Source organism: Mus caroli, unplaced genomic scaffold (assembly GCF_978045245.1).
Source record: "Mus caroli unplaced genomic scaffold, Mus_caroli_1 scaffold_4, whole genome shotgun sequence".
Taxonomy (NCBI): domain Eukaryota; kingdom Metazoa; phylum Chordata; class Mammalia; order Rodentia; family Muridae; genus Mus; species Mus caroli.
In genome coordinates this window covers 67,225,772-67,369,950 of record NW_028227259.1, presented here as the reverse complement: position 1 = coordinate 67,369,950, position 144,179 = coordinate 67,225,772, and the positions used below count along the sequence as shown (strand labels likewise).

At 44.7% G+C, this 144,179-nt stretch overlaps 3 protein-coding genes and 1 non-coding gene across 4 annotated transcripts; 1 reads left to right on the top strand and 3 right to left on the bottom strand.

Moving 5' to 3' along the window:
* Positions 1-28,342: 28,342 nt before the first annotated feature.
* LOC115031170 (U7 small nuclear RNA) lies at positions 28,343-28,405 on the bottom strand. Its single transcript, XR_003836791.1, has one exon. It is a non-coding gene; the product is annotated as a U7 small nuclear RNA (small nuclear RNA).
* A 27,900-nt stretch (positions 28,406-56,305) lies between these two features.
* On the bottom strand, positions 56,306-82,781 carry Klf3 (KLF transcription factor 3). The gene is made up of 6 exons (XM_021162552.3): positions 82,527-82,781; positions 69,489-69,584; positions 63,337-63,820; positions 62,669-62,819; positions 58,575-58,735; positions 56,306-56,925 (listed from the first exon to the last, which is right to left on the bottom strand). The coding sequence occupies exons 2-6, from the start codon at positions 69,543-69,545 to the stop codon at positions 56,744-56,746; spliced, it is 1,035 nt and encodes a 344-aa protein (XP_021018211.1). The 5' UTR covers positions 69,546-69,584; positions 82,527-82,781; the 3' UTR covers positions 56,306-56,743.
* LOC110294857 (uncharacterized) lies at positions 82,029-84,281 on the top strand. Its single transcript, XM_021163343.3, has 3 exons — positions 82,029-82,267; positions 82,358-82,819; positions 83,596-84,281. Exons 1-3 carry the CDS (start codon positions 82,029-82,031, stop codon positions 83,876-83,878), a joined length of 984 nt encoding a protein of 327 aa, XP_021019002.1. The 3' UTR covers positions 83,879-84,281.
* A 9,216-nt stretch (positions 84,282-93,497) lies between these two features.
* Positions 93,498-94,166, bottom strand: LOC110295305 (type III endosome membrane protein TEMP). The gene has a single exon (XM_021163822.3). It carries the CDS (start codon positions 94,034-94,036, stop codon positions 93,704-93,706), a length of 333 nt encoding a protein of 110 aa, XP_021019481.1. The 5' UTR covers positions 94,037-94,166; the 3' UTR covers positions 93,498-93,703.
* Between the last annotated feature and the right edge of the window lie 50,013 nt (positions 94,167-144,179).

Genomic DNA, 144,179 nt, shown 5'->3' with positions numbered 1-144,179 from the left:
TGCTGGATCAGTGCTGGGAGGTGGGGGGCACTGAGGCATAGTGTGTGCTGCAACCAGTCTTGGGGATTGGACCACTTAGAGAGAGCTGCCCAGGTTCCCTCATCTCTCCCTCCTCCTCCTTCTCCTCCTCCTCCTCCTCCTCCTCGTCCTCCCCCCCCCCATTGCCTCTTAAAGACAGAGAGCATAGTCCTTTTTCCATCAATTTAGTTTTCCCTCCTTTCCAATCAGGTGTAACAATAGAGAAATTAAAACTAAACTCTGGCCTAGAACCAGGGATGGAGTTAATAAAAGATGCTAATTCGAGAGCCTGTTAGAAACACAGCATTTCAGGCTCCACCCAGACCTACAGGACCAGAACCTTCCTTTCAGCAAGATTGCTCTAGTTACCAGTACACAACAGTTCCAGGAACCCTGGGGGGGCGGAGGGGGGGGGGGGGCTTTGAAAGAACCTCGAGTTTTTTTTCACTGGGGTGCTCTGTGAAGTTTTGGATTACAGTGCCATCTTGTGGTCACATGAGTAGTTACACTTGTTCGCTGAAGAGGATGAGCAACCAGAACAACTCAGGAAAGGTCAAAGGGAAAAAAATGAGCAGTAGTCAGAGGTCTGCCGTTGCGGTCTCTTTCCACACAGTGTCCATTGAAAATACACAGTTCCTCTCCCAACGGTGCCCTCTCCCCTAATTCAGAAGAGCTGCCGGTGGATCTAGGGGTTTTCTTCATCAGAAGTGGTAGCACACATTCAGGAATTTCGTCCCACTCACACCTTCATGCTTCTAAAACTAAATTATCCTAGAGGGTTAAAAGATCACTGGGTCTACTGAATGAGTTCCAGGACAGCCAGGGCTACTAAGAGAAACCCTGTTTTGAAAAAAACAAGAAAACAAAACAAAACAAAACAAACAGATTATCTAGATAGTGATCCCTCTTTAAGGGTGAGGACTGCTTTAATTTTTTAAATATTTATTTATTTATTTTGTGTGTGTGAGAATGCTGTAGAAACACCAGAAAAGGGCATTAGTTTTCATTATTGATGGTTGAGAGCCACCATGTGGTTGCTGGGAATTGAACTCAGGACCTGTGGGAGAGCAGTCAGTGCTCTTAACCGCTGAGCCGTCTCTCCAGCCGAGGACTGCTTCATTATTAGAGCTGGCTTTTACTGGGCACGGGCTATGTATCATGTGTTGTCTAAACTGCTGGTGGATTCACCTATTTGGCCTTCACAGTTCAGCGAGTCAGCCCAGCACGGTGGTACTCACCTGTAGTCCCATCACTTGGGAAGCTGGGGCAGAAGGATGGCCATAATCTACATAGAAAGACCCTTTCTTCCAAACCAAAACCAAGACAGCAAGAAACAGGCTGGAGGATCTCTGTGACTTTGAGGCCAGCCAGGACTACACAGTGAGACTCCGTCCCAACAAATAGACAAGTAGATGAGGCAGGTGGTCTTTTAACTCTAATCTGCAGGAGCTCACCTGTCAAGAGCCTTTTGTTTATCACCTATTGTCTGGGAAGAGCTATAACAGGCTGACCATCTATTGTTTGAAAACCTGAAGTCTGAAATGCTCCAGAATTATTTTTTTTTTCCTAAAATGAACTCTTACTCTGTAGTCCAGGCTATCCTGTCTTGCCTCAACCTCCTGTGTAGCGGGGTTACAGATGCGAGACACCACATCTGGCAAAATCTGACACCCTGAACATCAATGTGATGTCCAAAATGGAGAAGTCTGCTCCTGACAGCATGCCAAAAATATAAATAGGGGTAGAGTGCTTGGCCACCATTTGGATGGCTGTAAGTCTAACCCCCCGCCCCAATACCACAAATAATAACAAAAGCAATAATAACAAATAAAATACTGGATAAAGTTCCCTTAAGGCCATGAGTATAGGATGCATTTGAAACTCAGTTCCACTTCCTGTTGCTCTGACACAAACAATGTAGGAGAGAAAGGGTTTATCTTACCCTACCGTCGAAAGAAGGCCATCATGATGGGCAGTCGAGACAGCAGGACCTTTAGCAGCTGGTCACATTGCATCAACAGCCAAAAGGCAAAGAACAGGCCAGTGGGGCAGCTTACTGGGTACTGACACTGGCAGGCAAGTGGGACAGCTTACTGGGTTCTGACACTGGCAGGCAAGTGGGACAGCTTACTGGGTACTGACACTAGCAGGCAAGCCTGGAGACCTGAATCCAATGCCCCAAGTCACACTAAAGTGTGGAAGGAGAGAACCAACTCCACAGTGTTGTCCTCTCAGCTACACATGCGCATCACAGCACACCACGTGCCACACACACACACTGCACACACACATAATGCACACACACAAATAATGCATATACACACACTGCACACACATACACATAATGCATACACACACATTTCTGCCATCTGAATTACATAATGTACTGAAGAGAGAAAGGGTTTATTCTACCCTACAGTCAAGATATGGTCCATCATGGTGGGGGAATCAAGGCAGCAGGAGTTTGAAGCAGCTGATGACATTACACCAATAGTCAAAAAACAAAGGATGGGCTAGTGAGATAGCTCTTAATACATCATGCATGCACACACGCCATGCTTACACACATATCATGAACACATCTGTCCTACACACATCATACAGGCACACACACACATCTTGCACCGTGCACACATACATACCATGGACACGCTTGTCATACACACACATCATATGCACACATACACAAACACACACACTTCAGGCATACATCCTATGTGCACACACATGTACACACACATATCTTGTACACACACATCATATGAAGAAGAAACAAAGGAACAGTGAGTGCCGGTGCCCGCCCACTGTGAACGTGGGTCTTCCCACGTTACTTACTCTAATTGCAATGATCCTCCGGGGGATTGGCCTGAGGTCCCTTTCCTAGATCCTGTCATCACTGGAAGCATAAACACGGACAGTCTGTGTTTAAATTTCCAAACTCTGAAAGAAAATCTGAAAGATAAAAAGCACTTCTGGTTCTGAGCACTCTGGACTAGGGATACTCAATGCGTGTTATAGTTGTGCTAATTCTTAAAATGCATGATTTATGCTTCTACCTTGAAAAGGCTGTTATAGGTGGAATCCACAGCCCGTCTGTCTGTCTGTCTGTCTGTCTGTCTGTCTCTCTCTCTCTTTCTCTCTCTCTTTCTCTCTCTCTCCCATTAACCTATGCACTTCAAGAAGGCTAATTTTCCCCAAACATAGCTCTGTTGCACATCTGCCTAGAGCTGAAAGAGACTGTGTTAATTGGAAAGTATCGACTAGCTTTCTTGTCACTATGCCCTTTGTGCTCCTTAAACTGGGGCTAGCCTTTTTCTTTTGTTCCCTTGGCTGACTATAAAGAACGATAGTCTATAAGATGGCCACCTAGTGGCTAAGCTGACCCTTCTGGGGAACCTGGAGAGCAGAGTTAGAGCCCACCTAGACCCAGGAAGACAGCTCCATTAAGTAACAAGAGTTGGGCAGCCTCTCACTCATCACTGCCTGAGTTTGTGACAGTTCAGTGCCTGGCACTCTCCTCTGCAGGGTCTCCCTTCCCCATCCAGCCCCAGGTTCACCTGAGAAAGAGCAGGGTCAGAAGGAACTGGTGTTCATCTTGGCGGTTGTTGTTTCTGCTTAGAATTAAGTCTGTCTTAGAGGGACCTGGGCAGTAGCACAGTGGAACTTGGTTAGTGGGTATGAAGTACTGGGTTTGATATCCAGTCCTGAAAGAAAAAGAACTCAAGCCAACCAACCAACCAACCAACCAATCAGCCAACCAACCAAATCCCAGCCATTCTCTATGAGGCATTGTTTCTTCCTGAGGGCATGAGTCTGTGCTCTCTATGTTACTGGATAGAGGTGCTCCCAACTTTCTATCCTTCTTCTCTTTCTCCTTCCTTCCTTCCTTCCTTCCTTCCTTCCTTCCTTCCTTCCTTCCTTCCTTCCTTCCTCCCTCCCTCCCTCCCTCCCTCCCTCCCTCCCTCCCTCCCTTCCTCCCTCCCTCCCTTCCTCCCTTCCTCCCTTCCTCCCTTCCTCCCTTCCTCCCTTCCTCCCTTCCTCCCTCCCTCCCTCCCTCCCTCCCTCCCTCCCTCCCTCCCTTCCTCCCTTCCTTCCTTCTTTCCTTCCTTCCTTCCTGGGCCCTACTTCTGCAGTGAATAGAATTATTTTCTAGGGTGGAGATGTAGCTCAGTGGTCACTTGACTAGCTTGGTTTGATCCTCACCAAAGAAAAAGGAACTATTTGGTTTTAGATTCGGTGGCCCGCATCTGTTTCCTGCCTGTTTCTCGACCTTTGCCCTTTTATTCATTCTGTAAATAATCAATGTCTTTCTTCCTTTCCCTTGGTGTTGGGTAGTTTTATGTCAACTTGATACAAGCTACAGTCGTCTGAGAGGAGAAAACCTCAATTGAGAAAGTGCCGTCAGAACACTGGACTGTAAACAGGCAAGCCTGTAGGACATTTTTTTTTAAATTAGTGGTTGGTGGGGGGTGGTCAGCCCACTGTGGGTGGGGACATCCCTGGGCTGGTGGTCCTGGGTTCTATAAGAAAACAGGCGGAGAAAGCCATGATGAGCAAGTCAGTAAGCAGCACCCTGCATCTGCCCCAGACTCCAGGTCCCCACCCTGCTTAAGTGCCTGTCCTGACTTCCTTTGATGATGAACTATGATATGGAGGCACAAGCTGAATAAACCCTTTCCTCCCCAGCCGTAGTAACCCTAGGACACACCTAATTTCAACCTCTAGCTTCTCCAGACGCGCCCATGAGGACATAATCACACATACCCCCGAGCCTCACACACACAACTTTTTTTAAATTATAATTTTCTTTTCTTTTTTTTTTTTTAAAGATTTATTTACTTTATTATATGTAAGTACACTGTAGCTGTCTTCAGACACTCCAGAAGAGGGCGCCAGATCTCGTTACAGATGGTTGTGAGCCACCATGTGGTTGCTGGGATTTGAACTCTGGACCTTCGGAAGAGCTGTCGGGTGCTCTTACCCACTGAGCCATCTCACCAGCCCCATAATTTTCTTCTTAAACGTTATGTCCATCTCTTTTTAGGCTTATCCCTAGACATCTTGCTTTCCGTTATGACGACAGACATAAATGTAGTCTTTTAAATTTTTTTTTTGGATTTGAAGTTTTCATGACTGTCTGTGGGAGGAATAACATCACTGTTTGAATGTCAGTCTTAAAATCTTTCAGGGTATTATCCTGTAGTAGCACAGCAGCTGGCCTTGACATAAGCTTCAGCCGCAGACCCGACAGCCAGTATTTTGTACAGTCGCTCTGTGGGGATGTTATTACTGTGACCATCTATGGCTAAGGCATCTGGAGACTCCAGAAGTGCACAGAGGTTAAGTCAATTATTCAAGGTCATAAATGGTAGAGCCAGGATTAGAACTCACTGTAAATTGGTAAGGACCCTAGACAATGACGTCACACTTCCCCCTGATGCTTGCCCAGCTCCTCCACACTTCCAAAATGCCTCCAGTGAGTTGTCTATCTATTGTTTGTCTTTCTTTTCTCTTCTTTTCAAACAACAATAACAAATACTTTCCAAATCAGCAAGCCATCAGTTAGCAATCACGCCGTTAACTCAGAGCTTTGCGGGTGTGAGTCTGCGAGCCTTGCCTTGGGAGGGGAAAGGCAGAAGAGGAGGATTCTGCAAGCGAATGGAATCCACCAAGCCCTTGGGGTTGCTGGTGTACTGTGGCGGGCGGGAGCCAGGAATTTCATGCATTTCAGCCCTTGCCAAGTCGGGGCATCCTCAGCAGGGCCTGCAAACTCCAGGGAGGCCTGGAGAGGGACTGAGCCCTGCCAAGCCCAACAGAGTGTCAAATAACAGGCCTGTTCTTTCCCCACCCTCCACCCCCAGACTGGGGCCTAATCAAAGAGCCATTCAAGCTCCCCTCCCCTTTCACTAACAGAGGCCACAGAGGCTAATGCCCCAGGGGCTGAGGCGAAGCAGTCCCACGGGCTCCTGCTTCAAACACACTTGGGTTTGAAACCACAATATACTTGGCTCTCATTTTACACACATCACTTTTTTTTTTTTTTTTTTTTTTTGCAAAAGAAGGAATTGGAAGAATGAAAGGGAGAGGTTTTGAGAAATGGCGGAATTCTTTTTTCAGACTAGAGAATGAGGCTAATAAGTGGAAAAACACAACTACTCCTCTGTACTAGGCCTTGGGGAAGGTTAGTGAGCCAGGGTAATTAAAAACAAATTAAAAGCTTATATCATTTATTCAGTCCCCTTGCATCTCTCAGTCTGGAAGAAACGAATGGATTTCAGGGAATAGAGTCTGGGAGAACAGAGCCTCTTTAACAATGGGGGCGACTTAAGAAAAGAAGAGACACCTGCCTGTTTTCTCTCATCATCCCAGTTTGCTTCCATGTGTCAAAGGGAAGCAAGCATTCTGGTGCCCGGCATGGTGTGCCACGCAGGTTTGAGTGGTCCCGTATGATTCACTTGAATTTCCCAGGCCGTGTCTCCTTTCTGCAAAGAGTTGGTGAAACTAGACCAGCGGTATCCACCAGTGCTTTCTGAGTCAACAGAACTCCTGTGAAGCCGGAATGGGTGAGCTCTTCTCCCAGGCAAGCCCAGCTGAGCAGTGAATTCTAACAAGTCGGTCCTGAGACGTGACACCTCTCTTTGCAACTCCTAGTGGCTACCCTGTGTAGGATTGTCCATGCAAAACTGATGCAAACGTGGCTTAAGAATTCATTCTTGAACCAAACGTGAGTTACCATGATGCAGAGATATGGATTTTGTTGCTCCAAACAGCATCCTGCCGTGAAAGGAGTCGCGTGAGATTTTCCTAGTTACTGAACAAAGACCATCCTGAATCAAGGCACCAACCAAGTACCCTGGCACTTCTCTGCAATAGGTTTCCGCTGCTGTCGGATGGCTTTCTTAGCGTTTGCTTCGATGAGGCTAGTGGTCTGCTAGTAATAGGGCCCAAAGGTCATACTTGAGAGGCCAAGGGAACTGTAAGTATATCAAATACAGGGTGAGGAGCAACCTCTAAGGTGACTAACAGTAATCCAAGCTCATGTGGTCAGGATCTGCACCAAGTCTAACTCCACAGCTATGAAGTTCTCATCAGCATTTGACCTTGTAGAATATTAAACGATGACATGCGCCCCCTTCCTTTATTTTACCCTGGGAACTTTCCCTAACACCCCCCCGTCCCCGTCCCCGCCGCCCCATCTCTTCTTAATTGGCTCAACCCCATGGCCACCCCAGAGGGGTGTGTGAATGTTTCCCAGCAGCACTGGTCTCTCTTAAAAAACACCACTGAAAACCGGAAGAGCGTATGTGGCTGGTCAGTACCCCAGGGTCTGCAGCAGTGGCTGCGGACAGGAGGCCAGTGTGGAAGCAACAGCTCACACTTCTCCACGGGGATCTTCACAGACATAAGTGATCTGCTCCTCCAAGCTTGGCATCAATTCCCCGAAGACCGTCCCGTGCTCTAGATCCTGGCTTGCTCCTTTCCCACATCGCCGGAAGCACCTTAGCTCTTAGTGCATCTCCGGAATGGAGTTGTTGTTAGCTTTTGTGCTCATGGAAAGCCCATCCTTTCTCTCATCTTGTGGTCAGGAGGCATGGCTTTTCTCTACGAACCCCAGGAGCTGCCAAAGTCCCTGCTCCTCAGAGGTGATGGAGTTTTCCAAAAATGGGAATCGGCGATCTTTCCAGTTTCACAGTCTCTCCTCACTTTCCACTCCCCACGGTGAGGCAGTTTTGCTTTTTTTTTTTTTTTTTTTTTTTTTTTTCCTGTGCTGAGAACCAAAGCGGGGGAGGGCAGAATCCACGAGGGCCTCAAGAGTGAGATCATTGCCAAATGTTTGACTCCTGCAGCTAACTTATAAAAAAAAAAATCCTGGCTTCTCCGGCTGCTCTCCCTGAAGTCTGTCACCAGGCTGCAAGGAAGCATAAACTGGCCTGCTACACTTCAGTGTGGCATGTGTGTGAGTGTGTGGTGTGCTTGTGTGTGTGCATTTGTGTTAAGTGTTGCATGTGTGTGAGAGTAAATGGGAGAGTGTGTTTTGGCATGCTTGGGTGAATGTGTGTGTGTGTGTGTTTGTGTACATGTGTGTGAATGTGTATAAACATGTTCATTTGTGACTTTATGAATGTGTGTTTGTATGTGTGTATACACACGAGTGAGTGTATGAGTATGCGTGTGGCATTTTGTTTGTGTAAGAATATGTTGGGTGAGTGTTGGTGTGTAAGTGTATTTATGTTAGTGAATTGTGGAGGGTGTGCTTTTGTGAGAGTATTTGTGTGTGGGGGTGAGTGAGTAAGTATTTCTCTAAGAGTGTGCCTTTATGTATGTAAATAGTTTATTCATGTGTGCCATATGTATAGTTTGTGTATCTCTATTTGTGTGTGTTGAATGGAACTTAATAACAGATGGACTGTTCTTGAGGGTGGTCTTGCTCAGATATTTCTTTCAGATACTCTACTTTGCTAGACTGTTTGGGTCTTTGACTCTAGAGCACTGGTTCTCAACCTTCCTAATGCTACAACCCTTTAATACAGTTTCTCATGTTGTAGTGACCCCCAACTGTGCGGTGGTGGACCATGGGAGGAAGCCTGGTAAGGTCGAGCTAAGACTTGAAGCCCCAGGGACCCTGAAGGGATGGTAGGAGCCTCGCCTTCTCCCAGCACCAGGCCCCTGTCACATAGCCACAGCCCCCTCATATGAGAAGTGTGGCCATCAGTCCCATAGGGGCAATGCTCACAAGTCCCTCACAAGTCTTTGAAACACAGGGTTTCAAAGACCAGGCTCTATAACCTGCTATCCACTCAGAAGGCTGGGAACAGATGTATTTAATAGCCTGGTGACTTATTTCACTATCTATGTGGCCAAGACGACACTGGATCTTCCCCCCAAATCCTTATTGTGAACATGTCAATCTAAGAACCTATCTTTATGGAAGGTCTCAAATGCTCTCAATCTATAGAACTCATCTTTATGAAAGATGTCAAGTGTACGCTACAAAGAATTTCAATGTAGTCCTAAGTACACAAGACTGAGCTAATTATCATGTTTCCCTCACTTTTACTGTGCTAAAATATGCCTGAAATAAACCACTCAAGGTCATACTCCTGAAGTTTGAACATACACTGTCTATTTAGTCATGTTCAACTGTTTTTCTCGGCCATGCAGAGAGATTCCACAGCCCCTTTCTTGTATCTTGACTCTACACCTAGAACCATATGGCTAAAGATGCCAAGTTCTGTGGCTTGATGGGTCTTGAACTTTGCCCCTTAGTTCAAGTACATGTACATCAGCTTTCTGTGGGCAATGGTTCCCATTGCTGCTTAGGTTTTCCTTTCATTCCCTTTCAGAGGTTGGAAGCTGAGCTGGGTGGAGTCTCACCCTGAGGTCACCACTCCCTTCATTCCATTTAACATCAGGTTTTACTTTAAACGTTTTATCTCCTTGAGCACTGGAGTTAGCTCCTTTTCTCCTTAAACTGGATATTTTGTATTTCTCTTTGTCCAGTTTTCTCCTTTTCATTATAGCTCTGCATAAGAGTGGTTATTAATAACCACAGGACTCAGTCAATAATAGGCTGTCTTGGAATCTCCTCAGCCAATGCCATTGATCCAAAACTTATCAATTTAGCCTCAGGCAGATTTTTAGAACAAGGGCAAAAAGCAGTCACATTCTTTGCCAAAATACCACCGCAATAGAGTCTCTACACCAGCTGTTAATATTCCACCTCTCAGAAGACTCTAGGCTGGACCCACACTGATCTTAGCACTACTGTTTCCCAAGCTGCTCCCAGCATGACTGTGATGGCTGCTCTTGGGTGTCAACTTGACCACATCTGGAAGGAATTACAACACAGAAATGGAGGGCACACCTGTGAGACACTATTTTTGCTTGGTTTGAAGTGGGCAAATCTACGTATAGTCCAGAACTCTGAGGTAGGAAGACACATGCCTTTTGATCCAGATCTTGAGACAGGAAGACGCGCATCTTTGATTTGGATCTTGAGGTGGGAAAACACACTTTTAATCTGGGCCACACCTTCTGCTGGAAGTCTATATAAGGACATGAAGAAGGATGCTTTTGCTCTATGCCTGATGCTCCTCACCTTGCTACATCCATCCCTTCACTGGCATTGGAGCCTACTTTTTGGGATTCCACGGTAGACGAAAGACCAGCTCCTATTGTGTAAGCAAGTCCAGTCTGTCTTCCATCATCTATAAACATACATTCCATTAGTCCTGTTTTCCTAAAGAGCACTTCTGTTGAGAAACAGGTCATATACAAAGGATTATATTTGATAGGCTTGCACAATAAGAGGGTTAACGGTCCCATAATGTCTGGAGAGTCACACAGTTTAGAAACTGCTCGTCCCAAGAAACTGGAGCCTCCAAACTAGAGGAAGCAGTTATGTAGCCTCATTCCAAAATAATGTAACTTTGACACAGTTATCCACCCACTCCTACACTGAGTGTATGGACATATTTAATAGAAAACGGGAGGCGATGGAGCGACCATTTCTGCCACAGTCTAACGGACGATCTAGATAAGCAGTTACTCAATTCTTCTGTACACAGTCTCCCCATTCATTTAAACACATGGACTACTGCGTTAATAAAACAAAAAGAAAATGTACCAAAGGCTATCTACAATTGTGCCTGACATGCTGAAACACTTAGTGACAGGAATATCCCCCATCAACTATGTAGTATAGTGCTTCCAACCCGTCTCTCAAAGAGTTCTTGTTGTCTGTAAGAATTCAGCCAAAATGCATAGGCGAAACTGTGGTCTACCCAGGCATGTTGTATGCCACCACACACTAGGGACTGGGTTGCCTAGAGACGAAGGCAGGCCCTGGCTTATAAGTTGAAGAAAATACTGATTTTCTTCAGTATTTCAAGAGGTAACTTATGAAAACTAAGCCCATGAGAAACTAATATATCAAATAAGACTATCATTTTTCTCTTCTATAGTAAGAAACAGAGTTAAGTGCAGAACCACAGGACTCAGTCAATAATAGGCTGTCGTTGCATGCTGGGAAAGGATTAGTATCTTTAGGTCGGTGGGTCTTATGAAATGAATATATTCCTGGGGATTGCCTATGGGATTCAAAGTCACTCTTCCTATATTAATAAATTTAAAGTATGAATAAACGTTTCAGAGCTCATAAATCTACACTTACTGGCACAGAACTGTCTTTTAATGGCACTTTTCATTTCTTTGGTATGATTGCTCATGTTGTGCATAAATTGATCTGCTAAGCTATAAGCATGTCACATTCTGATGGCTGTTAGATCTTCAGAACCTTCTCATGACATCTAATGTCTGAGATAAATGCATTGCGTCCGGTGATTTTCTGCACTACTTGTTATAAATGCTCACATGGCACAGTTTTATAATATAAGAAGGTATTTTCAATTCTAACAGCAGCACAGTTGTCTGCAGGTTCTGAGCTAAGTGAACTGCTGCACAGCTCATGAAATGGATTTTTGTCCTAGAGCTGAAGTGATACAGTTTACAAATCATTTGTCTGGGAAGCTTTGAAACTAAGCAATTCTGGGGGTTTTATAACTTAGACAATTGCAGTTTCAAGTGAGACTTTGTAAGCATTCTGCATTGTGCAATTTCAAGTACAGTCGCTGTCTTAGTCAGGGTTTCTATTCCTGCACAAACATTATGACCAAGAAGCAGGTTGGGGAGGAAAGGGTTTATTCATCTTACTATGTCTGAGACAAATGCATTGCTTCTGGTGATTTTCTGCACTACTTGGTATAAATGCTCACATGGCACAGTTTTATAATATAAGAAGGTATTTTCAATTCTAATAGCCACACAGTTGCTGGAAGTTCTATTCCTGCACAAACATCATGACCAAGAAGTAAGTTGGGGAGAAAAGAGTATATTCAGCTTACACTTCCAAACTGCTGTTCATCACCAAAGGAGGTCAGGACTGGAACTCAAGCAGGTCAGGAAGCAGGAGCTGATGCAGAAGCCACGGAGGGATGTTCATTACTGGCTTGCTTCCCCTGGCTTGCTCAGCCTGCTCTCTTATAGAACCCAACACTACCAGCCCAGAGATGGTCCCACCCACAAGGGGCCTTTTCCCCCTTGATCACTAATTAAGAAAATGCCTTACAGCTGGATCTCATGGAGGCATTTCCTCAACTGAAGCTCCTTTCTCTGTGATAACTCCAGCTTTGTCAAGTTGACACACAAAACCAGCCAGTAGAGTCCCACACCAAGTAACAATGGGATGCATCCCGAGAATGTGTTCTTAGGGAAGTCCACCATTGTGTGAACATGCTTACACAAAATTTGAACCACTGAGTGATTCAACCACATGGAATACACTATCATATATGTGGCGTGTCATTGGCTGGAATATTATGCATTGCACATATGATGTAGATTCACCTATGACCTCACTGGATTTTACTGGCAGATTATTGTCCTTGGGTCTTTTCCTTTTCTGTTTGTTTTTGTTTTGATTAATCAGTAAAGATGCCAATGGCCAATGGCTGGGTGTGGGGTGGTGTAGCAGAATTTTCCCTGTCCAATTAATTTAATTATTTATAAGCCAGTGATTGGACAGGGAAAAGGGAGGTGGAGCAAAGAGTTGCAGAGGCAGAGATGGAGGGACAGGAGAAGAAGGAAGCAAGATAGAGGACGAACAGGATGGTTCAGATTCCTGGTCTACAAAGTGAGTTCCAGGACAACCAGGGTTATACAGAGAAACCCTGTCTTGACCCCCCAAAACAAACAAACAAACAAAACAAAACAAAACAAAACAAACAAACAAACAAACCCGCATGACTTTAAATAGTCACAGGTAGATATACTATCATACAGGGATAGAATAATTGGGGTAACTTATCTAATCTAGGTGGACAGCTCGTATCATTATCAATTGACTCTGAAATTATTGTGTGGGCATCTTGTAAATTGAGAATTTATTGATATATAAATCTGATTGATTAATTATAAGCTTCTGGAGTTTTTGATTTGCTGGGTTGAGGGGAATTGTGACCGCTGACCATAGTGGATGGATGGCTGAGAAGGAAGTAGGATTCCAGAGACAAGCAAATAGGAACCGGGAAGACCTTGATCAGTTGCTGCTGGGGCTAGCCTAGAGCCAGGGCAGAGAATAAATAGCTGGCACAAGCATAGAATGTGCCATATCTTTTTATTATTTCCCACAATAGGGTGGGACCCTTAGAGTTGTACAGGCAAGGATGCAGAGAGAAACTAGGGTCAGAATCACCATGATTTGGGGAAGAAGAATGGGGCACAGGAGCAGCCACAGGAGATAAAGCCAATCAGCCAAGTGAGACTTGGGGAAGTGGCCTGGGCTTGGGATAGCAGGGGAAGGTTAAGGAATGCCCAGGCTTTGAGGTAGCCAAAAATAAGTGTGTGTGTGTGTGTGTGTGTGTGTGTGTGTGTGTGTGTGTGTGTGTGTGTTATTGATCCAAAGATAGCCCCAAAGATAGCTCCTGGGCGGGCTCATGTGGGGCATCTGCAGGCAGCCAAAGCAGAGTAGCAACAAACTTGCTGCTATATTTTTGTCTTTTTTCTTTGCAGCTATGTAGCCTTTGCTATCCTGGAACTCACTCTGTAGATCAGGCTAGCCTCTAACTGGGAGATCCACCTGCCTCTGCCTCTGCCTCTGCCTCTGCCTCTGCCTCTGCCTCTGCCTCTGCCTCTGCCTCTGCCTCTGCCTCTGCCTCTGCCTCTGCCTCTGCCTCTGCCTCTGCCTCTGCCTCTGCCTCTGCCTCTGCCTCTGCCTCTGCCTCTGCCTCTGCCTCTGCCTCTGCCTCTGCCTCTGCCTCTGCCTCTGCCTCTGCCTCTGCCTCTGCCTCTGCCTCTGCCTCTGCCTCTCGAATGCTGAGATTAAAGGTATGAGCCACTACTGCCAAGCTGGGTCTTTTCCTTTTCAAAGAAGGTCCTTACCTTTGGAGGTCTGTATCCAATTCAGTGGTTTACTTTCTCATCTTGTCTTGTTACCTTCTATTTAAGTGTAACTTATTGTGTGGCTGTTACCAAGTTGCCAGTTACCAGAGTGATTCTGAAGATGATGGTATCAACCACTAAACTGAGTTAGAACAAAAAGAAACTCATCCTGAAAGGTCGCCCAGTTCATGCCCATATTATTGTATTCAGTTCACAGAAATCCTATGAAACAGAAATTACTACTCCATGGTGAAACTAGGACTTGTGAAAGTTTAAGCAATATAGCCAAGGCCAGATGGCTGATAAGCTTCAGAATTGAGATCCAAGCAGCATGGTGGTACATGACCATGATTCCAACACATGGGAAGCAGAGGCAGGAACATCTGAAGTTCCAAAAGAGCCATGGAACATAGCAAGATTCTGCTTCAAGGGGTTGGAGGTGGGTGGGGGACTCAGATGTGAGATGACATCAAATCAAGACCATTCCTAGAAATAAATGAGATAAGAGGTTAGATCTTTAAAATGTTGTAGAACAGTATGACATAATAGGCAATAAATAGAGATTATTGCGCCTGCTGTCATGTTCCTATGTCTAAAATGGATACATATACACCTGTTCTTCAAAGTGGGCAAATAACCAATTCCCACTAGATACAGCTGGACAAGGAACGTCAGGATTTGGCTTCCAGCAGCTTGCTGAACTACCAGTAAAAATCTACCCTGTGCTTGAGCTCTGTTCTCGAATCTAGAGACTTCCTGATCCGTTGCTGGATATGGGTTTTGACAGCAACTGTTCCTATGCACACAACTAATTGCTCTCTTTTCCTGGGCACAGGGCTTCATTCTGTTTTGCAGCCTCCCTTGCAGCTGTGCTCTCTGGAAAGTACTGACTAAGTTGCTGCGTTCCAGGCAAAGGGTGATGGTGAGCTATGTGCCATGCCTGTGTCTGATTTGCAGAGATCTCTTCTTGTTGCCAGCTTGAAGAAGATAAGGGATTTCTACCATAGGTGTTATGAGAGAAACAGATTCTGATTGTTGGAGCAATGTTTGCCATAGCTTTGTCCTTGCTGCTCTTCCAAGTAACAACAGTGAAGCACTGAGGCCAGCAGTTTAAATCCTGGCTCTACCACTCACTGTAGATCCCTTGGCATCTCTGAAAGCAGTCTTCTGATCTGTAGACTAATCATGCTGACTTCACAAGGGGACATAAAGTTGGAACAGTAGAGGGGGATGCCTCCCCAAAGTGCCAGTCAGCTTTGTGTTACTATAGCAACCGCCTATGATGGCTACTTGTGAAAAGGTGCATTTGGCTCCTTGCTTCTGAGGTTCTGCTCTACAGTCAGCTGAGTTTGGGCCTATAGTGAGGCAGTACACTGTGGTGGGAACCCACAACAGAGTAAAAGTTCTTACCTGATGGTAAGGTAGACAAGGGAAAAGATGGGCAAACTCCCAGTGACCTGAAAACTCCCACTAGGTCCTACTTCTTAAAGTCTGTATCACTTCCCAATAATTCCACAAGTTGAAGATAAAGCCTTAAGCCGGGTGTGGTGGCGCACGCCTTTAATCCCAGCACTCGGGAGGCAGAGGCAGGCGGATTTCTGAGTTCGAGGCCAGCCTGGACTACAAAGTGAGTTCCAGGACAGCCAGGGCTATACAGAGAAACCCTGTCTCGAACCCCCCCCCCCCAAAAAAGAAGAAGATAAAGCCTTTAACTCACTGATTCCTGGGGGCAGCCATAGTCAATCTACAGCAATGAAGTTAGACTTTTAAAAACCAACTCTGGGTGGCTTCCACAGTGATTTTCTACCTGACTGACCTCTGAAATTATTGTCAGCCATGAGACCCCTTCAGCAGTACCACCAAAGCCTCCTTCTTCTTGACTCAGAACACTAACCCATGTTCTTGGGCCACTCCAGGATGCTAATTGCTCTCTCTCTCTCTCCCTCTGACAGAAGGCAGATAGATAGCAGCAGATATCATGCCAAGTGCCCCTGCTTTATCTCTCTGGAAGTCTTCAATTAGGGAGAGCGTCCCAGTCCCTGGCTGTGATGGTGAGTGTTCATTGTCCTGCTGACAGCATCTGGAATCACCTCGGACAGGAGCCCCTGGGCGTGCCTAGGAAGGCTTATCTTGATTAATGTAATAATCAATTGATTGATTGATTAAGAAGGCCCATCTTCTAACTGCAGACAGGACAATTCCCAGGTAAGGGATTTTGAACTGCATACAGGGACTGGAGCAGCAGCCTGTTTGGTCCCTCTGCTTTCCTGATCTATGGATGTGATGTGAGCTTCTTTCTTGACTTCAATGGAACCCTTGAACAGTGAGCAGAGATAAGCCCCTCTTCTCTTAATTTCTCTTGTCTCACAGTAGCAGCAAAGCAACTAAGAGGCAGACTCACAGATCTTCCCTTCTTTCCTTCATCCGCCCATCTGTTCATCTATCCCTTCATTCATGCCCGTCTGTCTGTCTGTCCATCCATCCCCCTATACAGTCAATACTTATCACATGCCCATTGTGTCAGGCACTGAGCTAAGGTCTGGGCAGACAGAAACAGGAGGAAAAGGCTTCTCCCCACTCTCTCACCCAGCGAGTGTAAGTGGAGAGGCTAGCTACTGCTCTGGTGGGCATGTGGGGTAGAGTTCCTGCTTAAGGAATGTCAGAGATGGCTCATTGCAGGCTTAGAAAAGGCCTGGCACAAGTTGTATGTCGGCGTGAAGTTTTTCCACGCAAAATGCGCAAAAGCTGTTCCTGCCACACCATCACCATGGCAAAATCTACCTTCTAGGCTTACCTGCCTGCTGCACTGTTTGGATACAGTGTCACCAGCCTGTCTAAAGCCTGCTCTGCTATCTGGGGAAGACCCGAACCCTGATCTGTGTTTCTTTGCTAGCAAGAGCGTGAGTGACTTCCTTCATCCCTTTCAAACGATAGTGAGGCTCCGTGATCCGCACCAAAGCAGGAGTGCTTCACAGCTGACTCACTGGATGTTGGTTGATGGACGATATTACTTGTGTGCTCTGTTATCTCTGCTGGAGCCCTCTCAGCGGCGCCTCCCTTTTGATGACTCCTAAATCGTTAGAATTCCTCGTGGCCATGAGAGTGACCCTTGGGGGTTCAGACAGGGGAAGAAAGATTTCTTTTAGATGTCGTTAGTCAAAAAAAAAAAAATGTGATGATGTCATTCATAATAGCAACCACCAGAGCATGCATGGGTAGCACCCTCCTCTCTCTGGGTGGAGTACTCCACTTAGTATTGATACAGCCCTTCCTCTAGTGTCCGTGACAGTCTTTCATTTACATCTTGCAGGTGTTCTGAGAGTTAGGCTCTAACTTCCATCCCAGTCTTTCAAATAAGGATGGTAAAAGACAGATTCAATAACCCAAAGTCACAAGGAGCCAGGATTTGATGTCCCAGCCTGGCTCGCAATGTCCCAGCTTTTTCCTCACTAAGCTTCACTACCATAACCAAAGACAGGAAGAGGAGCCATGGAGAAGGGGAGGGAGGACCTTCAAGCCCAGCTCTTGCTAGAGGCCTTGTTTTTTTCCTGGGTCTCCAGCAGAGGGCGCCCATGACTTAAATTATGTGGGTTCCCACTTGGAAAAAAAAAAACCCGGATCCTAAACCTTCCTTTGTCCATTAGTCTTGAAATATTTCTAGCGTACGAACTGAAGGAAAGATCCATGGGAAAAAGTAAGTTGATGTTTCAGAATATTTCTTGGAGGACTTGAAAAGGGGGCATTTAACCAAGAGCCTAACAAATGAGGCTTATTTCCAGACACTACATTAGGAAAGCCTGCTCGTCATTGGCTTGCATTGACGGTATGGAGCAAAGCCCTGTGTTTAGTGAGGTTTGGGGCATTCAGCCTGTCCACACTGGAGGTCAGATGCAGAACTCCCCCTTGCATAGAGTCTCTGTGAGGGGAATCATTGCATTTCTTTACTCTTTCGGTACACACAGTTAACAATGAGTGTGATCTGTTTTTATTTTATGTTCACTGGTGTTTTGCCTGCATGTACATCTGTGTAAGAGTGCCGGATCTCCTAAAGCTGGAGTTGCAGTTATGAGCTACCACATGGGTGTCAGGAATTGAACCAGAGCCCTCTGGAAGAACAGCCAGTGCTCTTAACCAGTGAGTCATCTCTCTAGCTCCCTCTTTTTGGGTGTTCAAGACAGGGTTAGTCTTTGTGGTCCTGGACCTCTGTACTAAGCTGACCTGAACTCAGAAATCAGACTGCCTCTGCCTCCCAAGGACTAGGATTAGAAAAGGCATGTGCCACTTGGAAGCTTTTAGGGCAAATGGGCCAAGTTTTTTTTCTGGTTGTAAGAAAGTCCCTCCAACCTTCTGCACATGGCCCTGCTACTCTGAGGAGACCTGATAATTTGGGGGGACCCTCAGCAGTCTGTCTGCTATAGTGTACTTGTATCCTATGAAGCCCATGTATGAAAGTCACAAGGTGATATAAGGTGCTGAAGTCCTGAAAACGGGTGGGGCCGGTGTCCCGCCTCTTCTTGCTGGAACACCCACAGCATGAACCGTCCCTATGACCACCGGTGGACATCTCACCAGATACCAGATCTGTTAGTGTCTCGGTCTTGAACTTCCAAATTCCCAAACTCTCAACAACATCTTTCTGTTGTTTGTGAAGGGTCTAAGTTTGTGACATTTTATTGCAGCAGTCAAAATAGACAAAGACACCCCCAAAGTGACTCCTCTTCTGTGCATCCTGTGACATAAGATAGTGGACTCAGTGTTAACTCAGAGGCTGCCCTGGTGGCAGCCTCCAGCCAGGGGCTAGGTTCAGAACTTAGTTCTTCCTCTTGTGGGCTCATCAGCAGCCCCTCTGCAGCCCGCTTACTGGCTCTGGACCACAGCTTCCTCACTAGCGAAATGAAAACAGTGAGCTTCGCCCTCAGCATGATCCACAAATATGGTAAGGATCTGAGGCTTAGTGGGGGACGCAGGGCAAGCACTCTGTATGCCTCAGCAGCTGCATCTGTGCAAATCAGGGCTCCATGGAAAGGAACTTTGTCATCTCTCATTGCCGAGGTCTTCACTGATGTCTACTCTGGGTGACACGACCAAACTTCAGTCCTCCCCAGGGAGCATGACACCCCTCCCTCTATCTTTCCCAAATGCAAACTCCCCCCACTTCTGGGTGGTGTAGGAATTCTGCTCACTGGAAGTCAGGTGCCTCAGAACCGACCAGCTTGGAGGTCAGCTGAAGTTCAGGAGGGCCTCTGTTCTAGTCACTGTTTATAGATCTGCCAGAGTTTGTAAGTCAAAGGCCCATTTGGGGCCTCCGGAGCCAAGGCCAAGAGGGCAAGCACACAATGCAGCCCTTCTTTGGAGGCCTTGTTTACCTTCCGGGAGCAGGCAGGGTGTGGCAAGAACTTCTGGGTGGCGAGAATTACAGGGTGTGGTGAGAATGCTGGGTGTGGCTGCCCAGGCCAGGCCTTGAAGAAAGCTGCCAAGCAACAAGGCAGGGGACCCAGTAGCCCAGGTCTGACTGACTGTGGGGAAGTGGCTGGTGATGTCTGTTGAGGCCTGGCTCTGCGGTAGAGTAACTAATGCCCTGACTCCCTCACTTGCCAAACACAATAATAGGGCAACAGACCAAGAAGGTACTTCCCGCAGCATGGCCCTCCATAGCTTTCCTGTCATGTTAAAAAGTAAGCCCCAGGGGGCTTCGTGGGAGTCTTGGTGCCCACATTAACTTTTTTTTTTTTTTTAAGATTTATTTATTTTATTTATACGGGTACACTGTTGCTGTCTTCAGACAGCACCAGAAGAGGGCATCAGATCCCATTACAGACGGTTGTGAGCCACCATGTGGTTGCTGGGAATTGAACTCAGGACCTCTGGAAGAGCAGTCAGTGCTCTTTATCACTGAGCCAGCCCCCCCCCCCCCACACACACACACATTCATTTTGGGACCTTGGTGAAATGGCTGGAGATTCTAATGTAACATGTAGCATTTCTTCCATCCAAGCTTTGGACTGAGCCTGGATCCATCTAGGATCAAGTGACCAGAGACCTTCAACCATCCATGAGAATGTTATTTTGGAGACTGTAGAAGCTCTGGTAGGGTTTCGGGGAGAGATGAGTCTGACCTGGGAGCCAGGAAGCCACTCTCTATCCTCTAACTAACTTACTGGATGAGACATCCACCCAGAATATGATCCAAGGGAGAGACAGAAATCCACTCCATAGTTTTATTGTAAAGTCCACCTTCCATATATCCAGAAGATGTTCCAACTGGTAATAGGAACACATGCTCCACTATGTTTATAGCAGCCTTATTTATAATAGCCAGAAGCTGGAAAGAACCTAGATGTCTCTCAACAGAGGAATGGATACAGAAAATGTGGTACATTTATACAATGGAGTACTACTCAGCTATTAAAAAGAATGAATTTATGAAATTCCTAGGCAAATGGATGGATCTGGAGGGTATCAACCTGATTGAGGTAACCCAATCACAAAAGAACTCACATGATATGTACTCACTGATAAGTGGATATTAGCCCAGAAACTTAGAATACCCAAGAAGATAGAATTTGCAAAACTCATGAAACTCAAGAAGAACGAAGACCAAAGTGTGGACATTTCGCCCCTTTTTAGAATTGGAAACAAAACACCCATGGAAGGAGTTACAGAGACAAAGTTTGGAGTTGAGATGAAAGGATGGACCATCCAGAGACTGCCCCACCCAGGGGTCCACGCCATAATCAGCCACCAAATGCAAACATTATTACATTCGCCAGCAAGATTTTGCTGAAAGGACCCTGATATAGCTGTCTCTTGTGAGGCTATGCCGGGGCCTAGCAAACACAGAAGTGGATGCTCACAGTCAGCTATTGGATGGAACACAGGGCCCCCAATGGAGGAGCTAGAAAAAGTACCCAAGGAGCTGAAAGGGTCTGCAACCCTATAGGTGGAACAGCAATATGAACTAACCAGGACCCCTAGAGCTCATGTCTCTAGCTGCATATGTATCAGAAGATGGCCTAGTCGGCTATCATTGGGAAGAGAGGCCCCTTGGTTTTGCAAACTTTATATGCCCCAGTACAGGGGAAACACCAGGGTCAAGAAGTGGGAGTCAGTGGGTAGGGGAGCAGGTGGGGGGAGGGGGGACTTTCGGGATAGCATTTGAAATGTAAATGAAGTAAATACCTAATAAAAAATTGGAAAAAATTAAATAAAAGGGCCACCGGCTTAGAACAGGTATGGTACAGAGAAGCTTCTGTAGAGACCAAGCCATTCAGCCTCCCCAGGTATGGCTCAGACGTGTCCAGGCTTCAAGCCCATGACCCACATGTACCCAGGATATGCAGGTCATATGTATGAATTTGGCCCAGCCCAAAATCTTAAAGTTACTTCAAGCATTCTAAGATCATTTACAGTTAAAAAACAAAAAACAAAAAACAAGTCAACTCTATTGCGTGGTTCTGGAGGCAGCGCAATACTTCTTCTACTTGGCACCCCAGACTTTCTGGGGTTAGAGAAACACTGCGAGACTGTGTGAAGTTCCCATGTCAACTTTTTAGGGCTCCATGTTCACCCACACCCACAGCCATTGTCACCCAAAGGTTTTAAGCCCTATGTAAATGTTGATCATACAAATCTGTCTTCCCGGGCCTGACTGTCTGAGCGTTGTCTGGGGGTGCTCCAAGTTGCTACTTTGGATTCAAGCCAAAAAAGACCGAGTCGGTCGCATGAGAAAACAGATGGTCTAAGACTGTAACAACAACAAGGCTGGGAGTGAATCCCAGCTTTGGGGTCTTTCGTTTTGGGGATTTCTCTATCTGGAAAAGATATAAAATACAGAAAAGCACAGTGCTTGGTGCATCCTGCAAGTGAGGACTTACAGGGACCTCCGGTGTGGGATGGATGTTCCCGGAACAGCAAGAGTGTGGAGCGTGACCCAGAGGCCTGGTGATGGGATTGAAGGTGGGCTAGCCTGGCTTTAGGGTCTTGTTGTAGGTGTAGGAGAAGCAGGTGGACTTGAGGGACCTTCCAGACCTTGTCAAGATTGCGCAATGGGTTGAAGGAAGCAAACTGGATGGCCCTCCAGTTCCCAGAACAGTCTGAGAAGCTCTGTGAGTACCTAGGACTCTTGTGGTTAGAGAGAGACTCCTGGGGCGATGGCTTGGGCCTGGGAGTAGAAGTATGAACTAGAGCTTGCTCCACCCACCCCCACCCCCACCCCACCCACCCCCACCCCCACCCCACCCGGCTTCCAGGTATTACAGAGGGAACCAGAGGGCAAAGTCCAAACAGAGCTGAACCTCTAGCATGAAGAAATGCTTTAGGAATCCACAGCCAGAAAGCATCCACTGTTTCAATTAGCTTCAGTTTGATTCGATCGGACAGCTATTCCTAAATGGGTACTGTGTGCCAAGTGCAGGGCTGGACTATAGCAAGGAGGAGGCAGACAGACCCTGCCACATGTTAGATTTCTAACCTACAGGGAGAGACAGACGAAAACACAAGTATGTTGCTCTTTAGTTTTTAACAGTCCTGTGCGCCACGGGACAGCTGTGACATTGCCTCTAGGGACAGAGCTGCTTTGTGGCTCCCACCCCATTCGTGGATCTGCTGGCCCCAGAAGCAAAGTGGTAGCCACTGGCTCCTCAGCCCCTCCCTATACTTACTGCTTCCTCCAGCTCAGCGGTGATTTTGAAAGCTGTTTTTTTTTTTTTTTTTTTCCCTCAATTGAACCTGGTTTTTCCAGTTTCTCTTGGCAGAAACTCCGGTCTGCTGAAAGCTCCTGCATCCTACACAGAAGTAGAAATCTCCTCTTTTGCTTTCATGTATTTCTTTCTTGTTTGGTTGTGTGTGTGTTATTGTTGTGTGTGTGTGTGTGGTGTATGTGTGTGTGTTGCTGCTGTGTGTGTGGTGTATGTGTGTGTGTGTGTTGTTGTTGCTGCTAGTGTTAAGACACAATTGCACACGAATGTAATATCTTTTCACAAGATTGTAAAAGTACTTGGGACCACAAGAATCCTCCTTGCCCTTGCTTTCTTGAGTTCTCACTACGGCGACTCTCTCCCAGGTCGTGTCATCTGTGGCTACCCTGTTCCTCCCTTTATTTGATAGCTAGGGAGAAAGGAGGCGGCTTAACCTGGTGGGTGAACTTGGCAGCAAGCTGAGGGGAGGGCAAGCTCAACTTAAACTTTCACATTCTTGCTATCTGCAAGCAACACCAAAGCTCCTCTGTGCATGCATCCCTCCCGAACGTGGCTAGCAGTTAGTGAAGAACTTCTTCAGCTTTCTCCACTGGTAACCCCTTTTAGCCGGAGAAAATTTTTATACAGCCCTGGATATACAAATATATAAAATAAGGATACAATCTAAACATGGACAGAAAATTAATCATAAAGAAATGTATTTTAAAGCAATTATTTGGTCTGTGTGTCATTTTGCCACTTGTTAAAGATGAGTGTAATCCTTCCCATCAGCAAGATGCACGCACTTACTTATTTTTACATAAATAATTAAATCTTGGCTGAATATTTGATGCTGCAGAACATAAACTATCTTTGACATTTTTTAAATCGGTTGATATTTTGATTTATAGCCATTAATGCTAAGAATTTCCCCCTCCCCGCCTTTGCATGCATATATACTATAAAAATGGAACACGCATGTTTAGGATCATCTTAGAAACTGTTGGAAACATCTTTCCTAACCCCGAGTCAAAATTCACTTAGTGATTTTTAAATAGAACCCAAGCCAGAGACTCAAATGACAATTTTAAAAATCAAACGCTTTGGGCCAGTGAAATGGCTCAGTGTCTGACTGCCTGAGTAAGATTCTCTGGATTCACAAGGTAGAAGGAGAAAACTGGTGCCTGCAAGTTGTTCTCTGACTCAGAATATGTTAGCGGAACACACATACTCACCTACAACCACACATCCCATTCCTCCCCCATCCCAATGTGAGGTTCTGTTAGTCTATTCTAGACAGGAACTCCCTGTATAGCCCCCTGATGACCTGAAACTCACTATGTAGGTATCTTAGTGTTTCTATTGCTGTAAAGCGATGCCATGACCTTGGTAACTATTACAAAGGAAAACATGTCATTGGGGTTGGCCTACAGTTCAGAGATCTAGTCTATTATTGTCATGGTGGAGGGCATGGCAGCCCAAGGGGAATAGTTGAAAGAGAGAGAGAGAAAGAGAGAGAGAGAGAGAGAGAGAGAGAGAGAGAGAGAGAGAGAGAGAGACTGGGCCTGGCTTGAGCACTTGAAACCTTAAAGCCAACCACCAGTGAAGTATTTCCTCCAACAAGGCCACATCTCCTAATAGTGCTATCCCTATGAGCTCATGGTGGGCTATTTTCATTCAAACCACCCAGGCTGGCCTTAAACTCACAGGAATCCTCCTGCTTCTGCCTCTCAAGTCCTGGGATCTATGGCGAGTGCCACCATGGCAGACCCAATAATATCTATATTTTAAAATTAAAGTCAAATATTCTAATATAATCTAAAAATACACTAACTTGATACTTACTGAGGAACGATAGTGCAAATATATTTTAAAAGTGTTTGCTTTCTGTAATTAAGCTTTCATGTTTCCATAAGAACAGAAATCTTCATACACACAATTAAAATAGTGCAGTTCCTAATATGGATAACATACAGTAGTCTCCACTCTGAGCCAAGCTGTTTCAGTGACTGCTCACTGCCATGTGTGGCTACACTGTATCAGCAGTACACAGCATACACAGTGTATGTTCAGAGCCAAGGCTTCAGTGGGGTCAGATGGCAACAAAAGCAAGGGGAGTCAGAAACAGGTCAGGTTCTCTGTGTGTTTGATTTTTCTGTTACGTTTTTGGTCCTTGAACATCCAAAAGCCTTTTATTCCCATCCCTACATTCAGTCACACCTCCCCAAGTGGGATCACACTACAGTGTAAGAAGCTATGAATTAGAAGGATGCTGGACTTTCCACTAAACACATTCACTACAATATCCTTTTCCAGCAAAAAATAGGGATCTTTTGGCAATATCAAGAATATGGAAAGGCAAAGGATAGGAGAATGTGTTACCTCAAATGTGCAACTTTGGTGTAAGTAAGGACGACCCTGTTGTGGATTTAGTCTAAAGCTACATGTATTGTGTTAATTGGTCCCCCAAATTACACAAGAATCCTCATGTCTGCATGTAAGACACTGAGGGTCCCTGCCCCCAGTTGGTTTTGATTGGTAAATAAAGTTGCCGGTGGCTGTTGACTGGGCAAGGAGACAGTGACAGGACTTTAGGATTCCTGGGCAAAGGACTGAGGAAGGAGCAGGAGGGAGAGCCGCCATGCTGGGAAAGGAGTAGAGACCAGGTCTGAGAGGCACCATACATAGACCACAGCAAGCACAGCCTATGTAGGTGTTGGGGAATTCAGCCCGAGAGGGTTGAAGGTCTGGGTCCAGGACAGCCAAGATGAAATATGTGTTTTAGTAATAATTCAAGAATATTGGAGGGGAGTATGTGACTGGAACATGGAAGTTTGGAAGTGGCCCAGCCATTGACCTGTTTAAGGCATATTAAAATATAAGGCTGCATGTGTGTGTCTTTCATTTGAGAACCCAGAACGTTGGGGAGGGTATCGAGGAGTGCTGCCACCTGGGATCGATTTGAATAGCATTATTTGAGTACTGCTAACCTACCCAAGTGAAAGCTTAATTGAAAAAGGCAGATGCAAGGCAAGCCACCCTTGCTCCTTGTTTGGATAATAGCATGACATACATCTGTGTTGTGATCACCAATAGTCACAGAAACTTAGCAGAAGTGGCGCAAGAAGACTCAGTGCGATGAGTTTTCCTGGATTGTTTGTCCCATCCATTAATCTTCTTCTTAGCTGCTTTCCCACAGTCTTAGTCTTGTCCTTTCCCTTCGCTGGAATTTATTGCTTTTTTCTCCCAGCTTGTAGTGCTGAGGCTGGTTGGTCAGCATCCTACCAACTGAGCTATGTCATGGCTCTATTTTCTCTTAAACAATAGAACTAGAAAGATGGCTCATTGGGTAAAGTGTTGGCTGGAGAGGCTGATGACTCCAGGTTTGTTACAGGAATATCTTACTCCTTGTTACCAACTTCTGTCTTAGTCAATATTCTATTGCTGTGATCAAGTAAACTTATAAAGGAAACTGTTCACTTTGGGGCATACAGGTTCAGGGTATTAGAATCCATGACAATCATGTCAGCAGGCAGGCTGGAAGGCAAGGTGCTGGAGCAACAGCTGAGAACTCAAATCTTAATCCACAAGCTCAAGGCAGAGGGTGAGAGAGAGGGAGAGAGAGAGAGAGAACTTGGAATGGCATGGGAGTTTGAAACCTCAAAGCCAGCCGCCCAGTGACACAACTCCTCCGAGAACATACCTCTCAAACAGTTCCACCAACTGAGGCTCAACTAACAAACAAATAAGTCTATGGGGGACATTCTCATTCAAACAACCATAGTTGCCAACCAAGAACGTAAGGGGGCAGAAGAAAAGAGATTTTTGACTGTTATATAAAGATGTATAAGGAAGAAGTTAGAAAGGCCAGGTTGGGTGATGAATGTATTTAATCCAGTCACTCGCAGAGGCAGAGGCAGAGGCAGAGGCAGAGGCAGAGGCAGAGGCAGAGGCAGAGGCAGAGGCAGAGGCAGAGGCAGAGGCAGAGGCAGAGGCAGAGGCAGAGGCAGAGGCAGAGGCAGAGGCAGAGGCAGAGGCAGAGGCAGAGGCAGAGGCAGAGGCAGAGGCAGAGGCAGAGGCAGAGGCAGAGGCAGAGGCAGAGGCAGAGGCAGAGGCAGAGGCAGAGGCAGAGGCAGGTGGATCTCTTTGAGTTCAGGCCAACTTGGTCTACATAGCAAGTTCCAGGCCCGTCAAAACTACATAGTAAAACCTTGTCTATTAAAAAAAAAAAAAAAAAAAAAAAGCCGGGCGTGGTGGCGCACGCCTTTAGTCCCAGCACTCGGGAGGCAGAGGCAGGCGGATTTCTGAGTTCGAGGCCAGCCTGGCCTACAAAGTGAGTTCCAGGACAGTCAGGGCTATACAGAGAAACCTGTCTTGAAAAAAACAAAAACAAAAACAAAAAAACAAAAAAGGAAGGAAAGAAGGAAAGGTGAACTAAAGCAGCTAAATCAACACATCACCATATCTACCACACCCTTAGCAATGTGTTCAAAAGCCTGTCTTGTATCTATACTCTAGAAAGAATGGATTGGCTTAAACTATGAAGTCTGGGTCTCCTACTTTTCCTCATTGGAGTAGACTGGATTTCATCAGGAGAACCTGATGGGCCTTAGTCAGTTGGTTTGGCTCAGTTTGCATCAGATCCATCAAACTAAGAAATGTATACATTAAATTCTTATAGATACTGTCAAGACTCTCTGAAAGGCCTATTACAAGTGTTTGGGGAATGCAAAAAAGGGGGTTAGTGGTTAAGAGCATTGGCTGTTCTTCCAGAGCTCCTCAGTTTAATTCCCAGCACCTACATAGTGGCTCTTAACCATCTATAATGGTACCTGATTGTCCCTTACCATCTAAGATGGTATGGATATGATTGCCCCTTCTGGTGTGCATGAAAATAGAGCACTCAGATACATAAAATATATAAATAAATCTGAAAGACAAAAAACAAAAACAAAATAAAACCAAAAGTGTTTGAGAATGCCTTTCTTATAGCCACTCTCTTAGGTCACTTTCTTAAAAAGATTTTTGCAGAGACATTCTTTTACTTTTAGTTATGTATATATGTGTGTCCCTGTAGGGGTATGTGTATGTGAGTGCAGATGCCTGTAGAGGCCAGGAGCCTCAGATCATTGGGAGTTGCAGATAGTTGTGAGCTGTCTAACATGGGTGCTAGGAATCAAACTCAGGTCCTGTGGAAGAGCAGGAAGCAGTCTTAACAGCGAAATATTTTCTCCAGCCACCTGCCAAGGATCAGCCCTGACTTGGAGAGGGGTTCTGGGAGAATGTGTGTCTGGGAGCAGTGAAAAGACAGACTTAAAGGTAAATTGTGGGGCACAAGCTGACAACCTGTGTTCTGCTCAAGATGGCTCCCTAAACAGCTCTCTGTAGATAGTTCTTGGCTCTGTAGTCTGCCAGAGACAGTTCTCTGTTTGAGACAGCTCTCTCTTACTGGAAATAAATGCTCTCTGGATAGCTCATGGATTTTCTGATTAAAGTCAGAAAAACTGCTAGGGAAAAAAAAATCTTGTATTTTCCGACCAAGTCAAAAATCCTGTTAGAAAAAGTCTAAAAGTAATTCTTGAGTTTTCCTATCAAAATCAGATAAAATTTTAGAAAAAAATTTGAGAGCTATGTTAGCTCTCAAAGCAGTGTTCCCTGGACAGCTGTTAGAAAACATTCTAAAAGATCTGTGTTAGCTCTCTAAGTAATTCTTGGGATTTCTAAGTAAGGTCAGAAACCCTGTAAGAAAAATTCTAAAAGAGCTATGAAAAATTCTAAAAGAGTTGTGTTCACTCTCCATGGATTTTATGACCAAAATCAGAAATCCTGTAATTTTTTTTTTTTTTTTCTAAAAGAGCTGAGTTTGTTCTCTATAGATCTTCAGTTAGCTCAACTCTTGCTAGGGAAAAACAAAACAAAACAAAACAAAACAAACAAAACAAAACAAAAACCTCTAAAAGAATTTATTGTGCCATTGTTCTCTGCTAGCCCATCTCAAGCAGACCAAAAGCCCAGACTTTTATTTTGCATATCAATTCATTTACTCTAGGTTTCTTCTTGACCATCCCACAAATCAGCATTCCATGACCCCACTCCCTTGATTTTTAGAAAAAGACAGCAAGCATTTTTTTTAACATTGCAAAAGAATTCAGAGATCTTCCTGCCTTTGTTAAGCACAGACAATAAGCTAGCTGAGTGGGACCCTGCCCTAAAATTACATTCCTACTATACCTGGGCCTGGACCTAAACTCCCTCTCTCCTAGGCTGATCTTGAACTCAGGAATCTGCCTGCTTTTGTAAGTACAAACAAAAACTTAGCTGGATGGGATTTTGCCCTTTGATTACTGCTCCCTAAATCTTTCTATCTCCTTCTTTAGGATCTTTCTATCAAGCTGGGTCATAGTGTAACTGGTTCCTTTAGATCTATGAAGCTCCCTATGCAATTCATATTGCATCCTTATATTTTGCATAGTTGAGAAATTATATATCTTTGAACTCATGTTTTCAGAGTTCTTTCCCACAGCCTTAAGGGCTGTCTTGCAGGTCTCACCATTTACCATTTTTGCTAAGGACATTAAACACATCTTTCCTTCCCGGACTTATGCTGTCTATGATTATCATGGAGTCATTGACCTTGGAGAGGACATTCCCCTAAAGGAGGAACAGAGTAAAATTATTTATTTATTTATCTATCTATCTATCTATCTATCTATCTATCTATCTATCTATAAATTTATGCAAACAAGCTTCATAGCCACAACAACCATCACGGAGGCCCACACCCTGCTGGCTCTATTTCAGGGATGGGAAGCATATCATGCCATCCCTGTGATGGTCAATTTGGACTCAGCAGCCAACCCTACCCCACCTCTTTCATTTTTATCTTTTGCATGTCTTTGTCCATTCTGAAACCATAAGAGGTAAAATAGTGAAAATAACTATAATATATTGAGCAATGTACTGTGTAGCATTTTACAAACACCACTTCACTTAACCTCGATAATTCTATCAGCTAACTATGAGCCAGTCCAGGCAGAGAGGGTGGATCACTCAACTGAGAAAGACAAAATGAATGTGTGAACTAAGATCACTTATTCTGTCCTTAAGAACTAAGGCCGCAGATACAGACTTCATGAAAAGGGTTGTTTTTGAGTTTTGTGTGTGATTTTTAAAAATTGTTTTTATGTGTATATGTGTGCATTTGTGCACATATGTGCAAATCACCTTGAAGCACAGAGAAGGAATTTGGATCCCCTGGAGCTAGAGTTATAGGAGGTGGTACACAGCCTCCTGTGGGTGCTAGAAACTGAAATCAGGTCCTCTGCAAGAGCAGCAATTGCTCTTAACTGCTCAGCCATTTCTTTATTCTCTGGCTCCATATTGTTTTAAGAATGCCATATGGAGGAGGGCATGATGGTAGAGAGTTTTAATCCTTGTAATTAGAAAGCCAAGGAAAGTAAATCCCCATCTCTCTCTCTCTCTCTCTCTCTCTCTCTCTCTCTCTCTCTCTCTCTCTCTCTCTCTCTCTTTCTGTGTGTGTGTGTGTCTGTGTGTCTGTGTGTGTGTGTGTCTGTGTGTGTGTGTGTCTGTGTGTCTGTGTCTGGGCGAACCAAGCAAGTGTTCAAAGACAGTCAGATCTCCATGGTCTATGTGGTTAGACCCTATCTAAAGTGACAAATAAAATTTAAAAAATAAAATAAAGTATATGAGGGTCAAATAAAGTATATGAGGGTCATCAGGTAAAAGTTGTCATTACACAAGTCTGTGACCTGTGTTTGATCCCAGGAATGCATGGTAGAAGGAGAGAACTGATTCCTACAACCTTGGGAAAGGTTGTCCTCTGACTTCAACAAGCACACATTCTGGAACACAGGAAGAAAACCAGTCATCTTCCAGTTTTCTCATAGCTAGTCTAGGGTTCTGGTAGGCAGATGCCCGAGTTAATGTTTGCCCTCGTGATTCACAAGAAGATGTGTGTGTGTGTGTGTGTGTACCAAACATTGTGCATCTTAATTAAAACTAGTCAAAAATGAGCTTGCAGAGGGAGAAGCAGTCTGTGTGTTTTGGCTGGGGAAGGCAGTCAGCAAATCGGGGAAGGTGGTCTAGGCTGCTGTCGTTTCTCAAAATGCCAAAAAAGCTTAACATATGACAGCTCACAGGTCACCAGGGCAGCTCTAGAGACAATGAATTCAGAGACCTGGGATGTCCCCTCTGTTTCCTCCCTTCCTCTTCTATGGCCATGCTCCCATCTGCCTCCACCTCTTCCCTTTCCACTGTGGCTGGGAGACTTCGGCAGCAGCTGGATTCTTTTGTGGGCCGGAGATCCATTTGGTTATCAGCCAGGTGTGCAGCCACATGGGGTCAGAGGTGGATTTCCTAGGAAGATGCTGAACTTGCAACTTCATGGGTCTTTCCAAACCCTGGGAGGGTCTTCGCATTGCGCATGAACATTTAATGCTATTTTAACTACCCGCTCTTTCCTCTCTGACTTCCCTTTGTGTTAATAGGCCTGGAGCAGCCCTAGGTACTTTTGCAGGGTTCACCTAGAGGAGTATTAACTAGAAAAATGTCATTTAGCTTGGGCTAAGTAGGCTTTAGTCACATGTTTTGTGTCATTTCCAAGGTGTGTTTTGTCAGTTCATCCCAGAATGGGAACATAGCCAAGAATCTTTTTATTACCCCCCAAACTCCCTCTGCTGCTTCCATCTGACTAGAGAGGAAGCTGAAGGACCTAGAGTTGTATCACAATAAGAGTCAGTCCTGAGAGGATGAAATTTCAGAGTGAAAGTCCTCAGAAATCCTAATAACCACATGCCAGGTAACTAGGGACTGTGCATGAGAAACTACTATTGTGGGAATGTGCTTGCTTTGGAATTCCTTGTGTCATTTGTTTAAATTTGTTCCCAATTCATCATCCATAGAGGTAACTGATCAATTATGTATACACTCTTGTTTGATTTATTTTCCTTCCTCTTATCATTTTTTCCCTCTCTCTTTTCCAGTGGTGTTTTTGGGGGTGGGTGGGGGATGGGCATTCAAATACACTTTTCATACACAGAAATGTAGGGGCTGGAGAGATGGCTTGGGATAAAAACAAGTACTGTTTTTGCAGAAGGGTTCAATTCCCAGGATCCACATCAGGCAGTTCATAACCACCTATGACTCCAATTCCAGGGGATACAACACCCTCTGGCCTACATGGACACCAGCCTACAGATTTAACTCAAGCAGACACACATGAACATATATACATATAAATCAACAAATGTCCTGTGGCACTTGGTCCAGATGCACCAATAAAAAAGAAACAAGGTTGGAAGTATGCAGGGTCAGAGGCTAGCCCGTTCATAGCATCGGCAGTCATCAGGGCCATAGAATCATAAGCGGGGCATTTAAATAGAAGGCCTTTCCTGTTGAGAATTTACCCAGTGAAGCAATCCAACAAGAGCAATTATGCAAAAACTGGCTATGTCTTTTCTTTTTTCTTTCTTTCTTGCTTTCTTTCTTTCTTTCTTTCTTTCTTTCTTTCTTTCTTTCTATCTCTCTCTCTTTCTCTCTTTCTTTCTCTCTCTTCTTTCTTTCTTTCTTTCTTCTTTCTTTTGTGTGTGAGTGTATATGTCAAAGTGCTCATGTGGAAGTCAAAGGATAGCTTGCAGAAATTGGTCTTCTCTTTCAAATGTATGTGTCCCTGGGATTGATATCAGGTTGGCACACTTGGCAGCAAGTGCCTTAACTAGGATGAACCGCCTTTCCAGCCCTATATACTTCCTTTTAACAGAATCACAAAAAGTAGATTTTATCAGAATTTCTACAGAAAAAAAGTATAAATTTACAGTAGTTCTACAAAGCATCTACCTATATATGATGTCAAACACTGAATTATCCAATGACTAAGAATAAAAAAGAAATTTTAGGGTTAGTGAGGTGGCTCAGGAGGTAAAGGCATTTGCTGCCAAGAATAGATAACTTGTGTTCAAACTCCAGGACTCTCATGGCAGTCAGAGAAAACCAACTCCCAAATGTTGTCCTCTGACCTCTCCATACATGGGTAGTGCCAGGTACAACTGTCTCTACACACGATAGATAGATAGGTAGATAGATAGATAGATAGATAGATAGATAGATAGATAGATAGATAGATAGGAGATGAACACATAAATAATACAAAGACAGACAGATAGATGAGTAAGTGTTTTAAAGAAATGATAATTACCCAAATTAGGGGAAAGTCAACTTGTCTTTCTAGTCTCTGAGCAATATTATAATTATTAAGGAATGATGACTCATCCCACAAATCCCATCACTCTAGGAGGCTGAGGCAGAAGAATGGCATCAGGCTGCTGGCTTGAGCTACACAGCAAGACCTTGTGTTATCTCCCCTGCTGCTCAAAACAGCAATGCGACACAAACCATTGTGAGATAAAAGAACTATGCAGGACAAAAAGAAAAAACTGGTCTACCTGAGCCTTTGTTCCCCAAATTTGACAGGCAGAGACAGGTAGATGTCTGTGAGTTGAAAGACAGCCTGGTGTATATAGTGAGTTCCAGAATAGCCAGGAGTATATAGAGAAACCCTGATTCAGCTCTCTCTCTCTCTCTCTCTCTCTCTCTCTCTCTCTCTCTCTCTCTCTCACACACACACACACACACACACACACTTTCTCTCTTACACACACACACACACACACATACACACACACACACACACCGTCTCTCTGTCTCTCTCTACACACACTGTCTCTGTCTCTCTGTCTCTGTCTTTCTTTCTGTCTCTGTCTGTCTCTCTCTCACACACACATACACACACACACACACACACAAACAAACACACACACACACACACAAACAAACACACACACACGTAGTGATAAACCAGCAGAATATATATAATCTGGTAGTTCCTTAAGAGACACGAGGAGACGTCTCTAGATTTTCTATATTTAGCATAACTAATCCATTGAAATATGCAGGTTATTTGGGATTTCTTTTCACAGTTGAAATGAATGTTGTAAATGCCTTTGAATTGATTTTGGTGTGGTATTTGTTAATCCTCCCATTCCCCATATGTAGTCTAGTCCCTCAGGGTGGGCAGCATAAGGCAGCACAGAGCCTGGACCTGCTCCTGACTTGATTACACTGTACTTCTGAGACTGCCAGTGAGGCTGCCAGCCCAGCTTTCTTCCCCTCCACCCCTCTCAGTAAAGTCTTTCTTCTGGGATCCTACTGAAACTGAGCAAGAAAATCTCCAAGTTAATCCCAGCTGACCTGTCCCCCCATGTACTGAATTCTTGTAAAATCAGTGATGATTTTTGCAGTGCCTGACAAGTCAAAGACTGGGAAGCATATTCAACTTGGTCTCATTAAAGTTCGCATATAGCCACTCGGTCACGCTATTCCTTACAAGGGAAGAGGCATCACAAAGAAACCAGCCAGAACACTCCTTTCTCATTCCAAATATCCAGCTCAGTCCTTTGCTCAGCCATTTGATGTTTATAAAAAGTGAGTTCCGATGAGTAAGGTTGAAAGCTTTTGCTTATTGAAAAGGAGATCGGCAAACTTAGGCTGGCTTGAGGATGTCACAGAACTTCAGGGTAGTGGAGGAAAGTGGCTGACAAAAAATCAGGTAGCTGGCAGGAGACAGGACCAGATGAATGCTTTTCTAATGTTTTCTGGACTAGTTATTTTTCTCACAGGACTAAGATAGACTACTGAAGATAAACTAATACAGCCCCACCTGTGTTACAGAGCATTCATTTTTTCTTTCTTTGTTAATCCCTTTCTCCTATTTGCATGGATGCCCACTTTGAAGCTGAAAGTTTAAACTGTGATTTTTAATTATGTATGCATTTAAAAATAAAATATGTAGCTTTAATGTCCTTTTCTTCCTCTTTCTTCTGGATTCACTATGTACCGTGGCTGGCTTGGGACTCAGTATACCAGGCAGGCTTAGAATTCATAAAAGTCCACCTGCCTCTGCCTCCCAAGGGCTGGTATTGAACTCATGTACACCAAACCCTTCTGGGTATTCTTTACATTTTTCTTCAATTTATTAAAAATATTTATTTTATATGTTTGAGTTATATGTTTAATTACTTTTCTATTACTGTGCTAAGACACCATGACCAAGGCAACTTATAGAAGAAAGAGTTATTGGGCTAAGGATTTCTGAGAGTGAGTCTATGACCATCATGGCTGAAGCATGAGAGCAAGACAGGCAGAAACAGCTCTGAAGGAATGTAGGTGTACCAAGACAACAACTACGGGATGGGGGAGAGCAAGAGAGAGAAAGAGAAGAGAGAGAGAGAGAGAGAGAGAGAGAGAGAGAGAGACAGAGAGAGGGAGAGGGAGAGGGAGAGGGAGAGGGAGAGGAAGAGGGAGGGAGAGAGAGATTTAGGAATGGTGTGGGCTTTTGAAACTCAAAGCTCTCACCTCAATAACTCACTCTTCCAACAAGACCACACCTCCTAATCCTTTCCAAACAGTGCTACCAACTGAGGGCCAAGCATTCAAGCACAGGAGCCTATGGAGGCCATTCTCATTCAAACTGCCAGGCTCTGTGTGGATAAAGGTACATTGCCACCACCAAGCTGACAACTTGAGTTCCATTCGCAGAGCCAACATGGTGGAAGGAGAGACTTGACTTCTGGAAGTCTTCATCTCACTTTGTGGCACATGGGGATTCCCAGACAAATCCACTAAAAGAGTCTGCATGTGAGTGATAGAATTCAGCCTTGGGAAGAAATATATCTTACCCAGAAATCAATAAAAGACACTTACATCGTCACAACTAAGTCTCAGCGTTTTCCTTTAACGCCAGCCATCTGGCTTGACATATGATATGGTAACAAAAACAATTCTCCAAACTATTCTCCAAACAGTGACCCGGTTTATGCATCATTTTTCACTAAGGGCCTTTTTTTTTCCCATTCGAGTCAGGGTATGTTCTGTCTTGTCTGTTCAGGTCTAAGGATCCATTTGCCCCCACTACCCCAGTCTATCATGGAACAAAAATCCAGCTACATGGAAGCTGAGTGAAACATCACTAATTTTTATGAAAAAAAAAAGAAACAAAAACAAAAAATAAAACAACACAACAACAAAACAAACTGAAGGCAAATTAAATAGTAAACCTGGCAGCTAAACCAACTCAGGACATTTAGCACCTTTGTGACATTTCTGAGTCAGGACAAAGCACTTTCTCTCAGTGACAGCTGCGTGAGATCTGAGAGGAAAGGGGACTTGGGGGTAAAGAAGAAACCGTTCTTTTCCTTCTCCCTCCCTCTCCCCTCCCCCTCCACTTCCTCCTTCTGCTCCTCTTCTTTCTTCTTCTTTTGCAAAGAGGCTGTGGTCTGCCTGACATGCAAGCCTGGTGGGTGACCTGAGTCCCATCCCCAGAAGCCATTTAAAGGTAGAAGAAAAGAATTACTTCCATAGAACTGTCCTGTGACATGCACTGGGTACATCCCTCACCAGGTCATCACACACACTCTCATAATAAATAAAATAAAATAAAATAAAATAAAATAAAATAAAATAAAATAAAATAAAATTTAAAAGTACTTGTCAGCTTGAAAAGAAATTGAGAAGCTAGACTTTGGGCCAAACCAACCAGGCAGAAGCCACAGAACAGAAAACTATATGATAAAAAAGAGGACATTTCTGTGTTTTGTATACTGATTTTTATTGTGTAATTTTACTAAATTTGTTTATAAACTTTAACATCTGTTTTGATGGTATAGTTACTATTCACACATTATTTTTTTAAGTACAAAATTATGTTATTTACAAGCATGGATAATTTTAGCCCTTCCTTTCTGTCTTAGTTAGGGATTTCTATTGCTGTGAAGAGACACCATGACCATAACAACTCTTCTACAGGAAAACATTTTATTGGGGCTGGCTTACAATTCAGAGATTTATCATCATGGTGGGAAGCATGGTGTCATGCATGGTTCAGGAAAGGTAGCTGAGAAGTCCGTGTCTGGATGTCAGTCCGTGTCAGCAGGAAGAGATTGCCACACTGGGTGTGCCTTGAGCGTTTGAAATCTCAAAGCTTGCCCCCAGTGACATACTTGCTCCAACTAGGCCACACCCACTCTAGCAAGGCCACACCCACTCCAACAATGTCGTACCTTCTAGTAGTACAAGCCTGGGGAGGCCATTTTTTTCCCAAACCACCACATTTTCCAAGTTGAATATTTTTCATTTCTTTCTCATGACCTTCCAGGGCTTCTAGGATTCATTAATAAGAGTACTAGAAGTATATATTGAGTATATACACTCTTGTTTTGTCTTCAGTCTTAGAGAAAGTGCATTCAGTTTTTCCCATTCTTTTGTTGTTAGTTAAATTTGTAATAGTCTTCTTTATGTTATCATACAATCCTTCTATGTATAATATTTTTCAGGGCTTTTTTTAAAAACAACTTCTTTCTTTCTTTCTTTCTTTCTTTCTTTCTTTCTTTCTTTCTTTCTTCCTTTCTTTCTTTAAAGATTTATTTATTATTATATCTAAGTACACAGTAGCTGTCTTCAGATGCACCAGAAGAGGGCGTCAGATCTCATTACGGATGGTTGTGAGCCACCATGTGGTTGCTGGGATTTGAACTCAGGACCTTTGGAAGAGCAGTCAATGCTCTTAACCACTGAGCCATCTCTCCAGCCCTCAGGGCTTTTTATTACACAGATAAATTGAATTTTACCAAATAGGTTTTTTTCTTTATTGAGATGATCATATGTTTTTTTTCTATCATTCTGTTGATATAATGTATAGCATTTGTTAATTTGCATATCGTGCTGATTAGATTTTTGTCAACTTGACACAGACCAGGGTCATCTGAAGAAAGGAATCTTCAATGGAGAAAATACTTCCATGAGATTGGTCTGTTGGCAAGTCTGTGAAGCATTTTGTTGATTGATGATTGTTTTGGGAGAGTCCAGCCTGCTGTTGACAGTGCTGGTTGAGAATTGGTCCTGCATTGTATTAGGAAGCAGACTAAGAAAGCCATTAAGCATCATTCCTCCATGTTCTCAGCTTCAGCTCCTGCTTCTAGGTTCCTTCTTGAGTTCCCTCCCTGATTTTTCTTCATGAAAGACTGTGATCAGGATGTATAAACCAAATAAGGCCCCTTTTCCCAATGGTGGGTTAAATGATATGGTTCTTGTCTCACAAATTCTCAGGCATTTGCATTCCTGTTTCCCAACTGGTGACACAATTTGGAGAGGCTTAGGAGATGTGCCTTTGGGTGGTGGTTTGAATAGGTATGGCCCCCATAGACTCATGTGTTTGAATGCTTGGCCCAAAGGGAATGACACCGTTAGGAGGGGTGGTCTTGTTGGAGTAGGTATGGCCTTGCTGGAGGAAGTGTGTCACTGTCAGGTGGGCTTTGAGGTTCAGATGCTTGAGCCCAGGCTCAGTGGCACACAGCTCTTTTCCAGCTGCCTGTGGATCAGGATATAGCACTCCCAGCTTCTTCTGTAGCACTATGTCTGTCTGTATGCTGTCATGCTTCCTGCCATGACAATAATTCGCTAAACCTCTGAAACTGTTTTATGGTTTTCTTTTGTAAGAGTTGCTGTGGTCATAGAGTCTCTTCTCAGCAATAGAAACCCTAACTAAGACAGAAGTTGGTACCAGCAACTGGGGTTTTGTTCTAATAGGCTTGGTCATGCTTTTCTTTGGCGGAAAGTAGACTTTGAGACTTTGGATGAGAGAAGCAGCTGAATGCTTTAAGTGGGGCTTAATGGGCCATTCTGATAGGAACATGGAAGACAGTGATACTGAGGGTGATTTGAATTGTGGGGTCCCAGCTCAAGAGATTTCAGAGGAGAGGAATGTTAGTATATGGCCTAGAAACTGTTCTTGTGGTAGTTTGGGTAACAATGTGGCTGCTTTTTGCCCTGAAAAGTCTGCCTGTGGCTAAACTGAAGAGTTTTGCTTTAACTCTGTTGGCAAAAGAAATCTCAAAACAGCCTGGCATTGACTCTGTCCTATGATTATTAGGGTTTACCCTTATAAAGATCTATAATGAAAAAGAGAAAGCTGAACAAGGGAAAGTGCAAGATGTACTTGAGGAGAAAATGGAGACCAGGAAGTGGAATGGAGCTAAACCCTGTTTTTAAGGGGATAAACAGATTTTTTAAAAGAAGCCTGATGTTAAATGGAATAAAGGAAGTGGTGGTCTCAGGGTAAGACCCCACCCAGTTAATCTTCCACCTTGTGAAAAGGAATTAAAGAACAGCTTAGGTTGAAGTGTGGTGGTAGATGCCTATAATCCTAGCACTCAGAAGGCAAAGGCTAGTGAATCTCTAAGTTCAAGGCCAGACTGGTCTACAGAGTGAATTCAAAGACAGCCAAACTCTTGTAGTGAAGAAAACCATTAAACACAGAAAGCTGATGAAAATGTAACTGAATAAGGGACCATGTTCCTGCCCTAGCAAGCAACAGATCTTGGCAGCTTCGGCCACATGGTTCTGACTTTAGAGTCATGAATAGAAGAAAGGGCTTATGGAATATCACTCAGCAACTAAGGAAAGCCATTGAGGCCAGGTGTATGTTAAGGGTGTCCCTGCATGGAGGTCCAGAGATGCTACTGTGTGCAGCTGTGAAGGTGAAACCTGGATTGCCTTGGAGACTCCAAGATGTTAGAGATGCCAGAGTCATAGGATACCTGCTGAAGAAAGCTGATAAACAGGGATTGGAACCAGCCCAAGAGAAAGAAGTGTGTTGTAATCAACAAAGGACAAAGGAATTGGAGATATGAAACCACTGGGACATCAGATATGAAGATGCAGAGTCTGGCATTTGCTCAACTGGTTTTTGGGTCTTTTTTTTTTTTTTTTTTTTTTTGTACAATATCTCCTCACTATGCTTCCTTTCCTTCCCGTTTCCTTTCTTCCCTAATAAAATGGTAATGTATATCCTGTGCCATTGTATGTTGGGAGTATGTGATCTCCTTTTTTATTTTGATTTTATAGGAGATTACACTTAAGAGATTTCTGTGAGTCTCAGAAGAGACATTAACAGGGTTGGGACTGTTGTAGACCATGGGGACTTTTGAAATTGAACTAAAGGCATTCCTGCATTATGTCCTGGCTACAAGCCTACTGGGGCCAGGGAATGGAATGGGTATTTCCCCCATAGATTCATGTGCTTGAATGCTTGCCCCTTAGGGAATGCCACTGTTAGGAGCTATGGTCTTTTTGTAGTAGAAATGGCCTTGTTGGAGGAAGTGTGTCACTGTGGTGGTGAGCTTAGACATCTCAGATGTTTAAGGCCCAGCTCGGTGGTTCTTGTTCTTTTCCCTAATGCCTGTGGAGAATCTTAAACCTACCCAGCTTGCTGCTCCGGTTTCCGTGAAATGTCTGCTGTCATGTTTCCCAGCTGTGATGTCGATGAACTCTTACCCCTCCTGAACAGTGAGCCTAAATAAACTCTTCCTAATACGAGTTGCCTTAGTCGTGGTGGTTTTTCTCAGCAACAGAAAACAAAGACAGATGTTGTTACTGTGAATGGGAATACTTCTTTGAAGAACCTGATTATGTAGCCAGGGGAGGAAAGTGGCTTTGTGACTTTAGACTTGGAAATTATTGAAGTCTATAAGAGGAACTTAAAGGTACATTCTATTGGAAGCTCAGAAGACAGTAGTGTTGAGAACCGTATAGTCTGTGAAGGTCCAAGAAATTTCAGAGGGGAACAGTATCAACAGTTAGGCTAGAGACCATTCTGTGAATGTGGTTGCTTTCTGCCTTTGTCCTAAGAACTTTGCTTTCTGCCTTTGTCCTAAGAACTTGCTTGAGGCTACATTTAATAGTAAATGATTGGGCTGTAGAGTTTGCTCAGCAGTTGAGAACACTGTTCTTCCAGAGGTCCTGACTTCAATTCCCAGCAACCACATAGAGCTTACAATCATCTGTAATGGGTGTCTGATGCCCTCTTCTGGTGTGTCTAAAGACAGCAACTATGTAATCACATGAAACAAACAAACAAATCTTTTTTTAAAAAAATAAATGACTAATTTCTTTAGAAGAGAAGATTTCAAGACAGCCTAAAATTGACTCTGTTACATGGTTATTAGTAATCACTCTTATGCAGATCTACAATGAAAAATTTTAAAGTGGCACAGAAAGAAATACAAAATTTACAGTAATTTGAAGTGAAAAAAGCATCAGAAAATTCAATGCTGTAGCCAAGGCTTGTGCAGAAAGATAAAGGGATAAAGGAGGGGCCTGATCTGCTGGGTGGGCAAGATCCCACCCAGCTAAACTATCAACTTGTGAAAGAAAAAGACACAAGGATCTTTTTGTTCCTAGAAAGGAGCAACAATAGCTTCTGAAAGTGTGGCTCCAGTGGGCTAGTGTCTACCACAAGCAGTAGAACTTGGCTGGCCATGGCTTCTAAATGGGGTTAGTTTTAGGGTCATAAAGGATGTAAGAGCTAAGAGGTTGTGAACTTGAAAGAACCTAGTGGGGAAACCCCCACTTAATTCCCCATTTGGCGTGCACCCAAAGAATCACGAACAGACCGTCTTGATGTGAATGCACGAGGTAGTTTAATGGTGGAGCTCCAGGTCAAAACGTATCTCATGCAGGGGACAGTGGATTCGACCACAAGGCTCGAAAGGTAGGGGCTTTTATAGAAAAGGGTCTGGGGCTGGGGGAGGAATTGGCTCGGTTTCACATGATTGGTCCATTTAAACATCAGCAGACTGTACATGCAGATCGAGGTAACAGCAGAGCATCTGGTTAACATTTAACTTAGGTCAGAAGGGTGGGAGATAGGGAGGCGCCTGGCCAGTCCGGACATTCTTGTATGTCTTCGCTATCTTTATGGCTAGTTGGTTCCTGGGATGACTTTACAGCCTTTGTTCTTTGCTCTAAGCCCAAAAAGCCCTCCTAACTAGCAAGCTGCATGAGTCATGGACTTTGAATAAACTTTCTGGCTAGGGCTTTGAAGTCTTGAGTTTAGTTTTCTTTCTTTCAAACTCTTCCCCCAAGGTTTTAGAGAGCCACTGAAGACAGGCAGTATATGACAGGGAAGTCCATCTGTGAAGGCCCTAAGAGGGGAAGAGGCTCCAGGAGGCCATTGCATGAAACTATGGAAGTGAAGCCTAGCTTGTGTTGTAGATTTCAAGGCAAGAGATGCCAGGCTGTAAGACATCTGCCAAGGAGAGGGGCATACAGGGAATGGGATTGTCCTCCCAAAGTAGAAGTATGCAACAGGCAGCAAAACTGGAAGAGTGGATCCATCTAAGCCCTTCACCATCAGACATAAAGCTACAGGATTTCCTGTTTGCTCTATTTGGTTTCAGTCTTGCTTTGGTCCCGTATTTCCTCACTAAGTCCCCACTTCTTCCGTTTGGAATACATATTGTGTGCCATTATATTTTGAAAGTATGTAATTTCCTTTTTTGTTTTTATAGGAAGTTACACATTAAGAGATTACCTTGAGTCTCAGAAGAGGCTGTCCTGGACTTTTCTTTTTTTTAAACTTTTTATTGATTCTTTGTGAATTTCACGGCATGCACCCCAATCCCACTCATCTTCCTGTCCTTTTATATCTGCCCTCCATCCTTGCAACTTTCCCATATCAAAATAAAATAAAATAAGGTAGAATTAAAAAAACACATACACAAAGAAAAACATCTTGTTGTGGAAGCTCTATTGTCACAGTGTAACACAGTATACACCCTTTTGTCCACACATCTTTACTTACTAATGTTCATTGCAATGAGTCATTTGTCTGTTTCAAGGCCTCTGGCTTCTGCTGCTTATCAATCCTGGATCCTACTGGGCTTCGTCTTGGATATTCTGCTGTCGCCCTGTGTCATGGAGACCCTGCAGCTTTGGATCTGCAGGACTAGCCCCTTCACTCACTCCAGCAGTTCATAGATGCAATAGATATTAGTATGAACCAAATTGAAGCTCTGGCTCTGAGTCTAAGAGGTAGCTAAGTGGTCAGTCAGCCTGCCAGCTCTCCTGTGTCTGTACCACCAGGGTGAGCTCTCCAGTCTTGACTAGCTCACCCAGTGCAACAGCCTGCAAAGGGCAGGGTTAGGTCTCCTGCCCTCGTGCCCTCAGGGCTGGCTCACCTGCTCTTTCACCACGAGGACCCACTCTACTGAGCTGCCCAGACAAGGTTCAGGGCCTACTGTCCCCAAGTGTGGTGACTTGTGAGGGGACAGAGCTAGCTCAGGTGGCAGCACAGTCCTTCAGGTGGCAGTACAGACCAGGGACACCTGCATGGCCTTTGATGGTAACATGAGCCTGAGAAATCACATGGACTCTGGTTGCCATAGGACCACAGACCCAGGTATGGCTCCAACAACAGCAGGGACATGGAAGTTTCCATAGCCTCAGGTGACAGCCCAGGCCATGGACATCTGCTTGCCCTTTGGTGATAACTCAGGCTACAAACACTGACCCAAATCCCAGTTGCAGCAGGACCTGTAACTTTAATTTTTTCAAAATCTATTTTTAATGATGGTTCTTAAACACTTTAAACTCCCTTCTAGGCCACCACCCACCAGAGAGAGTGGAAAAGAAAGATATGGGGGAAGTGGACCTGTTTAGAGATCGTTCTTTGGAGCAACTCCCGTCTTCAGGAAATCAGCAGTTCAATTCATGGGTCAGCAGGAGCAGCTCGATCCACTCGAGAACACTTCATGGATATACCAACAGTCCAGTTTGGTAGACTCGGGGTGGCAAACACGAATCAGCAGTGGTGGCACCACCTAGCAGAGACAGAGAGGCCTCCGCCAAATCAGCACAAGTCAGCAGGAGGGGAGAATTCAGACCAGCAGGAGTGTCAAGAAAAGTTCTGGGCTGTGTCTCTCTCAGTGAAGCTAAGATCATTGAAGATGTGGGATCAACAATAGTTTAACTATGCAAGCAAACCAAGCTTTGCCTCCATCACTGTCCAAGGAGTCCTATTTATACTCCCTCCAAACATCATGTGTCCTACACTGGACTTGCTTCAACACTTGTCTTGCCTCAGCACATGAGTCTGTCTCAGCTGATATCATTCTGCCAATTGCCCAAGTCCTTGGAAGTGGCAAGAAGCCACAGCACACCACCAAAAATTTTTTGGTGCATTTCTCTCTAGAGTCCCAACAAATGGAGCTCAACGCAATGGAAAGCCGACCAATACATGCATGTTGATAGCCAAGACTCCTTCACCATACTTCAGCAGAACATCCTTTCTCCTGTGTCTGCTTCAGCAAAATGTTCTTTCGCTTGTATCCATTTCAGGAAAACACTCCTTTGCATGTTTGCCTCAGTAGAACACCATCCAACACAACTGACTTTCCCAAGAACACTTACGTTTCCACTTCAAGGACCCTTGGCAGCAACTGGGGCCAGGACCTCCTCATGGCTTCCTCATATCTGCCTGTTCCTCACCACTGTGGAGTCTTTGGTTTCACCTTTCTCCACAGTGTTTTTCTTCTGTGCTCCCCAGGCCACCAGGACTTAGGTGTCTTTCTTCAGGTCATCCCAGCCATTGGAGGAGACCCTGGGACTATGCTTTTAAACAGTGTTGTGATTATGGAGTTTGGAACTTTTAAAGGTAGACAAAATAAATGATGCTAGTGTCTGAAGAGTATAGGGACAATCAGTAGAACAAGATCATTGGAATGAGATGTCTTTCATATTCTTGGCTGTTTGAATATTTGGTTTGCAGTTGCTGACACTGTTTAGGGAGACTGGAGGTGTGGGCTTGCTAGGGGAAATATGTCACTGGGGGTGGCTGGGCTTTGAGGCTCACGAGTCTCTCACCACTGCTAGATTGCTCTTTGGTTCCTGCTGGTGGTTTAAGATGTGAACTCAGTCCGCTGCTCCAGTCTCCGGGCCTCCCTGCTGCCATACCTCCCAGCTGGTGTTGGTAATGGATACCTATTCCTCTGGAACCATAAGCCTAAATAAGCACTCCCTTCGATAAGTTGCCTTGCTCATAGCATTTTATCAGAGCAATAGAAAAGTACTAAGGCCCTTCCCAAGTTGGCTTTGGTTATGGTCTTTGTCACAGCAACAAAGTGAAACTAAGACACATACATTGAACCATCCCTGTACACCCTGGAGATTCAGCCAACTCGATCGTGGCAAATTCTCTTTTTAATGAGCTATTGAATTTAACCTGGTGATGTTTTGTTGAGAAGTTTTACTGCTGTGTTTATCAAGCACATGAGTTTGTAGCTCTCCTTTGCTGTGATGTCCTTGTTTTCTTCTGTTTCCTGACAGGCTAACAATCGCAGAATGAAGTGAGTTGGGAAAGCCTTTAAGCACTGTTAAGTCACCATTAACATTAGTGATAAGATTTTAGTACAATCGCATCTTTCCATGTTTATTTTCTCCTTTAAATAGACAAACACATTGAGGACTGGAGTGCTGTGATTCCCTAACAGCTGTCAGACCCTTCCCTGGTGCCCCAGCTGCTTTGACTACATGACTGCTAGGCAAGCAGCCAGCCTAACTGCCCTCATTGCAGGCAGTTCTTTTGGACACTTTACAATCACTCTGGTGACACCCCAGCAGCTGCAGTGCACCACTACAGCCACCACTGAAGATATCCTCCAGACAGCCTGCACTGGCCAAGTTGGGGGCCTTATTGAACTTTGGATGACCCTCAGCCGTTTTTATCCAAGCCAGAGGGGAAGCACTCCCTAAAGAGACCAAACAGAAATCCTGTAACTGATAGCAAAGACCCCCCACTTCACATGAAAGACTGTGCCATGATTGCTTCAGTTTTCATACAAGTTCCTATGATTGGTGGAAGCACATTTGCCCCACTTTTCTTTTAGAATACAAGCAACTTATTTGGTGCATTGTGGATGGTACCACTCTGGACTGTTGGTCCTCAAGTCTACTGTTTCAGTATTAGGCGTGCACATGGTGCACAGACAAACATACAAGCAAAATACTCACACACATGACATAAACAATAATAAATACATTTTATTGCAGGTCCCAATGGTGATGTACCAGAAGCTGGTTTGAGTGACAGTTGGGAGAATGGGTCAAGATGATGACCCACATTGTGCTCTCCCTGAGCTTGGTATTTAAGGACAGCTATTGGCTTATGAAGCAGGATGTGAGTCTTGCAGGAAATGGTGTTTTCAGGAGCAGACTAACATGGCTTGCAAGCACACTCTCAGTCACTCCATATCAGAGTTCTTTGCGTGCAAGACACTGGGTTGATGGAGGTTCTGAGTGCTCAGGGAAGAAAGGAATGTTGGATACAATGAGTACGCACAGTACAAAGGACATAATCTGGCACTGTATGTGTGCACGTGTTACAGGAGACTTGATCACACGATGAACCCCAAGATTGTGCTATTGACTGAAAAAGCCTTGTCGTGGTGTGGCTCAGCATACACCTTTTATCCAAGAGCTAAATAAAGCCAACTCCAGGTCAGGAAGCAGAGCAAGCAACCAAGCTGACTGGGAGTGAACATAAGTAAACAGAAAGCAGGGTCTTTGAAAGCCAGGGCAGTAAGATAGCTGGAGAAGGAAGGGGCTTTTCCTGCTGTGAAGTTGGTGGCGTAGAAAGGACAGCCGGGTGCTTTCTCTGCCTTTCTGAGCTAGCAGGCTTTTGGGCATGGTGCCTGAGTCTTCACTGGTAAAATATGAACATTTGGGATTTTGTTTATTTAAACAACATGCACACATACATACCATGAAACAGGCATCCATCCCCACCTTCCACTTAGAAGCCAAAGCTTCTCTTTTGCTGCTGCTTATGCCGGGATAGCTGGCCTGTGGGTTCCTGGAAACTGCTCTTCCCTTCTCCCATCTTGCCCTAGGAACATTAGGATTATAGAAGTATCCCACAATGCCCTGCTTTGTATGGATTGAAATTCTGTGGATTATTATTTAGCCTCTGTCTTCTGTTCTCTTTCTTTTATTTTATTAGATATTTTCTTTATTTACATTTCAAATGTTATCCCCTTTCCTAGTTTCCACTCCAAAAATCCCCTATCCTCTCCCCCCTCCCCCTGTTCCCCAACCCACCCACTCCCACTTCCTGGCCCAGACATTCTCCTATACTGGGGCATAGAACCATTACAGAACCAAGGGCCTCTCCTTCCATTGATGACCGACTAGGCCATCCTCAGCTACATATGCAGCTAGAGCCATGAGTCCCTCCATGTGTTTTTGTTGATTGGTGTTTTAGTCCTAGGGAGTTCTGGGGTAAGATGCTCCAACTGGTAATAAGGGCACATGCTCCACTATGTTCATAGCAGCCTTATTTACAATAACCAGAAGCTGGAAAGAACCCAGATGTCCCTCAACAGAGGAGTGGATACAGAAAATGTGGTACATTTACACACTGGAGTACTACTCAGCTATTAAAAACAATGAATTTATGAAATTCTTAGACAAATGGATGGATCTGGAGGATATCATACTAAGTGAGGTAACCCAATCACAAAAGAACTCACATGATATGCACTAACTGATAGGTGGATACAAGCCCAGAAGCTCAGAATACCCAAGATACAATTTGCAAAACACATAAAACTCAAGAAGAAGGAAGATCAAAGTGTGGATACTTCGATCCTTCTTAGAATTGGGAACAAAATACCCATGGAAAGAGTTACAGAGACAAAGTTCAGAGCAGAGACTGAAGGGATGACCATCCAGAAATCCATCCCATAAACAACCACCAAACCCAGACACTATTACAGATCCCAACAAGAACTTGCTTGTGGGATACAAAATGCAGGTGGAGTGGGATGGGGAAAAGGAAGGAAAGAAGGAAGGAAGATAGACCAAAGTTTAAGTTCCAATGGTATCCATTCTGATCATTCACCTGGGTGGAATACATCTTGTAATATCATTCTTCCTTTAAGAATTGGACATCTATAAGAAGTTCAGTGGTGGTGGGTGAGATGGCTCAGTGAGTAAGAGCACTGACTGCTCTTCTGAAGGTTCTGAGTTCAAATCCCAGCAACCACATGGTGGCTCACAACCACCCGTAATGAGATCTGACCTCTTCTGGTGTGTCAGAAATCAACTACAGTGTACATATGTATAATAATAAATGAATCTTTGGGCTGAAGCAAGAAGGGACTGAGTAAACAGAGTTGAGCAGAGCGAGTAGAGGTCCTAAAAATTCAATCCACAACAACCACATGAAGGCTCAGAACCATCTGTTTAGCTACAGTATACTCACATACATAAAATAAATGAATACATATTAAGAAGAAGGAGGAGGAGGGGAGGGGAGGGGGAGAGGAAGAAGAAGAAGAAGAGGAGGAGGGGGAAGAGGAGGAGGAAGAAAAGAAGAGGAAGAAGAAGAATAAGAATGTGGATGAGGCCAGGCATGGTAAAGAAAGAAAGAAAGAAAGAAAGAGAGAGAGAGAGAGAGAGAGAGAGAGAGAGAGAGAGAGAAAGAGAAAGAGAAAGAGAAAAAGAAAAAGAAAAAGAAAAAGAAAAAGAAAAAGAAAAAGAAAAAGAAAAAGAAAAAGAAAAAGAAAAAGAAAAAGAAAAAGAAAAAGAAAAAGAAAAAGAAAAAGAAAATCAGTGGGAAGACTTTAGCCACTCTTCTGAACTAACCTGAGCAAATGTCCCATCCAGTCACCTTGAACTTGAAGTCAACTATTCCAGCTTAGAGCACAGAGTAATTCTCTGGGGAAAACAAAACAAAACACAACAACAAAACAGTGGAGAGAGTTCTGCATACTGGATTCAATGTTCTTCTAATATTCCCAACTCTGCAGCCTCTAAAGGAGCCCTCTCATAAGTGGCAGCCAGATATCATTGTATGTTTTTGTAAGAAGCAGTCTGGGCTGTAGATAGCTGCTAATATCTAACAAGGTAATACCTTACTTTTATTTATTGTTATGGTTTAAATCTGCAGTGCCCATTATAAGCTTATGTTTTGAACTCTTTGAATTGTATTTTGAGAGGCTCTTGAACTTTTAGGAGGTAGGGCCTAGCTGGTGGAGGTGAGTCAACAGAGGCAAGCCTTCTGGTTCTAGCCTTTCTCTGTTTCCTGGTCCACTGTGAGGATAGTACCTTTCTACTGTCATGAACTCTAGCATTTCTTCCTCGTCACAGTAGACCCAAACCTTCTGGAATCATAAATCAAAAGAAACCATTCATCTTATTATTTTTTTCCTAGCAGGTAATTCCATAATCAATACAATAATTAATAAAGAAAATGCTACCAGAGAAGACAGTCATTGCTGTGATAAGCCTGGCCATGAGGTTCTTAAGCCTTTGGAACTGGTTTTCAAGATGAATGAAGAGAGTTTGGAGGCATGGGATAGAGAATGCCGTAAGTTAGCTTAATGTGCAATTTTGGTGGGAGTTTGGAAGACTCCAATTTATCTCCATTCAACTAGACCATAGGGCATTTGTTACTCATTCTAAGTATAAGGTGCTTTGCTTCTGCAGCTGATCTGCCTGTCTGGGTTGCTCTGAGGTGGAGAAGCTACTGTCTTGTGGAGAGCCATGCTGCGAGCAATCTCGAGCCACGAGCAATCACCATTATAAGATGGCGCTGGCCTCCGGTGTGCCTAACTAGTAAACAAGCCTTGTGTGCAAGTGCGAGAGTGAACTCATGCTTAGTCACTGCCCATCTTGGGACGTAGTAGTGGGGTGATGGGCGAGCAATGAATCAGGAGCTGACATGCCACATCAGGTGCTGAAACGCCATGGATGAGGGCTATATAAGCGACCCCATTTTCCGGGGTCGGGGTCTTCCCTCCTGAAGAAGCAATAAAGCTTTTGCTACAGAAGATTCCAGTTGTCTGAGTGTGTTCTTGCCGGCGAGAACCGTAGCTCAGGGCACTGTCTCTGGTTTAGTACCTCATAGTAAAACAGTGGAGGGCTAGGTAAAGCAGTTTTCATTGTGATTCTCTAAGTCTCTGGAAGAAAAGGGGAGGGAGGCCTGCCTCCTGCCCTTTGTTCTCAGTACTTGTATGACTTTCTGAGTGTGTCTTCACATGGTAAAAAGTTGACTACAAGTTTGCACATAAATTAAGGTTATAAATTGAATAAGAGGTTTATAACAGAGAATGTCTACATACACATCTACTAGGAATAATTATCTGCTCAACATCCATCATTTGTTACTAGCTTACAGGCTCATGGAAAGCTAAAAACCATAACTAAGCTGTCCTTGAAATTTTGTATAGATAAACCAGTCAATATTTTATCTCCTGTTTTTGCACCTGTGGTATATACATTCTTTGTGACCTTCAGTTAACGGTTTTTAAAACCTCTCGGAATGTGCTCTAAGTTTTAAAAGTATGTTGTTATCTCAGAAGTAGTTCTGTTATAAAAGGGGTTTGAATGTCTTTGAATTGCCATTCTGAAGTGATGGTGACCCTAGCATGCTAGTTGTTTCTGCAGAATAAACACTCTTTGTTTTTGCAATATCTGAGTCTGGGGTCTTCTTTCAGTGATTTTTAGACCCTTAAAGTATTATAGAATGGAAACATATAACTCTTCATTTTACAGCATTCACAATTAAAATTTCCCCGAGTTTCCAAAGATAATTTTGGGCTTTTCTGACTGTTGAAACTATTAGGATTCTGAGACCTCTCAGAAGTTCGATTAAATGCCTCATGTATTATGAGATGTATTATGAGCCTTTGATGATGAGTGGTCTGAAGCTGAAGTGTCCTCCACAGGTTTACGTTTTCAACGTGTGTTTTTTTGTTTTTTTTTTTTTTTTTTTAATTTGGTCAAATTGTTTTGAGAGGCAGTTTAATCTTCAGGAAGTATAGCCCAGTTGGAAGGAGGTTATACCTGAGTTCCTCTTCTAGCTTACCCTGCTCCCTTCTCCCATCCACCTTGTGATGAGCTTCTGCTACAAGCTTTCACTGACATGAACTGTCATGCCTTCCCCATCACTACGAACTGAAACCCTTGAAACTGAAACCTGCCCTCCCCTCAGTCAAGTGCTTTGATCCCTACCATGACATGTAAGTAACCAATTCATTTGGTGTGAGGATAATGGGAAGAGATGAGAGTTATTATATTTTGTCTTGAGCAAAAAGTACTCTAGGGCTGGCATGGTGGCTCAGTGCTGACAAACCTGACAGCCTGAGTCCTATCCTCTGCATAGTGGAAGGAGACCCAACTCCCATAAGTTGTTCTCTGATTTCCACAAGCTCTCCATTGCACATTGTGTGTCTCCACATCCACAATAAAAAAAAAATAAAAGGTTTAAAGGATTCCAAACCCTAGTCAGAAACCATCTGTTGTTTTTATTCATGACCACTGAAGGCTTGAAAAGTCATGTTTATTTAGATTTATGTACTTCTATAAAGCTCTTACTATCTGTTCCTGACCTGTTAAGGTATGAATCCTATTAATTAGGATTAATTAATTAATTATAGATTAAAAACTTAGGGCAGGTGAGATGGCTCAGTGAGTAAAGGATCTTGCCACCAAACCCAGTTGCCCTGAGTTTGATCTCAGGGACCCACATGGTGGAAGGAGAAAACCAACTCCTGTGAGCTGTCCTTGCACCTCCACATGTGAGCATTGTCATGTATGTGCACACACACACACACATACACACAGTATTTTGCAAAAATTTGTCTTTTATTTTTGAGATTATAATATAATCATATTTAATTTTCCCTTTCCTTCCTCCAAATAAATAATTTTATTTTTTAGATGTCCTAGTTTCATTTTCTGTTGCTGTAACACAATCCTTGGGTCTAGGTTTATAGTTTATAAAAGCAAAATTTAGTCTCAGTTCTGGAGGCTGGGAAGTCCAAGATAAAGTGAGGGCACTGTGCAGCCTCTTAACATGGTGCCAAGTTGGAAGAGGAAGGGAAATGAACCTGTGTGCAATAGGAAAAAACCCAAAGGATTGCCTCAGATTGTAATTTCTCAAGATGACCAATCTAGCCCTGCAGGAACTAACCCCGACACATGAGAAAGGAATTTATGGGGGAGCCCGACCCCATGATTCAAGTGTTTCCCATTAGAGCCCATCTCCCACACTGCTGGATTGAAGAATTGCTCTCTAGCACAAGAACAGTCTGGAGAACACACTGATAGTGTGCTGGCTAGGTTTTTGTCAACCTGACACAACCTAGAGTCATTTGAGAAGAGGGTACCTCAACTGAGAAAATGCATCCCCACCAGATTACTTGTAGGCAAATCTGTAGGGCATTTTCTTGATTGATGGTTGTTGGGTGTCGGTGTTGGGGGGGGGAAGGGCTACCTCATTGTGGATAGTACTACCTCTGGGCAGATGGTGCTAGATGGTATTAAAAAAGCAGGCTGAGGGCTGGTGAGATGGCTCAGCAGTTAAGAGCGCCGACTGCTCTTCCAAAGGTCCTGAGTTCAAATCCCAGCAACCACATGGTGGCTCACAACCATCCGTAATGAAATCTGATGCTCTTTTCTGGAGTTTTCTAGGACAGCTACAGTGTACTTACATAATAATTTTTTTTTTAAAAAAAAGCAGGCTAAATAAGCCATGGGGGGGAGCAAGCATGTATAGCACTCCTTTTTCCCTTGCATAGGTTCCTGCCTCCAGGTTCTCACCTGCCTGAGTTCCTGCCTGACTTCCTTCAGTGATTAGGACTGAAGTGACTAGGATATGGGAGCATAAACAAACCAAACCCGCCCTCCAAACTACTTACAGTCATGCTGTTTTTATCACAGCACTAGAAACTCTATGGCAGAAATTAGTATCAGGAGTAGGGTGTTACTCTGACAGACCTGACAATGTGTGGACTACAGTGGCATTTGTACTTGGGGCTGGAAAAACCATTGAGTGATGAGGGATTGGAGGAATGTTGTCTGGAAGCTTGGGAGAGAATGTTAAGAGCAATGCACATGATGGGAGGCCTGGCTTGTGGGAGTTTCAGAGGGAAGTTTGAGAGTCCTTTAAAGAATTCTACTAGGGCCCTTTGTGAGATGTTTTATGAATCTGTGGTCTCTGGTTAATTCTTAACCAGAATTAGCTGTGATTAGCAAGATCCAGTATCACTGGAGTGAAAAGTCTGCTTTGCTGGGCTAATGGAGCTGGAGAATCAGCTGTGAATAAGAAAAGGGAGCAGAATTACAGAGGCAGACTCTTCTGAGAAGAGCTTCCTTGGGAACATCACACACAGCAAGGAGGCATTCTGGATAGGATGGAGAAACAAAGCTCTCTAAAATGCACTGGATGTATTTGCAGATGAATGTCTGCAGTTCTATGGCTTAAACTCAGCCTTCCTCTTCCTGGACATTACTGGCTAGATGGGCTTCCTTTTCTAACCATTAAAAATTATTGCTCATCGGTGACTTACTTTGAAACTTTACACCTCTCACGTCTTTGTTCCTGGTAAATACTACCTATAGTAATCACATGATTATGTGTAATATTCAGATGGTTTTATTAACAAGTATATAATACATATATTGCATACTGAATATAGTATATGAGGACTGTACAGTACAAATTTATGTTCACAGTTTGACATGACAAAATGCCATTACTGAATTCCCATTGGACTACAGGGTAGAAACAGAAGGTACATTAAACATTCACATCTTTAGTAAGAAAGATTACCAAAATGTTTCAGTATCTGCAAGTCTACTAATGCATGCTAAAAACCTTTACCCATTCAGTCTTATTAGCTTATAAAATATATTACACTTTATTAAAAATTTCTGCATAGTTTATACAAGTATTAAAGAACTGTAAATGCAATAAGCCTGCTATGCTTGCAGGTAGGTTTTAAGAGATGCCAAGCAGAAAGATTATTCTGACCCTCTAACACTAGGTACATAACAGGAAAAAAAAAGTGCTAGTATTTGTAAAACACATTGTAGCCCTCTTTTAATGCATGTAAAATGGCTTTGTAAATGTATTACTTAAGTGAATTTGCAATCATGTAGAAACTGTTAACCTTGACCAAGAAGAGAATAAAGAGAACTCAAATGACTTCATGTACGTTAGCAACTCCTTCAAGACAATTCTAATTTCAAACCAAATTATAAAACCTTTGATCGCTGAGATTGTCTTTTTTAACAATCTAAGGAATGGTGAGCAGATTACAATATCAGCAATAGTCTCTCAAATTCCACATTAGTGCAATACTGATAGTGCAGGTGGGTGTTTAATAAAACATACATATACATATATCACTCCCCTGTAATTCTGTTCCAAGGCTCTTGCAACGTCTGCATATTTAGTATCTTCTTAGTTGAACAAAGCTATGCTACACACAGTCTCCAAACCAAGTGACTTTCGAGTGCAAAATGCCCATTTAATGATGTACCCTCCCCACTGTGAAACTCAAAAACACAAGATGCTAGTTATTTTTGGAACTTCCCCCAGATGAGACTTGAGCAGTAATTGAATGAACTCTAATGATTTACACAGTGCTGACTTCATGTTTACAGCCTGTCCTCATCAATTTACTGCAACTGAACCATCACTGACAAGAACATAGCATGTCATCCAAAATCAAACATCCAGGGCATCTTATCTTGTATCATGCACAAAAACAGCTAAAAAAAAAAAACCAAAACAAAACAAAAACCCAAACAAACAAAAGACAAAAAACCCAACCAAACAACCAAACAAAAGAATACTAAGAGACTAAATTTCTCAACTATCATAGTAAAATACAAATACATACATACATACATACATATATATATAAAGGAAATTTGGTAAGGGCCAATTAACTAAAAGTATATCAGACTAGCATGGGAATAGAGAATGGTTTCTCTGGGTTACTTTTCTTTCAGAGTTAAAAATGGATCTTTCTGTTAACATGATCTAAGCAAGCTAAAGAGTATATAATAAAGACTTTTGAACAAAATTTAAATACGCCATGGTGCTATTAACTATTCTTGGTTTGAAGCAAAGCTAAGGGTCCTTCCTTGTACCCTTCCCCGCTGCTCACTGGGTCAGATCATACAAATTGGAACAAACACTAAACAAACGGGACTCTTCAGTGCCCTGCAGAAGAACCACTTCAAGACACGATGGTGGTGGCATGAACGCTACGGAACACTGACAAGGGAGACCCTGCTTTCCCAAGAGACACTCACTCCTCAATTCATTCATGTCATAGTTGCAAACAAAAAGAAAGGCAAGAGCCTAATTAGCATGCTTTAATAGCCTGAACAGACTTTTTTTTTCAGTGCTAAAAAGGGAAAGAAAAGGAACCCAAGAGCCAAGATAACATTTCTTTGCAGTTTTTACCCACATTCCCCCCTCAGTTGGTTCACAGGGCTGAGCCGGGCCTCCCGAGTGTAGTCCCCACAACTATGAACATAGTGCCATCAAATCAAGCTCCCTGCAAGTGCAGGGCTCCAAAACCTATCACTCCCCAACATTCAAGAACAATCCGGTAGGGTGTTCCTCCCAGTTCAGGTAGTGTTGAATCCTGAGTTGTGGCTGGGATAACTGTTCAGGATCCCCGCCCCCCGCCCCTTCTCCTCCATCCTTTGTGAGGGGATGAAGGGACTACTGGTCAGAGGCAGCCATATCTGACCATTGTGCCCATTTTATTTCTCAGATTTGGAACCAGTGACATTTCTGCAATCTGTGAACTGTTTTCGTTGGCATTTAGACTGTGGTGTTCAAAAGCCTGCTTTTGAAAAACAAAACAAAACAAAACAAAACAAAAAACTTCCCCCCAAATAATGGTGCTATTTATCTGCAACATCAACACGAGTCATTGCTTTTAGTTTGTCCTAACAGGGTACCTGGTAACCGACAGGAAATTGCTAGCTCTGGCAGAAACTTGTGGGAATCTTCAAGCTACATATATAAATCCCTGAATTGTGGTTTTCTCTATTTTTCAAAAAAAAAAAAAAAAGTCACCAAAATAAAGATCTATGTGCTTCACACTAGATATATTTACAAATAGTGTCACTCAGGTCTTAATTGAGTGACTCTGCTCAAGCTTAGTGGATGCTCTTTTATACTATGTGTCATAGACACAAATGATTGCTGGTTTGGCACCATACAGCTCACACAGAAAAGCTCCATATGAAAGCTATGTGACTCATTGGATATGGGAATATTAGTACCACTCAATGTTTTCCTGTTTGCAAAAACACTCTTAGTAGGTTGGGGGCTGGGGGAGAAGAGACCATTTTATACTGCCTCAAAAGTTTTTGTTTTTTTTACACGACTGAACAAATATTTCTGTGGATTCCTTACTCTCAAAGCTTCATGATCGACAATGAAGGATCCTGCAGGAATGGAGGCGGTGGTGGCACGGATAACCCTCTCGGTATCCAGCTTTGCAGCAAAGGTGTGCTCGGCCAAGTTGTGCCTGGGGATGGACATTTAACAAATGCACTGCACAGCTAATGTGAATTTCCCAGATGTTGATGGTCCAGCCGGTCCTAGCCAGGAATCGCTGACTCCCTCCTCCATTTCCAGTATCTTCTCCTTCTTCCTCACACTATGGGAGCACATGGCTCACCTAAGGCAACAGCTCCTGCTCAGCTCCCAGGGATGCCAAAGTCCTCCACATGAGCTTCAGGTGCCACAGAGGACAAAGGAGCTGATTTAGCTGAGCAAGTGAGCCAGGTCAACAGGCGAATCGTGGGGAGGGCGAAGGCGAGAAGGTGGATCCAGCTTGACATCTCGTGGGTCTCGCTAGCTGGTAACAGGGACCGAATTCTTTCTGTAGTCGAACACAAAATGTGGCAGAAGGTCGAAGGTCTCTGGCAAGGACTGATAGGCTGGATACTGCATTTCTAATACATTTACTTTGACATTCTTTTGAGGAATACATGGAGAAACCGACACATTGGTCGTTAGTTTACATGTTCCCTTGTTCTCGTTACATTAAATGTATCTGTAAGGAGGGTTTGCTTAGCATCCCCGGAAAAAAAAATGTTCACATTCTTTAGGTCTGACCCGTGGTAAGGAGGGGGAGGGTTAGAGTATCAACTACTGACCATATGGAAGTCTTGAATGATATAAATTCAGAGATCCAGACCAGCTGAATCGAATCGAAATTAAAATGTACATATAAAAATGAGTTAGATAACGGGCAGAAGGAGAAGAGAGAGAGAGAGATAGGAGAGAGAAGAGAGAGATAGGAGAGAGAGAGAGAGAGAGAGAGAGAGAGAGAGAGAGAGAGGCCAGGAAGAGTGGGAAATCACACTGAGCTGGACACAGGTTTTCAGACTAGCATGTGGCGTTTCCTGTGTAGGGCAAGGTGGTCGGAGCGAGAGAAGCTTCGGTCACAGTCTGGACACTGGAAAGGTTTGATTCCAGTGTGTTTTCGGAAATGTCTTGTCAGTTCATCAGACCGAGCGAACTTCCACGTGCAGCCTTCCCAGGTGCATTTGTACGGCTTTTCTCCTGCAAAAAGGGGAGGCAGAGTTTAATCGTTGTCTTTGTTGGGAATAAAAAGAGAAGCTACGATACTTGGACTAATGCCCTCGGAAAATACAGACTTTGGGATAACATCATACACAACTCTCAATGAACACGGCGCTGCATGAAACAAACATACTGTCCATGGAAAATCAACAAAGAACTATTAAAGCAGCAAGAGCCATTCTGAGGGACAAGCATGGAGCTCGTGGATTCTGCATGTGTAGGTGTGTAAGCCTTAAGCCTGCCTGTGCACTGAAAGCTTGTGGGCCTCTCTTACGCTTTGCCATCAGTTACAGAACTCAATAACCCACTTTCTTATTTCATCCCTGTCAGTGATGCCATGGCGGACAGTGCTTCAAGGCTCTATGTTCTAAAAACAGAAGTTCCCTCTGCCTCTCGGAAACCAGGCCTCCACACACCCCTTCCTGTAGGCTAACCATCATTCACATGTGAGGAACAGGAGGCCCGTGCGGGATCGTGCTAGTGAGAGCCAGGGTGAAGAAGACCCTCATGGCTAAACAGTGCTTAGTGGGGAATCTTACTGCATTAAAGTCAGTAATACAAGCTGGCCATCCCTAATGCGAAATTTAGAACATTCTAAAGTAGCCATTCTCAACCTATGGGATATAACTCCCCAGGGGTTGTCGAGTGAGCCTTTCACGGGGGTCACCTAAGAGCATCAGGAAACAGATATTTATATTACAATTCCTAACAGTAGCAAAATTACAGTTATGAAGTAGCAACAAAAATAATTTTATGGCTGAAGGTCAGCCCCACATGAGGAACTGTATTAAAGGGTTGCAGCGCTGGGAAGGTTGAGAACCGCAGCTCTAAAATCGGAAACTTCCCGAGTCTCTCAGAGCAGCAGCCGTTCTCCTGTGCCATGGTGTCAAGGCTCAGAGTTAGAAAACTGTTCTATAACTAAAGTTACCTTCCGGCTGTGTGCAGAGAGCATCCGTGAAACAATACTGTTTGTGCTTGGACTCATCTTACCCTCCAGATGCCTTGTTATGCTACTGATTTACATTATCCCAATCTCCACGTGAATCTGAAACAGTTCTAGCCCCCAGTATTTCAGGAGAGGACACCTGGCCTATCACAGGTAGCAAGTTAGTCCCTGTTTAGTGAGTGACTATGGTCTCTATATCCTTGGCAGGAGTACTGGGATTTCTATGTTGTATCTTGCTCCTCAGCCCATACACACCTATATCTGACTCCAAAGACTCAATACCATTTTAATTTTAAGCTGGATGACATGAATGAAGCTCTATCTCTCAGGTCCCATCCATGCCTAGTAGATGATTTCAAGGATTTCTCTATGTAGCCCTGACTGTCCTGGAACTCACTCTGTAGACCAGGCTGGCCTCGAACTCAGAAATCCTCCTGCCTCTACCTCCCAAGTGCTGGGATTAAAGGTGTGCGCCACCAGTGCCTGGCTGGGAGCCCCTCTCATACAGCTTCCTCTGCCTCTTCCTCCTTCCCTGGATCACCAAACACTACTGCTCTTCTGTACTAAATCCCAGATTCCTCTCTGTGAATATTCCCCAATAAGAACGACCCACCCAACTCAGATGCGCCAGTTTTGCCACTCACACCTATCGTTCCCACTTGGGCGCTGATGCGTGCCCTACCTGTATGAGTTCTTCTGTGTGCTTTCAAGTGTGAGCTCTTAGTGTAGACCTTATTGCACCCATCATAGTCGCATCTGTGTATCCTGCGCTTCCTTTGGGTATCCGGAGATTCCACAGGTAGAGGTCTCTTCCCAGGCTGCACGATGACGGAAGGATGGTTCCTATTAAAGTCAAGATTAAGTGCAAAGCATTGAGAAAAGGTGCTTCCCTTCCCTCAAGTCTACTAAAAATAAAAAGCATTTACAACATCGGGCAAAAACAAACAAACCCCCCAACAAAATGAAAAAAAAAAAAAAAGACCAATAAAAAAAAAAAAAAAGAAAAAAGAATTAGCTGTTCAACCCAAGAAGCGCTGCGTTTATATTCATTCAACAAACATGTAGCGAGCACCTACCATGAGCCAGGCACTGTGCTTGGCACCGGGACACAAAGATGAATAAAAACAGGGTTCCTGCCCTCGAGGAGCTCACACTCTAGGGGGAGACAGACATGGAGATAAGTAATGACAGCAAGAAGGTTAAGGTGCTCTGCTGAGGGAGGAGCCGCGTGCGGGGAGAGGCTCTTGCGTGCGCCCGTGTCCCGTGTCCGGTACTTCTCAGCACTGCACCGGGTTTCCCACGGGCTAGCTCTCCGATTTCCATTTTTCTCGAAGGAAACATGGAAACAGTCCAATCCCTACTTCTTAGGCAAACACGCGGCCCTACAGATCTATACTCTAAACTTCCTCTCCAAGTCTCTTTTGCGGAACGCTGACAGTTTTCATTGGCTCTTTCAAAGGAAGTCCGTCATTGCTGTCTATAGCACAATCTTACAGTGCCAGAGTAGCTCGCACATGAGGGAGGGGTCCAGCACTCACGGTGAAGTGGGGGAGGGCAGTGACTGGCTCCCGGGGGCGCGGTGCCACCCATAAAATGGTTTTGGCTCAAAAAATTTTGCACGAATTTTTTTTTGTTTTGTTTTGTTTTGTTGGTTTTTTGTTTGGCTTGAGGTGACCAGTTAAATAATAAAATGTGGGTTCGTTTTACGTGGTATTTCTTACTTCTGTCAGTACTTTAAAACCTTATGTTGGGACGTCTGGATTCAGAGACCACAGAAAAGTGAATAAGAAGTGGTGGGAGTGTGGCCAGGTTACTGGAACTTCCATCACACACGCATATATTTTTTATTTTAAATTTGAAGGAAAAAAAAACTCACAATGGAGAATAAGGTTTATTTGTTTGGTTTTTTTTTTTATTAAGATGGAATAAGTCACTAAAAATCCTTCAGTAAAAAGGAAGCTATCTTTTTTACTTTGGAAAGTGCTCGGGAAGATTGAGTGGCCTATGTGTCTGGGACTCAGGCAGATAGCCCATGCCAAGTGGCTTTAGAAATCTTGTCCAGCAACTGGGTTTTCTGTAGGTTGAGAATCTAAATCATTTCAGCATGGTAATTCCCACTGCATTTCCCAGTGTCTCCTCCTTCGCTGACCGTCTCTGTGCCTCGATTTCCTCTGTGAGACAGGGGGTATTAATGCTACCGACTGAAGAGGCTGCTGTGGATTCGAACAGTGTGGGAACAGCTCCAGTCGATGACTACCTAGGGAACCACAGGACGGTGTTTGTGCCAGAGGCCAAATGACTAACAGAAAGCAGCCAGTACTCTGTGCTCAGAAGCACCCTTTCCTGCCGCACGGCACAGTTGTCCAATTCATGTGGAGTTTCCTGGATGTTTCAAAGCCACTTTAAAAAACTATCAAGGTAGAGTCTATTGGAAAACTCGACAGTATGGTGGTATAGGTTAAAGTAAGAGAGAGATTAAAGTCTTGGCAGTCTCAGTCTTCCACCTTTCACTCCTTTCTAAAGAGATCATTTGGGATCAAACACGCATAGACTAGTTACTATGTAGCAGATACCTGCTCTGAGTTAAACTGGCCCTTCCTAAGTCCGCATCCTTATGCCCTCTCTGTTTTTCTGTTCTCCCATTTTCCTGTTCTAAATGCAGCCTGACAAAAGGTAAAACACACAGGGAATGGCATCTTTTGAATTTTATTTTATATTTTGTTATACCTTTGGATGCATTTAAAAATGATGCTAATGCTGTAATTCTGGATCAAGCACATGGGTTTCCAAGCTGTGAAGCCCACGCCTAGGCAGCAGGGTTTCAAGGCTGGTGTTGCTGAGGGGCCAGGCTCACTGCAATGTTCTAGGTACTTGGCTTCAAGCAATTCTTTCCTGGCTAATGTGTTCTATGTGGGCTGCTACTGGGCCCACTCCAAGACATTACTTAATCCCATCTGCGAAAGAATTACATAGACTGCATGTTCCACTGTGGTTAATCTACAGAGGTTCTTTTTTTTTTTTTTGGAGAAAAATGCATCTTAAGTCAGCATTAAATAAACACATTACTCATTAAGCATTCAAAAGCCTCCAGCAGTGAGATCACTAAAGGAATATTACTTGAAACAGAAATATATAATAATATATGTGTGTATATATATATACATATTTAATATATAGCTCAGGCTGGCTTAAATACCTGATCCTCCTGCCTCTACCTCCCACATGCTGGGGTCACAGGCATATCCTACCACACCTAGCTGGAAACAGTATTTCCTTTTAAGCAGTACTTAAACAATGGGAGACTACTTTCAAATACTTTCCCACAATGTCTCACATTTTAATTTGTAATGTAAGTCTAGCCCTGTACTATCTACTGACCCAGAGAGACAGAGCTCAAAGCAGGTCCCCCATGTCAAGTGTGGGACCGTGGGTGTATTGGGGTACCTTAACTAATATGTTGGCTTATCAGTTCTCTATCTGCTCTGAATAAAGGAACTCACTTGAAACACCTGGAGCTGGGCATGAGGCTTCATGCTTGCAACCCTGGTAGTCAGGAGGCTGAGGCAGACAGTCAGGAATATGGGGTCAGCCTGGGCTGCACACCAAGACCCTGTCTTTAAACAAAAACAAAAACCCTAAAACTGAACTTCTAAGGGGGAAGTACTACACAACTGTGAAAAAGAAGAGCACTGGCCTCCAAGCCGCTGAGAAAGCCACACAAACCAGAGGTGGGTGTGACCGCAGTAGACCTGAAGTCACCCGCAACAGCTTCTGTGAAGCCAAGGAACTCACACTCTACTGTTAAGTAAAGTGACAGGGGAGGAGAAGGTAGGACAGGAAAAGTAGGCAGAACATTTGCTGAAGCTGGAGAGAAGATAGTGTGGGAGAGGGATGGTGGGAGGGACCCTGCAGAGGCAATGGCTGTGGTTGCTGAGGCTGTTCCAATTAGTTGGCTGGACGCAGTGCAGAAGCACTATAGAGTTGGTACAAGAGCAATTACAACAAAAAGGCAGAAGATGTGGGCAGTGAGAATAAGCTTAGTCCTCGAGTGCTGAAGCACAGCGCCCGGGTCAGAGCCGTCTTCCCAGACGATGCTCTCTCCAGGGGTCAAACCACGAACTGTGACTTAACCATGTGAGGTACCACCCTGTCCAAGCAGAGGCTCAGATGCTGGCCAAAGCAGAGCATCCTTCCTCCTGGCTTACAGCCCTGCAAGTGAGGAGAGGCTCCAAGGGCAGCCATGATTAAAGACGCAATGCCAAGATTTCTTTCTGCATTGAGCTCCTCTGAGTTGCAGGGGAAGCTTCTGTGGCCAACGCTGTCGCTGGCCTGAAGATGTCAAAGAATAGACGTTTTCAACCATAAACATGCTCTACTGCACTAGAAGTGAAAGCTGTGGGTGAGGGGCGTTGGGGCAGCTGCTGTTTGACATGGGACAACTTTTGGTTGTTCAAGCAGATATGAACATTAAATCCAATCTTCATGAAAACACTATCGATCCCACGTGGATGGCAAAAGAAAAAAAAATTAAAAAACAGAAGATTCATGTGGTCACCCTGGGGGACCCATTTAGTGAGGTTGACACAACGGTTGCAGGTCTGGTCCATGTTGTTCTTGGAGACTGTCTTGGCCACGGTTAACTGAGGCCAAGTGATGCCACACCAAAGAGGCTGTCTCCGGCCATCCACAGCACATCACATTTGCAATTCCATGCTTTATTCCGGGACCCCAGGTGCAGGCACTACTAAAACACCAGGTCTGCCTAAGTATACTTACTCTTGCAACAAGGCTTGCGGGGGGGACACTGGGTTCATTAAAGGGGGTGACATTTCTTCAGGGTAATAGTCAGTCCTCTGTGGTTCAATTCCAGGCTCTATTTTAATTTTTTTCTGTAATAAGGGCTTCTCATATGATTCAATTACAGGTACTAAAAAATAAAAAAAAAATAGAAAAATCATTCTACGCACAATGTATCAGTTTCAGCTTGTGAAAGCTCACCTCATGGCTTTTGGGGACTAGACTTTTGTATGTGTATTTCTTCATCTCTGGCAAGGTTACCACCAGGACTTAATCTGTGAGCGATCCTCGCTTCTTTTGAAGCAGGCAGAGGACTCTGCAGCTCAAGATGACTCTCCACCACAAAACCTGGCTAACCCCTTAGTCCCCTCCCTAAGGTTGACAAACAGGTGGCTTTTAAGAGCCATTAGCAGCGTGATCAAAAAGAACCTCTTTTGTGCCCAGGACCGTATTGGTACTCAGTAAATCAAAGTATAAAATACACTGTGAAAGTAACTAATTGTGGGACGCTCTCCCAATTTTATCCCTTCAAAACAAAAACAGAACAATTTGCCCCAGGATATCCTTTTGAGGATATAATAGCTCTGCCCGGTGTCCTCACCAGACTACTAAGCAGGTGCTGGGTGTAGGGGCATGGCAGAATTTACCTGGCATGCCGCTGTTTGAATTGTCCATCTCTTCCGACAAGGAGACCATGAGAGGCTGCTGCAGGTGGCTGGTATACATAAAAGGAACGGGCTGGACCACGACGGGCTGAATGACGGGGAGGATGCCTGGGCTCCGGATTCCATGTCTGGACAGCGCGGCTGCCATCACAGGCGGCATAGACAGCGGTACTCCAAAGGGCTGCACGCCAGGAGAAGGGGGTGAGTACTTCTTAATGGGCGGACTAGAGGAGGGCATGCTGAGGCCAGGTGACGCTCTCCGGTGGGATGGGAACTTCAGAGAGGAAGGAGAACCGCCCGCAGCAGGCGGGGAGCCCCGCTTGTTCACCGTGAGGTCCACCGGCTCCACCTGTATCCCGTGAGTGAGGCCTTCTGGGGTCTGGAAGAACTTATCAGGCAATGGTGTGGAGTAAATGACCCCGTATTTGTTGGGCTTCATCGATTCTATGTAATTCGAAGGGTAGGACTATGAGAAACAAGAAAAAGAAATAGAGACGTTTAAGGAGACATACTTTAGGTCTGGAGGTATGTGATCCCCAAAAAGCTATGGGAGAGATGGGTTTAGCAATTGCTAGGAAGTAAGGTTTGCTGGGCCCCCAAAAAACCTGAAAATTGAATTCATGATTTTTATATTAGTGAGAAGGCTGATAGCCGGCAGGCTCCTAAAGCTGCCTGCATCATGAAGGACTTGAGGCCTTCAGGAGGAGCCAGCACTGAAGGCCACCGAGCAGGCCAAACTATAAAACCTGAGCTGGGTTGGTTTCTGAGACAGAGTCTCACTGTGTAGCTCTGGCTGACCAGGAACTCCCCTCCCTTCTCAGCACTGGGATTAAGGTGTGCCCCACCACACCCAGCACACTACTCCTGAGCTTCTCTGGGTTTGACTGGGACTACTCTTGGGCTCACACTCTTTCTTCTCTGGGTCAGACGGGCTCAGTCTCTGCCCAGCTATGAACTACAACTGTTTTTCCTTGTAGAAGTGACTCTCTGGACCTTGTACCAGCAAATCACCCAGGAATGGGAGACCGGACCATGAGACTTTCAGTGATGGGGAGATCCTTGTTGTGGGGCACTGAGGAGCCCTTTTCCGGGTTGCTATGGTGGTAATACATGATAACCTATGTAATCCTCTCAACTTCACTCCTGACACACTGGATTGTCCCAGGAGAGCCTTCCAGCCCTTTATGCAGGAGACGTACTCCAAGGCTGTAAGACTCCAAACTCTAAGATCACAGTGCAGCCAAGGATGGCTAGGCACACCGTTGGGTATACTGATTCAGTGTCTAGGGGAGCAGCAGCCTAAAATGGCAAAGACTGTCACCTTTCTAGCCAAGTCTTAAGTGACAGAGATAAAGAGTAAAAAGATGAGCTGAATGCTACAAAAAAAAAAAAAAAAAAAAAAAAAAAAAGACTTCCAATACGGTGCAGAAATATGCAAAGGACTAAGACCAGAAAGTACAAGACACAAGGATTCTGGCGTCAGCTCTCAGCAGGGGTGGAAGAGTGAATAATGACCATCGTAGGACCTCGGGGTGGAAGGGTAAATAACAACCATCCTAAGACCTCATCTCTTCTCTCTTCTTAATTAATTAGAGACAGGATCTAACTCTATAGCACAGGCTGTTTTTGAACTTGTAGCAATCCTCCTGCCTCTGCCTCCAAGAGGTGATCTGTACCAGCACACGCAGCTCTACCTTTCTTTTGAACTAGCCACATCCACCCAAGTATATATCACAAGGCAGAAGATCCAGTTTATACAGCAACATCAGCATTAAGCCTATTTAAATTTAATTAAAATAGGGGTTATTAAGAGAACAAGGCTCACAGACACTGTACAAAGAGGATCTCGATAATTAACTCCAGGGAGAAGCTTTCTGTGTTTTAATTCTCCAAAGGGCACAGCTCTGGTGGGAGGCAAGACTTCATGAAAGAGACTGGATGGAGGGCAGCAGCGCGCGATGTGGCACCTTTCTCATCTCAGACCTGTTCCTCCAAGACCTCCCACTGACCTAGATTTTAAGGCCTACAGTTCCTGGCAGCTGAACGGCAAGCAGAGTGAGGACACCCTGCCACTGCTGCTGCCGCTGGGTTTTTCTATCCGTGGCACGAACCTCAGAGAAGTGGGAATTCAGGCACGTGCCAATTTGGTAATATCCTCGGGGTTCTTATACACTGTTTAACACACACTCTGCATCTTCTATATACACTTAGTGCAAATGGATGCCCCTCTCCTCTAGACTGCCGTCAAGTCTCCATCAAAGACCCAGGCTTGGTGTAGGGCGTACTCTGGGACAGGCACTCAGCCCCAGGTCCATAATTAACTCTTTCCAGTTCAACTGCCTCACAAAAGGGCAACGAAATATAGCCCTTCTTGGCTCACCCGCAAGTCTGAGAATCTTCTCTAAACCAGGTTTAAGTATTTGGGTGGAGCACGAAGCCTACAGCAGTGGCGGACACCCGTCTGGCAGGCACGGTGTAAAACGTGATGCACATCAGTTGTGACCTGTGATGAAAAATTCCACTAAACTACTTCCCTCTGGTCTAGACCACGCCTGTCTTCTAAGTACACAGGTGTGGCTGAACGGGTCCCAAGTACCCACCAGAATCAAGTGTTGGATCAAAAAGGCATTGACAGGTGTGGATGGACCCCACAACGTCCTCCACCATATCTTCTGCAACATAGCTGTCCAAAGACAAGACACAGAGAAAGGTCTACTAGCTCCACCCCAGCCCTCTCTTGTCTTCTGTTGAAATGTGCTCCGAGTGTCCACGCCTCTTCTGTGTGTATGTGTATATGTGCACCAGAAAGTGAGGCAAGAGCTTCATACGTTCTCAGTGAATTAACCTGCTTCCTGCAGGTCTTCCATGCTGGCAAGGCTGGGGTAATGCCAATACTTTTGATTCCTGAAGACATGGGGATTGGGCAGGGGAGGGGAGCTCGGACACTCCCCCAAAGGTCTCAGTATTTATAACGTTGAGACTTTCCAGTTTCGTATTTTATTAGGTACAGCTTTGATGAGTTCTCTTCACAAGACAGTAAGTGGGTGGGACAACTGACAGGAACAGGAAGTCTCTGCTGATGAACAGGAAAACAAGGTGCATCTGTGACAGGCCACTTAGGCGTTCTCAGACCACAGGTGGGGCTGTGTGCACAGGAAGGCGGAAGGCGTGGCACGTTCATAAACACTCGCTCTGGGCTCGGCAAATGCTCTGAGGCAAACAGAAGGCTTTCTGTCCACCTGGCCCAGGAAAACCACCAAGGGTTCTGTTGGGACAGAGCAGGGGAAATGACTGATTTTAAGGACCTCTCAAAGGACAAGGAGTCTGCTGGCTGACAAGATTCACCAGAAGAAAAAGAAAAGAAAAAAGAGAAAAAAGGGAATTTAGAGAAAGATTAAAAGGTATCTTGGTTTTTTTCCTTCAATTTGTTTTCTTTCTGATTGCCCGTATCAGAAAGAACCCTCCCTAGTTTTCAATCTTTGTCCTAAGATCTTTCAATCACTTTAACACTGTTTATATTTCAGTAAAAGTAAATGGTTTTTTTAAACTATGACAAAAAAATACCAAATAATGCGATTGCTTTGGGTAGGATTTTTTTTTTTTTTAAAGAAAAAGGACCGACAACAGACACGCGACAACAGACACGCGGACACACACAACGGCCTTGCTGTGTTTGTGTGTGTGTGTGTATGTGTGTTGGGATTAAAAAACAAACAAAACAAAACAACCATTCTTGAGGCTGGAGAGATGACTGAGTGTTAAGAGCACTGGTTGATCTTGCAGAGGCCCCAGGTTTGGTTCCCAGCCCCCACACGGCAGCTAGCCACTGTCTGCGGCTCCAGTCCTAGGGGAGCCAATGCCCTTTCCTGGCCTCCTCAGGCGCCGCATGTGTTGCCGCATATACACGCATGCACGCAGGCACGCACGCAATCCTGGCACACAGAAGGCTCAAGCAGGAGGACTGCCATGAGTTAAGGGCAGTATGGGATACACAGCAAGGCTCTCTCTCCAACGAAACAAAAACAAACTTACAAATGTCCTATGCTGCTGTTAGCACGTGCGTTCTGACTCCTCCAGTCCTTTCTATCAGGGTGAGGGAAAGGACATTTGAAGAGCTGACAGCACAGAGGTCTTTTTACTTCCTTCTCAGTGAGGACTAAAGCTAACTTTTGGAACTAGAGTGAAATGCTGTGTCATGTGACCACAGCACACAAAGGAGAGAGAATGAGAGAATTTATTACAAAAATACTCTTACATATTTCAACTTTATGTGTGTGCTGTTTTTGTTTGGTTTTATTGGTCAACTTGACACATGACTAGGGCACTGGGAAGAGGGACTTCTACTGAGCAACAGTCGACACTCTTAGACCAGCCTGTAGGCTAGTGGCTGGGGGCATTTTCTTGACTAAAGATTGCTATGAGAGGAATCGCCCAAGGGCCAGCTTAGCTCTTGAGCAAGCCAGTGAGCAGAGCCCCTCTAAGGTCTCTGCCTCAGTCTCCTGCCCAGGTTTTCTCATCAATGGAGTGTGACCTGGGGCTGTAAGCTGAAATAAACCATTTCCTCCCCACGATACTTTCGGTCCTGGTGTTAATCCCAGCAGTGGAAAGCAAACTGACACACACAAAAAAAACGAGTTACAGTGTCCTAATGCATAAAATAAAAATTCGCTTTATTCCCTTTTCTCTTCAGTTAAGCACAGCTCCCTGGCACTTGGGTATTTCATATGGACCTCATAATGTGGCTCCCTGCATTAACTGCAATCGGGTTCACGAGCCGTACTTTCGTGCCTGACTAAGAACGCTGGGTGTACATCAGTCAAATGTATCATTGGTGGCCACACGCCATTTATAAAGATCCAGATCTTTTAATTTTTCTATTCCCGGAAGATGATCAGGTAACAGCTGAGAGAAAGAGGGCTGAAGGCGTGCTCAGCAATCTTCCTCCCGCTGCACCGTGCACGCAACTCTTTAATACAGTTCTTCATGCTGTGGTGACCCCCAACTATAAAGTCATTTTGTTGCTACTTCCTAACTGTAATTTTTCACTGTTATGTAATGTATGTAATTATAATGTAGATATCTGATATATAGGATATCTGATACTTAACCCCACAAAGGGGGTTGAGACCCAGAGGCTGAGAATCACTAAGAAGAAAAGTCCATTAAAAAAAAATGTAATTTTAATTGTTTGATTATTTCACTCAGGCCCATGATAACGGCATTATCTAGCTACTGTGCTAAAATGTAACTATTATTTCCTTAAAGATGCTCTCATTGACGTTTTGTTGCAGACGATAGTAAACACATCATTGGCTTAGTAATCTCCATGGGAACTGGGTTCCAAGCACCTTGGAGTGACCCTGTCTGAGTCTTGTATAAGTCTTTCTGGCAGGAACTTCCACAGCCAGTGCATAAGGATGATCTAATTTTGCAAGTGTGTCATTCCCAACCTTCAGATACACATCCAGGCCAAGATTTTTTCCTCCTTGTGAATATTTTCCGACCCCATGGAAGAAAAGATCCGGGCGGGCTGGGAGCGCTGCGTTGTTAGTCAGTGTCTACTGACTACACCAGACCACATCCTCATGTCCATGCTCCTGCTCTGAAAAGTTGGGCACCTCCTTGCCACCTGTGTCTCATCTCCGTGGTCCTAGGACCTACAGAAACACCTGGACCGAGTCTTAGTCCCCTGGTGTGTGTGTGAGTAGTGCTATGGCCTGGCTCACAAGAGGGGCTGACTGAGCGCTAAGGTTTAGAAAGAGGCATAGATCTAATTCCCACCCAGCCACACACTCTTCCAAGTGAAATACAATCTGGTCTCCCTGCCAAGTCCCCTCGCTGGCTGGCTTCTCCTCAAGCCATCCCTCCTGGAGCCGCAGCCCCATATGGCTTCTGTCAATGCTTTCTGTCTTCCTCCGTTTGTGCTCAATGCGTTTTACACATACATTTGTGAACTTACTTTCACTGTGAACAGATCGGCCTACGGTTGACCCTGTCTAGGGGTGTGGGGATAGTGACACCTCGTTTACTACTGGGGGCTTTGAGAAACACCACCTGTCAAGCAAGAAGCACTTTAGGAAACAAACAGAGCTCCATGTTATCAGTTAAGAGTTGATCCGTTTGGGGAAGCTTACCACCGAGACAGGGTCCATGGCCTCCTGCTTGACAGGGACTGGATCAAACATGAGCATCCTTTCAGCCACGCCTTCTAGGGTGTTCTGATGTCTGGCCTAGAAAACAAAACAGTATGCCTGGTCTTAATGCCAAGGGCCCATAAACTAAGAAAAAGAAAAGGCCCCTTTACCTCTTAGCTCCACAGTCCATCTTCTCTCTCATTTCCCATACCTACTATGAAGAAGATGCCCTTTTACATAATTAAAACCAGGCCTCCCAGGCAGGACTAACTGAAAGTGGCATTTCTAATACAGCTACACAAACCCTGACATTTCTAGAACAATATGCACAGCCTCTTCTGCCAGGAAACCTCCTCGAATGGCAAGGCTGGGCAGCTCAGCAGAAGGTCTGCCCTATCCCCATGCTTGTCGGAAGAAGAAGCAACGACCATCAATGCTGGTTTTAACCCTCCGAGCCGTGTTTAAGTGGGTACGCAGCGCACACAGTGTGCAGTACCTTTCCAGTCACTTAATTCTTTACTGATGGACTGACTCAAAGCAGCAAACCACGCTGCTCTGTGACAAGATCAGTTTAAATTGTCACCTTTGGCTGGGTGTGGTGGTACATGGCCTTTTACACCAGCAGAGGCAGGTGGGTCTCTGTGAGTTTGAGGCCAGCCTTGGCTACAAAGTAAGTTGAGGACAGCCACAGCTACACCGAGAAACCAAGTCTCAAAACAAAACACATCACCTTTCATTAGAAACAAGGGCTGATGAGAGAGTTCAGCAGGCAAACACGTCTGCTGATAAGCCTGACTACTCCAGTTACCACACAGAGAATGTGCAAGCATGCACACACACACACACACACACACACACACGAATAAAACAATAAAAACATTGCTGCACTCTTACGTTTCCAGAATGTTCACTGGTAGAAAGAGCACCGACACTCTGCACTCAGTTTAATTTTTATAACAAATTCTCTAAAGGAGAACTCTTGGCTTTCATTTTCATGGTCTCCGCAGGATACGTCATTTCTCTCTGAGTTTCTGAGCCTGAACCTTTTTCATCTTTATTCGCCATTTACATTTCTTTGAGAAAAGTCCACTTGGATCTTGAGACGCACGCTCTCTCCCACACAACTCTGTCTTCTGGATACAGTTCCCACATTAGCCCGCTGTCACTCTAGTGAAGGCAACACCGGCCTTGAGCTCCTGCTCTGCCCTATAATTGCAATTCTGCTGCACAGAGCCACTGGCCGGCTGCTACAGACTTCACGCAACTGCAGAGCCTTCCTATCCCAACTCGGTGTGCGTGCTTAGCGTCTTGACTCAAGGCAAAGCCTTTACAGGTCCGCCTGGTTCCAGTGGCTAAATGAGCCAGTTAGCCAGTTTCTCCTGAGAAAGTGGGACTTCCACAAGTGTGAGGCTAGCCTGGGCTACACAGGCAAGACCCTGTCTCAGAAAACCAAAAGCCCCGTAGAGGCTGCAGAGATGGCTCAGTGGTTAATTATACGTTATTGCTCTTAAATCAGAGTGGCTCACAATCGCCTGTAACCTCAGCCTTAGGGGACCCATGGGCTCCATCAGCACCTTCTCCCGGCCTCCACGGGCACTTGCAGTCACCTGCACGTGGACACGTCATTTCAAATAAAAATAAAATCATTAAAAGAAGGTCCAGGTTCTACACTCTTCGCATCTTCTACCTCAGTATGGAGAATGCGGTGCCCACATCGTCTATCCATACCTGTGTTCTAGCAGTTACATTAAGACATTCGCATACATAATACGCCTGAATGTGGTACCAGGTGGCTCTTGTCCTTCAGCATGTCACTGGAACGTCTTTTAATTTTCATGGCAACATGTAAATTCTACCCACCAACACAAGGCCCTGACTTCACAACTAATTGTCCTATACCCTAGGATGTATAATAATCTGCAAATACAATGTGACACCAGGCTGCTCAACTCCATGGTGCCATTACCCTCTTAGGTGTCCCCGAAAAAGACAAAATGACAGCAAACAAACAAACAAAAAAGCCAAAACTGGGTGATCTTACTAGGAAGAAAGAAAACCTGTTGTGTTTTGGCATCTAAGAACTGGTCCTAATTGAGCAACTACACACACAGGTAGGGCTCTATGACCCGCCGTCCTTGCCCCACCCTTAGAGAAGAAAGGTGTATCTCCTGTATCTTTAGAGACCTTAAAGCTAGCATACAGGTGTTCTTCTCCCACTGATAAGGTCAGACAGTTTAGCAGCTTCCTAACAACACCTGTCTTTTAAATGGAGTTCTATCCCATAAGATGCTTATCTTGCCTCTCACACCCTCAGGTGTGGAAGGAAGGACCCCAGAGGCTTTGAGGCCTCTGACAGCCTAACCCAGCACCGAGGAGGCGATGCTTCTCACAGGAAGAATGCAGACCGCCGCACTCCTTTCTCAAGTTACGAGATCATCTTCCCTCTCAATTACTCATCTCCACAGATGTGCAGTTTTTGGATTTGTGGTACGTACTCCACTCACACCTGACTACATTTATTGGTTTCAAACCCCAGAGCAATATGTAAAGCAAGATGAATGATGCCCGGAGGCCCCCACCCCAAGTGTTAGTAAAAGCTTCGAGGGGAAGCCAGGTGAGGCGGTGTATGCTTAGATCGGCTTCGCATGCCTGTGTGATGATGTTTAAGTTGTTCATTATAGTTAAACGTTTAAACATAACAACAGGGAAAGACATAGAAAGGACGGGAAGAAAACGAAGCACACCGCACACCAACACACATCGGACTGCCTGTTCAAAAACAACAGCAGCAATTCTTCTGTACCAACTGTCCTGGCCATTGCTTTGGGCTTTATGGGTTCTGGTGAGGAACCTGGGAAGAGCTCTTGGCAGAATAGCTGGCCTAGCACCACAAGGCCCTGCCTGGGTTCAATCCCTCCTACTTGAATTAAAGTTAATATTTAAATCAGGATAGAATGAGAAGAGAACTACCACTGTGCCTTCCACGTAACTAACACGTAAGCTAAGGCCTGTAAGAACTGGGATCTTTAAACTTGGTTGGCAGTCGCTGTTATCCAGGGCTCTGCAGTTATCGTTATCTTTTTAAAGCTCGTTTTTCTTCTTTTGAAACAGTCTCACTATATAGCCTCGGCTGACCTAGAGCTCCACCTGCATTCTAAGTGTTGGACTGCCAGGTGCATGCTACCACATCTCCTTCATTTTTTCAAAAGGGATTCTGAAACCAAAGACGCAAGTCTTTTACTTACCACCCTAGCAGCAATTCTAAAGAGAACCAGTAGGTGGCGCACGAAAACAGGCTTTGGAGCCATAAGACGCTGGCAGAAGATTGGCGTTGTACCAACCAGCCTCGGGGTCTTTAAAACCTTGTGGGTTTTAACCAAGCTGAGGAATCTCACTAACCACTTTATGTAGGCATTGAAGAAATGAGAAAGCCTCGAATGTGGCTGTTTCTTTACATCTTAGTTCTGTTTAGCTAAACACTGAATTAGGCAATGCCAGGGGAAAAACGGCACGGGGGCAAAACTTGTTTTTGTTTTTAGAAGTTACTGAGGTGCTTAAAAAAACCAACAATATAGGAAAAATCAGTCCCCCCCCCCAAATAATTTCCCATAATGGGGACAACTGGGTTATTTTGTGGGGAAGAGCTAGTCAAACCGAATTTTCATTGAAAAGTGATGTCCCTTCGGGAGCCCTCCCCTCGTCTACTTTTGACTGCAGATTATCAAACCAAGGGTCAGGTTTCTGTCAGCATGTAACTGTAGAAGTATATATTAGAAGCCTGGAGAATCATTTAGGCAACTTCTAGAAATGATACAGCTCTTACAGTCTGTGAGGCTCCAGGTACAACTACTTCCTAAGGGAGGCAATGAATGGAGGTGGAGGCTGACTAGAGCCAAGAGTTCTGTTTGCTGAGGACAAAGCAAGACTTGCCTGACATTCTCTCTCCTCTCTTCAGGCCTGACCCTAAGGCTCACCCCAATTACCTGCTCCCTTCAAAGGGGGACCTCAGCCAGGTGTCCAGAGAACAGACTACTAAACAAACAACAAGCAGCAATCGCGAGCACCTTCTTCACGCTCCCAAGCGAATTTTCAAAAGAGGAAGTAAGTATGTTGCTAGTCCCCACCCTCACTCTCCAAAGGAACTGACACGGTAAAGATCTGAGCTCTCTGTGGATCTTGGCCAGGAGGGCAAGCGCTGTCCCTGAACTTCCTTTGCCAAGAACCCTTTCTTTACATTTCCTTAGCAAACTTTCTGAGCGCTCCCAGTGACCGGTACTACAGGAAGTACCATGCAATGGCCTGACCAGAAATGCAGAGGGGCAGGCACCCTAAGCCAGGCTTGCTTAGCGGGGCTGGCACCTACCTTGGAAGGGTGCCCAGTTTTCACACCACCCAAGGACTCACCCACCTCACTCTTCCACTGTTGACCTGAACAGAATTCCATCGGATATTTCTGAATCTGTGCCTCTCATCAATTATTTCTGCATTAACGTGTTTTGTAAAAGGGAGAAGTTCATTACTTGGCTTCAGATGGGATGCAATGACCCAGGGAGCCGGCGATCCGCCCTCCCCTCTCCGTGAACAAGCCACCCAATTTTACTTTTCTGCCTCCACCCATCGGCTCCACCCCATGGAGACTTGCCAGGGCGAGTCCAACTTGTCCAAACAGGACATAGCTTCAGATAAGATTCTGCCCACACCCAGTACTTCGGAAAGACCAAGTGAAGCAATTGATTTTACATGTAAATAAGGACAGGTGGAGAGGCAGTGAAGGGGACAGGATTTCTCCAGCTTTCCAACCCTCCCCCCAACCCCTACCCCCGAGAGCACCTGTAGGGCTGCGGAGACCCAAACATATATTACTCTCCAGGCCGGCTCTGACGTTCAAGGGCACCTGGTTGGTACTAAGGTTACACATTTGTTTTTCCTCCTTTATGCTCGCTGACAATTCTGTGTTTCAGTTTTAAGGGCAAGCCACCCAAGATAAATTGAAAAATACCCACAATGTCTTAATCCTGCTGTGTACACAGCTCCAAAGGCCTCGCCTAAGCCCTCCCGGTTCTCCTCAGTGAGGCCTTATATAATCAAATCCAGAAAGGCTGCGTGAGGCCACGGGGCCTCTCATCTGCCTGGCTCACTAGGTGCCCTCCCTATCACTGGAGACCCACCTCACTCCACCCTGCTGGGCCTCCACCCATGGGGCCCCACCCTGCAGGGAGTGGGAAGGCTGGGAGGGACCCGACTGGCTCCAGGCTGCAGCCAGTTCCTGGAAATTCCACCCTGAACCAAGGATGGCAGGAACCTTAAAAATAACCAGAAAGAACTGTCAGGGTGGTGTAGTTCCCAGTGCCTGAAGTCTCTCTAAACTTTACCTCAGAGGACTGCACCTTCCATACAAAACTGTGCAGGGGAAGGTGCCCTCCCCTTCCAGAGTAAACACAAACCAGAAAGCACTTGCAACCCTTGCTGGGCAACATGGCTACAGTCCAGCCCAAGCCTCCTCCTCCTCCCTCCAGTCCGGGTTCTAAGAGGTTGCCCCTCCTTAACTCCCATTTGCCTTATTTTCTCCTCTTTCACCATGGAAACCTAAGGTCGTCTGTGAAGTCTGCCCCACCCCTTTTCTCTCCATTTCCACACCAGCCACTGGGACCAGATCCTCAGGTCTCCCGCTCAAGGCGGGGCGGGGAGGGGGGGGGGCGGGGGAGTAACGCAGGCCAACCCCTTTGCCAGCAGTCCCTTCCTCATCTGATCCCTCCTCCAAGGGAGCCTGGGACTGCCAGGATGAGGTTAGCTGCTTGTGCCGGTCACCAGCTTCCTAAATAGCCCAGGCTCCCCAAGGGGCCCTGACTCCCCCTCCCCAGCACCAAGCTTTTGTTCGTTTCTGGCCCCGATGCTGGGCAACAGTGTGGTATGCCCCCTCCCCTTCCGGCTTATCTAAATCCTCCTAATTCTTCAAAGACCTGCTCAAGGCTCTCCCCACCCTACAGTGGCCAGCGACTGCTCCCCACTACATCCAGGTTGGCCTCTTACCTCGCCAAGCTAGAAGGGTGTGTCTTCTACCCCTACCAATAGGGTCCAGGCAGGTCCCTTCCCTGACACCTTATAGAAAGGATACTGAAAACAAAGTAGTTTCTCTGCTAGGCCCAGGGGAAGTAACAACAAGACAAGCAACCCCTCCCCACCAATAATAATAATTAATTACAAGTGACCAAGCCTTGAGAAGGACTTCTGCAGCCGTCTCCTCCTGAACACTTGAAATGTTCCTCAACAGGTTCCAAGGAGGAGGAAGGGCCCAGCCCTACAGGAAATTAGTGATCAAAACTTCCTTTAAAAAGTTACTGCCCCTAACCTTAGCCTGGCCTATATAGGAGTCTTTCCCACCATCGCCCTAAAACAACTTTCCCCCCTTACCCACTCACGGAGGTCTTTTAAATAAGCCCAGTAGCAGGGGCTTTGAAACCCTACAAGAGAATGGTAAGAGGTAGGGGTAAGAGGGTAGGGGACAGAGAGAATGGTGAGAGGGTAGGGGACAGGAGCCAGCTGTGGTTGATAGGCTTTTCTTGTTTTCTAATGATGGTACTTCTGCCTGGTGAGGGGGCATGTGCTGGTATTCCCTGTTCCTAGGAGGGATAAGCAGGGCTGCTACAACTCCAACACTACCCTGGGCTACACGGAGAGACCCTGCCTCAAAACCAACAGAGATTGGACTTTTGTTGACCAATGCAAACAAGGGCCACAGGATGTGTCCCGCCGGCCGGTCACCACCACCTTCATGACGAATGTCCTGTTCTCTAGTCATCTGTGTCATTTTGTGCCTTGAGTGGGAACTGCCTTGTCATTTCACAACGAAAACACTCGGAGGGCGGGGCCTAACAACCTGCCAAGTTCACACAGCTGGAGAGCCAGGATTCGAACCCAAGTTCACCATCTGGCTTCCAGGCTGAGGACTTGGCACACCACTCAACTCAGAGAGGGGATGACTCTAAGGGGGTCTTCTTTGAAAAGAGGTCCTTTTGGGGACACGGAGCTCGGTGATAAACTTACAGTAGCCAACCGGGATGATTTTTAACCTGCCCCCTTTTTCCAAGCCTATCTGTCTACAAGATCAAAAGCTACATTCTAAAAAGCTCCCAATTAGGTTATTATTCTTGGTAGCCAATGCACCTGCAATTGGTCCATAAAACCGCTGAGAAAAATTGGCAGCTTTTACCCAAGTAAATACGGAAATCCTCACAGTTTAACTGTACAAAGGCAGAGGGGTCAGGTCTTCGTCCCCATTTTAGAAATGAGGAAATGGAGGGACTTGGTCCACACGTGGAGCTGCAGCCAAGATCCAGAGTGTGCCTGCTGGCAGACCAGAGCTTTGCTGTGCTGCACACCCTGGGCGGAGGGAGCCATTCTTGGGTGGAATCACCTCACCCTGGGGTCATTCCCCAACCCAGAGGGTGTGGTGTGCACACTGGTCCAGGGTTAGCAGTAAGCAGCGCCACGGGGAGGTTCCAAGAGCAATTAGGATTTCAAAATGCCTTTCCAGGTTAGATCGCTCACTTCAGCTCCTCTCCATCCTGTGGCATAACTCAGAATGACTGCACCCAACATGAGATTACTACTAATGACTAGGTGCTAAATACCTGAGAGATGAACAAATGTATGGATGTCAAACTACACTTCTCGTGTCAGGATAAACATGAAGGGCGAGGGCACGGGATGAGCACGGGTCTGAGGCCAGTGAAGCCAGCATGTCTAAAACACAAAATGTGAACCCTTGAAGGGGTACGGGAAGACTAAAGTACCACTAATAAAGTATTCGGGAGTGCGGAGTCTCGAAGGTCCCGGGGTATAAAGTACAAGCATAGGTAAAGAGTGGATGGCAGAGATTAGACTCCAACAGTAAGCAGTTCTTGGAAAGAATGGCAGAGGCCACGGAGACAAACCCAGGCTGCTCTCCAGGGTAGAGGCTGACTTCAACCATCTCCATTCCCTCTATCCTGTCTGGCCTGGGCTAAACTCCACGTATGACGCTTGACTCTAGCTCCGAGCTAGAGTCTTGCATGATCCCTAAACTTTCAAAGTCCGGCAACTAGCCTACATCCCAGACTAGGCTGAGCTCGAGATGCTTCTCCTGAGGGTGAAAGCTAGACCCGGGGGCTTGACCTGAGTGCGCAGGCGCAGAGGGCCAGGAACCTGCCGCTTGTCCGTTGTTGCTCCATCTTCGCGCCCCCCCCCCCCCCCCAGTTAACAATTAGCTGGGGAAATGATAATGTATTCAGCTTGCCAACCCAATGGAAATGAGTTTCAAAAACCTCAAGGAACCAGTTTTTCCAAAGACTTTACTGAAAACACGCAGAACGAGGCACAGAACAGTTTCGTTAATTAGTGCACTGAAGACGGTCATTCGGTGTGCACACAGTTGAGAAGCACATATACTTTTTCTTTTTGCTTTAGAAGAAAACATCCCTAGTCCTGATTCACAGAATATCTACAGTGCTGTGTTTCCCTACTAACTTTCAAGGAAGGAGTGTTTGGGGTAGGGTGGGGGAGCAGGGCTACCTCCTTTAGACAATACTCTCCCTTATCAGGGCAGACTGTGTCTGGTTTCCTGTCTCCGAGCTCTGGCATGACTGTCTAAGATGAGAAGCAGGCTCTGAACAGCCGGAGCCTGAAATGGGAACACTGTAGACCATCCTGCTCACTCTGAGGAGGCACTGATGAGAAAATACCTCTCAGCAAACCAGGTGGTAATTGCTCTAAGATTCTAGGGACTTCTCTCCTCATAACAGATAGGATCAATGCTAACTAGCCGCTTCAGAAACAAGCCCAATTTGTGTGTGGTGTGTGTATGTGATATATATGAGCAAGTGGGTGTAAAACCAGCATTTGGAAATAGGTGAGAACCCAGAGACAATGAAGTTAAATTAGGCATGCTGAGTTATATGAAGAGACGAAACTATTGTTCCCAGGCCTTGTGGATATAGCAACTACCATATACAATGTCCCTAACAATTTAATACAGCATTTAAAAGCTTGCAACACTCCTGATAGAGTAGACTAGACTCTAATCAAACCTATTAGCCACCTCCCTGTCCCCACCCAAGCAGAAGGGACGATCGGAGTAAACCAACCTCACCAAGACTGCCTACTCAATCTAGTTGGTTGTTACTAACTCTGTATTTCAATTTAAATCATTTATGAACTTCTGCTTAAAGGTCTCTGGTTCTCAGTGCAGCTTAATATTTCAAGTTCCTTTGTTCTAAGGGAGAAAGAAAAAAACAAAACAAAACAAAAAAACCAGAAACCAAATCAAACCACGACTGGGGACTTCTAAGACTCATAATTTTTCAAGGAAAGTATCATTAGCCTACTGTTTGACCCTAGTAACTTTCATAGACGAGGCTGTTGGGAGGCATTTGAAGCAACTAGCTATTCTCAAGACTGGCGGCTCAGGGCTGGTTTGCATTCAGTCATCTTTTAAATAAGTCCATCTCAAACTGTAGACCATTCCTTTAGGTCTTAAAGAAAATCCCCAAGTAAGTTTGAAAAAGACACATAAAAGTCCCCACCCCCAACTCTTTCTTTTAAAGAAAAAGTTTCTCAAGAGCAGGGAGAGAGAGAAACTTACTAAACAGTTTATCCAGACTGTCAAGGCTACAGAAAGATTGAAAAACTGATTATTATGAGAAAGATACGGATCTCTCTGTTTTCAAAACAGAAGGTTACAATTTTCCAAACCATCATTCAAGAGAACCAATCAGCACTTACCTCTCCTTTTCCTTAAGATTTTTATTCTTAACATGGGCTAGAAATCACCTCTAGGATATAGGAGTCTTTGCCCTTAAAAAATATTCTGCTGGTTTAATCTTTATCCCTAAAAGAAATGACCCTGGATTTTTTTTTCTTGATACATGTCATGGTTTGCTTGAATAATTTTTTTCTAGAGATTTCTCCTTCAAAACAAGACGCAGCAACTCAAGCCCAGGTGGCTAAGCTATTTAAATTTTCCATCCCCTGGGTCTACCTGGGGCATCCCGGAGTGAAAATGAGCAAGGGTGGGCCAGAGGCTTTCGCATAATGCCAGATCTTTAACTCCAAGGTGTTAATCCTGATCTAAACTTGACAGCTCCAGGGCAGTGTGCCTATCTCCCAACAATGGCTGTATCCACCTTCACAGGAAAACTGCAAAAACACCTTCCTTTAGATTTGTCCATATGCCCACAAAATTCCCTAACATCCCATCAGCGGGATAACTTTTAAAAGGTAAAAAGTATTGATTTGCTCCTTTAACAGTGGGGCAAAGGGTGTGTGTTAAAAGGTTAACTGACTTCTCATTATGACATAACACAGGCATCTTGAGCAATCACAGTAGAGACATGATAGCTCCCTGGGTGGGGATACAAAGTTTAGGGGCAGGGACCATGGCCTGGTTTAGGCTACTGATCGACCAGAAAACAGCCTGAAACAGGAAAGAGCACACATATGCCACTTGGAATGTATGACGCAAACCCCAGCCTTGAAACAAAGAACAGGAAACAGCCCGGCCGGCAGTGCTGGAGAGAGAGCACAGAGAAACATTTAGCCAGCCCTCCCTGACCCTATATTCATGAGCAGCTGGAGTTTTTTAAGACAACAACAGGGGGGTGGAGGTGTTTGTTCTATGGGTGTGAATAATAACACCAGCTTTATACAAGGGGACCTGCCCTATTTACAAACAGGAGCTGGGGCATACACTAAACATCCCAAGTACACATACGATTTTATCATCTCCAAGCTGCAGAGACCTTCCAAGTTACCTAGTGCCAGCCTCCTTCCTGATTTCTTTTGTCCCTTTCGGCCAGGTCCCAAGGGCTAGGAGCCCTGACTAAATTCTACGACCGGAAAATGATCAGGTCTAGCCCAGCCAGATCTAGCCATCGTGCATATTGAGGTAGATCTAGGGAAGGCACTGCTGTAAGAATCCAGGTTACAACTGGGTTATCCCACAGAACCAAAGCTGGACCTAGTTCAAGCTTCCTTTGGTCACAGCTAGACAGAAGACAGACTTGGCCTCTTTAGCCACTTGAAAATCTCGCTTTTTTCAAATGTAGTCAAGGACATAGCTACTCACTGGTTCTCCACATAAAGCTACTGAAAGTCACCCTTTTGGGAATGTGATTTTTACTGCAATTTGTAAACTCCAGCACCAGTTTTACCAGATAATCTATCAATGACTCTTTTCCCTGAGATATTCAAAGGCAGCAGGGTCCATTTAAAGTCCCACCCACAGTAGTTTTTTCTTTACATGTTGTTAGCCAAGATGATTTAACTCAACTCAGGTTTCCATTATCAGGGACTTAAGGATTGGTCTGTAGACAAAACTACAGGTTAAAAAGAAAAATAAGGGGGGAGGGGGAAAACGCAGCGCTGTACCCATAGCAACAAGATTGCATTTTAATATAGAAACTTTGCAGCAGAGAGACAATAGCTCCCTCCACAGCTATGTAGTTTTGTATTGGGAAGGGTTTGCAACCCAAGCAGCTACTGTTATTCCTACACTTTGATACTCTCCTTAATTTCAGCCAAACGGTCTCTACAGAGCACCTCCACAGGACTTGGCCAGCGGCGACGGTCTGCAGCAAACCTCAATGAGAAAACTGATTTTCTCTAGGGAGTTTAAATTAATCAAACATCTTCTTTCAGGTTCCTCTAAACAGCCTAAGGTAAACACGCACGTTTAAGCCACAGAATAACTCAGGGGGCTCTTTCTTCATAAACCCTAACTTACAAAATTATGAAGATGTTTGTTACATTCCTGGGATGAGGCAAGTTATCATGCAAGCAGAATTTCTTATAAAAAGTGTTCCTCAAATTTATGCATAAAGTTCTCATTTATCTTAACTGGCCCATGGTCACTCAATTTTGCTTAGTGACAAGATATCAAATCCAAATGAATTCAGAATACCAATTCATACTCCCCCCTAAACACCACTCTTGAGAATAAAGTATCTCCAACAATATTAGAGAAAAAAAAATAAGTTCTTAGAACCAAATCTCAATGACTCCGTGTAAAATAAAATCTCAATGACTCCGTGTAAAGTGTTTATTTTGAAGAATACAAGGTGAACATTATCCAGTGTCCATTTAACCTGAATTATTCAAAGGCTCATTCATATTCAATTAGTATTATTGTAAAATACTACTATTGTAAAAATTTTACAATAGTAGTACAAAAAATTTTACTGCAGTAAAAATTTACAGAAGTGTTTCTGTTATCCGCCAAAGACATGGATATGACAATTCCAACTCTTATTTGCCACCTCCAAGCTATCCAAAGGTTCTGGTCCACACCATAGTCCTGTGGTCCCTACAGGGCTCCGGTTTCCTAACACCGAAGGCGCTCTGCACTGCTAGCCACGCTGCAATCCTTTGCTTCAGGCACTGCGGCAGGTTCTCTCCATGTCCCCAAAGGCAGTCTCTCCAAACCTCGGTGGTTCTTTTCCTCCCCCCTGCCTTCCCCCACAAGCCAAATGACCCAGCAGTTAGCGCGCTCCGGGTACGGAAAAGGGGATGCTTCTTCAGTCCCAGTCGCCCCCAAGTTTCTCGCCAGGGGCGCTGGAGGCTGGGCTCCAAGTTTGCTGGGCGGCAGCTGGGGGCGCGGGCGGGGGGCGGGAGCCCCGAGTCCGGGCGGGAGGGGGAGGAGCAGGCGCGCGGCCTCGCCGCTACCTGGCTCCTTCCAACGCGGCCGCTCGCGGGGTGCGCCGGGGGCTCCGATGGGAACCGAGCGCGGGGGGCCCGGGACCACACAGGTGAGCCCCGCCCGCGGGCTCCCGATCCACCGAGTTCCCCTATCCCACGATCCCGCCCGCCATCCCCTCCCCCTCGCTTCTCCACCCCAGCTCCGAAGCACTTTCCCAAGCCCGAAGGAGCCCTCGCTGCACCCCGAACCCGTTCTCCGCGTCCTGCTTTCTCCGAGGGAAAAAAAAAAAAGGAGAGAAAGAGAGAGAAGCAAGCAGATGCGGCGCAAAGCGGGGCGCAGGACGGCAAGGTGAGGGCGCAGGGACTTACTCTGCCAAGCGCGGTGCCGAGCGCAGCGGCCAAGAAACCCAGGCCCGGCTCCCCGGCGCCCGGAACCCCGCGGGCCGGCAGGTCAAGCGCTTCGGGCCGGACGGTGTCCGGGATAGGGACCGCGACCGCACGGACGCGCGGGTGGGGTCGGCTCGGGTGGCGCTCGCACTGCGCTCCGGCCGCGGCTCCGCGCGGCTCGGCTCCCGGCTCCCCTCTGGCTCCTTGGCACCAACTCTGGGCAGTCACATGACGCCGGCGCCGCTCGCTCTGCGAGCCTCCCCGGGGCTGGCGGGGTAAGTAGAGGCTGGGAGCCGGGGTGGGAGGGTCAGGGAGGGGCAGCGGGAGCCGCCACAGCCGCCCGGGCTGGGAGGGGTCCCCACCCACTTGGGTGGAGGCAGCCGCCGGAGGGGTCGGCGAGTCACTGGCAAACACGCACCCCGCCCTGCCCTTCCCCGCCCCCGCCTCCCGCGCCGCCCCCGCCCGCGCCCCGCCCAGTCACCCGGGGCCAGCCTGACAGACACTCATTATTCCCCGGAGCCGGGCGCCGCCCCGCCGGCTCGACCTGTCCCGCGAGGCGCGGCGCGGCCTCGGGGCTGGGCGTGAGCGGCCCCCGCCCGGCTCTCCACCCTGGGCCTCCACCCCGCCTGAGCGCTCCGCCCCGCGCCCGAGCCCAGAGCCCGCGGCCCCGCCCTAGCCGTCCCGGCCTCCTCGCTGCGGCCCGAGCCCCGGGGGGGAAGGAAGGGCGGCGTTGGCCCGCTCCGGGCGTCACACGCTCTACGGCCCCTAGCGCCGCTTCCAAAACACACAGCCCGGGTTCGCAGGCGAGCCGGGGTGGGGGGTGGCAGGGAGAGGCGAGGCCGTCAATCACTCCCTCCCGCGGGAAGGGCCGCCCCTCCGGGGCAGAGGGCGGTGGAGAGGGTGTCGCGGACCAGGATGCCCTGTCCCTGCGTCGGGGAGCGCAGTGCTCCGGGAGCGATCGTTGCCTGGTGCACAGGGGTCGCGCTGCAGCCTGCGCGCTGGCGCTGTTCCGAGACTCTGGGTCGCCCCTGTTCTTTCGCCTACCCTGCAGAGGCCGCTTCCAGCCTGGAGGGACTTTTCTTGGAAAGGTGGAGACCCCCGGAGGAGTGCGACTCCCCAAGGCCCTGGAGCGAAAAGGCGTTCGCGGGTCAGCCTTGCTGCCAGAAAAATTTAGCAAACTTCGGGCAGATCCTCCCACCTGGGGCGAGAGCTCTGGCTGGCCTGGGGCTCAGCCCCGGGACCTTTCCTTTCACACTTTAAGAGCCTCAAGGCACTTTTTCCGTGGAAACCAGGCCAGAGCGAGGACAACTTCGCTGAGCTTGCTGCTAGGCTAGAGTCGGAGGCCTTTGAGTTTCTTTTTAAAACAGTATTAATGTAATAAGGAACGCAATAAAAAGAACAAAGGACAAATTGGTTCAATTGTTTTAGTTCTGTGTAATGTTTTAAAACAACCCGGCTTCAGTCTATGGCTTGTTATTACTTCAAGATGTTTTAAAGGCCCTGTAAGTTCACCATTCTCACTTCACTTTGATGCTTCAGCCAGGCATGGTACTACTTAAAACGTAGTGATACATAGATTCCCCACTCCTTGTTGTAACTACAAGGTACAATTAAACTAGAACCCAGTAACCTCCACCACTGAAATTGTCTGTCCTGAGGAGACCCAGAACCCACTAGTTCACATTCCAGCATAATGTCCTGTTTAAAATGTAAGTGGTGAGGGTCTTGGGTGGTTTATTTCCAAATAAAATAGTCAAAGAAAAAGTTGGGTTTTTGTTTGTGTGTGTGATTTGTAAATTGCTGCTCCTAGGTGACCAATTATTAGCAGTATATTTGAATGGCTAGGATTTAAATGAGAGAGAGAGAGAGAGAGAGAGAGAGAGAGAGAGAGAGGAGATAAAGTAGATCTGATGGCTTGAAAAGTGGCCCAAGATAAGAAGGGTGGGGATGGGGGTGGGGGTTAGCACCTTAGTGAGCACTGATTTGGGTGCCTCCAGGGAAAAAGATCTAATCAAAGACTTAGTCCGTGTAGTGCTGAGTAGTGCTGTGTAGTAGCTCAGCAAGAGACACAGAAACTCTTCCAGGTGGGCAAGTCGGAACTGCCTGAAGTCATCCCTGACCCTTGCCCCTCCCTAGCAGATCGCCAAACTGTCTCCCATCATTACTTACTCCTTGGCCACTACCCCGGTACACCCTGTTGCAACAGTGTCTCCCATTTGTAGCATGATTAAAGGTGTGGGAAGAGAGTGGAAGCAATGGAGTAAGAATGTCCTTTCTAAATAAAGTACAGATGGAAATGTGTCAGTTTCTTGGGTGACTCAGTTTGGGTTCAACCTTTCTATCTGTACTGAAGGGTATCTGTCTTAGTTACTTTTCTATTGCTCTGCTGAATGCCATGATCAAGCTACCTTCGAGAAGGAAGGGTTCGTTTGGGGTTTGTGGTTTCATCCTCATCACCATCACCGTGGGAAAGTGTGGCCCCAGGTAGGTATGGCAGCAGGACCTGCTGAGAGCTTACATTCTGAACTGGAAAAGCATAGCACTAACTGGGGATGGGGTGGGGTGGAGGTTTGATATCTCAAGCCACTCCCCGGTAACCCCCTTCCTCCAGCAAGGCATCTCCCAAACCTCCGGAAACAGGGCTACCAACAGGAAACCAAGTATTCAGGTGCCCAAGAAGATCTCATTCAGACCAGCATGTTCTGCTCCCTGGCATCTCTAGTCTGACCATACAGTAATGCAAAAACACATTTAGTCCAGCTTCAAACGTCCTCATAGTCTTTCAGTCCCAACCCCGATTTCTAAGTCCAAAGTCTCTTCCAAGGCTCAAGACAATCTCTTAGTTAAAACTTTCTATAAAATTTAAAAGCAAGCTACATGCTTCTAATGTACAGTGGCACCGAATATACATAACCATTTCAAAAGGGAGGGATGGAGGTATAGAGAGCAAATACTGGAGCAAAGTAACTCTGAGCCCGAGCAGGGAAAAACTCCAAAGTTCTCTCTCTTTTTCTGATGCCAAATGTCTCTAACATTCCAGCTCTGCTGCTGGTAACACACTCGTCTCTCTTGGGTCCATTCCACGCCTTATGGGCAGCTCTCCTTGGTAGATATCTCACTGATCTGGCATCTCTAACAGCTTGGGCCTCACTTCCACAGCTTCACACAATTAACTTTCGTGTCCCCGGAGAAGGGATTTCTCTGCCAAAGGCCTGGCCTTGGTGGCGCTCTGAAACCGTGGAGACTGGATAGTCCCTTTACTTATATATCCTTCATGACTAAAGTCAGTGTCACATGGACGACACTGCCCAGTTTGGCATGGACCCTGTTCCCCTTGAATGCATTTGCTGCAGCTTTTGTGTTTGTTCTTTCCTAGGCGCAGATAATTCTTTGGAAGCTTAGCTGGGCGGGGTCTTGCCCTTGGAGCGCTCTCCCCTTTCTTCCAATGCAGCTCAGACCCATCCTTTGTCTCCTTATCTCTTTCTTCACTAGGCTTGTCTGCAGCACTAAGGCTCACAGTGCTCTTTTTCCTCTTCAAACTGTCCTGTATTTCTTCGTATGCTACTTGCTCTTTTTACTGCAGACCTATATAACCATGCAACAGTCATTATTAGGCTGTCATGCAATGTCCTCCAAAGGAATCAGGTCACTAATTTTGAACTTCACCTCAGGCAAATTCTTAGGACAAAGGCAGAGGCAGATACCACTTTTGCTAAAGTTTCACAAGAGCTGCCCAGTTGCTATTAAAGTCCTTGCTTCCCTCTGAAGCCTTTTGAGCTGGTCCTCCAAAGTTCCCAAGGCTATCAGCACTGTCTTCCAAGGCCATCCCACTAAATCCTGCTTTAAAAATTCAACTGTGTTCTAGTCCAAAGGTCCAAAGTCTTCTACTTTCCCCCAAACCCCACATGGTTAGTCTGTCACAGTAATACCCCACTCCTGGTACAAACTCCAGTCGTAGTTCATTTTCTGTTGCCATGACTAAAACATCATAGCCATTGCAACATAGAAAAGGAAGAGTTTCTTTTGGGGTCATGGTTCAAGTAGGATGAGAGTCCATCACTATAATGGTATGGAAGCTTGGCAGCAGACAGGCATTGCCACAAAGAACAGCTGAAAGCTCACATCTCAAATGGCAGGCAGCAGAGGGATATGTTACAGGATAGCTGAACCTGTTTCTAGTTAGGGTGTGGCTCAGCTCTTAGCACATACCTTTCATGCCTCTGGCTGGAATATAGGCACATCCTTAGTACCCACCTTTGATCCCAAACAATGAAGGTAAAGCTAGTTGGTAGAAGGAAGCACCCATGTTTGAAATTGATCTCTGATTGAGTGGCAGAAAAAGTGACAAGTCAGAGAAAGATTTGACAGAATGCTATGCCCAACTCTTGCAAGAAGAAAGAGAAGAGGAAAGTTACTCAAGGGAGAGACAGACAGCACAGGAGGAAGAGAGTCCAGTACAATATACAGTAGAGTTCATGGAGAGCAGGGTAGTAGAGTTGAGAGGGATGGCAGAGCAGAGAGAGGGAGGAAGAAAGAGGCAGTGTTATTGGGAGAGTTTTACAGAGACAGATGGAAGAGATAACAATCTAGACACAGGTAAAGACAGAAGTAGCAAGAGAATGAGAAGGAAGATTAGAAAAGATTGCTAGAGTTATTTTAAGGCCACGCAGAGCAATTCAGAGGCTGAGAGAAAAGCCAGATTGGACCAGTTTGCTGGGAAAAGAGTTTGAGCCAGAACTGCTGAGTTGAACCAGCCAACCAGAGATCAGAAAGGACAAGAAAGGGTGAGCTTATTCAGCATCAAGTCTCAGAGGCTGGAGACATCCTAGGCCTAGATTAGATTAGAGAGAGGCTAGACACTTCCAGGACTACGGCTACGTTAGCAGATGGAGGCCATAAACCTCTGAGATGACAATTACAACAGGAGAATAAAAGATATTTTACAGAGATACCTAAGGTAGTGGAAGGGTGTGATATCTCAAAGCCTACCCCTAGTGAATACTTCCCCCAGCAAGGCCACACATCCTAAGCCTCTCCAAACACTCACCAACATGTGATGGATAAAGTATTCAAATGCCCCCAAATCTGGGAGACATCTCCTTTAAACGATCACAGTTCTCTACCTCCCATTTAACCCCTTTACCTGCCTTCCCACCCACCCTGCTCAACTTCACTTGTTTGTTTCTCTAGGTCAGTGGTTCTCAACCTGTGGGTCATGACCCCTTGGCGGGGAGTGGGGTGTTGAGTGACCCTTTCATGGGGGTCACATATCCACATGAGCTGCATATCAGATATTTACATTACGATTCATAATAACAACTTTACAGCTAACCACACAACAAAATCTATACCAGGCTGTTCTGAGACTTCCCTTTTTAAAGCAATTAATCTAAATCTCTTCACCTTAGCCTCAGGCAGAATCCTCAGACAATGGGAAAGAGCAGCCACATTCTTCACCAAAATACCACAAAAAAAAAAAATCTCTATGCCACATACTGAAATTCTCCTCCACAGAAACCTCTTGGGCCAGGTCTGCACAGTTCAGATCAGTCTTAGCAACAAAAATCTCCCATATTCCTACTGGGATAGCCCAGTAAGCCCCACTTAAAGCAATCCACTGCTTCTCAAATCCAAAGTCCCAAAATCCACGTTCTTCCAAACAAAAGCATGGTTGGGCCTATCACAGAAATACCCCACTCCTTGTACCAACTTCTTATTTAACTGTGAACAGACATGGTGTCCAAGGCAACTCTTACAAGGACAACATTTAATTGGGGCTGACTTACCCGTTTAGAGGCTCAGTCTCAGTGTTCAGGCAGAACGGGATTGGAGGAGCTGAGAGTTCCACCTCTAGGAGCTAGGAGATTAGCTTCCAGGCAGCTAGGGAGAGGGTCTTAAAGCCCACACCCCTATTGATACATTTCCTCCAACAAGGCCACACCCACTCCAAGAAAGACACACCTCCAAATAGTACTGCTTTCTAGGCCAAGCATTTACAAAGCATCACAGACACCATGTCTGTCACGTGGTTTTCTTTTTACCCTTAACGCCAGCACAGAGCCTGACGGAGGCTTCGGTGCTCAATGACTTCAGGATAAATGCAGTCTCTCCAGCTGGCTTTTGGGATGGCTGCTTTACCCAGCCCTTGCTGACAACAAGCTGGTCTCCCTCAGCCTGACATAGCTCAGGCTCAGCACAGGCCGCACCTTCTGCAGGGCCAGAATTGCTCCCAGCCAATCCTTGCAACTCCACCTTCATGCCTGGAGAGTAGGTATTCAACCTAGTCCGGGACATTGGGACAGGAAGGCAAACAGGCTTAAGACCTGGTGGGAAATCTTTTTCTTCCTCATAATAGGAATCCCCCAGACCTACTTTGAGAACTGTGATGTGAGGATGTGATACTTACACACACTGCAGCCATCTTGTCCGAATGAGAAAGCTAGGATTTCCAATTTCCATATTGGTGGTTCTTTTCTCCCCCATTTAATTTTTAGTTCAGTTGTTAGCTCTTCATGGATAACTTCCATATTGGGTACGTTTCCCATTGCTGTGACAAGGAAGGAAAGTTTTATTCGGCATGAGTCCATCCTGGCTGGCATTATGGTATGACACTGAGAACAGCTACAGTTATGGTGACAGAAATGTATGGTATGTGCTGGTTCCAGCACATCTGCCGTCAGGAAGCATGCGGACAAATCCAGGTGCTTGGCTCCTTTCTCAGCTTCATTTCGTCCACTCTGGGGTCCATTCTGCCCTTGGGAAGGTTCTGCCCACATTCAGTCTTCCAGAGGGGAATCTCCTAGGTGTTTCTAAGTCCAGTCGAGTTGACAGTCGAGGAACCATCACAACCTCCTTGCCTGCAGCTTCTACCTGATTCCATTCTTCTCCCTTCCTGAATTTTGATGTTTTAATTTTTGTTTTTACTTATTTTTATTTTATGTGCATGTGGTGTTTTGCCTGCATGTGAATGCATATGTGCATGTCAGATTCCCTGGAACTGAAATTATAGGTAGTTCTGAACTACCATGTGAGTGGTGGGCATTGAACCTGGGTCCTCTGGAAGAGTAGCCAGTGCTCTTAACCACTGAGCCATCTCTCTCTCTCTCTCTGCGTTTTATTGTTTTTATTTCCTGCTTTACTTTTTTTCTTAAGAAATCAACTAAAATTAGCTGCTGTTTCTCCTCCTCCTCCTTCTCCTCCTCCTCCTCCTCCTCACTTGTGTGTGTGTAGGTGTGTATGTGCTCATGAGTGTGTATGGACATGGGGTCGATGTGGGGAATCTTGGTCAATTCTCTTTTACTGAATTCTTCTGAAGCGGGATCTCAGACAGACTCAGAGCTCACTATATTACTAGCCTTGCTAGCCAGCTTGCTCTGGAGACTTCTCTCTCTCCCTTCCACAGCTAGAATGACAAGCAAGCAGACACATTTACCCAGTGTTCTCCTTTGGGTTCTGTGAACCTAAACTCTTGGTCCTCTTGTTTGAGTGGCGAGTGCTTAACCACTGAGCCATCTCCCCAGAATGATCTTAAAAAATTCATTCTGAGGAGAATATATACATATACATATACATATACATATACATATACATATACATATACATATACATATACATATACATTCTCCTTAGAATGAAGGCTAACACATTATTAGTCTTTTCTCTTTGGCAAGCTCTTAAAACAGTGTCTAGCAAGTAAGAGATATTCTATAGGGATTTATGGGTTAATCAATGACAAGATGCTGACCACAGGATAACTCAGGCTGAATGTGACTCAGGCTGGTAGATCTGTGCCACAAAGCCAGGCTTGCTCCCTTCTGCTCTCAGCACGTGTAGTCATGGCTCAGGCAATTATTCTTATGCAAAAATTAAATGTCCCTGAGACTTCCTCTTTGCTGTTATAGTTCAGAGTGTTTCAGTTTCTTGCTCAGGAAAATTTCTCTTCCTCATTTGATAATGGGACAAGTGACAAGAGCAGGAGAGTGTCATGTGACTGTGAAATTGTGAACAGCACAGCTCCACGTATCTTAGAGAAGAACAAGGCTACCGTTTTTGAAGTAAAACTGGAACTATATTCAGGGCTACCCATCTCTAAAACACTGCAGTGTTGTGTAGATTCTCTTGAGCATCTCTACAAGTTTCCACTTATCCATCTGTCCATCCATCCATCCATCCATCCATCCATCCATCCATCCATCTGTTCAATTTAAAATTGTCCAGAATAATAGAATAGCCTGGAAGTGTTGAGGCTGAATTAGAGCGAAGAGTTGTTTGGTTTGGTTTTAGGTGGAGTTTTGCTACAAATCCTTGCTAGTCTGGCTTCAAATCCTCAATTCTCCTGCCTCCGCCTTCCCACGTCCTGGGATTATGGGTGAGCAGTCCTACACAGGGTTTGGATGACCATGAGTTCTGATTGTAAAAGTATCATTTATTCACCAAATCTAAATGTCATCTGGAGGCTTACTGTTGAATAAGCTCACACTTTCTAGTTCTTTCTGAACTCTGGCTGGCTGGTTCAACTCAGCTCTTCTGGCTCAAACTCCTCTTCAAGGTGACTGATTCAGTCTGACTTCTCTGTTTCTCAGTGAACTACTCTGCTTGGCCTCGAGCTAACTCTGGCAGTTTGTTCTAATCTTCTGGCTCCTTTCTATTCTCTGGCTTCAGCTGCCTCTACTGACCTGCATTGAACTACGTGAACCCGTAAATGAACTCAACTCTGCACTACATTCACTGCATTGGCTCCCAGGTGACTGACTCAACTCTCCTACATTGACTTCAGCTGACTAACTTCCAACTCCCTTCTCTCTCTTCCTGAAATACTCCTAAATAGACACTTTTCCTATCAGTTCTTGTGAGAGTTGGGCATATCCTAGTCTGTCAAATCTTTCTCTGATTCATCACTTTGTCTGTCCTTCAACTATAAGTCACTTTCAAAGATGGCTGCTTCTACAAACTAACCCTACCTACATTGTTTGGGATTAAAAGTGTGCACTCACTTCTTAGTGCAACTTTTAATCCCAAACAATGTACTCCAGTCAGAACAGCCATGTTGCTGGATTAAGATTCCTCTACATCTATTGAAGTTCAAACTGTGTATATGATTCCCCGAGTTCCTGACTCAGGAGTGTAAGCATTTCTAGTACAGTGGGCAATTGCTCTGGATTCTGTTTTGACAGGACATGCAATCCACACAGTGGCTTAGAATAATCAGGTCTCTGAAACGGAGTCACGTATTTACATCCAACCAGTGGACTGAAATTGGGACCCCTATGGTTGAATTAGGGGAAGGATTGAAGAAGCTGAAGGGGAGGGTGACCCCATAGGAAGACCAGCAGTCTCAGACCCCAGGAAGCTCCCAGAGACTGAGCCACCAACCAGGCAGCATATAAGACTGCTCCCAGGCTGAGAGGACTGCCTAGTCTGGCCTCAGTGAGAGAAGATGCACTTAACCCTCGAGAGACTTGAGACCCCAAGGAAGGGGGAGGTATGGTGGGGTTGGGAGGCAAGGGAGAGGAGGAATGGGATGACAAACTGAAGAGCACCTGGGAGCACCTGGAGAGGGAGGGGGGGCAATGGCTGGAATGTAAAGAAATAAAATAATTTTAAAAAAGAAAGAAAGAGTCATGTGTGGTGGCACTCTGACATTGAGTGTAGTTCCATGGGGCTCCTGAAGATCCTCAGAACCAGGGCAACAGGAGATCCTGTGAAGACTCTGCCTGCTTTGGCTACTTCCTCATTCTATAGGAAAAAAGCTGCCAAGAAACTGCTGGGTGACAGCTAGACTGTTTGTCCTTCAAGCTGCTTTTTCTGAGTCATGATAGCTCAAGCTAGAAATTATTATCATTTGTATTTGGTTGCGTTTTTTTTTGTTTATTGTAACATATGTTCATAGTCTAATTTTTTGCCAGAGTAGTTGAATATTTTTTGTCTGTTTATTGGCCACCTCTGTTTCATCCTTTGAGAACTGTCCACTTACTTCATTAGTCTATTCATTGTGAAGGTTGTTTGATTCATTTGATCCCTTGTTTCGTTTTTTTGAGTCATTGGTACCCTCCACACACACACACATACACTTAAAAAACAAAACAAAACAAAACAAAACAAGGGTCTTCCCATGTATCCCACAAAGACTTAGAATTTGAGATGCACTCTCCTCTCTTGTACTGAGATTACAGGCAGAAACCACCGCTGTCCTCACACACACACACACGCACATACACACATACACACACAATGTGACGGAAGAAAAAAAGATAATATGCCTGTTACAGTGGCTCGTGCCTGTAACCATATACTCAGCAAATAGAGGAACTAGGATAAAGAGTTAAAGGCTAGCCTGAGCTACACAACACTCAGCACCAACCAACCAATGAGTAAACAAATGATTGGTGAGATAGCTCAGTGGGTAAACAGCACTTGTTGCACAAGTCTGATGACCTGAGTTTAATCTCTGAACACTGTGGTAGGAGAGAAAAAAAGTCCCAGAGGTTGACTTCTGACCTCTGAACATGTATCATACAGTGTGATCGGCATGAATACACACACACACACACACACACACACACAAATCATTATAATTAATAATAACAACATTACAATTTTAAAAATATTAAATAAACACCATTGAATGAGCAGCAGCAGCCATAGTGAACACAGACAGATATCGCTTGACTCCCTAAGAGGTTCCCACCTAATTAACCTATCTTTGTTTTGTTTTTCTTTTTTTTTTATGCTAATCCAAAATGAAAATAGATTTATTAATTACTGTGAAAATATATTATAACCAAGTCATATACTTTATTGATAAGAAAAATTTTTCGGTAAGAAATTTGGCACGGTCTTCTCCTACTGGGACATATGTGAAATCCCAGAACTTGTTGGTCAAGGCAGCCCAAGAAGGGGGTAAAGTAGGGAGTGGGGGAGGGGGGTAAAGAAAGAAACTCAAGAGGCCTGCTCAGGCCTGTCAGGCTGTATCCTGGGACAGCAGGGAGCCATGGAGAGTTAATGAGAAACAGAATTGTCACTTTAGCGACCGACCAGTGTCAGAAAACAAGCTCCTGGTCAAGCTTTAGATACTAGCAAGAACTCTGACCCTGAGACTTGAGGAGTCACTCACTGTCTTTAAACTGCCAGGCATGGAGGGAAGTGTCCAAAGATGGAGCTCAGAGAGAGAAGTGGTCCCGGCTTCCTGTCGTCTCCATCTCACCAGCCCCAGGCTGAATGTAATTGTCCTCGATGAAGCCATCATCATCCTCATCTTCACCCACCTGTGGGCGGTTCCCACCCCCTGCTCCGGACAGTGGGCGATGCCTGTAGCTGGCATGGTATCGGCGGCAGAGGTGGCACTTGGCAGCGAGCGCGATGAGAATGGAGAGGACCACCGCCCCCAGCACAACCCCTACCAGCACAGGCCATGCCCGGCCCCCGGTGCCCAGTCCAGGGGCCTCGGTTGATGCATTGGTGGCCCCTGAGAAAGTTGTGTTTCCTCCAATCATGGATAGACCTGATGTAGGTGAGCCTTGGCCTCTGCCAGAAAAAGTCCTGGCTCCAGAGACACCACAGGCTCCAGGTTCCCCCGGGGGCACAAGCCCTGGAACAGTGGCTGGCTGGGTCTGTTTTGTTTTTCAAGACAGGTTTTCTCTGTGTAGCCCTGGCCGCCCTAGAATGCATTCTGTAGACCAGGCTGACCTACCTGCCACTGCTTCCTGAGTGCTGGTATCAAAGATGTATTCCACCACCACCTGGCTTTCAATAAACCCATCTTAAGCTGATCACAGCAAGTTGAAAGAACAGTGGATTCGCTTAACCTGCCAAACCGCGAAGCAACACAGTCCTCCACATAGGTCACTGCATAGCAATGCAGAGAAGATCCCCTGGCCTGCCACCAGCACCAGTTGAGATTAAAATCTGAAATTTAATTTCTACGGAGTGTGCATCCTTTTTATACCACTGTAAACTGTATTATTAGTCATGGTTCTCTAGAGTCATAGAATGAATTATTGAATGAATATCTTTATATATACAGAAAGGGGATTTATTAGAGTGACTTACGGGCCTCAGAAAGCCTGAGGATCCAGTAGTTGCTCAGTTCATGTGGCTGAGTGTCTCAGCTGGTCTTCAGTATACACTGGAATCCCGAATGCTGTAATGCCAGTCCAGGAATGGGCTTCCTGGTAAGGTGAGCCCAAGCAGGCAAAAGAGCAAACAAAAGCTTCCATCTTCCATGTTACTATATAGGTGTCCAGCAGAAGTTGTGGCCCAAATTAAAGATGAATTAAAGATCTGAATTAAAGGTGTGTCTTCTGAACTCAAAGATGTAGATTAGAAGTGGACCTTCCTACTTCAAATTAAGCAAAAATTTCCCCCTACTTTTAGGTTTCAGTTCTAGATGTAGTCAAGCAAGTATAGCTATCACAAGCCCACTTTGTGAACCTGACACACAATCATGTCTCCTTATGCTTCAAGATGGTGGAGAACATGGTAAGGCCAGTGGACTCCATGATCGTGAGCTCACTGTCACACTTCTCTGGCTGTGAAGGGAGTTTCTTGGTCAGAAGCAATGCTGTGTGGAATGCCATGATGGTGAATAAGGCATTCTCTAAGTCCACAGATGGTGGTTTTGACGGAGACATTATATGCAGGAAAGGCAAAACTATAACCAGAATAAGTATTTACTTGAGTAAGGACAAAGTGTTGTCCTTTCTACAGAGGAAGTAGTCCAATGTAGAGTCAACCTGCCACCAGGTCACTGGCTGGTCACCTTGGGGAATGGTGGCATATATCAGTGTTGATCTCTGCAGTTGGCTGATCTGGCACTCAGCAGCAGCTGCAGCCAGGCTAGCCTTGATGAACAGAAGTCCTTGTAGTTGAGCACAACCCCATCTCTGCCACCATAGCCACTTTGCTCATGTGCCCATTGGGCAATGGCAGGAATAGCTGGCAAAAGAAGCTGACTGTCCACAGAATAGGTCATCGTATCCACTTGATTATTTTCTCAGCTGAAGTCACCTTTTAGTGAACATTTTACATGGGGACATAAGTATCTTCACACCCTTCACCCATTTGGAGAGATCTATCCACATACTGCTTCCCCAGGTGTCTTTCTCATCGATTTACCAATCATGCTATTTCCAAGTCCCTGATCATTCAGTCCATCCCTTGGCTACAGCTAACTAGCAAACACTCCTACATCTGGCCATTTCTCCTTCTAAACAAAATGTGTACCCCCAAATTTCTGCCCACTGTGAAGATTTCCCCTTGCTAGAGTCTTTCAGGGTTGTCCCAGAAAGAAGTTGTAATGCTGCAGCTATCCACTTCTGGGTGGTGCTTGCATATCATGCATCAATAAAGTCGGCCCTAGTCTTCTCTTTCTCAGTTAATCAATCATAGGGCACACCCCATGGGGCTGTAGCTGCATAATTAGCAGCAGATGGCGTTGTAATGGGAGAAAAAAAAAAACCATAGACATTTGTGAAACTTCTTTATGTAACTTGCCTGTGCCTTCAGGACCTGCTTGGGCCTAGTATACCACTTCCATTTTATAATAGATTGCTGCTGTGCACATACTACTGCTTTGTGACTTGGTGGGTCAGATAACACTCAACTCATGATGGGCAGCTCAGATCGCATCATGACCTGATATCTTGGTGGCCCATCAAAGTGGGAACTTCTAGTTTCTTTGGAACGTTAGTTATATCAAATATTTTGCTGAGGTACACAGGTGAAAGGATGTTTTGCTGGAGCAGACATGGGAAAGAATATTTTCCTGAAGCAGACACAGATGGAAGGATGTTTTGATACAGCAAACACGTGAAAGGACCCCATGATGAAGGTATGACTCCACAGACAGTGGGAGACGAGCATTCAGCATTGGTTTGGTTTGCTCTGCCTTGCTATTCTTTGCTAACAACATGTATGTATCAGTTTGTCTTACATAGAATTTGTTGTTGAACTCCACTAGTGGTGACATCAGAGAGAAACTCGCCAAAGAACTGCTTGTGAGACTCCTGCAGCAGCTTGCTGCTTCTGCAGCCTCTCCTCTGGCCTGTTGACATGCCTTTAGATTTCTTCAGCATTGAACTACAGCTGCTGGTTCGTGCCTGCTGTCTGCCTTCCTAGAGGACTGATCTGTAGCTGCTGAGTCATATTTGCTGTTTGCTATGCGATTGAACTGCTCCCAAAGAGGATCAAGCTCACCCCCAAAGAACTATTACTAAACAGGCCCACTTCTTCCATATTCTAATAACTTTTCTCTTCCACTACCACTGCTGGGTGGTGGGGAAGAGAAGATGTTGAACATTTGCAAAAATTTTCTGCCTACAACCCATTGTCAAAATTCACTTTCTACTAAGGCCCAAGAGAGCCAAGAGCTTTCTTTCAAAGGGAGAATAATTATCTACAGATGATGGTAGAGCCTTGCTCCAAAACTCCAAAGGTCTCTTCTTGGGTTAACCTATAGTCCTTATCTACCACTGACACCTCAAGTACCATTGGGTCTGCTGGATCATTGGTCCAAGTGGTAGAGCAGCCTGCACAGGAGCCTGGAGCTGTTGATAAGCCTTCTCTGTTCCAGGCCCCACACAAAGCTAGCAGCTTTCTGAATCAGTTGGTATATGGGCCAAAGTACCACACCCAAGTGAGGAATGTGCTGCCTCTAGAATGCAAATAGGCCCATTAAGTGTTGTGCTTCTTTCTTGGTGGTGGGAGGGGCTAGGTGCAATAACTTATCCTTTACTTTAGAAAGAATATCTCTTCATAACCCACACCACTTGACTCCTAAGAATTTCATTGAGGTAGAAGGCCGTTGAACTTTGGTTGGACTTATTTCCCATCCTCTGATATGCATATGGATTACCAATGAGTTCAAAGTGGTTGCTACTTCCTGCTTACTTAATCCAATCAGCATAATGCCATTAATTTAGTGAGCAAATGTGATGTTTTGTGGAAGAGATATACAATCAAGGTCCTTTTTAACTAAGTTATGACACATTGCTGAACCGTTAATATATCCTTGAGGTAAAACTGAGAAGGTATACTGCTGGCCTTGCCAACGGAAAGCAATTGCTTCTGGTGGTCTTTATGGACAGGTACTGAGAAGAAGGCATTTGCTAGATCAATAGCTACACATCATGTACCAGGAGATGTGTTAATTTGCTCAAGTAAGGATACAACATCTGGTATAGCAGCTTCGATCAGATTCAGCTAATTGCATTTTCAATAGTCAACTGTCAGTCTCCAAGATCCGTTTGTCTTTGCACTGGCCAGATATGAGAGTGAACGGGAGGTGTGGCAGGAACCACTACCCCTGCATCCTTCAAGTCCTTGATAGTGGCACCAATCTGCAGTTCTTCCAGAGTTTCAATATTATTTTTGATTTACTATTTTCTTTGGAAGAGACAACTCTAAAGGTTGCCATTTAGCCTTTCCAACCATAATAGCCCTTGATGCACAGGTCATGGAACCAATGTGAGAATTCTGTCAACTTCTTAGTATATCTATCTCAAGTATATATTCTGGGACTGGGGAAATAACCAGAAGATGAGTTCGGGAAACCACTGGACTGACTGCAAATCTGACTTTGGTCAAAGCTCCTTTCATCACCTGGCTTCCATAAGCCCCTATTTAACTGGAGAGCCACAATGTTTCTTGGGATCTTCCAGGATCAGTGTCAGTTCAAAACGATTATCCAAAAGACACTGGGAAGTCTGTTTCCTTTCTCCCAGTGAACAGTTACCCATATAAAATGCTGTGGGTTCCTCTGGGGAAGAACTGGAGAGAGGCCAACAGCAAAACTTTTAGGTGTCTTATTAAGGGCCTTCCTCAGGGGAACCTGGCCACTCTTCCATTCAAGGGGTTCTGGGTCTGCAAACTGGCTCAAGTTTGGAAATTGATTCACAGGCTGAAATTCTGTTTTGTCATGATCCAATGTAGCCTTTCTTTCATTGTTTGAAATATTTTTGCATATATAGATCAAACACAAATTCATTAGATGTCTTATATATTTCATCCCCTGAAACACTATGATAGATTAGCAAGTACTAAAGGTTGATATGAGTCAGGCCAGTATAAAATTCACCTGTCCTGTGCTGACCATTAGGTCACTATGAACTTTGTATTGTCTACACTGCCCATTATATTAACCACGAACGCCTTTCCTTTGGTGATTCAGTGCTGCCCCTGTTCCCTGCTACCTGGGGTCCAATAAAACTCCATTTGATCCACCCTACGAGCAGCAGCATCTCCAACACTAGGATCTGGAACATGGAGAAGCTCTCCGAATGCGCTGCGGCTCCTCTCAGCATCTTGCCTCTTTTGTTTTGTTTTCAGCTTTGCTGTTGGCACTCAACTAAAACTTTGTCTTACCTGGCTGTTCTGGCACTCATTCTGTAGACCAGGCTGGCCTCAGGAACTCGAAGACACCTGCCTGCCTCTGCCTCTGAGTGCTGGGATTAAAGGTGTGTACCACCACTGCCTGGTTCACCATATTTTCATTGAAAAGGATCAGTGAAGGGCATGTCTTCTAGGCCTTCCCACTGTGGAAGATTAGGTTTTACCCAACACACCCACATAGCCACTCTAGGATTGAAATTTCCCTGAGCCTTAAAATCCCTTCATCAGCAGTAAACCAACAGAGATCAAGCATCTCCAATGCATTTTCCTTACCCCATCTTTTGACAAATGCTCAGCCAACCATTCAAACAAACGTTTGACACTTTCCATCCCACACATGTGGTCGAGGATTCTGCCTGAATGAATTAGGAAACTCATTTAGCTCCTTAGTAGTGTAGGGCACTTCCTCATGGACTACATTTTCTACCTCCTCTCTAGGAGCTTGCTTGGTCTTAAGTCTGAATATAGGTTTAGAGGCCATGAATGGTGGACCCCAGGAGGATATCAGTATTATCTTGCCTGGCATGGCCTTCAGAGAAAGTCACTGCTGGTTTAGCAGACAATAAAGGATTAATTTCCTCAGCCAAAGATGAAAAGGGCAATATTTCAAGGGATGGGAATAGTGATGACTTCTTCAGGTGAGAAATAAAGGGTCCAAAGTTCTCAGCTTCATTAGTGTTCTCACACACATTGTCATCCTAAGTTACAGGGTCCCATTCTTTACAATTAATGTCCTTAATTTGACTGCCAACACCTTTAGAGACTGTCACTTGAATTTTCACTGTCATTTAGCTGGACCTATAATGAGGGCTCTGATGGCTATTCTTGGTTGTTAACTTGACTACATCTAGAATGAACTTCAATCCAGAAACGGAGAGCACACCAGTGGTCCAGATTTTGAGGTATAATGGCCATGAAAAACTTAGGCCCAGGCAAGGTAGAGCATGTCTTTAATCTCAGGAGACAGAGGCAAGCAGATTTCCGAGTTCAAGGCCAGCCTGGGCCAGAATAACTTCCAAGTCCAAATGATGATATACATTTTTAATCGATGCATTCAGGAGACACCACCATGTAAAAAGTTCAAAATAATCTACAGAACAAGTTCCAGTACAGCCACGCTTAGGCAGTGAAGGAGTTGGAAAATATAAAGCTGGAAAAAATGTAATAGAACAAAGGAGCCATGTTCCAGTCTCACCATGCAGCAAAATTTGGCAGTTTTGGCCATGTGGCTCTGACTTTATAGTCAAGAATAGAAGGAACTACTGGTAAAATTGATGCTGGTTTGCTGGAGCTAAGAAATAAGCAGTGATTAAAAAGAGATCAGCATCAATCATTGAAGTGAAATCTTTTGGGAAGTGTTTTCTGAAAGCACATAGAAGCTATGTTCCAGAGATAACCAAGGTTGTACCTCATGCTTAAGCTGAACTTGGTAATGTGTAAGAGTCACCCAGGTGGAACTGGTTTTGACAACATGAAGGTGTCATGGAGAACAGCTTAGGCTTGGCACTGTGAGAGGCCATGGGAGTCCACTGGTGAAGATGCAACCTCAGTTGTAGTTGACTGTCCAGGACTGAAGGGGTCATGCAAAGAAGTTGAGGCTTGGCACCATGAAGAAAGCCTATGAGAGGCTATTGGTAAAGCCTAGTTGCAACAGAAGACTCCAGTGTATTGGAGATGCCAGCAGCGTGACATGATCACCAAGAACAGCAGCAACAGTATGGTGGAGTCAACCAGAGCCTAGAGTGCTACAGAGGGCAGAGCTAGAGAAGTAACCCAAGCCCTTTGGAGGAGCCCAGAAGATCATGTGTGGATCCCAGACATTGGGATGAGAAGCTGTGAAGTTGAAGTTGTCTTGGATACCTCAAGATGTAAGAGATGCCAGAGCCATGGGAAACTGGCTTAGGAAAGTTGCTAACATGGAGTAGAACCAGACAAAGAAAATAATTGTGTTGCACTCAACAAAGATGAAGGGAGTTGGGGATTTGAAGAGAGCTTTGACATCAGACATGGAGATGCTGAGTTTGCCCAGCTGGTTTTTGGTCTTATGTTGGTCCAGTATTTTCTCACCATGACGTTTTGGAATGGTAAAGTATATCCTGCATGATGTAGGAAGTATGTGATCTGTGTTTGTTTTTTTTTTTTTAATTTTGATTTACTATGGTATTATAGTTAGGAGATTGCATGAATCTCAGAAGAGACTTTTGGACTTTTAACATTGTTGAGACTGTTATAAACTGTGGGACTTTTTAAGTTGGACTAAGTGTATATTTTGCATTATTTTACGGCTAGTTATGACCCCCATAGATTTATGTGTTTGAACAAACCTATGGGGACCAGGGAGTGGAATGTGTTGGTTTGGATATGCTTGGTTCAGGGAGTAGCACTATTCAGAAATGAAATAGCCTCGTAGGAGGAATTGTGTCACTGTGGGGATGGGCTTTGGGAGGGCCTCCTCCAAGCTGTCGAAAGATAGCTCCTGCTTCCTTTGGATGAAGATGTAGAACTCTCAGCTCCTTCTCCAGTGCTATGCCTGCCTGGCTGCTGCCATGTTTCTTGCTAGGAGGATAATGGGCTGAAACTGTGAACCTGTAAGCCAGCCCCAATTAGATGTTGTCCCTTATAAGAGTTGCCTTGGTCACAGTGTCTGTTCACAGCAATGGAAACCAAACTAAAATAAGGACCTTGCAGCTTGAGCTCTGTGGTTGCTGGAAAGAAGGTTGTTCTCCAGGGCAGACTTAGAAATTTTAGTCCAGCGGTTCTCAACCTTCCTAATGCTTCAACTCTTTAGTACAGCTCCTTGTGCTGTGTGACACCCCCAACCCTGAAATTATTTTGTTGCTACTTCATAACTGCAGTCTTGTTATGTATCATAATGTAAACATCTGATATGCAGGAGATCTAATATGTGACTCCTGTGAAAGGGTTGGTCCTAAAATGGCCGTGACCCACACGTGGAGAACTGCTGCTTTAGACTGTCCATGCACTGGAGCAGGCCAATTTTATTACTAAGTTCATTGCTCTGCTCTATTCTGAGGTGTTAGAAGTTGGTTAATTTTATTATGGGCTCATCCCTATCCTTTGCCAATTTATCCAGAGATGCTCAGAGCAACCAACCAGCATCATCAATTTTCTTATTTCCAAAACTGTCAAAAGCGTCTTATAGAATCACTAAACCCATTATCTCTCACAGTTGGTGTGTCAGTGTCTGTGTTAGTGAAGTGAAAAGCCTATACAAGAGACTTCCCAAGGTGCTTATACTTCTGTTGCTCCAGAACCAATTCTAGTATCAACTTTTGTATTAGTCGGTGTTCTCTCAAGTAACAGAATTTATAGAACGGATCGCTACATATATATCTATATCATCTCTATCTATCTATCTATCTATCTATCTATCTATCTATCTATCTATCTATCTGGGATTTATTGGAATGACTTACAGGCTGTGGTCCAGCTAATCCAACAATGGCTGGTTGGGAACAGGAAGTTCAAGAATCTAGTAGTTAAAATAAATACAGTCATTATGTCAAACCACTAAATCAGGGACTGTCTTACACGAACGCATTTATACATATAGCATCTTTTTTATTTTTGAGGGGCACACGTACATTTTTCTCCCTCTGTGATTCAGCTAACAGAATGTGGAACATGCTTGATATATTGACATAGTGTAGCTGTCTTCCTTATTTTTCTCTTTGTTTCCAAAGGCCTCCCCAAGTCTTTGCATCTAAAGCAAATGACATTACACAAGTTTCCGGGTGTTTGGAAGGATGTTGGTCAGCCTTTTAACTCCTGGGTCTCCTAACCTGGCCCATTCACAAGTGCTTTGGAAGTTTTACCCTGTTGTCTATGGGAAAACTCAGCCCATGGTTGTCCTTAGGAATGGTGCAGAGGTCTTTGGGGAAGGAAGATTTGCTGGGAAAAAAAAATATGGCAGCTATGCCTGGCAAACACAGAAGTGGATTCTCACAGTCAGCTATTGGATGGAACACAGGGCTGCCAATGGAGGAGCTAGAGAAAGAACCCAAGGAGCTAAAGAAGTCTGTAACCCTATAGCAGGAACAACAATATGAACTAACCAGTACCCACGGAGCTCGTGTCTCTGGCTGCATATGTAGCAGAAGATGGCATAGTTTGCCATCATTGGGAAGAGAGGCCCCTTTGTCTTGCAAACTTTATATGCCTCAGTACAGGGGAACACCAGGGCCAACAAGTGGGAGTGGGGGGGGGAGTGGAGTGGGGGGAGGGTATGGGGGACTTTTGGGATAGCATTTGAAATGTAAATGACGAAAATACCTAATAAAAAAAAGTAAAAAAAAAAAAAAGAGGCTTCCAGCTACATTGTATCAGGCTAAGGTTTCTGGTCCCATGCATCAGAAACTTTTTTTGTTTTTGTTTTTGTTTTTTGAGACAGGGTTTCTCTGTGCAGCCCTGGCTGTCCTGGAACTCACTCTGTAGACTAGGCTGGCCTCGAACTCAGAAATCCGCCTGCCTCTGCCTTCCAAGTGCTGGGATTAAAGGCGTGCACCACCACCACCCAGCTGCATCAGAAACTTAAACCGCAGTCTGGGACAGCCAGGGCTCAGGCACTGGGGCCGGGAAGGATGTTGACCTCTACTCAGAGAGTTTATAATGCATCTGCATTCGCCTTAGCTATGGATGAGGGCAGAGCTGTCACTTTCTCTACTACACCTTCCCTACTAATTAGGACTTGTCACTGAAATCTTAGAAATCTTCAGAGCCTTGTGAAAGAGTGATGCCAAGTTTGGTGAATCCAGTAATTTAAAAGAAGACCCTTGTGGGGTTGGAGAGATGGCTTAGTGTTAAGTGCACTGACTGCTCTTCCAAAGGTCCTGTGTTCAATTCCCAGCAACCACGTGGTGGCTCACAACCATCTGTAACAGGATCAGATGTCCTCTTCTGCTGTGCCTCAAGACAGAAACAGTGTACTCATACATAAAATAAGTAAGTTAATTTAAAAAAAATGAAAATGACTGGAAGGCTTGTTGTCTCAGTGGCTGGCGGGAGGATGGCTTCTTTTTTCTTTACATTTCAATACTCTGAAGTAGTTTTTCTTTAATAAACACACTTTTCAGGAGCAAGGAAAAGTGTTTTTAAAAATAGCTAGAAAGAAGTGGGTAAGTTGTGTCTAGTGAAAGGCAAAATTAGCTTTTTGGAAGCACCCCCAGACTCAGGCACCTGGAAAGGGGGCAAGAAAGAAGGAGCGAGGTAGCCCTCAAAGAAGAGGTGAGAAGCCTGGAAGAAAATTTTGAAGTTTTCGGTGGCCGCTTGAGTGGCTGGGCCTCCTCAGCTTCTCGAAACCAGAATTCTTCCTCAAAATATATCTGTTCGAAAGCATCGCCAAGCAGAAAAAGCTGGAAACCAGAGGCGCAGGCAACTTAGAATGAGCAGAGCCCAGGTTCCCATTTTTACAGGCATGTACTTCCTGGGGCCCGGGGTCCACTCTTCCGGTCTACGGTGCTTTGCCCGGATCCATCCAGTCAAGAAGAGTCAGTGATTGGGAGGGAGCTCGGCTATGAGAGAGCCGACCTACAGCTCCCCCAGCACCAGAACACCAGTGGATCTCCTCCGCTGGAAGCCCTCTCCCGCAGCTTCTTCCTTTTAAGTTTGTTTGTGTGTTATTGTTCTGAAGGGTTTCTGGGTAACTATAAGCAACAGATCTTGTTAGTTCCTCTTCAGACTCCCCACTACTCCCCACCCTTATTTCTCACCTCCCAGCATCCTGTTTGTCTCCCTGACTCAGTTCCCCTGCCCAGCCCATAGCCCCTCCCTCCCCAGCTGCCAGTCCCCTGAGCCCTGTTTTTCTTCCCTCAGTTATTATGCTTTAACTTTTCCCCATTTGATTATGTGTACTTGGACCAATCGCACCATGCATGCATCTCTTCAGTTTTTAATTCACTGAACCATGTGTCTTTCTCTCATGAAAACATTAAAAGCACGGTTAGAGCTGATGCTTGTTCCCTCCCCCTCTTTCTTTGAGACAATGTATTTATACAACATGAAGATGAGGAGGAATAAGGAAAATAAGAAAACGAGGGCGGTTATGGTTGAGATATCCAGTCTCTCCAAAGGCTTCAGTGAAGGCTTGGTGTCTGGCTGGTCAGGCCAGTGACTGAGAGCGTGAGTGGATCATGGATGCCCTGACCTACTCAATGGATGTTCTTATCCAGGGGCCACTTCACAATTTGATGGTGTTGTTTGGAGACAATGGGCACTTTCAGAGGTGGAGCCTAGTTGGAAGCAGTAGGTCATTGAAGGCATGTCAGCGGGGCTTTTCCTTGTTGCGCTCCATCCTCTGCTCTAAGAGGTACTAAAGGCTCTGCTCTGTCACACTGTCACCCGTCACTGTCATTCCTTCACTCAGCCTAGACCCAAATCCAAAGCAAACAGCAGGACAAGTGTCTGGGTTGAAACCTGTAAAGCTGTGTGGAGCAGAGTAAATCTGCCCTTATATATTCTTTTTCTTAGGAATTTGATGCAATTATAAGAAACTAACTGGGCTGTAGAGATGTCTCAGCAGTGAAGAGGTCCTGACTTCAATTCCCAGCAACCACATGGTGGCTCACAATCATCTGTAATGGGATCCGACGTCCTCTCTGGTGTATCTGAAGACAGCTACAGAGTACTCATCAATATATATATATATATATGGATGCCATGGTGGCTATGTGGAGGTCAGAGGACAACTTTACAACTCTTTGGAGTTGGTTTTCTCCTTCCACTGTGTGAGTTCATCAGGGTTAGCAGCACGTGCCTGTCTTTACTGAGCCTGCTCATTAGACAGCCCAGTCTATTAGATATTAAAGAATGTTTTAATAGGGTACTGGCACACACTTACAATCTCATCACTAGGAGGCTAATGTCATGAGTTCTGTTTAGCCCAGCCAGTAAGTCAAAGGCAATCCCATGCGACACTGTGAGATCTTGTTTCAAAAAATCAAACCAAACCAGACAAACAAAACAGCTACCAGCATTCTACCCAGCTAGTAATCTTATATAAATGGTGTTAGTTAGCTTTCTGCACTGTCATGAAATGTCTGATACGATCACTTCATAATGAGAAAATGTTTATTTCTGCTCAGTTTTGAAGGTCTCAGCCTGCTATTAATTGGGTCCTCCCTTTCAGGCCCCTGTAAGGTGGCACACAAGGATTGCTTACGCAGGATTAGAAAGCCAAAAGAGCAAAGAAGTGCTGAGTATCCCACAGTCCTTAAAGGAATACCCCAGGAACTGGAAAACCTCCTACTAGTCTCTGCCTTTTAAAGGAGCCACCACCTCTTAATACTGTCATGTAAGGACTAAGCCTTTGATGCATGGGTCTTTTAGGGGAAATTCAAGATCCAAAAACCATAATATGAACTGTGTGGACCTTGGCTTAATTAGTTTTTACATTGCTGTGGCAAATAGGTCTATTAGCTATATGGAGCCTAACTCTTCAAAGTTTTTAGGTTTAGAAGAAATAGCGTGGTGATTTAATGACAATAGCACCCAAAGGCTCATAGGAAGTGGTACTATTAGGATGTGTGGCCTTGTTGGAAAACTTGTGGTCTGGCTGAGGAGGTGTGCCACTGGGGGCTTGGCTTTGAGGGCTCAAGTCAGGCCCAGTGTCTGTCTCTGTCTCTGTCTCTGTCTCTGTCTCTGTCTCTGACTCTCTCTCTCTCTGACTCTCTCTCTCCCTCCCTCTCTCCCTCCCTCCCTCCCTCCCTCCCTCCCTCCCTCCCTCCCTCCCTCCCTCCTGCCTGCTGTCCCAAAGGTAAAGCATATCTCCTTCTGGAGAGCTCCACCATAGAGTAAAGGCTTTCCCCTGATTTGTTGAATATCTGTGTTTGTTTGTATGCACAAATTTTCCAACACCATTCATGTCCCTACACTTGGTGCTGAGAAAACTGCCCAGGCAGAAAGGAACAAAACGAGCCTTGTTGGCAACTGTCACCATTTCCCAGGGCAGAAACTCTTGGCACCATGTCTGCTACTCTCTCTCCCCGACTTGTCTCTGGGCATTCTCTCTGCTGTGGTGTTGGAAAACATCTTTCCGAGGTTCACTCTTTGGGACTTTCCCATTACTGAGTTGTAGCCCTTTTTAGTAGGTAGTGTGATAAGGACATAATTAGCCACACTTCTTATATTTTTGGTTGTGAGCCTAGCTTTTAATGGCCGAGCTATCTCTTTATCCCAAACCACACTTGATAAGACACCTCTTTTCTTCTGGATGTGGAAGAAAAGTATGTCGAGATGCTTTTTAAAAGTCCGGGGGCAGAGGCAGGCAGATCTCTGAGTTTGAGGCCAGCCTGATGAACAGAGCAAGTTTCAGCGCAGCCATGAAAAAAACAAAACCAGTCCTGGTTGGTTTAATTAAGTCCATTTGGTCCAGCTGACCTGACAAAGCTGCACTGTGAAACTGGGCCAGGTCTACGCCTGTAACTTGGGCCAGCGAAGGCTGTGTCTGACAACCTTTGTGTCACGCTTGGTGACAATGGCTGCTGATGCTTTTATTGCAATCCCAGATAGTACTCTTTCTATTCCACTGTCTTTAGAAATTAGGGAGGGAAAGCAAAATTTACTTAGCTTATTTTAAAGAAAGCTTTCCTGTGATCTTAGTTTTCAAAAGTGTATCAGGTGTGCTTTTACTATCTAAAATTGAAGGCATGCCCCCAAAATATTTTACAATTTCTTTTAGACATTAAGTTATAGCACAACCCCCCCAACTTGAATTTTACAGCTAACTGGACCTCTAGCCATTGATTATATTCTTATGAGACCAAGGGCTTTATCTTCAATTAGGTTTGTATTACAGCTTTTATATTTAACAGACAGTTCTATATGATTTCCTTAAGCATAATTTTTTAAATTAGTTGATCACAAGGTCAAAAGGGTGGAAGGGGGAGGTTAGAATTCAGAGTTGTTCTTCTCCATGGAAATCTTTAGTAAAAGGTAAAAAGATTAATATGATCTGAAGAGATACTAGAGTATCTAAAATGCCTTTTAAATGAAAGGATCAGTGTCCATAGAAAGGATTTCTGTGTTACCGTTGAGCCTGTGCTCGGTTCTAGGTGTATATTTGATACATTGCTTCTTACCACTTGCTTTGTTATTTTTTGAATTACATTCCTGAAAATGTAATTTTCAAACTTTATTGCCAATTGTATCACTGCCTTTGAAGACTGACCTCGGTGCCTCTAAGGCTAAGACCCCCTTACCCGCTCTGGTTATCTGAAATTTTAGTTATTGCTTAGATGCCCTTTTGGGTGCAAAGAAACCGAACCAAATCTTTTAAAGGTCATGTGAAAATGGAACTAAGTGGTCTGGCACCAACTGGAAAAACATCACATGAAGTTTTCCTAAAAGTTCTGCCCTGAATCCAGAGACGAGAACTCTCCTGTGCTTAGGTCATTTCACTCACACAAAGTGAAACAGGTACCAGGGAGTAGGCTAGTGCTATGACAATCTGACTCCGTGTTTTCGTTGTTGTTGTTGTTGTTTGAGGAATGTGGAAGACTTTGAGATGTTAGACTAGAAAAGTGGTAGGATTCTGTAAGTGAAGCTTAATTGGCCATCCTAGTCGGAGTTGAAGACAATGATGCTGAAGGATGCTCAGGCTGTGGAAGCCCAGCTCAGGGGATTTTTTAGAAGGAACAATATTAACAATTGGAATGGAGACCCATTTTGTGTTATGTTGGCAAAGAATGCAGCTGCTTTCTGCCCTTGTCCTAAGAACTGCTCTGAGGCCACATTAAAAGTGAATGGACTGATTTCTTTGGACTAATTTAAGGCAGCCTAATATTGACTCTGTTGCGTGGTTATTAGTAATCACGCTTAATGAAAGTTTGATTCAGAAAGAAATGCTAATATACAGCTTGAAGAGAAAAGAACCACAGGAAAGGAGTGGCCAGATCTACATAGGAAGAAAGGGAAGGGCCAGATCTTCTAGCTCAGCTTCCAATCTGTGAAAGGAAAAATGAACAAGAATCGCCCCCCACCCCCCCCTGCCCCCCACCTCCGTAAAGCACCAAAACCCAAAAGCTGCTGCAAATGTGGTTGAGGGGAAACAAGGCCCAGCCCAAGCTGGAAGCCATGAATCATAGTGTCATAGTACAATGGTGGCTTTAGAGTCATGCGTGCACAAAGAGTTGTGGGATCTTCCTCCATGGTGTCAGAGAGCTGTTGGGGCCAGGCATGTGGAAGATAGTCCCTGCATGAAGGCCCTGGGAGGCCATTGTGTGAATCTGAAGAAGAAAAGCTTTGTTATTGTAGAGACCACAAGATGTTTAAGATGCCAGGACCATGGGTCCATCTATGAAAATTCTGCCTATCAAAAGATAAGTGGAGAAATGGTCATGATGGAGCAACAGAAACCAAACCTAAACTTTATACTATAAATTATTAGAAAACAGGAGAAAGTATGAAATCATCATGTTCAGACATTAGACAGTCTACACAGAACCCCTAAGAGGCGAGAAACACCCAACGTTAGCTCCAAGCTTTCTTTCTGAAAGCAGTTTCTGAATTTTAAACTCAGGAAGGAGCAACCAAGACGATACTGGTAGCCTCGCAGAGTAGATATGATGAAGACAAGAGTATAGGAAAGGTAAGGTGGCTAGAGATAGTTGGGTAAATTTTTGAGGAGGAAGAAGCTATGCAAAGGGGGGAGGGAAGCTCAATAAATACGCACTATGCATAGGAGTCTTTGAGTCTTTCCTGAGCACTAGTCCCAAGTTTGTAAAATGACACAGCACAGTTAGGGAAATAAGACTGGTAAGTTGTAAAAAAATCTCAGCACACAAGAGAAATTGGACTATGTAGATCTGATTAGCTGTAGAAGAGCCGTTGGAGCATTCACTGGAGAGTCTTGACTCATGTGTTAGCAGGACAGAACTATCTTAGGAGTAAAGTATACTGTAGACCAAAGGGTGGAATAGTTTCTCAAGATTTATAGGGAACAAATACATGATACTTGTGGGGTCATACGGTCTCTGCCATGCTCTTGAGAAAGAAGGCAGCCATAGACATTGCAGAAGTACTAGTTTGAGCTGAGTTCCTCTGATGTTTAATATTGATTGTTAGCTTGATTAGACTGAGAGATTCTTAGTGTAGTAAAGCACACCTTTGGGTGTGTATGAGAGGCCGTTCTGCAGAGGATTCACTGAGGAGAAGAGACCTACACTGCCTGTGGCTCTGGCTGCAGTACTTTGGAGTTGAGGCAAGAGGGTTAGAGCTCCGGCTCAACATTAGCTGAGTAGTGACTACAGGAGAACCTATTTTAAAACATTAAAAAGTTCAAGGAAATGTCAGTCTTTGATCTTGACTTAATCAAGATCAAAATGATAACTAGATGGAACTATGAAACTTAGTGTACCCAAAAAAAGGTAAACATGTGGGCGGAAAGGGAAGATTTTGTTTTGTTTTGTCAGTTTTACATTTTTGAAAAGTTCATTATGTAAAGTAAAATTAACAATGTGCATTTGAGACTTAGCAAATATGTAGAGAGGTAAAAATGATTGGTAATATGTTGAAAGACAGGATAGAGAAAAATAAATCCTACGGCTTTAATTTAAAATAAGCAGAAAAGGGGGAAGGGTAATAATTACAAGTAAATCAAATAAAAAACATTAGCAAATAATTCATTTAAACTTAACCACAGTGATAATTATGTTAAATGTAAATGGTCTAAACACTACACTTAAGAGTCAGAGGTTGTCAGACTGTCAAAGATATAACATAAACAAGAAAGAAAGGATGCATCTGAAAGCAAGGCAAAAGACATGTTATACAGATGCATATTACAAGAAAGCTGGACGGGTTGTATTAGTATCAGAATAGGTAATAGAAAATAGAAATATTAGTGGTAATGAAAAGAGATTTTCCATAATGGTTTGAAGTGTAAATTCCACCTAAAAGATATGAGATGCATACCTTTTTGACCACTCTAAACACAATGTAGCTTTGAAACGCTTGTAGCAAAACCTCCCAGTCCTGGAGGATTTTTTTTTCTTCAGGGCTGGGGATTGAATCTAGAACTTTGGAAGTGTTATCTAGCACTAAGCTACAAACACAGCTCTTCGTGAGAGGACGGTTGAACAATCGATAGTTACAGTTTCAGATTTCAACACTTTTCACTTAATAATCAACAAAGCAAGAAGATAGAATCAACAGGAGTTTGAAGCTGTGAACATTGTCATCAACCAACTGGATCTAATTGGACTTGCCCCAAAGACATCTAAATACACATTTTTTTCAAGTTCACTTAGGATATTAACCAAAGGAGACCATATGTTAACCATGAAACAAGTCCAACAAAGTTGAAAGTATTGCAGTCATAGAGTATGTCCTTTGATTATAATTAATTAAATTAGAAATCAATAGCAGCTATTTGGAAAAATCTCTAAATATTTGGGAACAAAGCAGGACACTTCCAAACAGCACACAGATAAAGGAAACAAATCACAAAGAAACAGAAAATATTTTGAACTAGGAGAAAATAAAAACACATGTACAAAAACTTGTGGGATTTAGCCAAGGCAAATGCAAGACAGTAAAGGCTTATATTACAAAGGTCTAAAAATCAGTAATCTAAGATTTCACCTCGAAAAAAAGCAAGAAATGAACAAGTTAAATCCAAATAAGAAGATACAAGATCATAAACATAAAAAGCACATATCAATAAAAGAAAAGAAAAAGAAATGATAGAAACTATGAAAACTAATGTTGGTTTCAAAGTGTTCAGTTAAATTATAACCTTCCAGCTAGACTCAAAAGGGAGAGGGCAGACGTTAGTAATACTAGTAGAAAAAAGTGTATTATAGGCACAATAGATATGAACATAATGAAAAAAAACTGTAGATCGTTTTATGTCAACAAGTCCAACAGTTTAGATGAATTTGTGCAATAGTCTCTTTTCTGTGGCTGTGAGAAAACACCATGACCAAGACAACTTATAAAAGAGAGTTTATTTGGGATTATAACTTGACAGGGATAAGCACCTGTTATGGCAGGGAGATGTGGCAGCAGGTAGCAGGCATGGCAGGAGGAAGCTTAGATTCAGACCTTGAACCAAAAGCATGAAACAGACATCAAGCCAGAAGCAATCTGAATTTCTCTAACTGCTGCAGCTATAAAGGGTCTCTTACACATTATGGGGAACTTGCACCAATCCATGAATCTTGCTGAGTCTTAGTTTTTTAAAAAAGGTTTATTTATTTTATGTGCGTTGTTGGTGTTTTGCCCGTAGGTATGTCTGTATGAGGGTGCCAGATCTCCTGGAACTTGAGTTACACACAGTTGTGAGCTGTCAGCTGGGAATTGAACCTGGGTCCTCTGGAAGAGCAGCCAGTGCACTTAACCACCAAGCCATGTCTCCAGCCCCTTGAGAAACCTTTTAGAAGAACTCTGTGAGGTAAAGGATATTTTTGTGAGCACATAATAGCTGGATACTGTACACGGAGACACTGATGGGCCTCTCCGCAATTCTATAGCTACTATAAACTGAACATTTGTCTGCCCGATGTCTGAAGTGGTCCTCTAACAATACGGCGTGCTCATCTTCATGTCATGTTGTAAATGTCAATGCAATTTTTATTTCCTCAGATTAAGTGATGAGATGAAAGCCGTATCCAAGCTCTGCAAACACATGGCTGACTGAGCCCAGAACATTTTCTTTTCTGCCTTTACTCTCTCTAGTCCTTGAATCTTCTTGTCTGTAACATCTAATCTTCTGGGAGCCCAGAACTTGACAACTTCAGCTTTCAGCCTCTGTCTATTAACCTAGGCCTAGGATGTTTCAATCAATGAAATTTACTCCTGAATAAACTCATCTCTCCTAGCTCTTTCTGAACATTGGCTGGCTGGTTCAACTCAGCTGTCGGCTCCAACTCCTCTTGAAGATAACTGCTTCAAATCGCCTTCTCTCAGCTTCTGACTGAATTGCTCTGCTTGGGAAAAACTGCCTCTGAACTCCATGGACAGAACTGCCCTGAACTGCATCAAACTGAACTGAACTAAATGGAATGGAACTGAACAGGATTGAATTGGATTCTGTCTCCTTCACTGCTCTTTAAGTAGCCCCCCTTTCTTGCCTGTTCTCATGAGAGTTGGACTTATCCTATCTCTCAATTATTCTTTCAAATGTTTCTCTGATTGGTCACTTTGTCTGCCCCTCATTGTATATGGAATTAAAGGTGTATGTCTGTATTCCAGACAGAGGGATTAAAGGTGTGTGATGTGCCTGCATTCTAGCTGATTTATATCTTTGGATGTGACCCCTTGTTAGAGCAGCCATGTTACTGAATTAAAGTTCCTCTGTATCCATAGCCTTGCAGGGCTTGGAGTATCAGCCCTCTAGTTTTTCTGTTCATGATTTAGAACTGCTATCTCAGTCAGAATATCAAGTATAAAACACTTCCAAAGAAAATTATATTTATTTAATTGTAAAATCTGTTTTACCAGAGTGGGACGTGTCCTCTATGGCACTTGAAGCTTTTAGTTAAATTTTTGGTTGCTACAAGTATTGTGGCTTCCATGTAGAGAACAGTGATTTCATTTTCTTTGGATAGAATAAAATGTCCCTTTCCTCCCAGTGCAGACTTAGGTCTCGGTGCCACTACCAAGACTTGTTTACACAAGGACTCATGAATCTTTACAAGCTGAGAGCTCTGTGTCCTCAGTTTGCAATATGGGAGGCTCTGCAATGCTTTTCTCCCTCTCCCTCCTCAGTTCCTTCCATGTTTCCAGAGCTTCAGAAGTCTGAATTTCTGAAGAATAGTGTTTCAAAAACTTTTGGACTAGCATCCACTATAAGAACTACACTTAGCCAGGAAATTGTGACTCATACCTTTAATCTTAGTACTCAGGGGGTAGAGGCAGGCAGATCTCTGTGAGTTTGAGGCCAGTCTGGTCTACAGAGCGAGTTCTAGGACAGCCAGGGCTACACACAGAGAGATCCTGTCTCAAGAAATTTCTTGATTGGGCAGTAGGTCAGTTAGTCAAATGCTGGCCGAGGGCTCATAAAGTCTTGGGTTTGATCCCAAGCACCACATGCACCAAGTGTGGTGACACATACCTGTAATTTCAGCACATGAAGTGGGAGGCACATGATCAGAAATTCAGGGTCATGCTCAGCTACATAGTGAGTTCAAGGCCAGCCTGGACTATATGAGACAATGTCTCAAAACAAAACCAAAACCAAAACAGGTGCCCTCCTGTAATATACCTCACAAAAGAAGTAGCACATATTATAATATAAATATACATATTAGTTTAAAGTATATGGTAATATAGATGATCCCTTTATTTATTGTACAAGTTGGGAAAATTATTACTGAAGATATAACTACACTGGGACAACAGAAAGGAATTGTCTTTTTTGGGAAAATTGGAACATATGTCCTAAAACCACTTAACCATATTTATTTTGATACATTCTGTTATCTTATCAACTATTCTAGATAATTAAAAAATGCTTTTGGGGATGTGTTAAACTGTTTTCTGTAGCTCACTAATGATTCTCTGCCAAGCACTTTGATTCCCTCTAGAGAAAAACTAGTTTGTTTTAATATTCCTGAGTCCAGAAGCACTAAGTGTTATTAACATAATTATTTTCATATACAAATACGGAGAACTCAGGCTCCAGGCCAGGATGACTCCTAATTGCCAAAGCTACTCTTAATTCAATTGTCCCTACTTATTCAACTACTAAGTCTTTAGCACTCTTTATGCTTCCCAGTGCTGGCAATGGCAAAGGACTGACTGCTGGGATTGGGTTGTTGTATTGTAGTGGTGTTTACATTTATAAAAGTATGTCTTTATAGTACATGTGTATGAGGGAGTACTGTAGTGTGTTGACTGAGAGACCATAGGGACAGCAAGAAAGGAAGTCCAACAAGATGGCCTGTCAGATGGAATTCTGAAAAGGAGTAGCAATTCTGTTTGCCCAGTTTTTCAGGAGGATACTGTTGACTTTAGGAGTGGGAAGTCTCACCAAAGAACTGCTATGCTGCTGGTAGCTTCTAACAGGCTAGTATGTTGTTCTAGGTCTGTTTGACTTACATGAAACTTCATGAGTGTACTGACAAAAGTGGCAGTCTATTTACAGGGGGTTTGGTAGGATTTCGTTTTTTGGCAAGTGTCTTATGAAGCCCTAGTTCATCTCCTAACTTGCCATGTGTGGTGATTTGAATATGCTTGGCCCAGGAAGTAGAACTATTAGGAGGTGTGGCCTTGTTTGAGGAAGTGTGTCACTGTGGGGGTGGACAATGAGACCTTCCTCTCAACCACTTGTGAGCCAGACCGAGTGGTCTTCAGATGAAGATGTAGAACTCTCAGGTCCTCCTGCATCATGCCTGCCTGGATGTTCCCATGTTCCTGACTTGATAATGGACTGAACCTCTGAACCTATAAGCCAGTCACAATTAAACATTGTCCTTGTAAGAGTTGCCTTGGTTATGGTGCCTGATCACAGCAGTAAAACCCTAACTAAGACACCATGTGACTTTGATGAACTTTGATCCTCCTGCCTCTGCCTCCCAAGTGCTGGTATTATAGGCATTCACCATCTCTACTACCTGGCCTGACCTCATTTCTGACATACGGAGACCATGTGCCAAGTCTCACACTTCTTTCTTCTTCCCACTCTGATCACTCTGAGTCACTTTTCCCACAGAACTTTCACCTTCTATAAATGTACTACATAGCTGACTTATCTGTGAGGTTTAGTATCTGTTTCCTCCTGCAAGGGAACAAGCTCAAATCAAGAAGGACTGTTTTGTCCACTGAGGTGTCTCTTAGCCACTAAAGATGTAGCTAGTGTACGTATAGTAAGGCCCTGATAATCTTGCTTTGGAATGACTCAAAAGAACTAATTTTTTACAAAAGTTATTTGAATTTTAATTTATGCCTGTCTAGGGGAATGTGCACATGTGAGTACAGATGCCTGCAGCAGCCAGAAGAGGATATCAGATCCTCTGGAGTTGGTAGTCTTTTTTTTTTAAGTTTTATTTATTTATTTTATGCATGTGAGTACACTGTAGCTGTACAGATGGTTGTGAGCCTTCATGTGGTTGTTGGGAATTGAATTATTAGGACCTCGGCTCACTCTAATCAACTCTGCTTGCTCAGTCCCTACTTGCTCTGGCTCAAAGATTTATTTATTATTATACTTAAGTACACTGTAGCTATTTTCTGACACTCCAAAAGAGGGCCTCAGATCTTATTATGGGTGGTTGTGAGCCACCATGTGGTTGCTGGGATTTGAACTCAGGACCTTCAGAAGAGCAATCAGTGCTTCTACCAGCTGAGCCATCTTGCCAGCCCCTGGAGTTTGTATTCTAGGCAGTTTACAGCTGCCTAGTATAGTTGTTAGGGACTAAACTTGGCAGTAGCAGTATGCACCTTTAACACTCAGTCTGTTGCAGTATTTAATCTCAATTGGGGGTTTCTACCCGACCTTTGATCATTCAGTTTCCAGATAATAGACCTACAACTTTTATATTTATAGTAAGCCTTAATCAGCACTAGAACTGGGCAGATATCTACCCTCTATGCTATCATGTCCACTTCCCTATCAATAACCCCAAGTTACTTGCCGTGTTCCATCTGGCCCACTTTTAACTCCAATTGGCCAGCCCTCATGGCCATGTTTTCACAACTCACCTTCTCCTCTCTCCACCTTCTTCTCCTTAGACCCCTAGCCTGGGAATCTAATCTCCACCTAACTCTCTTCTGCCCAGGTATGGGGCCAGAAGATTGGCATCTTTATGCAACCAGTAACTTTACATTAAGGAGCAAGGTTACATAATGTTACTTTGTACACAGGGGGCAATCAGGCTTTGGGGTCCATTATTTAGCATTACAATACATAGCAGCACAGTCATCTCTCCAGCCCTCCAAGAGCACATTTTGTGTGTAGATCATAGTACTGTCATTATCCACTCAGATTCAAAGGAACTCTGAGGGGAAAACCTGCAAGAGATCATCTGTGAAAGCATCCACTTCCTCTCTCCTTTGATCACTAGCTGTGTCTCTGTTCTTCTCTTTTGTTAGCAAAAAGGGAAACACACAACCCGGTCTTCCCAAAGCTGCCCCCACTAGAGTGGAAGCAGTAATAATGATCTGTCTTGCTGCAACCTGGGACAACTGCTACAAGGGGCAGGCAGTGCTCCAGGAAGGCAGGAACCTGTGTGTGCCTTGGTTGGAGAATTCAGAACTTATCTTTAGGTAGAAGTTAGCTTCATGAGAAAAGAAAGAACAAAAGTACCCAGGCAGAGAAAACCACACTACAAGAGTCAGGAGTAGGAGAAAGCCTTGCTGCTCCGTACATGAGTGTGAAGGACCAGGCAAAGCAGGGACATAGCCTGGTAGAGGAGGGGAGGTGGGTAGGCACGCCAAGAGGGGTGTCTCCTCGGCCAAGGAGAAAAGAAGAGATACAGGAGGACAGGGCTGGCCATGCAAATGTAACAAGAAGGTTCTGACTGAGGGAGAGATGGGTTGAGGACTGGGGCAAGGAGGTTGCAGGGTAGGGAAGGAGGCGAGATGTCATGGAGTGAAGATGAGGAGGTGAGCAGATTCAAAAATGAGGCAGAATACAAAGTAAGAGCTGTAACTCCAATAAGTAGTCTATGCTATATATAGATACACACATACACACACACACACACACACACACACACACACACACACACACACACACGTGTAAACAGGGTTTTTAATATTTCCATGAACTAGAATATAAAGCATCTGGTATCTGGTAGGGAGCAAAGGAAGCCTGCAGTGAATGAAGTCTTGGGTAGGTGTGTACCGTTGGCATGAGCAGCACCATATTGGGGATACCCCAAGGCCTCCAACCTAAAGGAAATTGGCAAAGCTATTTCCCATATGAGTCAGGCTCAGATCAGCAAGGCCTTCCTCTGTCCAAGTACAAGTGGGGATCGTTATTGATAACTGTGTACAACTAATAACTGCATCTTTCTCCTGAAGTTTTAAGGCCTGACACCTCTCACCTACAGAGGCTCTGACTGAGATGAGCCAGCCCCTACCCCAGTGCTGTACCTAATCCACACACTAATGTCTGGATTCTGCAGGTATAGCTCTGTCGGAGTGCACACTCCAACCTGACCCCAGCTTTTCTGTGCATGGGTCTGTCGTTTGTTCTTTCTCTTTCTGCCTCAGTCAGGTGTCCAGCCTCCAGCAGCACTGGTTGAAATAACTTTTGTTTGTTGGTGCAGATAACTTTGTTGGCATTCTTAGCTTAGTTGGGTGTGATCTTGTCCTTGGGTCCCTCTTTCGTTTATTCTGAAACAGATTAAGCCAGTGCTTAATCTCTGTGTGGGTTTCATCACGAGCCTCGGTGGCAACATGAAGTTCCCAGTACTCTGTTTTCTCTTCAGACTATGCACTTTGTATTTCTTTCTGCCCCACTTGCTCTTTTTATTGTACACCTGAATAAGAGTGATTTCTAATAACTATACAACAGAGTCATTTAGGCTGTCTTGAAATCTCCTCCACCATAGAGTTAGACTATTTATTACTTTTAATTTGAGCCTCAGCCAAGTGTTTAGAACAGGGCAGGAAGCATGTGTGTGTGTGTCTAAGTGCGACACACACACACACACACACTCACACATATTCACCAAAAATTTACAAGAGGCATCTCTAATCTAGCTGCTAATGCTGTTTCCTCTGGAGTCTCTTGAGCTAGCCCACATAGTACACATTGCTGTCAGTCCTGTCTTCCAAGCTCCCAATAGAGTTTCCCATTAAGATCTAATGTTCAACTTCTTTTCTAGTCCAAAGTTTCAAAGCCTTCCACATTCCTTAAGAAAAGATCACAAGGTTGTGTCTGTGATTATTTATACAGTTCCTGGTTTCTTGTCATTGTTGCAATGAATGCCTGTAATGTATATTTTCTTTATAAAAGGATGGTTTCTTAGACTCCTTATCTGCTGTGGTGGTTTGAATGAGATATCCCCCACAGTATTGGACATTTGATACTTGGTTTCCAGGTGATGCTCTGATTGAAAGAAGGATGTAGCTGGGTGCAGGTGCTGAGGGTTCAAAAGCCATGCTCTGCCCCACCCCCACCTCGCTCTCTTGATTTCTGCCTGTGGTCCAGGATGTGAGTCCTCAGTTTTTGCTCCAGACACACATTTGCTGCTTGATGCCACGATTCCCAACCATGATGGACTCATATCTTTCTGGAGCCACAAGCCATACAAAATGTACAGTTCTCTAAGTTGCCTTGGTCACTATAGAAAAGTAACTAAGCCAGAAGTTCGTACCTCCTACTTTCATGTTTATTTTTCTGTAAACTAAGGATTTGAATTTGTGTTATGTACAGGGGCACAAGCAAAATTACCAGTGGCTGCATCCCTGAAGGAATTGAGGAGACTGAACTTTAAAAGGCTTTACAAGTTGATTTTGTTTTTTAACACGGAGCAGAAGATAAAAGTTAGAAACGGAAAATCCCTGCGTGGAGAACGGAAGGATTCAGAAGTTACGTGGAGAATTTGTTTTCAATCAAGAATCAGTAGAATACAAGGCATGGGAGTGTACAGTTGCCACCCCAGCCCTGGGGGTGCTGAACAGGAAGATGGTGAAGTTAGGCCCTTCTGGGTTATGTCGTGAGACCTTATTTAAACAAACATATAAAAGCAAAAACAAAGACAGAGTGCCAGTCTGACACAGGGTTCACACTACAGCCAGATCTGAGAAGCAGAAGCAACAAGCCTGCTTGGTTAACAGGGTGGTTAAAGATGCTACATTTAAAGGCTACATTCTTCATCCTTCTCGAATGTCATTTAGGGCAATCTGTGAATGGTATGCGAATGGTGTGCTTTTGTTTCCTTCGGGACCCACCTTAGTTGTTGCTTCCTTCTTGATAAGTTTAATTGCCCTATGAAACCCCCCAAATTGGGAAGGTTGAGAGAAACCCAGAAGGAGGGATGGTGGTAACGGTGTTCACCAAAGGAGTGGTTTATCTCTGTCTTTCCACTGACCGCTGAGTGTTGTGTGCTGCAGCAGTGGACTTTGAAACATATCTTGTATGTTTGGTATGATTTGGCTTCTGTTCAGCATCTTACATTCAGAAATAAAGCGCTTAGTTACTGCATTTGTAGTAGTCTATCTATCTGGAAGCAAGTTTACTGACTACAGAGAGTTTGTAGCTACTAGACAGAGGCCTGGTGACATCACAATTCTGGAAAGTGTGTACATTCAGCATTATTTCTGATGTTAATGTGAAAATAAACTCTGTTATCTTCTGATTTTTGATTGATTATTGAGTGTGAAGATGTTACAGACACTTTAAAATTGAATTTGGCTATTGCTTTAGGTCAGGTTCTTAAACACCTGAATATCACACAGCTCAGAACTACTACTTTTTAAATATTTAATTTAATTTAATTTACTATTGCTAAGTATCTATTTATGTTGTGTGTGTGTGCAGAATGTGTATTTTACGGTGCCCGTGTGGGGCTCATAGGAAACCTTTAGGGACTCAGGTTTCTTCTTTCTCAGGGGGCGTCTGGGGATTGAACTCAGGTTGTCAGACTTGAGGCTCGAGTGCCCTTAGACCCTGGGCCATCTCACCAGCCTGAGTTCCAAGAGTTTACCATAAGAAAGTTCTGAGAGATATACACAGAGATATGTGTGCCAAGATGGTCATTAATATGTTGGTGCTACCCTGGGCATAGTAGCATATGTCTAGAATCCCAGCAGTCAGGAGGCAGAGAAGCAGACAGGGGGATTGCTCTCCAGTTTGAGTTTGATGCTTCCTTCCTATGTTACAAAGAGACACTCTGTGTGTTGGCTGGCTTCATGACAACTTGACACAAGCTAGATTCATCAGAGAGGAAGGAGCCTCAATAAAGAAAATGTCTCCATGAGATCCAGCTGTAAGGCATTTTCTCAGTTAGTGATCAATAGAGGAGGACCCATCCCATTGAGGGTGGTGCCATTCCTGGGCTAGTGGGCCTGAGTTCTATAAAAAAGCAGGCTGAGCAAGCCAGAGAAAGCAAGACTGTAAGTAGCACCCCTCTATTGCCTCTGTACCCTGCCTCCAGGTTCCTGCCTTACTTTCAGTTCCTGACCTGACTTCCTTTGGGGATGAACATCGATGTGGTAGTGTCAGCCGAATAAACCCTTTTCCTCCCCAACTTGCTTGTTGGCCATAATGTTTTTGTCAGAAACCTTAAGACATTTGGTCTCAAAAAAAAAAAAAGTAAATAAAGATCACACAGAGAGAAGGAAAATGACATACATAGGAAATACAATGGGTACATTTTGAAATGGCTTTCATTTATTCGCTTTATTTTAACTTATTTTTGGGTGAATGTGGGTATGTTCACATGAATTTATGTGTACCACATGCATGCCTGGTGCCTGCAGAGGTCAGAAAGGGAAACTGACTTCTCTGAAACTGGTGTTACAGACAGTTGTGAGCCACCATGGAAGTGCTAGGGATTGAACCCAGGTCCTCTGTAAGAGCAGTAAATGCTCTTAATCACCAAGTCATCTCTCCACACCCACAGCCATTCTATGTAAAGTACTAACATTATAAAAATAACTGTATTTTTCTTCTTTTGAGTGTATGTATGTATGTATGTATGCATGTATGTATGCATGTATGTAATGTATGTCACCTTGGTCCCAGGCTTGTACCTAGAACCTCACACACGCTGGTCAAGTGCTCTACCACTGGGCTAAATCCTCTAGCATTCATTTTATAATTTTTATTTAGCACAGGTATATTGTGTCTTCTACCTTTCTCACTGCTGTGCAAGAAGAAGAATTTGTCTTGGCTCCCGGTTTAAGGTGGTACAGTCCACCATGACAGGCACACCATGCAGAGTTTCCCATGGTGCAGCTGAAAGATTTGAAGCAGAGAGGCACATGTGTTAGCGTTCCTTTTCTCCTGCAGTTCAGTCTGGACGCCCACTCCCACCCCCAGACAATGGGATGCCTATGCTGGTGTTCCGGGTGGGCTCGCCCTCCTCCTCAGTAAACCTCTCTGGAGATGCTAACAGATGTGCTCAGAGTTCTTTCTCCTCAGTGGTTCCAAATCCAGTTGAGTTGTGGGTGATGACTGAGCATCATCTTAATTATTCAGCCGGAAAAGTGGCAGTTTGTGCCTGGCTCCATGCTTTGTCTAAAATAATACCCCTTGTTCTTTGACGGGTTTTTATTTTTCAGTTAGATCTTAGCGATTAGTATAACTTGATAGCCAGCATTCAGCCTTCCCCAGCTCTGAATTTTAGCTTTTGTTCCTATTTTTGTGATTTCGTCTCAATTTCAGTTCCTGAGACTGAGCCGCTGTAGGGCACAGACGGTGCATTGGAAAGTTGTCGGGTTCATGTTCGGCTCTGAGTGCTTCTGCAAGCTCGGGCTGGAGGTCAGGTGTCTTTGTTTTCTGAGGTTTGTTCTTTGCTTTTGATACAGGGTCTCATGTAGCTCAGGCTGGACTTGAACTCTGATTCTCCTGCCTGACCTCCCAGATGCTGGGATTTACAGGAGTGTTGTTCTCATGCCTGTCTTGGGACATCAGAGACCCTTGGTCACTGCTCTATTCCTATCCCTAAGGTAGCTGGAATTATAGCTTAGTGGTAGCATATTTGTCTATTATGCATAAGGACCTGGGTTGAAGCCCCTGTAGTGCAGATCAAGCAGGCAGGCAAGCAAGCAAGCAAGCAAGCAAGCGAGCAAGCGAGCAAGCAAGCGAGCAAGCAAACCTCAAGAGAGTGAACAGACACCCATTACCTAGTAACTATTGCCTTTGTGGGTGCATTAAGATGCAAAGTATTCCGTGTCTCTATGTCTCTGTCATCGTGTGTTTGATGTGCCCTTTGGCTGGCATCTACCCAGTTTAAAACTCGAAGAGCCCGGCGTTCCTCGTCCTCTCTTAATAACTGTAGCTCTGACAGTCTGTTGCAGAGTGCTTCCCAAGTCGATGTCTATTCTCCACTGTGCTCATTTCCCCGTCAGCAAACATGAGACCGCTCGCTAACTGGTAGCCAGGAGCTGGCCCATGTGTTGTTGAAAGTTTCTAAGTTTTCAAATCAACCAGATTTTACAGCTATCACCAAACAGCTTATTTTTAAAACATGCTATACTTTTAAAGCAATATTTTCCATAAGAATTGCTGATTTCTGGTATGTGCTCCAGAAGTCAGAGAACAAATGGTGATAATATATGCTAAGCTTAAAATTAGTGCGCTGCCTTTTAAGCAAGAACTGTGTCCCTTCTGAGTTAGCATGTCGCTTAGGGAGGAGGCTCAGAATGGAGTCTTGTGCTCACTTATGCTACCTGTCCATACCTTTGTTTTTTTTTTTTTTTTTTTTTTTTTTCTGCTTATCTTCCTTTGTTGATTTTCGAGGCAGAGTCTTGCTGTGTTGCTGGTGTCTTGCCTGGTACTCACAATACAGCCCAGACTGACCTCAGACCTGCAGCAATCCCCCTACTTCTGCTACTCCTGCTGGCATGACAGGAACACCCCACCATCCCTAGCTTTGACTTCGGTTTCCCGAGGGAGCTACATCATCCGTTCCCTTTGCTACTTTGCTCTTTCAACTTCTTTAAATTAGAATCATGTTTTGTTGAAAGTGGCCTCACGTTCTTTTTGATATGTGCAAAATTATCATTTAATGAGAACAGCTGAAAAAACAAAAAAACAAAAAAAACACGGGTCTTCTCAGGAGCTTTGAAGGCCTGGCTCCCAACATATTGTTGCATCTTCTTGTGAGTCACTGGGTAGGAACCCTCTCAGGAGTGCCTCATGTATTATTTCACCAGTCCTGGGAAATAGGCAGGTCTTGCCAGTATCAGAGAGAGCTCAGAGGGTACTGGGTTTGGGGTCTGCCCTGCTGGTTCTTGGTACATTTTTTGAGCATCACTGGCCTGACCCTTGGCCTAGTCATTGTATCTCAGGATTATCTCTTCGCTTGGGTGTAAAATCCGACGCCATTCTTACATCTGTGTTTTATGAAGATGAGAGGATGGATGTCAGCGGGGTCTATAAACATTACTGTTGTCCACGTGTGTCTTCCACAGATGTGTAATGAAATAACTACGTCACAGATTTTAAATGTTGTATAGTATTTCGTTTGTTCAGGATGCACATGTACAGGCTTGTGCCAGAGCACAAGTGTGGAGGTCAACAGATAACTTTCAGAAGGCAGATCTCTCCTTCCACCATGTAACACACCATGGAGGGTAAAGGGCTTGAACTCAAGCCCTCAGGGTTGAGGCACCTTACCTACTGAGCCGTCTTGCTTGCCTGCCTCAGCCATTTTAGCTGTTTCCCCCAGACTCTGGTTTATCGACCTAAGCTAGCCAGCTTGTCCTGGAGCTGACTATGTACACCAGGCAAGCCTTGAACTCACAAAGGTCTGCAAGGCCTCTGCCTCCCAAGTGTTGGGGTTAAAGGCCTGCATCATCATGCCCATACGAGCAGACACTAACGATGGCTGAGACAAGTCTTGTCATTTCTCTCAGAAGAGTGTTCTGCTGGTGGTTGTTCATTAACGAGCCAATTTACTGCTCAGCTAGCCTGAACTAAGACCCTCTGTGTACTCTCCAACATTGGGGTTGTCTTAGGGTTACTATGGCTGTGACGAAACACATGACCAAAAGTTAGGGAGGACAGGGTTTATTTGGCTTACTCTTCTATACCGTTTGCTTATCTTAATGGAGTTTCTCTCCTCTCCGATGACTTTCGCTTGTGTCAAGTTGACATAAAACCATCCCACACAACTGATGTGTGATTTACCCTACTGCTGTTAAATCACAACCTTTCCTCTCTTGTTCATCCCCAAGGTCACATGTTATTATCAATATCATAATAGGAAATGTTTTACAAACTTAAAAAGTCCCACAGTTTTTACAAATTCAAACACTTTAAAATTCAGTATTTTTTAAAAAATCCAATGTAAAAAAACAAACAAACAAAAAAACCAATAAAAGCCGGGCAGTGGTGATGCACACCTTTAATCCCAGCACTTGGGAGGCAGAGGCAGGTGGATTTCTGAGTTCGAGGCCAGCCTGGTCTACAGAGTGAGTTCCAGGACAGCCAGGGCTATACAGAGAAACCCTGTCTCAAAAAACCAAACCAACCAACCAACCAAACAAACAAACAAACAAAATCCAATGTTTCTTTTAAAACTTTTAAAATTCAGTCTCTCAGCTGTGGGCTCCTGCTTTTAAAAAAACAAAAAACAAAACAAAACAAAAAAACAAAACTAAATGCTTCCATACTTTAAGAAGGACTTTTGCAATCAGATCAAAGCAAAGCCAAATTCCAATAGTGTAAATTACTCAGTGTTTAATATCTGATATTCACTTATGATCTTCTGGGCTCCTGCAAGGGTCACTTTTCTGGCTCTGCTCTCTGGAGCACACATAGGTTGTCCTCTAAGCTTGGGTGGGCTCCACTCTGCCACTGTTGCTGTACTTGGCGGTCATCCCATGATACTGCTATCTCCAAAATACGGGGTCTTCTACTGCAACTGGGCTTACTTTCACCAATAGCCTCTCTTAAGCTTTTTTCATGGTGTTAAGCCTCAACTTCTCTATGTGACTCCTTTAAGTCTTGGCTTTCAACTACCACTGAGGCTTCACCTTTATCAATGGCTTCCCCTGGCCTCTCACAGTGCCAAGTCTCAGTTGCTCTTCATGACTCCTTCATACCTTCAAAACCAGTACCACCTGTGTGACTCTTATGCTACCACATTTGGCTTTCAGAATAAGGTACAACCTGGACTGCCTCTGGAACACACCTTCTGTGTGCCAACCGACTCTCAGAAAACACTCTCAGAAGGTTTTTATCTCAGTAAAGCTGGTCTCTTCTTAATCATTGCTAATTTCTCAGCTCCAGCTAGCAGACATCAACAATCTCAGTAAATCAGAGGTTTCACTTTATTTATTGTTTTTTGTTTTTTGTTTCTTTCCCCAGGCAGGGTTTCTCTGTGTAATAGCCCTGACTGTCCTGGAACGGCTCTGTAGACCAGGCAGACCCAGAACTCACAGAGATCTGTCTATCTTTGTCTCCAAGAGCTGGGATTAAGGGCGTGCACTGCCACGCCCGGATCTGCATTTCTTTCAACATTCTCTTTCTTTCAAGCTCCCAATGAACAGCTCACCAAGCCCTGAATACTCAATGGCTTTTCTTCCCCAAAGATGCCAAGTTCTTCCACAATCCTCCCAAAAACAACATGGTCCGAGTCTGTGTAGAGAGAATCTAATTTCCTGTGTTCTGTGTGGAAGCATCACCTGTCAATAAAAAGTTAATGGCATATTAGCTGAGGCAGGAAGTTCCAGCTGAGGTGGCAGTTCCAGCAGGGAGAGAGGAATTCTGGGAGAGAGTCAGGCAGAAGGGATTTGCCACAATGCTGATAGAGAGATGGAACTAAGGAGAGATAACCAACCATATGGCAGCATATAGAATAACCAGGTTAATTAAGTTACAAGCTAGCAGGAACAAGCCAAATCTTTAGGCCCAGACATTCATTTATAAATAATTCATTCTCAAAGTCATTATTTTGGGAACTTAGGCGTGGGTGGTAAAGTCCACAGTTACAGGTATGCCACGTCAATACCCCACTTCTGGTACCAATTTCTGTCTTTGTCAGGGTTATTATTTCAGTGATAAAACACCATGATCCAAAAAGCAAGTTGAACAAGAGATGGTTTATTTTTCTTATACTTCCATATCACTTGTTCATCTTATGAGGTTCCTTCCTTTCAGATGACTTTAGCTTGTGTCAGGTTGACATAAAACTATCCAGCACAGGTTGTTCACCGAGGAACAAGCGCAAACAATAAACAGAAAAGTAGTAATATTGACATCATAGATCCAGCCATGCCAGAGGCCACACTGTGGAAACTAAAGGGCTCTGTTTGTCTTTAGATGTACCTATAGTGCTGGGGCACTAATATTCTCTGTGTGTTTGTATATAGAGGCCAGAGGTCAGTCTTGGGTATAATTTCTCAGAGACTTACACTTAGGCTAGGCTGGTTGTCCAGAGAGCAGCAGGGAACCATCTCTGACTCCCCAGCAAGGGACTTGCAGATGCACATCATGGTGCTAGCTTTTGATGTGGATATGGGTGTGTGTGTGTGTGTGTGTGTGTGTGTGTGTGTGTGTGTGTATGAAAATATGCTTACACGGCAAGCACTTTACAGGACAAGTTCCCCAGCTCTTAATACTAATATTTTAAAGTGGAAACCAACTATTTAAAGTCTAGCGATCAGGAGGCTGGAGAAATGGGGTTAAAAGTGATTGCTACTCCTGTAGAGGACTGGAGTCTGGATCCTTACACTCACAACAGGCAGGGCAACTCATGAATACCTGTAACTCTAGCCCCAGGGGATCCAACCTCTGAGGGCCTTTGCGTGCACACACACATAATACAAATAAAATCTGTCTCTTTTTTTAAATCTAGAGATTAGGATTTTGCCACTTGAAAACAGGAAGAACTGGTCACATTGGGCCACGTTCTTTAAGGGGACAACTGGCCAGTATAGTATATCTGTAGCCGCTGAAGCACACCTTCTATGATTATCACAGAGAGAGCCCCCATCTCCTATGGTCTCCCAAACCTTGAAGCAGATGGGAACCAACATCTAATGTCACGTACAATAGGACTTACTGCCCTCCGGGCACTGGTCTAAACACCTTAGCAAAGCATTCTTCCATCAATCCAGCCACCGGTCCACCCATCCGTCTGTCAAATGCAAGGGAAGAAAGCAAATGCCAAGCATCCAACTCTCTCCTTCTGGTACTCTTGGTTTTGCTCTTGACCACTCCATTGTATCACCTGGTACTGAGTATATTTGAGGTAGTGGGGGAGGAGGCAAGATACCCAAAATCAGATGGTACCAAAGTACAGAGGCTCATGTCCAGGACATTGTGTTTTGTTTAATTAGAGAAGGAGCCACACCAAAAAAGGAGGGGGGGGATGATTTTGTAGTTTTAAAGATCAGAAAGTCCAGGCAGGTCAACCACCCCCCCACCCCGTGTGAAGGCCCTTGGAGAGCAATGCCTATTGGGGGAAAGCAGGTTGATGTCATCCATTGGACCGGATGCAGACAAAAGACATGCAGGAGAAGAGGCCCTGCTGGGAGGTTGCCCAGGCTTGCCACAGATACCAGGGGCAGGGAGAATGACCTGGGTATTGGGGTCAGGAAGGTGGCCTTAGGTGTCTTTTGACCAGTGTGGTGTGGGATGAATCCATCTGTCCAGGAGTCCCTCTGAACTTCATTCATTGATTTCACAATAGAAGAAAGTGGGTTTTGTAACCCGGGCGTCCCTGCTGTGCTGGCCTGACTGTTTACTTCTGCCTCAGCCCCCAAGCCTATGAGCAAATACTTCAGGCACTGTTAACGAGCAGAAACTTGAGACAGAGCTTATCTTGTAATGCTGGAGTTTGCATCATATCCAGGGCGTGGTGCTATTTTAGAAGGCAAGTTAAATAATTACATGTTTACAGGTTGAGCAAACAATGTGTGTGGCCCAAGAGGGCTCAGGATCTGTTCCCTGAATGCCCAGTGAACTAACTTGTTCAGCTGAAGGGGAGACTTGGAGGTATCAGGTGGTTTCAATGTGATACACATATATAAATGAGCATGTATGCTTACATTACATAAGCATATATGTGTGTATTGAATATCGGTGTATCACCTTGTAATGGAATAGGGAAGATTAGAGATATTATAATTCAACTGAGGCTAATTAGACAAGCTCAGGCCATTGACCCATCTCTGTACCATGTGTATTATATGTGACATGCTCAATATATGACTTTATGGCTTTGGTGTTTCCTACATAAACAATAAATTGACAGAAGTTAACACTACCATCATAGGTCCATCATAAGCTCCACTCTTTTTAAATATTTCAAATGTATTTCATATTAATTAATTAATTAATTAATGTAAGTCTATGTGGGTCTATGGCTTGTATGTATAGGTACCCAAAGATGCTAGAAGTGTGGGTCAGGGGGTTGTGAGTCACCTGATGTGGGTCCTGGGGACAGAACTCAAGGTGTCATGTAAGCCATTTTTCTAGCCTCTAAACTACTTTCTTTAGAGAAAAACAAACAAACAAAACCACAGTTAAACAACTATGTGCTATGTTCTCCTACTCTAGTGTTATGTCCCCTGGGAGATGGGATAGAACCTTGTTTGGTTTGGTATTAGTGTGGTTGGTTGTTGTTTCAGCAGACATGGTCTTGCAATGTTGTCTACCTAGCCTCAGACTTTTGTTGTTTGTTTGTTTCTTTGTTTGTGTATTTGAGGTTTCTCTGGGCAGCTCCCCTGGCTGTCTTGGAACTCACTCTGTAGACCAGGCTGGCCTCAAACTCACAGAGACCTGCCTGCCTCTGCCTCCCAAATGCTGGGATTAAAAGTGTTTGCCACCACTCCCTGGTATGGTCTCAGACTCTAATATGCAATCCTTCCGTCTCAGCCTCCTGAGTAGCTGGGACTACAGGTGCTGGACCATGCGGTGGGTTGACTTTGTTTTGCTTTTACTTTGCTGAGCCTGAGCATCAGGCCCGGGTGCTCCGGCATGCCAGCTTTCTTTCTCAGTTTGTCATCTACTGTCATTCAGCGAGGAGTCATGAGTGGCATTAGTCAGGAGCCACAGGTCACACCCTCACCTGATCTCTTTCCCTGGTTTGTTTCTCTCAGAGGATCTCCCTCTCTCTTCTATGTTTGCTTTTCAGGGACAATGAAAACCCTGAGAGCGGTCCTCTGGCTGAGGACAGCTAAAGTGTATTGGAAACAGGGCAGTCACTCATCCTTCCAGCTTGATAAGACAAAAGGGTGCCTGCTCGGGTGCAGGGTCTCTCCTTTCTCTCCCTACTTTAGCATCTTCTTGGGGCAGGCTTTAGGATGATCGGCCAGGGGCTGAGTTGCCTCTGGTGTTCTTAGAGGTAGGTAGCTTCAGGGCACAGGTTTGGTTTCCTGGCCTCCTTTGCGGTGACTTTATATGTGATGTCTTGCTAGTTTGGTGGACCAGGCTTCCCCCTTTGGAGTGAGGAGAAGCTCATTTGGGTGCCTCTGCTTCTATGACGATGACATCAGGGTTTGACACTCCTTGTCTCTGGCTCCTTCTGTTCTGGACTAATGTCACTGTCCCTCGAGCTGTTGTCACCAAAGCCTGTGTGGTGACTTTGGTGCACTTTGAGCCAGGGCAGCGTGGAATAACTTCCTGAAGGATTGCTTTCTTCCCCCTCGGGGAAGGGCACAGCTGTGCCAGTACCCTGTATCATCCAAGTCTCATTTCCTTATTTATAAAGGGTGAGGATCAACCTCTGATTGCCTCTGAAATGTCTCCTGCTTGCATAGCCTGTGAGCTAAAGGAGGCTAAAGCACAGGTATGCTGGTGGATATCTGAATTCCCAGTACTAGGGAGGGAGTCAGAGGCGAGGGAGATTGTTGTGAGTTCCAGGCTGGCCATGAACATTACTTGATCCTACCTCAAAACCACAAGTAAGAAGGTTCAAAACCATGTCCATGGGATGTTTAAAGTGCCGTGTGTGTATGACTAGCACAGATCAGTCACTGTGCAAATGTACAAGTTACTGTGAGGACAGACATTTTGGGACTGTGGCCAGGAGGTTTGCAAAAGATTAGATAGATCCCAGAAAGATGGCACTTGCTCCCTTTGTGTGTGTGTGTGTGTGTGTGTGTGTGTGTGTGTGTGTATGTGTGTGTGTGTGTGTGTATGTATGTGAGAGAGAGAGAAAGAGAGAGAGAGAGATCTTTGAAGTTGATGAAGGGCTAAGAATGCCTGGTACACTGGAAGCAATAAGCAGTGTGTGATGTCAAGATCAAGGGCTCTGATGGGCAGGGCCCTTCATTTACCTGTTTCTAGTACTTGATGCTGGTATATGGGTTTTTGATGAGAACTTCTCATTATCAGTAAGTCTTGTGACTTGGCATTACCTCAAGGACACCATCATATGCTGTATGTAATAACAGTGTATTGATGACATACTCTTGTTTCCCATAATAGATTTGGGCGTGTCTGATAAGGACTGACTCAGGATGGGCAGGTCTTTCTCCATTACCCAGATACTGAGACTGGCTTTGGTCTGCAGTTGCTATACAGGCTCATCGCACCTGCCGTCTCTCTGATTCTATTACATGTGGACTCTTGGCAGTGCCACCTCAGTTTAGGGCTTCTCAATCTGGCCTCTCTGGGTCTCCCTGGGTATTTGAGAAGTCCTTGCAGATCCTTGCAGATTTAGATATATATGAGTGTATTTCCATCTGAGCAAGGCCAGCCAGAACAAAGGGATAAAAGGGATGCAGCTGGAAATGGTAACATGTATATAATCACAGCACTGGGGAGACTGAGGCAGGAGGATGGTGCAGAGTTTGAGGTCAGCCTGAGTTACCATGTGCTCCAGGCTTCTTGGGTTACAGAGTAGGATCTTATCTCAAAATGAACAGCAAAACAATAACAACAAACAAAACAAAATGCCCAGAACAATGCCACCGAAGGTGTCCCCAGCTAGGGAGGAATGGAAGGGACTTCATAAGATTAAAATATAAAGGTTTAACCTTAACACAGACATCCCCAGCACTGATAGAGCGATCACAGCACTTACACACACACACACACACACACCCGCACACACACACACACACACCCCTGCACACACACACACACACACACACACGCACATGCACACACACACCCCCTGCACACACACACACACACACACACACACCCCTGCGCACACACACACACACACCCGCACACACACACACACCCCGCACACACACACACACAGACACACACACACACAGACACACACACACACAGACATACACACACACAGACACACACACACACAGACACACACACAGACACACAGACACACACACACACACACACACACACACACACACACGCTCCTCCGGTAACTAGCAATGCAATGGTTTTCATGGTTTCAGAGCAGCTGTCTAGGACTGAGCCCAGGGTAGCCGAGGCCTAGGCTTGATGAGTAACTGTGAAGACTTGGCACGGTCTTTGTCCTTAGAAAAGGAGACTGTTTTGGTTTCACCACCTCAAGAAACGTACGGGTCCTAAGACAGCTTCCAGGGAAAGAAAGAGAAACCGACTTTAATGGCAGCAAAGTAAGAGTGTCAAGTAAAAGATTCAGGGTGCGACTTTAAAATTATTTTCATTAAGTTTTTTTTTTTTTTTTTTAAGGAAAAAGGGCTTCTTTCCCAGCTTTTGTTTGTGAGAGAATAACTCCTTTATGCCTGGCTTTGCCTCTAGGCTAGCACGGGGCTGCAGTGCCACACCCTAGGGCGGGTTTTGGCTCAGGTCAGTCTTCCTCCTTCTCTTTCTTCTTCCTTTTCTTCCTGCTTCTCCACCCCTCCCCCTCAAAACGCTGCTCTCTCTCTCTCTCTCTCTCTCTCTCTCTCTCTCTCTCTCTCTCCCTCTCTCTCTTTCTTCAATCTCCCACCCCCCCATCTTTAAAAAGTATAATCTTTATTTATCACTAGTGCAGAATGTGGACCATCTGAAGGAGATACTTGTCACCATGAATCTATGTGGGAAAGGAAGAGGACTTCCGCTGAATCTGGCTGTGACTCTACAGAAGCTCTCTTTAACAACGGCGACCGAGCTGGGCATGGTAGAATGCCTGTCCCATGTTTAAGGATGTTTAAGGATCTGAGTTTGCATCCCAGCATCCACAAAAGAAAAAAAGAAATGGCGACGTCTGTAATCCCAGTGTTAAGGAAGAAGAGACAGGTGGTTCTCTGGGAGTCTCACTGGTCAGAAAGCCTGGCTTAGTCTGGGAGCTTCAGGTTTAGTGAGAGATGCTGTCTCAAAACATTAAGGGAAACAGCAATGGAGAAAGACAGCCTAGAGCATGGCCTACACATGCATGTACACACACTTGCACGTACATAAATGCATACACAGAGAAGGCAACAGGTGACTTATACATACATACATACATACATACATACATACATACATACATATCTAGACAGGTAAAGTGTCCAGTCTTGGCTGCTATTTTCATGAGGGAGTTAGAAAACCCAAAGCCCACTCATCAAGATATAGTATGATACATGTAAGATGCTGGCCTGTAGTTTTAGAAACATACCTTTTGGTGTTTGACGTGCATGGAAAATTAACAACAAGAATCCATGTCAGACTTGTGAAAAGGAAAAGCCAAAATGACTGGGGGAATATACCAGATCATTCACAGAGTGATACTCACTGTCACTTAAAATGCAGGTGGTAGGTCCAAGGGAAGCAATATGATATATGATACTGTTCAGCAGTCAAGTTTAGTTGGGAACTGCATCCATTGGGTCTTCAAGGATAAATACCAACTTAAGTGCTGAATAAAAAAAGCAAGTCTCAGGACATGCGCAAGATTTACTCTGTGTGTGTGTTGGCCCCTTAAAGTGTGTATCTTTGTTTTTAATAGTCTGGGGGGAAATACATGTCATAGACAGGATGAGCATGAGAGAGACAGCCTCTGTGTCACCTGTTTGTGCTGGCTCTGTTGATGGTCTCTGGATGACCAGCTCTCTTCTAAAGAAACCATATGGCATTTTGTGCACATCCTGCCTTCTTCTAATGGGTCATATGACTTCCTGGTAGCCAGGGCCTCACCCAGGTCCAGAGAGCTTCTCTTCTCTTCTCTTCTCTTCTCTTCTCTTCTCTTCTCTTCTCTTCTCTTCTCTTCTCTTCTCTTCTCTTCTCTTCTCTTCTCTTCTCTTCTCTTCTCTTCTCTTCTCTTCTCTTCTCTTCTCTTCTCTTCTCTTCTCTCTCTCTCTCTCTCTCTCTCTCTCTCTCTCTCTCTCTTTCTGTGCATTTCAGTTTAACTATAAATAACTAAATACATAACCAAAAAAATGCAGAAATGCTAAAAGATGCTATAGTCAGCATAGTATATTTTCAGAATTTGGAATTTGTCCTTCACAGTGTATGAGTCCTCCTACCTCAGATCCCACCCAAAGTCCTGTGCCAATGGCCTGCCAGCTACATCTCTGCAGCATGGCCCTGAGAGGGTCAGAGAAGGCAAGAACTGCTGCCCTTTCTCAAAGGAAGGTCTTCCTCCCAGGTTGGGCAGGGGGACCTGTAGTTTTTCTTCTGTGGTGTAGGTCAGGCTTCATACCGAGCATTTGTCCTACGACAGGGAGTGAAGATAAAGATTTACCTTCCCAGTGAGTAGGGGAGTGGAGGGGGGGAGCCTGGGGGACTTTTGGGATAGCATTTGAAATGTAAATGAAGAAAATACCTAATTAAAAAAGATAAATAAATAAAAATCTTAAAAAAAAAATTACCTTCCCAGCCATCTTCCCTGTGCTCAAAGCAGGGCATTTAAGGTCAAACAGTCTCTGAGGGTACACCCTGTGCCAGCCCGGCCCCACCCAGGAAGAGAATTGGAGCCAGATATATGGCTACAGTTTAACAGTCCTGTAAAGTGTTCAACCATATTTGTTTTTAAAAGTAGAAAATGTCCAACTCTAAGAAAAAGCTGCAAAGAGGCATACATTATGAAGAACGGGAATCTCTTTTTTTTTCTCTATTGGAGGGAAAAGGGTGTTGGACTAAAGTTGTTACTTGGGGCTTGGTGAAATTCCTGCATAAATGGTTATAGAAGTTAATTGCTTCAGCCAATTAGAAGGGCACTTTGGAAACCTTCTGAAGTCTTGTAGCTCCACCTCCTTTGTTTTAATATTCATTTATTAAGTTTCCGAATACTCTAAAGCATTCTCATTGTGAACCACTGGACGCTGTAAGGAAAGAACACATTCATTTCAACAAATATACCCCAACGCAACCACAGGCTAACGCACATTTTACAGAATCAAAGGCACACAATAGAATTAGGCATCAATTTCAGGGACTCCAGAGTAGTAAATCCACGCTTGCACCAGAGCCCTGGGCAAGGTTGGTAGGTTAGCCATTTACAAATCCAATTTTCTCAGCTTGCAGAGAAGAGCTGAGGGCGACTCCCCAGACAGATGAACAAGGGGGAACAGTGTCTATTGGTTCCCTTTCCTTCTTTCCAGATCTTGGCTAAGGGCACAGTGAGCGAGCAGGTTCACCTGGAAGCTGATGGGCGCTCTCTGCCACGTGCATTTCCTTTGTAACAGAGTCATAACTTTTCTGAAGTTTTGATATAGTAGTGACACTGTGTTTTAGAATGTATTCCCCAGGGCCTGCTTTCCTCTGCTGCCATTAGATGGGTTTCAAAGCTGAATTTCCACTTTAGACAGTTCTCATGCTTTTAAACACGCTATGGGGACCACTGGCAACTTGTAAAAGAAATCTGGAGGTGAAGAGAAGTTTCTTTGTCACTTGTCATTCCCCAATTTTGCTTTGTAGAAGAAAATGAAAAAAAAAATTGAAAATGTTTTTTTTTTTGTTTAGAGCAGACAATACTTTAAAATTACTGCTAACTCGTGGGGCTGGATGGGCAGCTCAGTGGTTAAAACCACTTGCTCTCGTAGAGGACCCAAATTCCCAGCATCCACACAGGATGGCTCACAACTCCAGGTCCTGGGGATCTCATGCCCTCTTTGGACCTCTGAGGGTACCTATACCCATGTGTACAAATCTGTGTGTGTGTGTGTGTGCGCACACACACACATACACACACACACACACACACACACACACACACACAGAGGCACACAAGTTAAGAATAAGAACAAATCGTTAAAATTTATTTCTAATTCAATGTTAAATTCTGTTTAGCTTTGGACACATTAAAAAATACATAAATGTTGCTCCAGCAATTCTTTCCTTACTTTTTTTTCCCCTCTGGCTGTCCTGGAACTCACTCTGTAGACCAGGCTGGCCTTGAACTCACAGAGATCTACCTGTGAACACTGGGATTAAAGAAGTGCACCACCATCACTGAGACCAGCAACTATTTCCTAATAATAAAAACTAAAATCCAACCACAAGCCGTGTTGTTGTTTGCTCCTTTGTCACGAAGCCTAGCAAGGGTAAGGTACCCTGCCCTCTCTCCCTCTGTGCTACTTCCTCCTTCTTTTTCTCCCTTGTTTTCCTTTTCTTTCTTTCTTTCTTTTTTTTTTTTTTTTTTTTTTTTTTTTGGTTTTTCGAGACAGGTTTTCTCTGTATAGCCCTGGCTGTCCTGGAACTCACTCTGTAGACCAGGCTGGCCTCGAACTCAGAAATCTGCCTGCCTCTGCCTCACAAGTGCTGGGATTAAAGGTGTGCGCCACCACACCCAGCTTCCTTTTCTCTTTTAATTCGAGACAGGGTCTAGGTTTCTATTACTGAGATAAAACTCTGTGAGCAAGGCAGCCTATGGAGCAGTGACTCTCGACCTGCCTAACGCTGTGACCCATCCTCTCATTGTGGCGACCTCTATAAAATTATTTTTTGTTGCTACTTCATAACTGTAATTTTGCTACTGTTATGGATTGTAATATCGGATAGGCAGGATGTCTGTTACACGAGAACAGGGGTCACAACCCACAGGTTGAGAATGCCTCTCTAGAAGGACAGTTTCCTCGAGCTTCCGGTTCCAGAGGGTAAGATTCCATGATGGCCAAGTAAAGGTAGGATGGAGTCGCTGAGGGTCAACCTCTTGAACCACAAGACGAAGCAGAGAAAATGAACTCAAAATAGCATGAGTCTTCAAACTCTGAAAGCCCACCTCGAGTGACACCCTTGCTCTAAGAAAGTCACACCTCCTAAAATTCCACAAACAATGCCCTCAGTTAGGAACTAAGTATTTAAATCCTGGGACGAGACGGCGCCATTTCTCATTCAAAACATCACATTCACTGTAAGAAAGATGCAAAACACATTCAGTCCAACTTTAAAACTCCCCATAGTCTTCTATAGTTGCAACACTGTTTGCAAACCCAAGGTTCAAAGTCTCTTCTGAGACTCAAAGGCAATCACTTATCTATAACCTCCAGCTAAACAATCAATCAATCAAACAAACAAACAAACAAACAAAAGTTCCATGCTTCCAAAGGTACATTGGCATAGAATATACATATTAGCGTTCCACAAAGGAGGAATGGGGCACAGTGAAGAAATACTGGAGCAAAGAAAGACTGAAGGCCAGCAAGGCAAACTCTAAGTCCTGTAGCTCCCTGTCTGGTGTCAACAGGCTTAGATATTTTGCCTGAAAGGCACTTCAGGTGTTGTCTGCTGTAACACTCCTGTGCCCAGTTCCCCTTGGCAGAGATCTCAAAGGTCCTGGCATCGCCAACATCTTGGGGTCTTCCCTTCAACCAGGCTTCATGTCAACAACGTGACTTCTCAGTGTCTCTCTGCATGTAGAAATTCCCCCCTACCCCCAGTGCCCCCCATTATCTGGCCTGGGGAGTTGTCAAAAACATGGATGGAGAGTTCACCACCTGTTTACTTGTGCTTGCATTCTTCCCACAAGGTTAACAGTGCCAAGTTCAGCGACCAGGTTGAGATGGACCCTGGCCCCCTTGAGTCACGTTTGCAGCAACTTTTGTTTGTTGTTCCTTTCTAGGGACAGGTAACTTCTCAGACCTTCTTTTCACAAGGGAGCGGGTTAGGTGAGTGGGGTTTTGCCCCGAGGGCAGCCATTTCTTTATTTTTCTGCAGATTTGGTCTTTACTTAACGACAGTAATCTCATCAGCTGCAGCCTCTCTTCTAGAATGAACCTTGGTTGTAACACTAAGCTTAGCAGTGTCCCTTTCCTTTCCAAACAGTACATATTGTATTTTTTCCTTCTCCATTTGTAGTTGTCACTACAGACCTGTATAACAGTGATTACTAATAACCATATGGCATAGTCAGTCCTAGGCTTTCTTAAAATTTCCTCCACCAAACAGGTTAGACTGCTTTTTACATTTAGTCTCAGACATTCTTAGGACACTGGCAGAAGGGATCTGTATTCTTTGCCAAAATTTCACAAGAACGGTCTCTCTCCCGTGGCTGATATCGATCTCCTATGAAGCCTTCTGAGCTAGCCTTGGCTCTCAGCAAGCACTACTGTCTTTCAAGCTCCTGCTATGGTGGCTTATTAGGTTCTCTGTGTTGTGCCCAACTGGTCTTTCTAGTTCAAGGTTCCAAAGTATCTTAGAGTTTCTACTGCTATATTAGAACACCATGACTGAAAAATCAGTTTGGAGAGGAAAGGGTTTATTTCACTTATCTTTCCAGGTACTCTACCACAGAGGGACTCAGGACAGGAGCTCAAGCAGGGCAGGAACATGGAGGCCAGAGCTGATGCAGAAGCCATGGAGGGTTGCTGCTTACTAGTGAGCTCCCCATGGTTTGCTCAGCCTGCTTTCTTTCTCTTTTTTTTCCCACAGTACTTGCTTTTTATTTTTATTTGTCTTAATTTACATTTCAAATGTTATCCCCTTTCCCTGGTTCCTCCTCCCAATCCCACGTATCCCATCTCCCCTCCCCCTGCTTCTATGAGGGTATTCCCCCACCCAGCCACCCACTCCTGCCTCCCCGCCTCACATTCCCCTACACTGGGGCATCAAGCCTTCACAGGACCAAGAGCCTCTTCTCCCATTGATGCCTGACAATGTCATCCTCTGCAACATATGTGACTGGAGCTATGGGTCCCTCCATGTGCACTCTTTTCAGCCTGCTTTCTTATAGTGCCCAAGACCACCATCCCAGGGTTGTACTGCCTAAAGTGAGCTGGGCATATCAGTCATCCATCAAGAAATTGCACCATGGGCTTGCCCTTAAGCTAATGTAGTAGGGGCATTTTCTCAGTTGAGATTCCTTCTTCCCAAATGATTTCACCTTGTGTCAAGATGACACAATTAGCCAGCACAGAAGACCTTCTATATTTCTCCTAAAAAACACGTGGTTGGATCATCACATCAATAACCTACTCTCTGTTACCAACTTCTGCATTAGTTATTTTCTGTTGTTGTGGTTAAAAAACAAACAAACAAACAAACAAGCAAACAAAAAAACACTGTCATCAAATCACCTTACAGAAGAAAAGGTTATTCAGTATACTTCTCTTCCAGAGGTTTAGAGTCCATGGTAGCTGAGCCAAAGGCACAGTGTCAGGGGCAGGAAGCTGAGGCCTTACATCTTGAGCCACAAGCATAAAGTTGAGAGAGAAAATATGAGATGGCATAGGTCTTTAAATTCTCAAAGCCTACCTTCACTGTCATACCTCCTCCAACAGGGCTGTCTCCTAAATCTCTCAATCAATTGGAAACCAAGTGTTCAAATGTCTGAGACTATGGGGGACATTTCTCCTTGAAACCATTATGGCTACCCAGGCTGCCTTGAACTCCCTGTAGCCCAGGCAGCCATTGATCTTCCAAGTAGTTGGGATTATGGGTATGTACCTCCAGGTTTGTCTGGCCTCACCTCGCTTTGACAAGGTTCCAGTCAATACCCAGTGGTACATTGTATTCTTTGTGATAATAATATAGTTTGTGAATATATGGGGAGGGCTCTCTGAATGTGGCAAAAAAGAATCCTATAAATAAGGGTTTAGATCTTGTCTCTGCCTTTTGCTAGCTGTGTGACCTTGGGAGCATTATATAGTCACTCTGAGCTTGGGTCTATCTCTGTAAAATAGGAATATTAATACTCTATTCCCATTGCTGCTATGAGGGTTACAGGTGTCTGTAAGAGATCCCAGGAGGGCCTATATGGCTTGTAATGGCTTAAAGATTTATTAATTCATTTCTCGTCTTCCTTCATTTATCCCACCAGTACAAGTCAACCTTGGAGATTAAAATAGATAAAAAACTGATGTGACTTCAGATGGTGTTGCTTCAGCGTTAGAGTATTTGTGGGCACTCCATGTGTTATGTGTCCTTTTCACATACAAATGTCTGAAAATATCCCTGAACCCAAATAAACCTGTTTTTATTTTGATGGTCACGTGACTGGCTCAGATCTATTTGGAGAACTCAATCATTATACGCAGTAGAAAGTTGTCTTAGTTAGGGTTTCTATTGCTGCAGTGAAACCCTGTAACCAAAAAGCAACTAGGGTGTGGGGGAAGGGTAGATCCAGCTTATAGTTCCATATTGCTGTCTATCACCAAAGGAAGTCAAGACAGGCACTCAAACAGGGCAGGAACCTGGAGGCAGGAGCTGATGCAGAGGCCATGGAGGTATGTTGCTTACTGGCTTGTTCCCTATGGCTTGCCCAGCCTGCTTTCTTATAGAGCCAGGACCATCAGCCCAGGAGTGGAACCACCCACAATGGACTGGGCCCTCTCCCGTCGATCACCAACTAAGAAAATGTACCACAGCCAGATCTTATGGAGCCATTGTCTCAATCAACTTTTTCTCCTTTCAGATAACTGTGGTTTGTGTGTGTGCTGACATTAGACTAGCTGGCACAAATGTCACTTCTGGAAGTGAACACTATCTAGACGTGTTCTCCTTAGGAAGAAAGTAATGTGCGTTCAGCATTTTAATCAACTCCTGAAGAAAACAGCCACAACTCTGTTTTCCTACCTGAAGGCTCCTGTAAAGCTTGGACTTCAATTTTAAACCGTGTTCCTTCAGCTGAGATTTAATGTGTCCTTGGCATGTGCCCACCCCAGAACTTCTCACAGGTGAGCAGCACTGTGGTACCTCCAGGCCTTGTAGGTAAGGATGGCGGCAGTGTTCACCGAGATGCAGGAGGGGGCCTTGGGATGCTGCAGTTTCTTCTGTAGCTCTTTAACAGTGTCTCTTCCCCCCAGTGCTGGCAAGTCACCCTTTCTCTGAGGGCTCTAAGAGCCATGGGAAGCCTGGGGCCTGTCATTTGCATTTTAGTTGGAAAGAAGCAGAGTTCTCTTTTCCTCCTTTTCTGGTGCCATGACAAACAAAAGGATATGAGGCGGATTTTTTCCCCCCACTTTGGAAAAACACACAAATGCCAATTCCAGAAGCAGAGTTTCCCTCATTGTCACTTGTAGTCATTTTTGTGCAGTGTCCCCCACTTTAAACAGAGAATTATTTAATCAGATGGAGGATGGTGCTTGTCTGTGGCATGAAAAATATACTTTTTTTTTCCTCCCCTTCAGCTTTCCTCAGGCATTCAGCTCCTGTATGGAACCCTTACAACAGCCTGTAAAATTGCTTGGTTGGGCCAGCAAGATGGCTCAGTGTGTAAAGGTGGTTGTGGCAGAAGTTTCAGTATCAGAGTTCAATCCTGGGGACCCACACAGTAGAAGGAGAAAACCACTTTCGCAAGTTGTTCTCTGATAATACATCCACCATGCCCCCAAAGACACTTGGCCTGGACAAAAACTAAAATGTAATAAAAACTTTTTTAAAATCCAGTGTTCAGGGCCTAGACTGTGGTATGTGTGATGCAGGCCTCTGGTAGTGGCCTTCTCAATCTTGGCTTCTGGGGTTCTGCCCCCTGCACAGTGCACACACTCCAGGTAACTGTGGCTCCTGAAGGAAAGTGATTTGAATGGAGTTATTTGATGAAGACATGCTGGCATATACCTGCAATCGCATCAGTCTGGGGGCAGGGAAAGGGAGACTGTTGCGAGTTTGAGGCTAGCCTGGTCTACAAAGCAAGACTCTGTCTTAAAAGGAAAGAAAGAAAGAAAAGAGAGGGAGAGAAAGAGAGAGAGAGAGAGAGAGAGAGAGAGAGAGAGAGAGAGAGAGAGAGAAGAAGAAGAAGAAGAAGAAGAAGAAGAAGAAGAAGAAGAAGAAGAAGAAGGAGGAGGAGAAGAAGAAGGAGAAGAAGAAGAAGAAAGGAAGGAAGGAAGGAAGGAAGGAAGGAAGGAAGAAAGAAAGAAAGAAAGAAAGAAAGAAAGAAAGAAAGAAAGAAAGAAAGAAGAAAGAAAGAAAGAAAGAAAGAAAGGAAGGAAGAAAAGGAAGAAAGAGAAAGAAAGATTCGGCTGTTATGAGCACTGGCTGCTCTTGCAGAGGACCAGGGTTAAGCTCTTAGCACCTATACAGAGTCTGACAATTCCAGTTCCAAGGGACCCAGTGCCCTTGTCTTTACAGAGCTGTGTGGAAAGTTGTATTGAGGAGAGAGTCTCTGCTAGATGGGCAGACTGTACTACTGGCGGCCAGAGGTGCGTTTCCTTCGTGTCTTATATTTGTTCTCTGACTCTTACCCAGGAAAGCCGGAGCCTCCCAGGTTAGTATACTGCAGAAAGGCCTCGTTATCAAGAAGTCAACAGCATACTTAGCCCTGCAGCCCAGGGCAGACCTGGGCCCTGGGGGTGAGGGTGGGGGTGGGGGTGGGGGGAGAGGGAGACTTTTTCTTGCAGGCTTAAAGAGGACAAGCCAGGAGTGGCCGGAAGAAGAAAGGTGACTCCCAGGGCCTGGGCCAGAGAAGGGTTTTGGACAGGAAAGAGGCCTCATAACACAGCACACTTGACAGGAATTGTTTAAGGCTTTAAACCTTTGCCAAGTAACGCGAGACGGGCCCTATAAGTATTTTAGCTATATATAGGGTGTAACCTGAAAGTGCCTCCCTCTGCAGAGGCTTTTGAACTGACAGTGCCTCCCTCCTGGGAGGACAGAGTGGGGGGAAGGGGTCCTGCTAGAGGAACACAAAAGTAGGGGAGCCCTGCCTTTGAAGAATTTCCTCCCTTTTCATGCCTGGGGTGTAACCAGAGACCAGTGTCAACAAAGAATCCCGCTTGGGAAAGCTTTTGTGCTCTGCTCTCTTTCGGGGGCGTGACTCGGTTTTTCAGAGGTCAATGAATTGTAAATTGTATAAGTTTATGTTCTCCTGGACTGGGGGTGGGGGTGGGCTTCTGAGGGTGTGTGGGTGGAAGAGGGGTGGGTGGTGTCAGTCCAACATCCTGGAAACTTGCTGTATGGTAAGGCCAGATCTGGCCGCAAGAAATCCTCCCACTTGGAAGAGAGCAGAAGAGTAGGTGGGTTTGGATGCTCGCATCTGAATTTGCTTTAGCAAATAAATCCATAGTAAAACTTGAAAATAAGGTACCATAGCACGTGCAGAGATGGTGATAGTAATACTGTCAGTTATTTGGTCGGTCTGATTGCTTTCCTGAACTTAGGCTACTTGTGTGCCTCCCAGTAGCACCTACTCTGTGATGGGCTCTCATAGGTTGGGGCTAGTTCTTAATCACTGTGTGTGTGTGTGTGTGTGTGTGTGTGTGTGTGTGTGTGCGCGCGCGCGCGCACGCGTGCGTGCCTGCCCACCCAAGATTGACATCTCCATTGTTCTTCTCCTTATTCACTGAGGTTCTCACAGTTGAACCCAGAGCTCGCTGAAACGGCTAGTCTAGTTAGCAAGCTTGCTCTGAAGCTCCTTTCTCCCCTTTCCAAATGCTAAGATCATACATAGGCAGGCCCCCATGCCCGTCTGCATTGACCTGGGTTGTGAGGAGCTGAAACCCAGTTTTCCAGCTTTGCACACACAGACAGCAAACACTTTGTTCATGAGCCACGTCCCTGCCTGCTCCGGGATTCGTGTTGATCGATATTTCTTATCCCTACAAACTCCTACACCCTCTGGCTCTACAAAAAACACATTAGTGCTTGATGGGTGCTTGTCCCATTCCAGACCCTGTACTGAGTACTGGACAAAGTGAATGGGCTTTCACTCTCTCAGAATGTGTAATCTGTGTTGGAGGAAAGCAGACACTGAAACGAGCAAGTGATGTAATGTGTCAGCAGTTGATACATAATAAAAAGAAACATTAGGGACACCCAGGAGGCAGCGGGTGGCGTCTCTCAGGAAAATGGGGCTCCAGAGGGAACATGTCTTGCTTCCCACTGAAGGCTGTTCTAGACAAGGTGGGTGGGGTGAAGGGACAGGGGAGGGAAATACAGTTGATGGGAACCCATTGCTGCAGACCTGGGGGGCCTTGTGGGTCACTGCAAAGTCTGAATTTCCTTGTGGGTGAGGTGGGAAGCCTCTAGAATGTCTTTAGAAGTGAGACAAACATTCTGGCCACTGCTTTAAAAATAAATCCTAAGGGCAAAGGTGGGAGCTGAGAAACATGATCCGGTGATCTGCGCAAGAGGGGATGGTGGCTTGCTGCAAGGATTTTCTAGACTTGAAGTCTCAGGGAGGGCTGGAGGGCTGGAGGGCTGGCAAGATTTCCTGCTGAGTGGAATTCTAGGCTGGAAAGAGGCAAAGGTAAGCAGCCTTCTTCCCCTGGGCCCTCTGAGCAGAGCAGGGTGGGGATTGACCCCTACAAGTTGGTCTAGGGTGGTATCCTTTTTTGTTTTTTTTTTTTCTCGTGGTCACTGGCAGCAAGCCAGTTCCACCCAGATCTGGAGAAGAAAATGAGAGCAACGTTTAGGCTAACATT

What these genes read in the sequence shown, in the direction of transcription:
- Klf3 (XM_021162552.3), bottom strand. Translation starts at nt 69,545, where the DNA reads ATGCTCATGTTTGATCCAGTCCCTGTCAAGCAGGAGGCCATGGACCCT. An exon ending in TTCAAACAGCGGCATGCCAG is followed by an intron (nt 62,820 to 63,336) that starts GTAAATTCTGCC and finishes TTTATTTTTTAG; the next exon opens with TACCTGTAATTGAATCATAT. An exon ending in ACACAGAAGAACTCATACAG is followed by an intron (nt 56,926 to 58,574) that starts GTAGGGCACGCA and finishes CCCTTTTTGCAG; the next exon opens with GAGAAAAGCCGTACAAATGC.
- LOC110294857 (XM_021163343.3), top strand. Translation starts at nt 82,029, where the DNA reads ATGCTTCTTCAGTCCCAGTCGCCCCCAAGTTTCTCGCCAGGGGCGCTG. An exon ending in GGGGGCCCGGGACCACACAG is followed by an intron (nt 82,268 to 82,357) that starts GTGAGCCCCGCC and finishes TCTCCACCCCAG; the next exon opens with CTCCGAAGCACTTTCCCAAG. An exon ending in GCCTCCCCGGGGCTGGCGGG is followed by an intron (nt 82,820 to 83,595) that starts GTAAGTAGAGGC and finishes CCTACCCTGCAG; the next exon opens with AGGCCGCTTCCAGCCTGGAG.
- LOC110295305 (XM_021163822.3), bottom strand. Translation starts at nt 94,036, where the DNA reads ATGATTGGAGGAAACACAACTTTCTCAGGGGCCACCAATGCATCAACC.